The sequence below is a fragment of the Tenrec ecaudatus genome, chromosome 10, assembly GCF_050624435.1.
Source record: "Tenrec ecaudatus isolate mTenEca1 chromosome 10, mTenEca1.hap1, whole genome shotgun sequence".
NCBI classification, from domain to species: domain Eukaryota; kingdom Metazoa; phylum Chordata; class Mammalia; order Afrosoricida; family Tenrecidae; genus Tenrec; species Tenrec ecaudatus.
Genome location: NC_134539.1, coordinates 137,269,479 through 137,383,939, shown reverse-complemented (window position 1 = coordinate 137,383,939; position 114,461 = coordinate 137,269,479). Strand labels below are relative to the sequence as shown.

The window sequence follows — 114,461 nt, the reverse complement described above, 5'->3', positions numbered from 1 at the left end:
TCGCCCTGCTGAATGATGCCCACAGGCTGGGCTGGCAGGAGGGCTGGAGCCCAGGGCTCCAGGACTGGGCGGTAGGGAGGCTGAACGGACCTGCATATCACGTGGCACTAGGTCCGGGAGGTGGAGAGCTACTTCAAGAACATCAGCTGCTGATGGTGGGCAGCAGTCACGGTGAACTGGTGGGAGTTGACTCTTCCGGGTTCTGCTCTCAGGAGGACCCTGAGATGCCAGTGTATGTTAATAGAGAGAATTCCATGAGCGAATAGAATGCCCGGAAACCATTTGTTCAGCCAAGATGCAGCGCGTTGCTGAGTTTCGGTCAGCTGGCTGCCATTCCCTCTGCAGACAGAAATGAATCAAGACTCAGTCTAGTGGGATCGCTGGGGCAAGGGCGGAGGGTCCACTTCACTGCAGCGCCAGCAGGGGTGTCCACATTCTCTAAGGCTTCCCGGAGGAGGTGGCCATGTCAGGGACCAAGAGTTTTTTGCCTGTGAGAACAGAAGCTTCTTCGAGTTTCCGAAAGCCCTTGCCAGCCGGGGGTAGCTGACCATGGACGGGAGCTGGTCTCAGGAAAGCACAGTTTTCCATGAGAATGGTCCACCCCGACCAGGCCGTCTCCTTATCACGGCGCGCACAGGGTGCAGGCGGCGGCCAGAGGGCGACTGGTCAGAGTTCCTGTGAAAGCGGCAGGATGACCGCTAAGATCCCTTCCAATTTTGAGCAACTGCTGTTCTGCCTGGACAGACACAGGACGTGGGCTGGGACAGACAGAGGTTGACTGGATCAAGTTGGAGGAGGCGGGCATGGTGTCCGTGACTCATCGTAGCCCTGGACTTTACTTTTGTGTGTGTGTGGGGGGGGGGAGGGGGTGTTTCCGCTTCATTGAGATAATTTATACTCCATACAAATGATCTATTTCAATGTCATTCAGTGTGGCCCCCCTCCACCGGGATTGTCTCCCCAGGAATAGACAGATGGCAGGGCTGGGTCATCTATGCTACTACTCCTGCCTCCTGCTAGGTGGCGTCACCCCACTGCGTTGTGCACCCAGCCCCACACACTAGTCAACAGCCCCAGCAGGCAGGGCCTCTGGCAGCCTGAACCCTTTCCTGGGCGCAATCTAGTCTTGCAGTTGGAGCTCCCTTCCAGAGTGACTTTGGGTCACTTCTTTGACACCCCATCTTTGGCTTCCTGATCTGAGCAGTGAGGCTCCATGTGTCCCCTCCGCCCCCGAAATCAAAAGAGATTCTTGCCTGGCTCGCAGGAGGTGCCCCTGTGAATGCCAACTTCCTCCTCCTGTCCCCCAGAGAGGGAGGTCGCAGCTTGGTTTACCGTCTTTGGGTGGCAATTGGTGGGGTCCCTTCCCCAAGCTCTGGGCCCCCCTGGTGCTCAGAGCCTGGTCATCCAAGGCCATTGAGGAGCCTGGCCAATGGGCCCAGCCTTTCTGCTGGGGAGACCCCAGAACCCCTCTCCCCGCCGCCGCCTCACGCCGGCGGGGCTCCGGGTGGCGCGGCTCCTGGCACCTGCTCCGCGCAGGCTGCGCAGGGGCGGGCTCCAGAGCCGGCGGCTGCCCCGGGACGTGCGCGCGGAGCCGGGTACTCGCCAGCCACGCACCCCGGAGTCGGAGTCGGCACTGCCCATGGGCGCGGCCGCGCGCCACAGGACCCTCAGGTAGGCGCGGGCGGGCGCAGAACCGCGACTGCTGGCTGGCTCCCCTCCCGGGGGGGGGGGGGCGCGGGGACAGCCGGGGGAGGGGCCCGTACGGTGCGGGCAGCGGAGGTGGGGGCGGTCTGTGTGTCTCCTCGGAAGGACCCTCGTTTTGTGTAGCGGGAAGCCAGGGGACCAGAGCGCAACTTACCTGAAAACTTGGGGGAGGGGCCATAAGGGTGATGGTAGGGACCAGTCTCAGGTCCCGCTGGGGACAGGGAAGGTAAGACACCCCTGTCCCCCTGCCTCCACCCCCCCACCCCACCCCCGCAAGTAGGAGGAGGGGCTACGGGCTGGACGGAATAACCTCCTTCTTTTCCTAAATAGTTTAGAGACTCCCCAAACCACCCACCCCTAGGAGCTTCAGGGTTGGGTCAGAGTGGGCCAGTCGGGGAGGGGAGGGCTCTGGTCTTCTGAGGAGGGCAGAGAGCACACCTGCACGGCCCCTCTAACTCCCACCCCAGCATTCACAGGCCTGAGAGATCCCCCCTCCCCACTCCGCACCCCCCCTTCAAGCAGAATGCCTGTCAGGGAAGCAGGCATATGTGGGGTGCCTCCTGGCCTGGGGAGGAGGCAGAATTCTTTCATGCCCCCCCCTTATCTGTGCCCACCTTCACCCCTGCCCTGGGCCCTCCTCCCTCTGGCTCCCAGAGGGTCAGCCCTCAGGCTGGTCTCTCTGGTAGGGGCACACAGACCTGCAGTGGGCTCTGGGAGCAGTGAGCTCTGGGAGCAGTGTCCCGTGGGAGCTGGTCTGGAAGACCAGGCAGTGAAGTCCAATGGGTGGTGCTGGGCTTCCGGTGGTCCTGAGCCACATGAGGGGGCACAGTTGTGTGAGAGTCACCTGCAAGCTGCGCTGTCAGAGCCAGGAGGTAGGTTTCTAAGGGCTTGCCTCACATCTGGGACAAGAAAACGGGGTGCTGAGGCTGCCCCCTCACCAAGTTAGAGGCAACTCCTCAGAGTCCCTACTAGAGACTCAGGTTAGACAGCAAGAAAGACTTCCTGCCACAGAGTGGCTGGGGGGGTCTTTTGGGGAGCATCTTACCACCCAGAAGAGGCAGCCCTATCTTTGGAGGTGTCAGGAAAGAGAGGTTCTCAGGGACAAACTGGCACAGGGGAGGGGGGTAGTGGGGTGGCGTGGGGGGACAGTGGCCTTCTCTCTGGACCATCCTTCTCCCTCACCTCCTGTGCCCTTTCTCCTTCCTGGCCTTCTTTGGAGCTGAAGTGTTGACTTTCAGCACCTCTTGGCCGGCTCCCTCCTGAGATCCCCGCCACCCAGAAGTTCCCAGGAGAAGGTGACAGGCTGCCTCTGTTACCACTTCAGAAGGAAAGACAGATACGGCTGCCTTGGCCTTGGCCGGTGAAACACCCCCCACCTAAGCCCTGACCCTTCCACCATCGGGACCCAAGGTGCAGGGCCTCCAGTGCTACAAATCAGGCGTGTGGGGTGGGGACTGGCCCCACGCAGGCCCCCCACCCCTCTAGGTGGGGGTCTGCGGTTTCTCTGGGGGAGCGAGGGTGGTGTCTGTCCTTCACCCTGGGAAGCAGCCAGGCCCAGCAGCATTTGCCCTCCATTAGGACGGGGCCACACAGGCCTGTCTCCTCCCCACACTCCCCACTGTGGCCGGGTCAGAGGGAAGGAGGGTGACCTCCCTTCTCGGGGCCCTGTTCACCACCCTGGGAGTGACTGGCATAGATCTGGACTCCTTGCCCTTGTCCTAGCAGGGGGAGTCCCTCCCCTGCCCCCTGGGGGCTGGGCTCACCTGCCCCAGGCCCCATCTCGTCCCAGCTCTGAGTCTGCTTCCTCCTTTATAAAGCATCGCAGCGTTGGTAGGGCCTGTGGAGGCAGCGTTTCTACAGCGCCCACAGTGGGCACTCAGCCTTGGCAGTTCTTCCTCCACACGCATCCGCCTTGCTCTTCATACATCCTTCGGGTGAGGCCCCTGGCCCACAGAACCAGAAAAACCAGCCAAACCCAGTGTCGATTAGGACTTGTAGCCACCCTGCAGGGCAGGGAAGAGCTGTCCCACGGGGTTTCCAAAGTTGTGGGTCTTTATGGAAACCGATGGCCACACCTCTCTCCTGTGGAATGGCCAGTGTGCTTGAACCGCTGTGCCACCGGGGCTCTGTGGCACACAGGAAGCGCTCGGTCACTGGGTTCTCCTTAGCGTGGATGGTGGAGAGAAAGGTAGGGTCCTGTTCTCTGCGTAGCCACTGCCAAGGACATGAGACCGTAGCCAAGCCCAAACTTTAGCCCTCTCTTTCACACCTGGAAATGGAAGCCCAGAAGGCCAGGGACCGGTTCAGGTTGGCCCTGCCAGCCAGACTCGCTTCTCAGAGACAGGGCCTGGGGCCTGGCTGGGGGACTGGGGGTGCTGGGGATGGCTGTTGACAGATGAGGGGGACATGCCAAAGAGCAATTGGGCTCATTAGAGGTTTGGTGAAGGAGCCCTTCATGCCCAGCCAATGGCTGGGGGAGGGCCTGGAAGCTTCCTCTCCCAATTAACCTTCTGGGTGTTGCAGGCAGGTTAAGAGGGCCCCTTGCCTTTGCTGCCACGTCCAACCTCTCTGCCCACCCCTCTCTGGGTGCCCAGGGCAAGGAACCCCACTTTAGCACCTGGCGAGCCAGGGTCCTGAAGCCCATGTCCACCTGGGGCTACAGGTGCAGGTGCGGGAGGCCTGCCTCCATCCACTCGCTCCCTGCTGATGGGCATAACGGCAAGGCTGGCCTCCATCAGCTTGCTTCCCAGCTCTGGTGGGAGCTGCCTCCCCGCACCCTCCCTGCCGCAGCTGCAAACCCTCTCTCAGGAAAGGAGGCGTAGCCTTTCCTGTGAACCACAGACAGACAGACAGACACATGCGCTTGTTCTCTGCTTTCCCCTGCTCCTTTCTGGAGCAAGTCAGTTTCCCTCCCTTTCTTCACTGCCCCCCTTCCTCGCAGCCTCACTGGGGTGTCCTCCCACTCTCTTTGTTGAACATTGCCTCGGCATATCGTCCACACGTGTTCTGCAAGGCAGTACCTCAGTCACATCAAGAAGAGTCGCACCATGTCACCACAGCCCGTTTAGAACATTTTCTTCATTCATATACTCATCCTGCTTAGCTCCCCATTGCACCCCTCCACCAGCCTCCCCTGCCACGCCCTCCAGAACCAAACACAAAACTCTGCCACCGAGTTGATTCTGACTCAAAGTGACCCTATGGGACAGGGTCGAGCGGCTCCTGTGAGTTCTGAGCCTGTCACTGTGTACAAGGACAGAAAGCCCCATCTTTCTCCCGCCACCCCCCAACCCCCAAGGAACCATTAACCCAGTCACTGTCTCTATAGATTTACCTATCCTGGGTTTACTGTACAGAAAACCATTACAAGCAAAACAAACAAACACAACAATCGTAACAACGTAAAGCAGATAAAAACCTCAGTTGAAAGAAAGCGGAAAATGTTAAAACCTGGAACAAATTTAAATGGGTCATTTGGGAGTGCAGAGTGGAGACCAAAAGGCTATCTGTAGGCAACTGGACATCCCCTTACAGAAGGGTCTTGGGGAGGAGATGATCCAGTCAGGGTGCGGTATAGCACTGTTGAAACATACAACTTTCCTCTAGTTCTTTAATGCTTCCTCTCCCCCACTATCATGATCCCAATTCTACCTTACAAATCTGTCTAGACCAGAGGATGTACACTGGCACAGATAGGAACTGGAAACACAGGGAATCCAGGACAGATAAACCCCTCAGGACCAGTGGTGAGAGGGGCGATACTAGCATGGGAAGGGGAAGGTGGGGGGAAAGGGGAATCAATCCCAATGATCTACATATAACCCTCTCCCTGGGGGATGGACAACAGAAATGTGGGTGAAGGGAGACATCATCGGTCAACAATTTATAAATTATGAAGGGTTCATGAGGGAGGGTGGGGGAGTGGGGGGCGGGATGAGGAGCAGATACCAAGGCTTCAAGTAGAAAGCAAATGTTTTGAGAATGATGATGGCAACAAATGTACGTATGTGCTTGACACAATGGTTGTCTGGATGGATTGTGATAAGAGTTGTACGAGCCCCCAATAAAGTGATTAAAAAAGAGAGAGAGCGCGTGTGCGGACCAGGGTGTGCTAGTGAGTCACCCTGGTTCTGAGAGGTACCAGGAAGTGCTGCCCTCTCACAGCAGCCTGTGGACAGGCACCAGGTGCCCTCCGACTAGAATAACTGGAGAGGGGACAGCTGGGTCAGGCAGGGCAGGCTCCCGCAGGTCCAGTGGCCTGGCTGAGGGGACACAATTAGCCTGGAATCCAGGCGGGCCCGGAGAGCCCAGAAGCTGTATATCATGGTGTCTTAATCAGCTGCATGGCAGATGTTTGTCTGCTATTGTGGGCCATGTCTCCAGCCTGCCTGTCATAAATTGCATTGGGCTTTCAAAACAGCCCTGTCCCCTCCCCAGCAGTGCAGGCTGCTGTCCAGGCGTGGCCAGGAAAACCTCATTCCCTGGGAGGCTGGCCCCTCCAGGGCTGTCTGCCTCCCACTCCCCCACCCCCAATCCCCCACCCCCAACACTTGGGCTGGGGACTTTCTTCCTGCTGGGAGACTGAGGACAGGAGGATAGCTAGGGTGGCCTCTGTCTGGAACGTTGTCACCTGGGGGGCTTCGTGCAGCATTGGGGGCCTTTCGCATAAGGCGTTGTGTAAGTGGCCTGTCCAGTGTGCCCTCTGTCGCAGAGCCATGGTCCTGGCTCCCCAGAGTGGTGTCCTGCAGCCTGGCCTGGAGGAGTGGGGTTCTGGGTCTCAGTCTCGGTTTTCGCAGATGCCTGCAGCATCACCTGGAGGAGGGTTTGGGTACTGCAACTCCAGCCCCAGCCTCCCATAGCAGAGGGGGGCCATCACATCACCTCTGACCGCCTCAGACCACTCAAGGGTCAGACCCGAAGGGAGTTCGGATGGTCACTAGCAGTCCCTTCCCGTGGTTCGGGCACAGCCACACCCACTGTGACATGCGCCCAGAGTGAGTGGCAGGTTCAGTCACACAGGCACTCGGTGACAGCGGTAGGCCAGCAGAGGGCAGTCAAGGTGTGTCCACAGCACAAACAAAAGGCAGCTTAACACCTGACACACTCCACCAGCCAATTCTGTGTCTTTCAGAAGCACCTTAGCAGGCCTCTTTCCCAAGAGACCCCTGGGTGCGTTTGAACCGCCAAGCTTGTGGCCCGCAGTCGAGCGCTTAACTGTTTGTGCCACTCGGGAACGTGCTGATAAATGAGCTGACTTTTAGAGGACACTGGGAGTGTTTCCTGTAGACTAGGTCATGCCATGGAAGAGCCCTGGGTTTTCTTGCTTGTGTGTGTGTGGGGGGGGGGGACTGTTTTCCAGGATGCGGTATCCAGGATACCTATGGAGACAGTCGGTGGATTCATGGCTGATTGGGGTGTGGGAGAGGAGGTTGGCGGGAAACAGGGAGTTAATGATGATAAGAAAGAAGACACTGTTCTTGAACATTGTAGAGAACACTGTACAGCCCTCTGCAAATGACTGAGCCCTGGTGGTGCCATGGGCTAAGCATTGGGCTGCTAATGGCAAGGTCAGCAGTTCAAAACCACCAGCTGCTCCGTGGGAGAAAAATGAAGTGTCCCAAGTCCCAAAAAGCGTGCCTGATGCCAGGGTTCATGGGGAGGGAGGGGGAGCCAATAATGTCTGCGGGAGGGGGCGGGAGCAATCTCTAGCACTGGTGACGATTACACAACTCATTTTGTTTTACGATTTATTATTATTTTTCACACCACTCATTTTAAGAGTGATTTAACCAGGGGTTGGGGGTGGGTAGGGGGAGAAGCTGTTCTGAAATTGTGGTCATGATTGTTCAACTCTCCTTGTCATGATTCAACTATTGCATTGTGTGCAGTTGTGCCCTCTCTGAGCTGGAACCCACTTGCTGGCAGTGGGCTTGGTTTCTGGAGCAGTCCTGCCATCTTCACATGGTGCTGGCTCGAGACTACATCCATCACCCCATGCTGCCGATCTGCAGATGCGGCCACTGAGGGGGAGGCTCAGGCCACCCGAGCTCCAAGCCACATGTGGGCCCCCACGGAGCTGCGCTCTTAACCGCCAGGCCCAGTGGAAGGCGGTCCTCACACACCATGGCACGAAGTCTCTGTGGGATGACAGGCAGCTGGCTGGGCGCCGGGGCAGGGCTCAGAGCCTGCAGGTGGCTCTTGGCCTGGACTGGAGAGATGAATTGCCCTTGTTCGGTGCGGGCTCTCAGCTGGGCATGGCCTTCTGAGAGCTATGGCATCACTTGGCCCATCTGAGCCGAGGGCCACAGGCCGTGGCCTGCCCCACTTCGTCCTGGTCTTACTTTCCCTGAGTAGGAGGGGGACACAGGCCCTGCCTGCCGGAAGGCCCAGTCTGATATGGAGGCAGGAAGCGCACCTCATGCACACACAGACTTGGGCAGGAAGTGAAAAAACTAGGGTTTAAGTCAGAAAAAGGGAGCAGGGCAGCCCCAGAACAGAGCCCGTTGGAGGCAGATGAGTCAGGGAGGACATCTTTCCAAGAAATGAGCTGCGGAGGAAAGGCTGTCTATGGAAGATGGGGTGCAGGGAAGGTCCTGGTGGCCAGGTATTGTCACAGCCTGAGTGGCCAAGGTGGCAGGGGGCATCTGGAGCCATGCATGTGGGTGAATGTCACCCAGCCAGGCGCACGGGCACAGGGAGGCTGGGTTTTTGTAATCGCCCTCCTCAGGCTGCTGCTGCGTCTCCAGCGGACACCCCACTGCTGCCTGACACAGAATGGTGCCCGCTGCGGGGCTGAGAACAGGATCCCCAAATGCGACTCCTCTGGCCTCACTGCAACTCTCCCCCCACCCCCATGCCATCCTTCACCAAGACATCGTCGGTCTCGGGCTTTGTCCGCTGGGAGCCCCCACTTTCCAAATCACGCTGTATTTTAACCCTGCTTAGCTCCAAGTGGGAGCCTTGGGAGCCTCGTGGTTAGGCATTGGGGGGCTAACCGAAAGCTCAGCAGTTCAAAACCACCAGTGGGAGAAAGATGAGGCTTTCTACTCCCCTAAAGAGTGACAGTCTCAAAAGCCCTCAGGGGCCGTTCTGCCCTCCTAGGGTCACTCCGAATTGGCATCCCCTCGAGGACAGTGAGCAGCTCAAACTGAGGCCTTCTGTCTGCTCTTGGCCATCCTTGGCTTGCAGGCATCTCCAGATGCTGGTGGGGAAGGAGTGTCGGCTGGGATATAGGGCTCTGGCATCCCTGTGACTGGTACCCCTCACTCACAGCCACTCAGCCTTCAGCTTCTGCATCTCCCTCTGCCCTGGCTCAGGTATGAAGCGGCCACTGAGCCCATCTCCCCCCGGTGAGAAGGAACCCCCCACACCTGGAGCTGTTACTGAATGCCCCCCTCACCCGCTGGAAGCACCGAAGCCCAAGCGGGAAAGAAAGCGGCCTTCCTACACGCTCTGTGAGGTCTGTAACATCCAGCTGAACTCGGCGGCGCAGGCCCAGGTGCACTGTGGGGGACGGGCCCACCAGAGGCGGCTGCGGCAGCTCAGCCTGGGGAAGGCGCCCCCAGGGCCAGGTCAGTGTGGAAGGGCCCGTGGGGAGTCTCTCCTCTGGAGCCCTCTGTGGGGAGCTGGGACTGGGGTCTCCTTTCTGTGAGGATGTTGGGGTCTGGGCTGCCTTTAATGGAATCTTGGAGGCTGAGTCTCCCCCACCTACTCAGTTACGGTTTGTTTTACACTCTGACAGCCCTTCTGTGGGGTCTCTGTGGAGCGGAGGGTCCCTAGGCCTGAGGCTGCCTTTTGAGGTCTGTTTGTATCTGGGGAGGGGGGCTTTCAGAACCAGGAACTATGAGAGTGTTTTCGGTCTAGTGGGCAGCTTGTCAGACAAGGGCCTCCCCTGGGAACCCAAGGCTCTCAAGGTCGGGGCCATGAGGAGCATGCCAAAGGGAAGTCCCTTGCCCTTGTCCACTGGACTCCTGACTAGGATTCCTGCCTGTGCTTGGCCAGGGGAATGTTCCAGACATTTGGCTGCAGGCACTGGAGGGGCAGCTGGCTGCCAGGCAGATCTCTGGGTGAAATGGGTGAATGGTTTGGTGAACGTGATTCTCGCTGCCAGCACAGGAGGGCCCAGGGGGGCGAGGAATGGGGCTGCCGCCACAGAGGCCAACAAGCCCAGGCCCAGCGTGGGCAACCCCTTTGCCGCCGGGCTCTTAGACTTGCCTGTGGGCTGCACCCTAACCCACGTCGGGAGGACTGCCTGGTCTTTCGTGACTATTCATGGAGCGCCCACCATGTGTCCTGTATCGCAACATGCTGGCAGCTGGAGGAAAATAAGACCCGTCTCCTCCCCATCCCCTGGCCGAGTTTTGAGCCTGTCTTTTGGGGGGAGACAGGCATGCAAACAACTGGGGGAGTACTGTGGGGGCCACCTAGAGCACATCTCTAGGGACAAGGGACAGGCCTCTGGAAAGAAGGAACAGAGAGTCCTGGGGACATTCCAGGCAGCGGTCACTGCATCTGCAAAGGTGGGGTGGGCTCTGCTCGCTGGTCCCAATCCCTGTCACCCCGGGGGGTGTGGTTGAGCATCAAGCACATGGGGGACACTCTCAAGGAGAGCATACCTGGCTGGACAGGTCCTCTGGAATGTCCCTCTGTGGTTGTTAGGTGCTGTTGGGTTGTTCTGACTTACAGAGACCTTCTGTGCCACGGAGGGAAACACCGCAAGGTCCTGCGTGCACTGTCCTCCCGGTCGTTCCTGTGTCTGAGCCCATGGTAGCAGCCACGGTGTCAGTCTAGCTTGTCCAGGGCCTTCCTCGTGTTTGCTGCCCCTGCACTGGACCTGGAGTGATGTCCTTCTCCAGGGGCCGGCCACTCCTGACACCAAGTCTGTGAGATGGAAGTCTCAGCGTCCTTGGCTCTCAGGAGGATCTGGCTGTTCTTTCAAGACAGATCTGTCTGTCCTCTTGGCAGTCCTGCTGTTTTCCATCTTCTTTGTCAGTCTCACAGTTCAACTGCATCGATTCTTTTTATTTTCAAGATTCAGTTGTTTATTGATTACACATGATAATGGATGACACACAACGTCCAACTCCATTTATAATTCCATTTGCTACCATTATCCAATTTAGATCAATTGGCTAGGAGGGACCAACAACCTCTTTTTTTATATAACCAAATAAGCTCTGTTCACTTGCGGGGATGACCATTGGTAACGGTGACCACCAGGTGACCCGGCAGGAAGGGTCGGTCCAACTACAACACGGGCTCCATAAATTGGCTCCTCTGCTGCCGAGCAGTCTAAGGTTATAGATGCGTATATTTCAAACCTGGCATCACCCTGAAGGAATTATGCAGGTCACACTGTCGGGGCAATTTATGCAGATGGCTTACGAGTAGACTAACTGTACCCAGCACATTTATGAAGACATTCATTCAGCGTCATGATCAGACTGTCCCCGCTTGGGTGACAAAAAGACAAGCTACATCGAAGCCCTTTGTTAGAGTGCCTTACACTCTCCGCAGAACAGAAACAAAATAACCTGTTATACAGTGAGTCACAGACACAGTGCTCAAGTTCTGTTGCACACACACACACACACACACACACACGAGTCCTGTCTAAACCAGGTCTTCTTTGTAGCAGCTAGGCCCTGCCCCTGCCTGTTGTGCTCAGCTGAGCTCAAACATCTCTTGTCACCTGGAGCTTCCCGGTCACTTCTCTGGCTCTCCTCTCCTGCTCAGCTTTGTTTCCTGGGAGTCGTTAAAGTCTCCTGCCACTGCCATCGCCACTGCTACTGCTACAAGCTCCTTGCTTTCATGGTTTGGCAAAGTATTGACTGCCGTCACCGTGAAGGGCCAGAGCTTCTGCTTTCCTCCATCGGTCCAAAATGGGAAGATTGATTGTTGTAACCGACCAAATCATTGCAGCTTCCTCCACCTCCAAAGGTGCTTCCATCATTGCCAAGTCCATGAGAACCCTCCCCACTGCCACCAAAGCCACCACGTCCGCTGAAGTTCCTGCCCGGCCCAAGTTGTCATGCCCCCCAAACCACCACCGCCAAAGTGTCCCGAACCGCCCCGACCTGGCTTCGACGGGGCTCTCCTTACTTCACGGTTGTGGCCATTCATAGTGTGGTGTTTCTGGAGGATGGTCTTCTCTACGGAGTCACGGTCATCCAAGGTCACAAAAGCAAAGCCCCTCTTCGTGACCCTGCTGCAATCAGTCATGACTTCCATTGCTTCAGTTTTCCCATCTTGCTCAACGTAATCTCGTAGGCGGTGCTCTCCGTCTCTCCTTGATGTCACAGACAGAGAGCTTTGTCACGGTGACATGGGCGCCTGGTCTTCCACAGTCTTCTCGGGAGACAGCCCTCTGGTTCCACAGCCCTCCCATCCGCCTCGGGTGGCCGTGCATTCGTGGCTGCATCCACGCCCTCCGCCGTCGAGTAGGTGACAACCCAAAGCCTCCGGAGCGCTGGGTGTTCAGATCGCTCATCACACGCAGTCTGTGAGCATCCCCATTGCTCCAAACAGCCCCGCAGACTCATCTGTTGCTTCACAGCTCAGCCTCCGATACGAGCTTCCCCAGCGGTCCGGGCTCTTGAGGAGACTCTGATGTGGGCATGAGGTGTGGAGAGCAAAGGCCAGAGATTCAGAATGCCCGGGTCGGTAACAGGTGATCCAGAGGGATGGGACACCCCTCCCCTGGCTTCCTGCTCCCCCCGACCTCCTCCCCTGAATAGGGGGTTGGCATGGAGGAGGTCACCAGGAGACGTGATGTCTCGAACTTTAATTGAAACTGTTCCATTGGACCTGCTGTCCATTCATTTGCCCACCCAGTCATCTGGCATTTTCTAAACTTCAGCCCAGCCCTGTGCTGAGAGGCCCCCAGCCCAGGGAGGAGCCCAGAGCCTGCACTCCAGGTCGGGGCTCCGTGGCTTTGGGGAAGCCCCATCATCCTGGAAGGAGACCAGGTCCACCATAGGCAAAGTGCTCGGCTGCTAATTAAAAGCTCAGCCGGCCACTCAAAGCAGCAAGTTGTGGCCGCCTGCCTCCATGTTCAAGGCCGCGGAGACCCGAAGGCAGGTTGACTCTATCCTGTAGCGTCCCTGTGAGCAGCATTCTGTCACTCTGGGACTCCGACCTGAAAGCTCCCCCTCCACTGGTGAGATCCCCTCCCAGCCTTCCTCCCCTGGGTTCTCTCCCCTCCTGCCTTCTTGGAAGGGCAGCCCAGGCCAGAGGAAGAAGGATGCTTAGCAGTTGCCCCTGCGGTGGGAAAGGGGGCTGCCTCCCTCCCCCAGCCTTGCCCCTGGTATAGACTGAGCCCCCTGGCCAAACTCTACCTAGCTACAGCGGAGAGGAGAGCCCTTGGGGTGTGGCTGACTGAGACTTCTCTGGAAAGTGGGGTGACCACACCTATTCCCAGGGTGGTCGGGAGACTTGAGGCTAACTGGGGGAGGCAGCCCTTCTCACACTTCATAGATCCTACCCCCCCCCAACTGCCTACCACCACATGAGGTCTCAGGCCTTTGCGGGGCCGAAGGGATGACTCTCAGGGGCTGGGGACAGGGACCACCCTCTCCATCAAGGCAGAGGCCTCCTGAGCTGTCACTTTGATTAGGGACCTCCTGCAGGGCTGGCAGTTTCCACAGTGATGGCCACTCACAGACAGTGAGGTAAGGACCCCCTCCTGTTCACACCTGAGATGAGGCTGTCTGTGGAGAACAGGTAGGGAGGCTCCGAAGGTGTGTGTGTGTGGGGGGTGTCTACAAAGCCTCACAGCTGGGCCCAGAAGCCAGTGTTTCAGATTCTACATTCCAGACTGCACAGTGGTCCCCATCCCTCTTTTTTAAAAAAATCATTTTATTGGGGACTCGTACCATTCTTGTCACTATCCATCCATCCATCCACTGTGTCAAGCGCACATGGACATTTGTTGACATCAGTTCCCCTGTCCCTCTTAAGGCAGAGAACAGCACAGTGACAGAGGTGAAGCATCCATTTACTTTGCGCGGGGGCGGGGGGGCTGGTCCCGACATGCCCCCGGGATGGGCCATTCCATAGGCGCTCAGGACCTCAGCCTCACTCCCTCCCTGTACCCTGGTGTGTCCTCGCTGGAAGTCAGGCTGATGTCAACCACCCCAGCCTCCCTGCCTTTGCTTTTGCCTGGGCTGGCAAAGAGGGAAAGGAAGGCCCCTTAGAACCAGCCTGGTCCTCCTCTTGTCTCTCTCAAGGGAGACCCAGCCCACACAGCCATGGCGGCCGCTGGAGACCAACAGGGAGAGTCATTTCAGGAATGACTTCAGCTCTGGTTTACGGAAATGGCCAGGGAGTCTGGGGTGGGGGGTGGGGGGGTGGAGCACAGGCTAGACATCCAGGAAGACCAGAAGGCAGAGTCAAGGGATCATGAAGTTCAGGGGACAGAGGGCTGTGGCTCCAGCAGCCTTATTTGGAGGATGGGGAGGTGGGGCAGGGGGAGGGGCTAAGGGGAGCAGGTTCAGGCTGTGCCCCCTACCCATACCTTCCGTGGTCTTCCCTCTCCCCTCCAAACCTTAGGCTTCTGAAACCACGGGGACCCAGAGATCAAAGCCCCTGACCCTGAGCTCAAGACACCCCTGAGTCACTAGCTGGACACGCACGCATGCAAGCACGCACATGCAGATAGGCTCATTTCACTCCTATCAGGAGGCCCTGGAAGCCCTCCAGGCAGTCCCCTATCTCTTTAGTGTCTCCTGGGGTGCTGGTTCCCTTTCAGGGTCCCCCATATCCTGAGGCCTGTGGGTGCCCCGTCCCGCAGCCCCCAGGGCCACTGAAAGTCCTTCCTGACCTTTAAACCAGTGCCTCCTGCTGCTGTACTGAAGTGGCAGGCAAGTAAAGTGCCCACACTGCCTGGACACCCATCACGTTCCCCCCCCCCCCAGTGTGAGCCCTCCCTCCCTTGCCTCAGGGACCACCAGGCAAGGCCTGGCCTGTCTGGGTGGAGAATTAGGGGGCTTAGCTCAAATCCCTGGCCCGCACTAGACAGAGACTCCATCTGTGTCTCTGGGTGGGTTAGAGTTTCCTTCCTCCCCAGACACAGGACCTCCTTCCCCCCAGAGCCCCTTCCGAACAAACCTGTTTTCAGGAGCCACTGCTGCCAACCCCTCCCAGGAACCTTCTTTGGGGTGGGGGTGGGTGGGCATTGGCTGCTCCCAGATGACAGGTTATTGTCTGGTGGAGACAGAATGCCGAGGGGAGGGGTGGGGGCTCAAGCTGGGACCTAGCTTGGAATGCAAGACCAAGACCGGATTCTGCAGTGGGTTGGCTGTCTCCCCCCATGCCCCACCCCCCAGTCACCAGGTGGTGCTCAGGTGAGTGGAAGACCAGCCAGTTTTCCAGAAGAGGAGGAGGAGTGGGGGACGGAGAAAACAATAGAGGGGAAAGGACAGAAAAGGGACAAAGGGGGCTGGTCAGATGCAGGCATGCCCTCTGCCCTGGCAGGCATTGTCCCAGGTGACAAGTTCAAGGGTCCAGGTATTGGACTGGGTGGGGCAGGACACCCAAGGACCCCTCCCACCCTCACAGCCCCTGCTTTGTAGAAGAGTGCCAGTCTGCACCCTTTCAGCAAAGTGAGGTCAATCCCAGCTGTGGCGGCCAGCGGATGGGCAGGCTGGACCGGGAGGCAGAAAGGGGCCTTTTAGCAGCTCCTAGGGGGGGGTCTCTGTGGGCAAGGTCAACCCTCCCCTTCAGTCTAAGAGGTCCTAGGGAGGGGCCGGTCTGGAGTGGGCGTCACCTCCTGGCTGTCCTTCATCCCCCTCATCTCCACACTTCCTCCACTCACCTCCTTACTCCCCTGGCTGGGGAAGGGATGGGGCCAGGCCCCTCCCCTCCTACCCCTCCCCTCCTGCCCCTGATTCCCGGTCACTCTGCCTGGGTTTCATTTGCTCCCCAGCACTCCGTGGGCTCAGGTGGTGCTTCTGAGGGCAGAGAATGTTCTTGGGTGAGTGTGAGTGCATTGGGAGGGGTGGGGGTGGGGGGCAGAGGACCAACAGCAGTGGCTTCCTCTCCTGTCCCTAGCCCTGTCCTTGCCCTGCTATTGTTAACCCTGAAAAGCCGTCTGTGGGAAGACTCCGGTAGCCAGGTAGCCAGTCCATCTTGGTACCTCTTCCCAGGTTCAGGGCTGACCAGAGGAGCACAACACCCCCTCCCTCCCCGCTCAAGGCTGAGAACAAAGATGGGGCGGAAATGGCTGGGACCCTGGAAGTCCACGCTGTGGAGTTCAGGAGCACCACACACCTGGGCAGATGCCTCCATGGTGCTGGCTCTCACACTGTACCTTGAACCCCCTCCTTGGAGCCTCTGCCTGAGGGGTGTGCCCCCCCCATGGGGGGGGAGCTGAAGGACTTGCTAGGGCAGCAGAGAAAGAACAAAGCAGTCCAGGGCTGCTACCCAAGGCCTAGGCACTGGGTCTGGCATCGGCAAGGAGCCCTTGGTCCTCCGGGCCCTCCCCACCAGCTGGCAGCCAGCCATCACCCTCTCCAAGGGCTTTTCTGGGGAATTGTTGGGGGGCACGGGTGGGGTGATGGTGGCAAGGACCTGAGTTTGGAATGCTGGATGGAGCACTGATGGGACAAGGAGGTGGTCTCGGCCCCACCCTCCCCTCCTCCTCTTTAGCTCTATCTTCTGCCATCCCTGATTCCACGTTTATTTGTATCATTTGGGTTTTATCTGAGGGAAATGGCAACTTTCTATTATTGGACCTGTGTGTGTTGTAGTGGTTACAAGTTGGGCTGCCATCTGCAAGGTCCATAGTTCAAAACCACCAGCTGTGCTGCAGGAGGAAAATGGACCTTCTCCTCCGGTCCACAGTCGTCAGTCTCAGAAACCCACAAGGGCAGTTCTACCCTATCCTATAGGGTCGCTCGCTGTGTGGGCATCGACTCGGTGGCAGTGAGTGTTGGGGTCTGTGTGCCTCTGGGAGGCCTCCCCTGTGCCCCCCCCACCCCATGGCTGTGATTTGTGCATATGGATGAGCAACAGACGGACAGACACGCTCCTTGTTTGTCTCCAGGAGCTGTCTGCCCTCAGGTGCATTGATTTTCATACGGAGTATGTGCACAGCCTAGCTCCAGGCACTGTGTCTGTACCGGACCCTGTGGACACGCATCTCCCTGCGTGTACGCACGGCACATCCCCACAGGGTGCGCCTGTCCCCGAGCCCTGCTCTCTGGATGCGCCCGGAGGCGCTGCGCGGTCACTGTGTTTCTCCTTGGGCCCAGGCGGCATGGGTATTGGTCTTCTCCAGGGTCCCTCTCCGTGGACCCACAGTCAGATGGCCTGACTGGGGAGTGTGTGTGTGTGTGTGTGTGTGTGTGTGTGTGTGTGTGTGTGTGTGTGTGTGTGTCCCTGTGTAGGGCCTTTTCCAGTGATGGCAGATCAGCAGGATGGTGTCCTCACTGCTGTCACCTCCCCGCCCCTCTGGCCTGAATCCCCTGCCAAGGGCAGAGTCAACGTGAAGTAAGCTCAGCAGACAGACGTCAGCAGAGGGATGTCCCATGCTCTGCCTCAGGCTCCCGCTCGGCTGCACCCAGCAGCCTCTTTGCTGTGTTCAGTTTGCTCATTTGTTTGCCCAGCCTCACTGGGCACGGGGTGGGGGCCCTGGCCTGCGTGGAGGAGGGGTGCTGGAGACACTTGACTGGTCGGTAGCATCAGAGAGGAGCTCTCTCCAACCCCCTGCCTGGCCCCTTTTGGGGTGCAGATTGGGGGCGGGATGGGCTGTATGGTGCTGTTTTCTGTCACACGTGTGTAGGCAGGAGCCTGGAGCAGGGCAGTCCCCTGTGTGCGCCCTTGCTGGGTGCCCCCACCTTCCCCAGGAAGCTCTGCCCCACTGCTGAAACGCCCTTTCCCACCTCGGCCTCGACCGACCCCCGAGGCCCCCTCCCTGATCTCAACTCACTTTGTAGGGAACTGAGGGAGCCCCTCTTGGGCGGAGGGAGAAAGGTGGGATTTCCCATCCCGTCCCTCCCCTCCCACTCCCGGGAAATGGCAGTGCTAGGCACTGAGAGAGGAGGCTGCCTGGCGGCTGGTACCAAGCAGGGGGGTGCTGCCGGCCCCGCCCCGCCCGGGACCCCAGCCCAGGCTGGCTGGCGGCTGGCGCCTCTTCACCCCAGTTGCCACTAGTGGCTGCTGTCGCTCAGCGCAGAGCCCAAGGAGACTGCGGCCAGAGCGTCCACCACTCAAGATGGTGGCTGCCGTGTTTCTGTGAGTGTGTGTGGGACGGGGGGAGCCGGTGGGGCTGGGAGCCCGGGCAGGGCGTCCCCTTCCGGAGCTGCTGGGCAGGGGCTGGCAGACGGGAGTGGGGGTCCCTAGGTGAGGGCAGAGGGTGGCAGGGCATAGGCCCCCCCAAGACTCCGCCGGACCTATCCCAGGGCTTCTCCACCACGCGCCCCCCAGAGGAAGTTCCCCAGCCCTCCCGTCCCAGTGCCGGGAGGACCAGCGTGGGGGAGCAGGGGAGCCCCCACCTCACCTCGGTTGCCCAGAGGAGGGTACCCCACCCCTACTAGAGTCTGGACATGGACTTTTCCGAGTGGGGTCCCCGACTAGAGGGACCCAAAAGAGAATGGGGAGGAGGTGGGGAAACAGGGTCCTGGAACCACATAAATTCCATTTGAGGTTGATGGGCTTGGGTGGGCATAGGAGACACAGCCCAGCCCACAATTGTCCCAGAGGCTGCTCAAGTTACACCGCTCCCACCTAGCTGGCCAGGGTGTGGAGAGGCCAGTGACTAGGGAGCCTCCTGGCCACCCTTGGTCACAATTGAACTGATTGGGGGGGGGGGGATCAAACTGCTCCATAAGGTTTTCAGTGGCTGATTTGGGGAAGCAGAGCACCAGGACTTTCTTCTGAGGCACCTCAGGGTGGACTTGAATTTCCAGCCTTTTGGTTAGCAGCTGAGTTAACCAGGAAGGTGGCCGGGTGGTACCCGGGAGCTTGGTCCAGGGTGACCTGGTGCGATGTGTGTAAGAGTAGCCAGCACGGATGGTTCTGAAGCTCTTGGACGGTTTTGAGGGTGGGAAGCAGGAGAGGAAGAGGAGTTGGCATTGGAGGCCCAGGCATGGCTGAGAGGGAGAAAGCCAGGCAGGGGACACGGGGTCTCAAAAAGGAAGAGGAGGATGTGGCTGGCAGTACCCAGTGTCACTTAGAGTCGAGGGAACAGGTGCAACAGGTTTCTCCGCCATCTGGCCAAACAGTGCCCTTTTCCTCACAGGGAAGAGGCTGCCCGAGGACCCACTCTCCTTCCCTTGTTTCCCACCCGCGACACACACACACACACACACACACGGTACCTGGCAGTCATTGCTTCCTCACAGAACTAACAGTCTCAGAAACAAAGTTTTTCACGTGAGCCCAGGAGCATGCATCCTTTTATTCTGTCATCCAACCCACCTGCACTGACACCTTCCTCCCCAGCACGACACAACACGGCACTGAAACACACACGGCATGATGTGCTGTGGTAGTGGAGTCAATTCTAACTCACGTGACCCCGCCTGTGAGTGCAGGGTAGGACTGTACCTGCCCCCCCCCCTTCCGGGGATTTCAGCTCTGACCCTTCCCCTTTCTTCCGAGAGGCTTTTGAAGAGATGGGCAGAGACTCGGGCAACTCACCCTGTTGGGCTAGTAGGAGCCGAGCCATGCCCAAGGAATTGTGGGAGACGAGGGGACTGGGAGGGGAGGGAGGGAGCCAGGGGAAAAGGAGGGGGCAGGAATGGCAGGTACCCAGGATGGAGGTGGGAGCAGGTGTGTGCAGCCACAAAGCCTTTGGAGTTGACTGAGCAGGCAAGGGGGAGGGGAACGTAGAGGCTAGAGGGAGTCTTGTTGACTCCTGGGACAGTAGGTAGACTTTGGTGGGCACCACGGGAGAGGTTCAGCAAAGGCGGGACACAGCTGGACTGGCTACTGAGTGGGGACAGGTTTGGGGAATGGGAGGCCCATGAGCACAGGGTCTCAGGGTAGCCCTCAGGGTCAGCAGGCTTGGCCTCTCCCTCTGCCACAGCCACAGGCCAGTTGTGGAATGTTGAGCAAGACCGCTGGAATGGCTGAGCCTTGGGTTCCTCCTGTCCAAAATGGGGAGAGGGCCGCCCTCCCAGAGCACTTACAGGAGGGACCTGCCCCCTCTCCCCTCATGGAGTCACTGTCAAGTGCTAGTGCTGTCTCTACTCTGCAGATAAATAGTAGTTACCACTGGGGTCCCTAGATTAGGCCACAGAGGGGACCCCTGGAGAGGGATTAGGAGGTGGGGGTGGCAGCTTTGAGCCAATGGCATACCTAGCCATCTCTTGAATGGCCCAGGGGGTGGGGGTGGGGAGGGTGGGGGGAGGAAGTGAAGACTGACCAGCAAGCTGCCCTCAGTTTGGGGTCACCCTCCCAGAATCACACTAAGATGGGAACGGTGGTGTGTGTGTGTGCGCGTGTCCACGGAGGGTCGCTCCCTAGAACATCGGTTCCTGTTCTTGTTCCGAGACTCAGGAAGCCGCTGGGTCCTGTGAGACCTTCTTTCTGATGGCAAATATGATAGTGGTGGGGGGATCAGGCAGCCCTGTAGAGGCAAGAGGTCTGACTCTCAGCCCTGCTCCAGTCACCCATCATCTCCCTGGTAAGATGGGGCTCCATTGATGCTGCCTGGCTCCGCTCTGACGTTTGTTTCCAAGTTCTGAGCTGCATCACAATCAAAGCCAAGGTCCTGGCTAGGAGGAGGGCCCCCCTGGGGGTGGGTAGGAGAGGGTCCAGAAGGGGGGGGGGGCAGGCCTTCATAGAGTTTGAGATAACGCCTACTCCCCACAGCCGACCCCCCCTTTCATGAGGTCCAGTCAGCTGGGGAGGGCTCTGTAGGCAGTGTGAATCCTGTCACCCCTCCACAGTGGACCCCCTAACGTCGACTCTCCTTGTCTCTTTCATCTCCAGCCCCCCACCGGTGGAGCAGGACTAAGCTTTCCTGAATAAGTTAGCCTGGTGGGCTGCCCTCCCTCCTGCCTCCCCCAGTCCCCTGACCAAGGAAGGTGCCGCTGTGTGTGTGGGGGAGGCTGGGGGGCGAGAGAATCTGGGTGGGGGTGGGAGGCACCCTGCCCAGTGAGCAGGAATGGTGCCCCCTGGGAAGAAGCCCGCCGGAGAAGCGTCGAACTCCAACAAGAAATGCAAGCGCTACTTCAATGAGCACTGGAAAGAGGAGTTCACCTGGCTGGACTTTGACTACGAGCGGAAGCTGATGTTCTGCCTCGTGTGCCGCCAGGCCCTGGTTCGGAACAAGCACGGGAAAGCCGAGAACGCCTTCACCGTGGGCACCGACAACTTCCAGCGGCATGCCCTGCTGCGCCACGTGACCTCGGGAGCCCATCGCCAGGCACTGGCAGTCAACCAGGGCCAGCCGCCTTTCGAGGGCCAGGCTGAGGGAGGAGGCGCCTACCCAGGCCTGGCGCCCACCCCCACCTCTCGGGGTGTCAAGGCGGAAGTTGACCCTTCCAAGATGGCCGTGTTGACCACCGTGTACTGCATGGCCAAGGAGGACGTGCCCGATGACCGCTGTTCCGCCCTGCTTGAGCTGCAGAGGTTCAATCTGTGCCAGGCGCTGCTGGGCACCGAGCACAGCGATTACTACAGCCCCAGGAGAGTGAGGGACATACAGGTGGGTGGCAACCAAAGGCACGGGGAGGGAGCTCACCACGCTGGCTGGGCACAGCCCCCAGTCGGCCAGGCCCTGCCCGCTGCCCACCATGGGCCAGGGCACTTCATTCATACTCTCACCCAGCAGCACCTTCCAAGGGCCTACTAGCTGCCGGGTCCAGCTCCCTTCATGGCCAGGGATGGCCCACTCCTAGAACCTTCCGCCCGCCCTGCCATCGAGTCGATTCTGACTCGTCGTGATTCTTATAGCTTAACAATGGAAATTAGCTTCCAACTGGAAAAATCAGGACATTGTGTCTCAAAAAAAACCAAACACCTAGATTTGGGACTCTGATCACAAAACTGTATGGCGTCCTGGTGATGCAGCGGTTAAGCGCTCTGCTAATGGCCAGGTTGGTGGCTCCGACCCACCAAGTGTGTCTGTGGGAGGGAGATCTGGTGGCCTACCGCCAGGAAGATTCATACCAGAAAACCGTGGGAGGCAGTTCGACTCAGTCACATGGGGTCACTGTGAGTTGCAATCAATGCAAGGGCACCCCGCCACTGAAAAGGGAGGCCACCGTGCTGTGATGACCAGGGCCCGCTGCACGCCCTGTGGTTTCTCCCTCCTGCTCGGTGTCACCAGGTGGCCGTCTGGGGGCATGCAAGTTGTTCCTTCTGCCCTCGGGACCAGCTCTGTGAGACGAGGGGCCAGATCTGATCCCACAGAGGTGCACACAGCCGGGACCTGGCCTAGGTAGTCAGGAGATGGGAATGAATGTGTCAGCCGGAGCTGAACCCCAAGAACAGGGTTGACTGCAGTCTGCAGTGGCGTTAGAGAGACGCACAATGAACAGCTAGTCTTCTGGGAGCCTGGTAGGGTTCTTAACGTACTTTTACATGGAGAAGCTCCCTGAGCCACACACGCCTGTGAGGAGCCTGGGGCAGGTATTAGCCTGATTTCAGAGCTCAGGAGACTAAGGCTCAGAAAGGTGAAGTGACTTTCCCAAGATCATGCAGCAGTTAGTAAAGTTGGGCTTGGTCCCTAAGTCCACTTGGGCTTCTTCCTCCAGTCCCACCCTACCCTCACCTCCCCTACCTGACTTCCATTCTCTGGATAAGCCTAACTCTGCCCTCTCTCCCCTCTCTTCTCCGCTGCCCCAGGTGGCCCTTGCCAGTGTCTTGCACACAGAGGACTGTCAGCGCCTGAAGGCATCCCCTTATGTGGGGCTGGTACTGGATGAGACCAGAGACTGGTCGGAGTCCTCCAGCCTGGCCCTGTTTGCCACTTCGGTGTCCCCCTGTGATGGCCAGCCTGCCACCACCTTTCTGGGCAGTGTGGAGCTGCAGGAGGGTGAGGCCACCGCCGGCCAGCTCCTGGACATCCTGCAGGCCTTCGGTGTACCCGCACCCAACCTGGCCTGGCTCAGCTCCAACCTCCCTAGTGACCGCCTGGAGACAATGGGCCTGCAGCTCCAGGCCGCCTGCCCGCTGCTCACTGAGCTACATTGCCTCCCAGGCCGGACAGACCCCAAGCCCCCTGCATACCTGGGCGAATACGAAAGCATCCTAGATGCCCTGTTCCGCCTGTACAGTGGGCCTAGCGCCCACATGGTGCCCGAGCTCAGGGCGGCACTAGACCTCGCAGCGATAGACTTGGCGGGGCCGAGGCCAGTGCCCTGGGCCTTGGTGCTGCCTGCAGTGGAAGCAGTGGCAGAGGCCTGGCCTCACCTGGTGCCCACCCTGGAGGCCACAGCCTCGGTCTCCCCCACTGCTGGGCCACTGGCTCTCGCCCTGCGCCAGTTCACCTTCGTGGCCTTCACCCACCTGCTGCTGGACGCGCTGCCCTCCGTGCAGAAGCTGGCGCTGGCCTTGCAGCCTGAAGAGCCGGACTTGGCTCTGCTGCAGCCGCTGGTGATGGCAGCCACTGCCGCGCTCCAAGCGCAGCGCAGCTCCGGCGGGGCCCGCCTCCAGGGCTTCCTCCAGGAAGTGGCGACCTCAGGTCCCCAGGAGGAAGACGAAGATGGGGCGGACAGTCGCTGCACCTACCGCGGCGTGGAGCTGGCCGGCTACTCCGAGGCAGCCATCCAGGACTTGGAGCGGCTGCGGTGGGCTCTCCTGGACTCCATGCGGACAGGACTGCGGGACTCTTACCCCGGGCCCTCGCTGGATGCTGTGGCCGCCTTTGCCACCATCTTCGACCCCCGCCGCTACCCGGAGACGGCCGAGGAGCTGGGCGTGCATGGCGAGGAGGCGCTGCGCCTGCTGCTGCGCGCCTTCGCGCCGGCCGTGGTGCGCCAGCGCGCGCTCGGCGACTTCGCACTCTTCAAGCGCGTCGTGTGCAGCCTGGGCTTGCTGGGGCCGCGCGCGCTCTGCGCCAAGCTGGCCTGCGCGCACTCGGAGCTGCACGAGCTCTTCCCCGACTTCGCCGCACTCGCCGCGCTCGCCCTGGCGCTGCCCGTGGGCGCCGGCCTCCTGGACAAGGTTGGCCGCAGCCGGGAGCTGCGCTGGTGGGGGCCGGCTGGGGGCGCGGAGGGCCGCAGCGGCCACGTGGTGAAGATCGCCGTGGACGGGCCGCCGCTGCACGAGTTTGATTTTGCGCTGGCCGTGGAGTTCCTGGAGAGCGGATGGGGGGAGGGCCTCACGCAGCTCACGTGAGGGGGACCACCCCTTTTCTCCACCCAGCCAGGCAGGGGCCCGGGCACCCTCTGGGCTGAGCCACCCCCTGACCGTGGAGCAGCTCCGCAGCTGACCTACTCACTAGCCAGCCCGAGGAGTGTGGCCTCCGTCCACTGTCCACGCTGATTGCTTCTCACCAGTCGGTCTTGTGGCCTGTGAGCAGGAACCTGGGCAAGTGGGCAGAGGTGCTGGGCCCCCGGAGCCGGGCCCCTCCACGGCTCCTGTGTTCTACAGAGTTTCTCCTGGTCTTGGTCCAAGTATTGGTACTAGAAGAGTTTGGTCTTGGCTAGGAGAAAGACTAATTCTTGGGGAGGGGAAGGGGGAATTGAAGGGAAGGAAAGAGGGGTCCCTCTGCGCTTGTGGATGGTCTGCTCCTGGCAGTATCTCTGCAGATGGGGCTGGGGACCGGGAGACACAGCACAGCACCCCCTCTGTGCTCCAGGGCACAGCTATGGGGGTGGGGGGTGGGGCAGGAGGCCCCACCCCCTGCCCCAGTAGGCCACCTGAGGGCTTTCCTGGACTTGACTGTGTATATGAACATCAAGATATAAATGCAAAATAAATCTCATGCCTCTCATAGTGTTAACACCTATAAACCCAAAAGGACTTTCCTAGGTTTGGAAATGACAGGATCTAAGGAAATCCAAAATGGACTGAATTTCCTTCTAAAAACCTTTTTTTTCCCCTCCCTCAAAGTCTAGTTGTCTTCAGACTTCCTAGCCCTCCCTTGCCCTTGCCTTTCAGACCAAAGACACCCGGACCACAGCGCTGTCCTGCTGCCCATGAGGACTGACGCTGGGCCTTTGGACGGGTTTTTGCCTCCTGGGGGAAAACAGTGGGGTCCAACCAGAGCTGGGGAACACGCTTCTTCAGGACCCCCACAGTCTTGCAACTGGCTCCTGTCAGCCCGGCTGTGAATGGAGTGGGGAAGAGGAGAGGGACAGAGGGTGACAAGGGAGGGCCCTAGCCTGTCCCCAGCACCCCGGGTGTGGTTTCGTACACAATAAAGTGGAACCCCAGCACATCTTGCATCCTCCATGTGTGTGTGTGTGTTGGGGCCCCACCCTGTTCTGTGGCTGGATTCCCCCCTGGGAGGCTCATTTTCTGTTGCCCACCGATGGGGAAGAAACCCCCCCCCAAAACTCAACCTATTGCCATCAAGTCGATGCCGACTTGTAGTGACCATAGAGGACAGGGTAGAACTGTCCCTGTGAGTCTCTGAGACTGGCACTCCTGGGAGCAGACAGCCCCATCTTTCTCATCCAGAGCAGCTGGTGGTTTCAAACGAGTGACCTTGTGATTAGCAGCCCAATGCATAACCCCTAGGCCACCTGGGCTGCTGCTATGTGGGGAAGAAGCATGGTAACAGACGACAAGACCCAGGAGCCCTGGGCTCATTTGGGCACCTTCCCTAGGAAGAGATGGGCCTTTCTCCCCTGGCTCTCCTTCCAGGCAGCCCATCCAAGGTGGCTGGAAGGCCAGGCGGCTCCCCACTTCAGACCCTGCCCTTCTTCCTCCTGCTGCAGGCCCCGCCTCCAGCGCCCTCAGCCCCCTGCTGGCCTCCCTGCCCCTGCCTGCCAGGCCTCTGCAGCCCCCGCTGGACTTCAAGCACTTGCTCGCCTTCCACTTCAATGGCGCCACCCCGCTCAGTCTCTTCCCCAACTTCAGCACGGTATGGGCTCTGTGCCTGGGGGGGCCTGCAGCCAAAGGGGGGTGGGCTGGGCAAGTGGGCTCAGAGAAGCTGGCTCCAGGCAGCTGACCTCCCTAGGAGCCCGTTCCCCAGCATCCCCCCAAGGGCTTAGGTACTCCCCAAACAGGGACCCCTGGCCCCTCTCTCTTCCCTAAGCTAGAGAACAAATATGGTAGCACTCCTGCGGCCACAGCTGCTGGCCCTGTGCGGCCTGTCGCCTCTAGTTTCATTGAGTGTTTGTGACCGCTGTGTGTCTTGTGCAGTTTGGGTGTGCTTTGCAGTCTTAGTTTGTGTCTGCGCAGGTCTTTGTTATTTGTGTATGTGTGTGTGTGTGTGTACATAAACAATTCTTGTGTGCCTGTGTATCTCAGGGCTTTGTGGTCTTGTGGGTGTGCTGTGTTCAGGTTTGGTGTCTGACCTCAGTGTGCTTTTTTGTGGCTTGGGAAGGGACCAGCAGGAGCATTGCTGGTGTAGTGAGTTACACATTGGGCTGCTAACCACAAGGTCAGTGGTTCGGACCCACCAGTCACTCTTCAGGGGAAAGATGAGGCTGTCTGCTCCCATCAAGATGTAAACATCTCGGAAACCCAGCGGGGCAATTCAGCTCTGTTTCACAGGGTCACTATGAGTCAGAATTGATGGTGGGAGAGCAGTGAGTGGGATTTGTATTTCTTTGTTTTGGGCGTGTTTTCGGGGGGAGTGTGGGGTGGGATTGTGAGACCCCTGTGGTGTGTGCCACCCTTGTATGGCAGGAATGTGTGTCTCATTCTCTGTGTGTCTGTGGTTTGTAACTGCCTGTGCGTGCCCGGATACCAGTCTGTGCATTTCCCTGGGCGTGTGGGTGTGAATGGCAAGGGCAGTGAGTACAAGGTATGGGGAATATCCTCTCCCCCTCTTTTGTTATTTTATTTTCCCCCTCTTTTGTTTTAATTAAACAAAATCAAATTGAATCATCAAGAGATCTGACACTGTCCTGACGAGTTGGCCGGACCTTGTGCCTCAGTCGCCCCTAGGAGTCACTCCTTCCCCACCATTCAGGGGTATACTGGGGTCCTGAGGCTCTTTCCTGGCCCAGGACATTTGGGGAAGGCCATCATTCCAGGGCATGGTCCCTCAAGGACTATGGTCCTGAAGTGCTGGGACCGGCCCCCATTCTCACCCCTCCCTCACCCCCAGCCCAAGTGCTGTGAGGATTAGCACTTTTTCTCTGCCCAGAGAAGTTACCAGAGCCACGTTCCTCTCCGACTGTTCATCTTGATAAGCTTAGATGCTTTCGGCTGGTCACCCAACAACCCAGGTCTCTGAGAAAGGGGGTTCCAGTTGCCAGATGAAAACCACAACGAAGAAAGGCAAAGAGCCCCACAAATTAACCTTTTGAAGGAATGAGCCCACTACTCCTGGAAGCCTTGGCCACGGCTTTCTCTCCCCAGAGAAGCTGATAGAAATCACTGGCCCTGCCTCCCTGTCACTGGCCCTGGCTCCCTGACCACAGCCCAGATGGGACTTTTTCCAACAAAGAGGAGGTCCTTTGACTCTCTCAATTCTTGGTCCCAATAGTTGTGATTCTTGTGACTGAGGGTGGGGGGAGAAGACCCCCGAGGGGCAGTGAGAGATGCCCAGGTGACCACCAGGCCCACTAGATCCTGGAGGTCACCCTGACCATCCCTCTGCCTCCAAGCAGAAGCCCAGCCTGAGATAATGAGCTTCAGCCACCTAGAGAAGCAGCTGTGTCTTTTTCTGTGTCTCCCACTCACCAGAAGACAGTTCTTCCTAGAGTCTGACCACAGTCCTGCCTCAAACATCTTTAATTTGACCCATCTTTCCCCGACTAGACTGCAGAGCTATTGTGCATCCCCACCCCACCCCCTTCACAGATGGACCCGGTCCAGAAAGCTGTCATCAGCCACACGTTTGGGGTCCCCTCCCCTCTGAAGAAGAAGCTCTTCATTTCCTGTAACATCTGTCACCTGAGGTTCAACTCAGCGGTGAGAGGGACTGGTGGAAGCAGGTCTGGGCAGGAAAAGTGCTGGGGACTGGGTTCTTCCGGTCTTGTGGGGAGGAAGGGGGTGAGGGGGGTGGTCGCTAGGAAGGTGCTCCTGACCCCTGAACCAGTCATCCCTTTGTCCGGCTCTGTCCCCTTTATCTAGTTCCTCAAGCCCCTGCTGCCCAGCTCTGCTCCCCTGGGCGCCTATTTCCTTACCCATGCCTCTCCGTGTTCTGGTTCCCTCCGCAGAACAGGAGACCACTTCCCCCACTCTGGCTTCTGCTCTCAGACTTCCGCTCACGAGACAACTCATGCCAGAGAGTTCTCCAAGCACATTTGCATGTATAGACTGTATATGGGTCCCTTCACTTGATTCGTTCCCACCACCCACCTGTGAGCCCGATGGGGGTGGTGTCAGTTAAAGAAGCGGAAGGAGAGCAAACTTCAGTGACTTGCTTCTGGCCGGTGAGCAGCAGAGCCGGAGGTTGAGCCCAGACCCAAGGTCTCCCTGCCATGGGCAGGCGCCGGAGTAGCCCAAGCCAGCCTCCAGGGGAAGGTTTCCTTTTGCAGGCAACTCTGGGGGCTTGGGGAGACTCTCTCCACAGGCCTGCTATGGTCAAAAGGACCCGAGGAAGGGTCTGCAGGGTGGGGTCTGCTCGATGGGTGAGGGAGGGAGGCTGGGAAGCAGCCAGCAGGGACCTTTCTTGGTTGATGGAGGAAGGGCATGACAGGCCAGATGTGGGGGTCCCTGCCAGGCTGTGAGGTCACAGGAGTTAGAGGGACAGAGCGAGAGGGCTCACAGGGAGGCGCTGTGTCGTGCTGGCTCCCTGGCAAACAGCAAAAGCTACCTGTTGGGAACATGAACGGAGGGATGCTTTGGGGGGATCCCGGCAGCCCAGAGTATAGAGACCACTGTTTTTTCCATATGCGCACCTTTAAGCCTGGCCATTCACACTGATTGAGCACCAACTGTCATATCCTGGGCACTTGTCCTTCATGTCCCAAGTGAAGGCCCCCAAGTCTGTGTGGCAGGTCTTGTCATCACCGAGTGTCCAGGTAAGGAAACTGAAGCTCAGAGAGGGGAGCTGACCTGTCCAAAGGTGCACAGCAGCTAAGTGGTCGGGTGAGACTGTGAAGGCAAGGATGTGAAGGCCTCTCTTGGCCTCTGAGCATGCTGCTGTCGGGACCCTGGCCACCCCAGACCACCCCCTCCCTCCCTCCCCCTACTGGGTGCTCCGAGCCCCGCCTCCCTCCTTCCTTGCCTGTGGCCAGAGCTGGCACATGGATGAGGCAGGTGGACGCAGGGAGTGAATGGTGACACTGTGTCCTTCCTTCCCCCTTCCCCCCCCCAGAACCAGGCTGAAGCACATTATAAAGGCCACAAACATGCCAGAAAAGTCAAGGCTGTGGAGGCCGCCAAGAGCAAGCAGAAACCACAAACCCTGGCCCGAGATGGGGCGCTGGTGTCCCCGACCCCGACTCCGGTCAGTGGAGCCCCTGGAGAGCCGCAGAGCACAGGTCAGTTCTGTACTCTTCTCCACGCTCTTCGTCTCCAAATCCGGTTTCCAAGGAGGGGTGGAGAATTCGGCCCCTGGATCTCGCTTGGGCTGTATTCCAACACCCCCCCCAATGTCTACCAATGGGAAAGGCGCCCAGGAGGGACATACCCAGATCAAGAAAGAGCCTGGAACCACCAGCCCAGAGCCCCCGTTGGGCGTCCTTCCCAGCACCGCTACCCCCAGAGTAACCACACTCTGACTTTTCTCAGCAAAGCTCCCCTCCTCTGCTCTTGGTGTATCGCACTGTACGTGAGGTTGCGTGTCAGCCGCTTTCGCACATCACCGAGGTTCCTCCATGCTGTTGCGTGCGTCTAGGGTGCATCTAGGGTGTTTTTACTACTGTGCTATTCCATTGCATGAGCACACCACGATGCCCGCCTAGACTCCTGGTGATACTCACTGCCATCGATCCGTGCCAACTCATAGCCGCCCGGGAGGGCAGGGTAGAACTACCCCCTGTGAGTTTCCAAGCCTCATCTCGCTCCCTCAGAGTGTCTGCTGCTTTCCAATGGTTGACTCTGCAGTTTGCAGCCATTCCGTCACGGGGTTTCCGCTGCTGTCAACAAACAGTCCCTAGCCCCCATCATCGCATGTGGGTGTGGACCGGGCTGTACCGTGAACAGCCTAGGCTAGAACACATCTTTGGGGTCATTTCCGTGTATTGAGCCATTTGTAAGTCATTGTGGAATGTCAGAGCTCCTGGGGCTTTAGGAGACCACCCGTTCATTATTAGGATTTCAGATGGGGAAACTGATGCCCACGTCTGCCCCCTGAGTTGGTGGATGGGGCATTCCACACAGGCCATTCCAACACCAGGGAGCCTTTGATGACCACGCCACCCGCATTGTTGGGGCCCTGTGCGCTGACCCAGTGTCTCCCCTCTCCCAGCAGCCCCTCCTCCGGGTCCCCCACACCAGCCACCACTGACTCCAGACCCCACGCCCAGGGAGCCGGCCCACTCGGACCTCTTGGACACCGCTTCCTCTCCCTCTTCTTCCTCCTGCCCACCCTCCTCCCCAGAGCCTGGACGGGAGGCACCTGGGCCCGAACCAGCCACTGCTGCAGTGGGGAGCAGCATGAGCGGGGAGGGCAGGACAGAGAAGGGGCGTCTCTATTGCCCCACGTGTAAGGTGACTGTGAACTCCGCCTCCCAGCTGCAGGCTCACAACACAGGTGCCTGACAGCCAACAGCTGGAATTGGGTGGATGGGGGGGGGGAGAGATAGAGATGCTGGCCCCTATCAGGGGTGGGTGGGCAGCTGAGTGCCTGGGTGTTTCACTCAGCTGTTCCTGGGTGGGCATTCCAGGCTCTGCCCAGTAATCCCTAGGGAGGGGAACTGGGAAGAGAAGGGGTGGGGGAGCCGCAGCAAGAACTGAAGGCCCCAATCCTCCCAGGGGCAGGAGTCCTGTGCCTCCAGATCCCCTTGGGTGGGAAGCAGACAAGAGGAATGGGGTGGAGGGAAGGGAGGTTGGCCTGGACTCAGGGGAAGGCCTTCCCGGGCAGCTGCCTGACAGAGAGGAGAGGGGAGAAACCCCTTCCCTCCTTTGGAGGTCTCCTCGGCCCTCACTCCCCACCCCCCACCCCGCCCCCAAGGGTGCTGACAGCTTGGCTTCTCTCCCCGCAGGAGCTAAGCACCGGTGGATGGTGGAAGGGCAGCGAGGGGCTCCCCGAAAGGGCCGGGGCCGCTCGGGGCCCCGAGGAGGAGGAGGGGTTGGCCACAAAGCCAAGCGAGTGACAGCGGCCCGGGGGGCGCGGCGGTGCCCCAGCCCCCGTTTCCACTGTGCTCTCTGCCAGCTGCAGGTCAACTCGGAGACCCAGCTCAAGCAGGTGGGAGAAGGGGGCGAGGCGACCGGGGAAGGGGCGGGGCGGGGCGAAGGGCCAGCGCGGGGCGGGGCGAGCAGCGCAGGCCGGTCCTGGAGGGCGGCGTGAGGGCTCCCGGAGGGCCCAGGCCGAGTATCCCTCCCAGGGTTCCTCCCCTCCCCCCATAAGCCCCCGAAAGTGTGTTGGGGGTGTGAATTATGGGCAGAGGGAGGAATGGTAGGCTAGGCTGGGGTCCTTGGGCAGCCACATCTTCCCAGTCCGCCTGTGTTGTCTGGTCTGTCCGTCAGCACCTGAGCAGCAGGAGGCACCGCGACCGCCTGGCCGGGAAGCCCCCCAAGCCCTCCAGCCCGCAGGGCAAGCTGCAGAAGCACGCAGCGCTGGCTGGGAGCATCCTCAAGGTAGCTGTCTCTGCCACCCCCACCCCCCGCGCCCCAAAGGCTCACAGAGGGGGCGGGCAGGAGCCGGCTCCTTCGCGATCCGCCCGCAGGAATTTCCGGGGAGCAGGCGGGGTGGGCGGACACCTCCGGGAGCCCGCGTCTACCCCTCCCTCCGGGCAGGAAGACAGGTGGGGGAGAAGGCCCTTTGGAATGGGGGTGGGAGGGAGGATTTAGGTTTGCCAGGGGAAAGGGCACTTCTATCCGGGCGGCTGCACTCCGGGGGGGCGGGGCCTCTGGGATCAGGGACCGTGCCTCTCTCCCTCCTTTGTAGTCAAAACTGGCCTTGCAGAAGCAGCTCACCAAGACGCTGGCAGCCCGCTTCCTGCCCAGCCCGCTCCCCACCACGGCGGCCATCTGCGCCCTGCCGGGCCCACTGGCCCTTCGGCCGGCCCCCACCCTCTTCCCCGCTCCCATCCTGGGCCCCGCTCTCTTTCGCAGCCCCGCGGGAGCCCTCCGCCCCGCCACGGGACCCATCGTCTTTGCCCCCTATTAGCAAAGGGGACTCCTGAGGAAGTCGGGGCTGACTTTTCAGAAGCTGTGGCCCCGCCTCTTCCTCTTTCTGCCCCCCCTTCCTCTCCCCTCCCCGCGGCTTTAATTTTCTACATTCACAGCCGAGGGGTTCTGCCCACCAACACAGGGCTGGGTTAATCGGAAGGGCAGCAGCCCCTCACTTCCTGTCTGGACTGGGGACCCATTCCAGGATCTCCGCTGCCCTCCCCCAGCTAGTCCCAAGTCCCCTGCAGGCCCAGCAGGGAAGCTGACCGAGAAATCCCAGAGATCTATGCAAATTCCAGCCTCCCGCTCCTTGGTGCTCAGTGAAACCCTTAACCCGTGTGCCTCTCTCTCCTAGCTGGGGTTGGCTGAGACCTCCACTCCCCGCTGGGGAGGAGACCCTCCCCCATCTATGGAGAATTACTGGAGATGTGGGATGGGGGGGTCTCTAGCTGGAGGGAATAGTTCAAGGGTATCTGAATAAGGGGCCTGGTAACAGGATGTGTGTCAAGGGGGCGTGGAGGGGTTTTGACCTGACTTGGGAGCCTCTGGCCAAGCATTGCTAAGGGGACAGAGGGGCCAGGGTTGTTTAATGAAGGGTTAGGGCAGGAGGTGAAAGTGATGTTTTGGTTGGGCCCAGTTTTAATAGAGGAAGTGTTCAATCCCACTAAAGCTCTCCCCAACTTCTCACGGATTCCCCTGAACCCCAGCTTTTATGGGATGTGTAGGGGGTGGGACCCAGGAAACACATACACTCCTCCAAAAAAAAAAAACCCCACTTGCTATGGAGTTAATTCAGACTCAGAGACCCTACAGGGCAGGGTAGGACTGCTCCCCGGAGTTCCTGAGACGTGAAATCTCTGCTGGAGTTGACAGCCTCCCCACTTTTGCCCAAGGAGTGCTGGTGGGTTTCAACTGCTGACCTTGCCATTAGCAGCGCGACTCACCACCACCAGGGTTCCCCATGAAGCAAGCCTTGCTCTGCCCTGCAGCTCCTCACCCCCAGCTGGTCCCAGCACTGAACTCAGCCCCCAGCCCCCCACTGTGAAGTTGAGTGTTGGGACCCAGTTCCATAGTCTCTCAAGACCCATCTGCAAGCTGTCAGTGACCTCCTCACCCGACAGGGACTCTGCCAGCACCCACCTCTTTTTCTTTTTTGAAAGCTCCCCTAATAGGGAAATCACGGGGGAGGGAAGGGAGACTTTTTGATAACAAGCAGTTGTGGTTTTATTGTGTCCAATCCATCAATAAATGAACCTTAAGCTGGAGCCTCTGTGTCCTGCCTCTGCTTGTCAGGCCCAAAGTCACTGGTCGCTGCCCAGCTCTGCTGTTCGGGGGGAGAAGGAGCGTGTACTGGAGGTGGCCAGGCTCATGTCACACCTCTGCTGGGGGTGCACGATGGCAGTTAGGACCGAGGCACAGGACGCTGGAGGTTATAAGCTCACAGGTCTTTAGAGCCCTGGCAGGCAGCCAGTCAGCTCCCAGGGGAGCTGCAGGTGGTTGGCCTGGTTCTGTTCAGGCATCTGAGGTACGAAGGGAGGGCCAGAGAAGCACCTTGCCCACCCTTCACCCTGGCAGCAGGCATATAAATACAAGAAAATGATAAATAGATGTCTAGTCAGTAGCTTAAAACCACCACAGGAAGAAGGGGTTAAGGGCCAGCCCCCACTGGCAGGCTTGTTGGGCACTGAGTGTCCACAGTGGGAACTGAGGGCGGATAGTGCACTCCTGCCCCCTGGTGGCTGGAGGGAGAGGAGTGTCCCAGCCTCGCTGGCTGGTAGGCATAGCACCTTGGAGAAGGAGAATCAAGGGGTACAGTCACAGATGGCCCCAAGCCAAGGGCAGTATAAAAATCAAAGAGCTGGAAAGGATCTGAGAGATCATCGAGTCCATTCCCAGCACCTGAAAGATGAGAAGATGAATCCCAGAAAGGGGAGAGGCCTTCCTAGGTCCCCAAGCCGGTTGGAGACTCCAGCAGTCATCATTCCGGCCCACCTCAGCCCACGGGGGGGGGGGCCCTTCTGCTTCCTGAGCAGGAAGAGAAAGAGAAACCACACCCGGGAGGGAGGAGTTAAAACACTTCCCTGGAGGCCAGGACAAGAGTCAGGGTGGCCGATGAAGTGGCGCTCCCTAATGCCCATGCACACGGGCACACGTGCACATCCATAATGCCCAGACCATTTTCCGAGAGTCTAGGCTGGGGCTGTGACACTGTGTGTTGCTGACTGGGAAGTCTTGGGGTTGGGGACCCTGCAATAGGAAAGAGCCTGGACCGAGCACTTCTGAAGAGTTGCTTTGCTTCTGCCTGGGAGAGGAAAGAGGAGTACTAACCTACAGCTGCCCCAGGTCAGTGGGCCAGATATGATGAACATGTGCATTGGCTGGGAAATGTGTGTGTGTGTGTGTATGTTTAATCTACATTACTTCCACTTCCCGAGACCCTGGTCCAGTTGGGAGCTGCCCTGCTGACTTGGGGAAGAAGCCCTTGCTAAGCAGGGTAGGGGGGCTGGAAAGGTGGTGACAAGGTGGCAGCTCTTCAGCCATCCAGGGAGCCACTGCCCTTGTTCTTGCGGCTGAGTGGGAAGGCGGACTTGCTCTGGGGCTGGGTCATCCTGCTGGCCAGGTAGACAAAGGGTTCCAGGAGGGAGCGGCGGTCGGCCACCGATACCTCCCACAGCTTCACCTTCTCTGACTTGGCCCAGTGCTGAGCCACATCTGGATCCACCCGCCGCTGCTCCTGCAGGTCGCACTTGTTGCCCAGAACCACGATGGTGACCTGGGGGAGAAGGGCCATTCAGATCTGTGGGTACATATTACACAGCAACGACCTCGGGAGTGAGGGGTGGGGCTGCTTAGCCCCTGGGGGTTCTAGAAGGAAAGTTTCAAAGGCAGGTGCCTGATTCCGGCCGGACTCAAAGCCAGGGGTCTGCCACCAGGAGGGAAATGTTTTTTTTTTTTTTTCCTCCCTACTCTTTTCAAATTCTGGCCTCCAAGACTCCCTCCGGGAATTCCCACTTCAAGCCCTGTATCACCCAGGCTTGCTCACTACCTGCAATTGCTTAGTGGCTCACTAAACTGCTGTAAGCACTCCCAGAATGTCTGCAGCGTAAAGGGGGATTTTGTAGAACAGAAGAACAAACCGTCACAGGTAAGAGCGTGACACTTTTTTGAAAGGAGACTTTTGGAGCCTCGTGTCTTAGGTCAGGGGCCTCTTAAGTGGAGGGGATACCTCTTTGGCTAAGCTGCTCCACAATGTAGCCAGCTCTAGGAGTGAAGACCATCTCTGTCCCCCACCATGGGCCCTGCCCACTGCTGCTCTCTCCCATCCGTCCTCCAGGCAAATGAGTCAGGGACTGGAGTCAGGCATCCCAGAGCCAGGACAGAGCCCACGCTCCAGCCACACACCTCCTTCTTGTCCTTGGATTTGTCGATCTCTTTCTTGAGCAGCTCCACGCGCTGAAAGGACTCGCGGCTGTCTGTGCTGTAGACCAGGACGTAGCCATCAGTGCAGGAGAAGCAGTGCCGGGGCAGCTCGGCCCCGTCTCGGAGCCCCCGGGTGTCATAGAACCGAACCTGCTCCCGTACACCTCGGTCCGTTTCAATGGAGCCCACGTAGATGTCCTCCTGGGTCTCAATCATCTCAGAACCTGGGGGGGGGGGCGGGAAATGAGGAGGAGGGGGCAGGGGGCTGGGAAACAGGAGTGACTGGGTCCATTCCCACAAGTTGACCAGGTCAGACTGTGGGGGGTGGGGAAATGCAGGCAGGAGGCCAGAGCCAGAATCTGGTACAGCTGGAGCGATTTTAGGAAAGGATGTCAATCTCATGCTAACGCAATGCTAATCAAGAGGTGGCTGGGGGGCCTTTCCTCCTCTGGCTTGGCTGAGCCTCCACCCTCTGGGTTAGTGGTGAAGTTCCCCCTCCCTTCATTGCTGTAGAGTTGGGGATTGTACCAGACATTTAACTCTTCAAGTTGCAAAGCCACCAGGAGCAGCTTCCAGCCTTTGCAGGTGTGTGTGTGTGGGGGGGGGGGGTCCTTTTCCTTCCATGGCTTCTACCAGCACTCACCGACCACATGGTTTCCATAGAGGAGCTGCTCCAGGATTGAAGTCTTGCCCACTGATGCCTGGCCACAGACTACCACCTTGCAGCTCTTCCCCATAGCTAGCCCTTGACCTTGGGAAACAGAAGTACAGGGAGGACGAGAGGTGAGGAAAGAGAGGGTCAAAAAGAGGGCAGACTGCTCCTCACTGAGAGCCTGAATTCCAGGGTTTCTGCACTCTCCTCGAGGCAAATCCTCAAATCGGGAATTTGGAACCGGTTGACTTAGCCAGTGAGCTGTATTTTTGTCATCTTTGCTGTGCTCAAACAGCACGCAGCCTAGGCCTTGCTCTAGCGCAGGTGCTCAAGGAAGGATGTATTTTCAAAGGGGAGGAGTCACTGATTGAACCACCCGCCCAGCGCCTTCATGTGGGGAGGGCTAGTTAATGTCGTCCCTCTTCTCTAGCTCAGTTTCCACCTTCTAACCACAAGCTGATGGTGAAATAAACAGGAATCCTGCTTTTGTGGAGCTGCCTTAATCCACCAGGTCCTTGGGGAGACTGAACAAATCGGAGGATCCCGCACTTTCCTGTACGCTTCACATAAGAACATTGAGCTTCCTCTAAGCCCCAGTCAAGTTCATGGGTATGATGAAGAACATATAGCTACCAAGAAAGTGGAGGAAAAGAAGTGACGGAATCCGGAAAAGGGGCTTCCAAAAGCCCTTTGCTCTAGTGAGATAATATAAAAGTCCTCGGGCGGATCGCTCCCCGCGAGAAAGCCAGGCACAGAAATTCCTTCCAGAAGAGGCCGTGGGCACGGACCTGCCGACGGCCGCCAAAGGCTCCCCACGGGAGAAATACAGACACCTCTCCACAGAAAGCTCCTGGCAGAGACTGGCCCCAGCATCAGCCCCATATGGAGAGCCCCCCACGCCCCGATTAGGGGATACCCCAAGAGTTCTGCCAGATTGTTCCCCCGCCAGGGTTAACTCCCGAGGGAATCAGAAGCCAATTCCCAGCTCGGAATGGGGTCGTACCTCCCCGGGCCTTGCAGCACCCCAGCCAGGCCCCTGGAGGTGCACCGGGACCAGGCGGGGGGCAGCAGCTCGGCACCGACACCCCTCTTGCTCCCGGGCCCGTCCAGGTTCCGCCTGGCCCCGCCCCACGCCCCAGCTTCCTGCCGTCAAGACGAACTCGCGCGGCGGGGAGCGGGCGGCGGCTGCGCAGCGCCCCCAGAGGCCGGCGGGGGAACCGACGCTCCGCACCTGACCTGGGGCCGTGCGGGAGTTCCTACCCTGGCCAGATTCCCTCTGCCCCAGAACATCTTTCCCAAAGACATGCCCACCTCCGGGAAGTTCTTCAGACCCGTTGTCCCACAAGAGCGTAGGCTTGTGGGGTGTCCCCGAGGTCCAGATGTTCTCTAAAAGCTGCCATGTCACCGTAAGCCTTCGTTTACGCAGTGATTTATGAAGCGTTTTCTAAGTTATGCTGTGGCAGGTGCAGGTCTGTGTGCCGGCGGAAGTGGACCATTTAATCAGATGCAGTAGCTGTGCCCACCGCTAGAATTTCACTTTGATAGAAGAGCTGGGCAAAATCAAGCAGAAAGCAAAGGTTTTGAGAATGATGAGGGCAACAAATGTGCTTGACACAATGGATGGATGGATGGATGGATTATGATGAGTTGTGCGAGCCCCCAATAAAATGATTAAATTCAAAAACAGAGCTGGGCAAAGAAGCACGAATGGTGCTGTGCTTAAGCATTGAGCTGCTGACCACGTGGTACAAATCCACCAGCTGCTCCTGGGGGAGGGGGAGGCCACAGGGTGGGGGGAGAGATGAGACTATCTTGGGATCTTGGTGCTGCTTTGAGCTGGAATCGACTCCATGGCACTGGGTTTGGTTTTGTTTGTTATTTATAAGAGCTAGACATGCAAACCAACAATTAACAATGCAGCATGGTCAGTAGTACACAGACGTGCACGAGGACCTTACTGCTCAGTGATTCAAGAACTCAACACCCTGCTGCGGCCCCAAAGGTGGGCGGCTGAAACCCACCAGCCGTTCTGCAGGGTAAAGACGTGATAGTCGGTTTCCATCAAAATCGGCACCTTTGAAAACCCCCTGGGGCAGCCCTACCCTGATCTACAGCTCTATGGGTAAGAATTGACTCAATGACAGTGGATTCACCGCTGCTGCTGCTGCTGCTGCGGCTGTTGCTTTTTTAATCTGAGCACAGCCTACAGGCATCTATCTGGGGGGCTATAGGTCTGAAGAACTTCCCGGAGATGGTGGTCTGAAGGGGAAAGATGTTCTGGGGTAGAGGACATCTGGCAAGAGTCACAGTATTTTCTGGAACTGAAAGTACTTGGGTTCAGTTTGTGATGAGTTGTTACGTCGTATCAAGTCAGTTCCAACTCACAAGGACCCATGTACACCAGGAGGGCAGTGCCCAGTCCTGTACGGCCTCAGTCGTTGCCACCCACCATGTCGATCCATCCCTCTGAGGGTCTTCTCTTTTTACTGACCCTCTGAGTCTACCAAACATGATGGCCTCTTCTAAGAACGGGCCCTTCCTGATAACACGTCCACGATATTTCAGACCAAGTCGCCATTCTCCCTTCTAAGGAGCCTCCTGCCTACACTTCTTCCAAGACAGGTTGGTGTGTTCTGGCCATCCATAGTACGGTCAACTTTCTGCAGCCACATCATAGCCCAAGGCATCAGCTCTGCCTTCTGCTGTAGCTAGCTTCCCCATGCAACGGAGGTAGCTGAAAATACCATGTTTGGATCCTCAGAGTGACACCTTTTCTTTTCAGCATGTCAAAGAGGTCTCTTGCAGGTGATTTGCTCTCTTGACTGTTGCTTTTGTAGCAGGCGGCTTGGTGGAATAATGGGTTAAAAAGAGTGGCCTGCTTTTCCGCCTCAAGTCCAACACCCATCAGCCACTCTGAAAGAGAAAGAGGAGGCTGTGGGCCCCTGTACAGATTCATCATCTCTGAATCCCTAAGGAGCATCTACTGGGCCCTGTCGGGTCCCTCTGAACCTGAGTTGATTTCATGGCAGAAGGTTTGGTTTCCACGGAGCTGGTTGTGATCCCAAGGCATAGGAAATCCTTGTTGCTTCTAGGTTCAGCTGAGAGGATTTTGTTTCCTGTGCATCGAGCTGTCACGGATACTGAAGCCTGTATTTTGGGATCTGCATCACGGTTTCAGGCCTCTGCAGTTTCAGCGAGCAAACGCATCATCTGCATTTCAGAGATCGCTATTGAGTCCTCCTTGAAGCCTGTGGCCTCCTTCTTCCATAGTCCCACTTCTAGGATGATTTGTTCATCGTGCAGATTGAAACAAGATGGTGGAAGGATGCCTACCTGACCCACGACTTTTCTGACTCTAACCACACGGTCTTTGCTTGTTCTGTTCCGAAGACTGCCTCTTGGTCTGTGCACAGGCGCCACATGAGCACCGTTACGTGTGGTGTAACGCCTCGTCTTCCAAGGGTATCATAATTTGCTACGACACACACAAGTGAATGCCTTTCCTTAACCAATAAAACACATCTTTCTGGTGGGCTCTGCTCTCAGCCCAGAGCCATCTGATGTCATTAATCATGGCCTTCATTCATGCGCTCCTCTGAATTGGGGTCAAATTTTGGCTGCTCCCTGTTGTTGAGGTACTCTTGCAACCACCTAATTATCTTCAGCTGACTGGTATTTGCATCTGCATCATTTAATAATGTCTGCTCTCTGGTGGATCGCCTTTGTTGGGATGGGCAGACATATAGATCTTGCCCGGTCAGATGCTGTCTTGTAAATTTCTTGGCATAGAAGAGTGAGTGCTTCCAGCACTGCATCCATGTATTGAAACATGTCGATGGGCATTCCGTCTACTCCTGGATCCTTGTGTTTCATCAGTGCATACTGCAGGATCATTTTACTTCTTTTGTTGAGAATATATATGCACATCCAAACACCTACCAATTCCACACTCCCTGCATGTAGAGGCCAGTGATTATGATGGCATTCTTCCATTTCTGCATCCATCTCGCCCTCCTTTGGCTTTCTTCTCTATTTCCATGAACTCACGGGGTTTTTTGGTTCTATTTGTTTGTTGAAATCGAAATGTAATCCCATCTAGTTCTTTTAAAAACACACTACTCAAAAAAAAAACAACCACACTACTCAGATCAGATATTTTTCACTAGCTAAACGATTGTGTCAACCTAGAACCCTGAGAAAATCTTTCAGCCTTAAACTAAAAATATTCCGACATATTTTTTAGAAATTATTTTATCGGGGGCTCTTCCAGCTCTTATCACAATCCATCCATACATCAATTGTATCTAGCACATTTGTAGCTATGTTGCCGTCATCATTTTCAAAACATTTTCTTTATACTTGAATCCTTGGTATCTGTTCATTTGCCACCCCATCCCCTCAGGAACCCTTGATAATTTATAAATTATTATGTTTTTCATGTCTTACATACAACTGCTCTCTTTCACCCACTGTTCTGTTGTTCATCCCCCTGAAAGGGGGTTCTATGTAGATCACTGTGATTGGTTCCCCTTTCTCCCCCCACCTTCCCCTTCCCTCCTGGTATCACTACTCTCATTATTGGTCTTGAGGGGTTTATCTGTCCTGAATTCCCTGTGTTATGAGCTCTGATCTGTACTAGTGTACACGCTCTGGTCTAGCTGGATTTGTAAGGTAGAATTAGGGTCATGATGCGGGGACGGGGGAGAAAGCATTAAAGAACTAAAGGAAAGTTGTATGTTTTGCCTGACATATTTTTTCCTTTTTTAAAAAATCGTTTTAATAGGGGCTCATACAAGTCTTATCACAATCCATACATACATCAATTGTGTAAAGCACATTTGTACATTCATTGCCCTCATCATTCTCAAAACATTTGTTCTCCACCTAAGCCCCTGGCATCAGCTCCCCACTCCCTCATGAACCCTTCATAATTTATTATTTTGTCATATCTTGCCCTGTCCGACTTCTCCCTTCACCCACTTTTCTGTTGTCCATCCCCCAGGGAGGAGGTCACATGTAGATCCTTGTAATTGGTTCCCCCTTTCCAACCCACCCTTCCTCTATGTTCCCAGTATCGCCATGCACACCACTGGTCCTGAAGGGATCATCCGCCCTGGATTCCCTGTGTTTCCAGTTCCTATTCGTACCAGTGTACATTCTCTGGTCTAGCCAGACTTGCAAGGTAGAATTGGGATCATGATAGTCGGGGGTGGGGGTGGGGGGGAAAGGAAGCATTTAGGAACTAGAGGAAAGTTGTATTTTTCATCGTTGCCACATCACACCCTGTCTGGCTCATCTCCTCCCCAAGATTCCTCTCCATATTTGTTTTCTTACCAAATACACTTACCACATAAAAAGCTATCATGTATTTTCATTATTTTATTCTACATTATATACATATTGTAAAAGGCCACAGCAGTCTAACACATAAACCCTTTCAAAGTAGAGGGCATTATGAAGGGTAGACAAGATTCAAAATGAAGTTCAGGGGAGGGGGGAGTGGAGAGGGAGGGGGAAAATGAGGAGCTGATATTAAGGGCTCAAGTAGAAGGCAAATGTTTTGAGAATGATGATGGCAAAAATGTACAAATGTGCTTGACACAATGGATATATATATATGGATTGTAATAAGAATTGTATGAGCCCCCAATAACATGATTTTAAAAAAATGAAGTCCAGTAACAGGGGCATATACTCAGTGCAGTATTTCTATCTAATGAGTAACACAGCAGATAACAAGTAATCTACATTTACCTTGCAAATATTCCATGTTTTTAAAAAAAATCATTTTATTGGGGGCTCATACAACTTTCATCATAATCCAGACATACCATCAATTGTGTAAAGCACATTTGTATATTCATTGCCCTCATCATTCTGGAAACATTTGCTCTCCACATAAGCCCTGGCATCAGTTCATTTTCCCCCTCCCTCCCCGCTCCCATAGGTTCTTATAGACCTCTTTGGGATTTGTTAATAGCTTAAATGTGCCAAGTTGTTGGGGTTTTTTGTTTCTTTGTTTTTTTAAGTGTAAACCAGAACTTTAGAGGATACTTTCCTAATTCTAGTCTTTAATAGCTTCCCAAGAAGACAAGTCTGAGCTCTTTGCCACTTACCACCCCTACCCACTATTAAGGAGAGGAAAGGAGATCGAAATAAGATTTTGGAGCTTCTCTGGGAGGGTTCTGGCAAAGCCTATCTCAAGTCTTCTCCACCATAACATGGCACCCTCCTGGCACGCATCTCAAAAACACTGGCTTCTGCTTTGTCTGTCTAGCAACCTATAAACTGGTATCAGCAGATCAATATAAAAAATACAGTACCAACCTACACTGGTGTGAATCACATTAAGAACTTCAAAATAGACTTATCATTGAGACCACAGTCCTTGCATCAGTCTTCAGTCCACCGTGAACAACTTGCTGCATGTCAACATGTCTAGATAATTAGACAAAATACATCAATCATAAATTTCTGTAAAAGATAATAAAGTATCTTCTTTAAAAAACAAAACAATACGCTATGACTACATTGTTTCCAATTTTATGAAAATGGAACCACCTAATGATTGTTTCCAGTCCTGAGTTCAGTGTAACAAAAATGGCCCGAGTTCCTGGTTAAAGTCAGCAATACGTCCATTCTTGGGGGGAAAAAGCCCATTCTTGCTTCGGTAGATATCCACTAGTACCGTAGGCAAGAATGTTTTAGGTCCATTCATAAAGTTATATGCCAGGCACTGACCAGTGCCACAGGACTGTGTTGCAGTTTTCCATCAGGAGTAGGATCTGAGAAAGCGATTTCTTCTTTACTCAAATAGGAGCCACCGGTAAAGTGATTCCTTAAACATTCCGTCGTGTGAGAAGCGATTTTCTTGCAGCGCCTCCTGCTGAAGCCCCATGTCCGACTGGTACCGCAGATGGCGGCTCTGGCAATGGTGAGCATCAGGCTTTTTGCCTTTCAAATCTACCTTTTTCTTCTTCCGTTCTGGTAACTGGAGGTTTCTCTTCTGTAACTCTATAGCCCCACTGGATATGTTCTGCAATTAGGCCGCCAACGACTTTTTTGCCATTAGAAATAAAGAGAAGTGTTTTCGTTCTGGAACAGCACGTCAGTGGAGCCTGTTGCAAACCTAACTCCTTATCAACCATCTCTCTGATTCCGTCAACCTTTTCCCCGGCTCTTCAGGAAGAACCATGAGACTCCTGACATCTTCTTACTGTACCATCTGAACCTCTCCTATCCTTGCCTGGCCAACAGTTGGTGTCGATTCTGCTCCTGCAGCACCTATGGTATGCCAGGATTGTGCGAGCAAGGTAGGACTGTTTTACTAGAGGGAGGGTGTAGATCCTTGAAAATGTATCTTCTTCCTTCATTATTTCAGTTCCCCTTCATTTTCATTTTCCACCTCAGAAACCCCTCCTCCAATTTAGATCAAGTCCAAAAAGACTGGTTTGGGTGAGGGAAGCCGTTCCAAGATGATTAAGCTGCGTCCTTGTGCTCTGAGTTCTGTCTTAGGGTGCAAAAGAGACTCCAATCTCAAGTACAGTATAAGGAGAACGTTTATTACATCTTAAACGGAAGAAAGACAAGACAAAGACACACCATGGGAATGAGGGAGACCATTAGCAAGAGGCGAAAATGGTGTTGGAGGATTCACAGCCACAAAGATTCTATCTAAGGCATGGGATACAAATTCATGATTGGTGGCGGAGCAAGATAACAGTTACAGGTGGGGCTGCAGTCGTGAGGAGGAGGCCATTGGGACACATCCCGTGGATTAGATGTTGGAGTTTACAAGATTGGCCCAGGGCGTTCTGACCAAGGCGTTCTGGGCAGGACTGACAGGGTATGACTCAGGACTATGTGACCCCCAGTAAGGGTTCCTTATGGAGCTCTACGTCAAGGACACACCAGGCAAGTCCCTGTGAGAGACTGCCCTTTATTGGGATGGCCAGAGAGGAATGGAAAATAATCCTCTTTCTAATACACTCTATCTGAAGAAAAAGACGGTCCACGTCCTTGGTTAGTGATCAAAAGGAATTCAATGGAGCCTTGATCTACATGGGTGGGGTGGGGGTGGGGCGAGCTCTGCAAATGGATTTAGGGTTTTCACTGTCATCCATAGCCTCCTGCAAATATACTGCTCAGAATTTAAGGCGAGTGGGCAAGCGGAGCTGGGAGTTTATGGGAGCGGTGGGGGCCCTGGGGACACTGGAGCAGGGGACCTCACCCCGTGCGTGAGCTGCCTCATAAACTCCAGGGCAGGCTTTGGGGCGCCTGGCCACCCTCCCTGGGCTGAATGCTGAGATGGCACTCCCAGACGGCTGACATGAAAGCCGGCTCATAAAGGGGCCAGCGTCATTAGGGCCATGAACCAGTTGGCGCTTGGAGATCCGAAGGGATGAAAGGCGCGGGGTGAAGACGCCCTGCGTGCCCCTGGCTTGGCTGGGCAGGGCTTCCCGGGGCCGATGAAAGCTGGGGGACTGGGCTCAAAGTAGCTCTTGTTGCCTTCCCGGGGAGGGAGCTCCGGCCACTCGCCACGGCGGGGAAGGCAGCATTGCGGGCGCTGACCCTCCAGATTCCGGGGTGAGCCCATCCCTACCCCGCCCGGCCTCCTCCGAGCCTGACCGGCGCCTCCCAAGGGCGGGAAGTTCCTATGGCAACGCGGCTCTAGAAACCTTGAAAGCAGCCGAAGCCCCGAGGCGTGGGAACCGCTCACATCTCCTTCCGACTCGCGGGCACGGTGGCGCCCCCTACGCACCGGAGCCGTCCCTGGGCCCCCGCCTCGGCGCGGAGACCACCGTGGACCTCCGGGGGCGGGCGGTCGCTCTGGCCGCAAGCGGAGCCTCTCGCTGGTCGACGGGCCCGAGGGAGCCCCTCTGGGCGCAGCGCCGCCGAGCGGCTCGATGCTCCAGCCGGAAGTGCTCCTCACCGCCCGCCTCCCACCCGGCTCTCTGGTCCCGGCGGTAAGATGGCGGCTGCCGCGGAGTGCGATGTGGTAATGGCGGCGACCGAGCCCGATCTGCTCGGCGACGAAGAGGCGAAGAGGTAACCGGGTGGCGGGGGGGTGGACCTTTCTCGCCGCGGCTCGGGGAGACCGGTCCCCGGCGGGGTGCAGCCCCCAGCTGTTGGAGCGAGGCTCCGCCCTCTGCGAGCCCCCCTTTGCATCTGAGATCAGGTCCGGATGGACCCCTTGAAGGGGCGCTCTGGGGGTCGGCCTTCCCCCTCCAGCTTCCGCTCGGCGGGGGGAGCTGAGGCGCGGCCTTTCTCGCCATCTGGGAGGACGGTGGACCGAGTGATAGATCCCGGGTCTGAGGGCATCTCCGAGGTCTGTCGCGGGGTGGGGGAGGCGGCGCGGCGGGGATGACGACTTCCTGACATCGCCCCGGACCCCCGCCTTCTCTTGTTAACTTCTGTGCATTGTTTTCTGTTAGTACTTTGCATCTCCAAAACCCTGGGCCTCCTGGTGCCCACGAGGCTGGGGCCGCGCCTTTCCACGATCGTGCGTGTCATTACTGACCCGGACAGCTCGCCACCCCCTGATCCATCCCCCCGCACACCCCGCAGACCGACGACGATGAGGAAGAAGAGTGAAGAGGCGTCTGGTGCTCACCTCCCCCAAACCCCCAGCCTCCCGCTGGAAGAGCCTCATGCTCCCCAGGACTGTTCTTGTGTAAATTCAGCAGCAGAGGAGAAGGGCAACTGCTTGGGTGCTGTTGGCACTGCCTGGCAGCTGCAGTGGCTCGGGAGTGCCAGCCCGGACGAGCTGAGCTGCTGCTGAGTGAGTGGATTTCGAGAACACTCTGGCTTCTGGCTGTTAAAGCCCAGCCAGCTGATGGGAAGTAGTTTGCAACATTGTGGCAAGTAGCCGGTCATACTTGTTCTAATCCTACAAAGGTTCAGGAAGCTTCCAGTCCTTTCCTTGTGAAGTGCAAATTCATGGGAGCCTTCTTCATACAGGGCTGATGACAGTGCCCTCAAAGTATCTTTGTGTTGAGTCCCTTTCAGCTTCTTCAGGTTCCTGCTTTCAGGATCGGGGGATTTGGGCGAGTTAGGAACCCAGGAGGAACCCACTCAGGCAGAGTGGAAATGGGTCAAGCTTAGGGACCTGAGTGGCCCAGGTTCCGGGCTTGTTGGGAGCCCAGGAGCCTGGCAGGATTTGGTAGGTTCCTGCTTGATTCCAGCGTCATCAGCTCATGTACATCATTAAGGAATTAGCCAAAGGGGAGACACAGTCCCCTTAATGCAGAACTGAACCAAACTGCCAGGAGTTGCTGGACTTGCCTTTGGAAGAAGACTCAGTGGTTCTAGTAGGGACTTGAGCTATGTGTCATTTTAAAAACTCATTCTCGGTGTACATCTCTTACGATAGGGACTGTCTGGTTTGGATTTCACTTCCAAGTCCGCTCTTAATGAAAGCAAATGTTTTCTCTTAAGCGGGAAGAAAATCCACAGCTCGACCCTGTGTCATGTGAGGCATCTTGAGGCTCACCTTCGTGGGCAAGGCTTGTTTCTGTACAGTAGTTTTTCAGTGGTGGAAGTGGGATGGGGGTACAGAAGCTTTGGAGGGAAGTGATGTCACCTTTTCCACCACCACCCCCTGCATTTCGCAGGAACCTTCCGCGTAGCCATAACAGAAGGCAGGGCAAGGACAGGCCTTGTTGCCCTTTTACTGGCAGGCTTTGGTGAGAGCCTTTTGGCCAGGTTCCTGTCTCTCGTTACAGCCCTACTACCAGGTCACTTGGGGACATGGGTTGATGGGTCTTGCGTTCTTGTGAGGTCCCCCAGCAGAGTCGATGCTTGATTCCAGGAGGGAGTCCTTTCTTCCTTATATCTTGGTTCAAGGTCATCCTGCCACTCCTTTTTGTGCTGCAAAATTGTCACGGGGTCAAGACGCGTGGCTCTCCCAAGATGGAGGACGGCATTGTTGCAGGGTTGTAAAATGGCTACACACCTTGTTCCCCCAGCTTTGGTGTCTCCAGAGAGAAAAGAAACGGACCCCATTCTTTTAGCCTGTCACTGACCAAGTTCTCTTCCCCCGCAGCAACTGACATTCCAAACTAGATCAGGGTTCTGTGCATGGAGATTATTTGCTACCTCTTAGCCCATCAGGACAGATAGAGCTACCTACGAGCAGAGTGTTACGTTTCAGAGGTTTTACATTGCAGGTGATTTTACAGCATTCACCTCACGTTTCCTGGGAAGCTACTGTCTACTTGGCCATGACTTGTGGCTGGGATAGGGACCATCCCGTCCAGTGAAGGTCCCCTTTGCCACATTCCCTGAACTGCTGGGTTTCTCTAGGTAGATTTTACTGGGCTAAAATTGAGGAGTTTGCAGTTGTTCACCAGGAGAGCAACGGGGTCCTTGCCCTGGCACATTAACAATCCAGCAGTGCCTGGACAGTCAGGTCTGAGGAACCAGAGCACCTCATGGACTTTGGAACCAGGGCATTGTTGCCTAATTCCTGAAACCGGTCATCTCTTCCTGATGGGAGCAGGACGCACCATGTGTTGGACCCCTTAGTTTAGTACCTGAGTGTTGTACCACCTCTGTGCTTTAGAATTTTCCCTTTTATCTCTCACGTTGCCGGCAGGAAGCACTGACCCCTGAGTTCATGTCTGAGGGTCTGCGGTAGTTACTTGTTTACTGCGGCCTAAGGGATTTTGAAGTTTGTGGCCTCATTTAACTGAAAAAGCCTGTGGGGATGCGTTGCCCTATTTTAAATATCGTGGAATTAGTCTTTCTAAGCTTTCTCTCCAAGTTCCAGGGCAGACAGATATTTTTAACAAAGTGGAATAGAAATTTGTTTCGCTTACTCTTCTTCCATGTGGGCAGGAGCCCCGGTGGCTCTGTGGATCGGGCAGTTGACCACACGGTCAGCCTTTGAGCCCACACGCCACTCAGAGGACAAGACAAGGGAAAGACGAGGCGGCGGTGTGCTCCCGTAAAGATGTGTCGTTTCAGAAGCCCAGGGGAACAGACCTCTTCTGCCCTCTGTAGGTAGGCCTGCTGGGCGTCAGAATGGACTCGGCTTTGGTTCGGTGTGGCGTCCTGTCGCTCTGGTGGTGAGGTGTTTCCGTTCTTGGCAATGCAAACTTACCCAGCCGCTCTGGAGGCGAATTGCTCCTGTGAAGGTGACAGCCAAGGAAACTTGTATGACACGGGTCACCGTGAGTCAGAATGGACTTGAAGGCACACAGGGTGGGATCAGGGCTGGGACAAATGAGTCATGGTGAGGCTGGGACAGACTCCTGCGTCCCAGTGGTCATTGAACCCTTCTGTTAACAGGCTACGTGGTCAGCCGGCGTGATGATTGGGGCAACGTGGCGAGAACAGAGACAAGGCTGTGCGTCGCTGGGCTTTAATTCAGACCCACAAATTACTCTGCAGGGGAAACCGAGGAATTTGGAGGAAAGTTTGGGTCAAGTGAGTGGCAGTTGCTCTAGCGTCTTGTCTGGTCCCAACGATCAGAACTCTGATTGGCCTGAGGCTCAGCCTTATGATACATTCCAGCCAATCAGACGTTAGTTTAGTCATTGACCTCTTTATTTTGAAAGTTTTTAAAGCTGAGTACTGGGCACTTACTGTGGCTGCTTTGGCCAGGCTTTTACAGGATTGGCGCACAATGGTCAGTGGCTGTCTAAGTGCCTGGTGGCCTTATTCAGCTCGTGTGTGGCGCCCCTCCTCCAGCGCGGAGTGATGTGGAAGTTACTGAGGGGCCGTTCCAGGTATTCCTTCAAGCTCTCCCAACATCGGCAGTAAGAGCAGGACTTGGCACTCGGCTTCACTTTACTGGCTTGGCGGTTTCTGCCCACCCAGAGCCAATGGTAGCTCTTAGGCTTCACCCCGCGCCACGACGGTGGCAGGACTGTGAGTGGCGCTGAGCCTCTTGAGAATGGCAGTTTCAGTGAGTTTGGTTTGGGTTTGGTAAACAGACCTCAATGGAGCAGTGAGGGTGTCGTGGTTACCCATTGGGTAGTGTGATGGGCAGTTGAAAACCCCCAGCAGCTCCGAGGGGGAAAGATGGGGCTGGGACTCCCATAAACCACTGCAGGTGGCTCTGAGTCAGCATGGAGTGACAGGTTATCTATCACCTGAGGAGCCCTTGACCTTTCCTCATTTGTAAATGAATGTTAGGTGGAGTCCACTGATTGACACTTCTATTAAGGAGAATTGCAGGCAGCTATTTCCCTAAGAATGGCGCTCTGCCTGCAGTGATTTGGCTGCTGTCCCATGGAAGAAGGAGGCCCTGCTGCCTGGCGTCCTCTGCTCCAGCAGCAGAGAGTGCTGCTGCCCCGTGCAGTCCATCCATCCATCCGTGTGTCTGTCATCCCTTGGTGCTGCTTGGCCCGCTCGGCCCTGCCACCGGTGTGGTGTCTCCCAGAACTGAAACGTCCTGACCCAGGACAGTTTGAACCGGGCTGTCTTTCTGGTTTTTGTCAGTACCTTCCTCCTTCCTTGCCTAGAGGCGGGAAGGAAGCAGGGTGGGGTGGGTTAAGGGTGCTGGAAAGTGAAAGCAGAAGCTGGTTTTTCTGTTGGGTAAAGCAAGCCCTAGCAGTGGGATCGAACCCACCCTCTGGGCCCGACAGGCCTTTACTTGCAGTTGGCATATAGCAGTCTCACCTACTTTGGACATGTTGTCTGGAGAGACTGGTCCCTGGAGACAGTCAGCAGAGAGACAGCAACGAAGAGGAAGACCCTTGACCAGGCAGATGGACACGGTGACTGCAGCTGTGGGCTCAAACATAAGAGCACGCGTGAGGGTGACACGGACCCGGCAGTACTAAGCTGGAACCAACAGGTGGCACCTAACAATAACAATGTTGCAGTCACGCATGTTTGTGGAACTGCCTCAACCATTGACGCTCTCACTTCTGACACTGGAATCAGCCTCTCATGTCTAGATTAGAGGAAGATGCAGAGACAGAAAGAGGATGACTTGCTTTGGGTACGATGGGATAGAAGTCCGGCTCCTCGGCCCCTTTTACTCTCTTCCGCCCTGAAGGTCAGGCAGGGTGCATGAAACAAGCCACTGAGGACAAGAGGTCTTGGACTGTGGGACAGAGGAAGGAATTTCTACTCTGAGACTGGCCAAGATCCCGGGCATTCTGAAGGGCGGAGGGTCTTTGTAGATCAACAGCAAACTAGTAAACTTGTATGAATAAAAGAAATAATCAGAGTAGGCGTGACTTTCTGGAAGGAGTTATATAAGAGGAAGGCAGAAAGCATATTTGACTCATTGGCAGTCCGAAGTCTTGTCATTGCTGACAGTCTTAATTGGTGGGAGTAAAACAGGAAGGCTTGCTAAGGCTCCTCTTGCCAATAAAACATTCTCCAAACTCAAAGGCCGTGAAGCGCCTGTAAGGCGTCCTTGTGGTACAGTGGAGGCTTGCTCATGTTTACCTGCTAGACAGCAGATTGGAAGTTCAAACCCCCAGGAGCTCCAAGGGAAGAGAGGACCTGGCAGTCACTTCCCGCAGCGAGGGCTGTTTCAGCAGCTGTCAGTTGAAGTCAAGAATCGTAACAAACACGTCTCTGCGCTCGCAAAAGAAACCATTCCATCTTGAGCTGTAATTTTAACAGCACTGGGTTCTTCCGCGGTGACAGTAGCATCCCAGATGCACAGCGGAAAGGAAAACTTCCATCAGACTGTCGCCTCTGCTGGTCGACATTCCTATTGATGCTACTGGAGGAGCTGTACTTTATTGAAAATTGTATTCGTCTGGCCAAGGATTAGAACGAGAGAAAAACCAGCGTGATCTGGTTGTGTTTTGTCATCTGAACGCTCTGGATGGGCCGGTTCATTTTCGTGCTCCTGGGCAGAGTGGCCCTGTTGGTCCTGGGCAGATGATGAAGTAGCTCCTGGTTGAATAATTAATTATACGTGTGTGATGTGAGGGTGAGGCAGAGGCAGAGGCCTGCTGCAAAATCACGGAAGCCATTTTTCAGCAAGACGATCCCAGTGTGAAGCTCTGCTTTCTCAACATTCCTTCCACGAGGTCTCTGCGTTCCCGAAGGTGGCGCTTCTGTCAGTCTCCCTTCCCTGAAGAATTCTGGGCTCTTCCATTGACACCACGCCAAGACAACACGTGCTCTATCCTTGAGGGATGAGAAACTGTGTCCTTGGAAATGTTTTTGAGTTTGGGGAACAAAGAGAAGTCTGAAGGGGCATGACCTGCGGGGCAGGTGGGATAAGATTTCCCAGGAACATTCTCGAAGGACAGCCCTTGCTACCCTCGAGAGAACGAGCAGGGCTTTGTTGTGGGAGGAAAGCGCCTCAGTGCGACTCTCCTGGCCACATTTGTCTCACCCATGCAAGACTCGGGTTTCTGGAGACCTGCTTGTCATTAGCCTCCATCATCCTGTGGCCTTGGAGAAAATCTCTTAAGATTGTCCTTTGGAAACTACCCCCAAAAAGTCAGTCGCCATAACCTTCTGGACCAACTTTGCTGCCTTGAATTTGGCTGGTCCAGCCAACCCCCTTGGAAGCCACTGTTTGTTTGTTAGTTTGTTTTAAAGCCCCCTCCCATGAGACACTGTGTGATCAAGGCTCCTGGTGATTAGTTCTCAACCTTCCTAACCTGCGACCCTCTCTCATACAGTTCCTCATGTTGTAGTGACCCTCCAACCATAACATGATTTTCATTGCTATGTCATAACTGTCATTTTACTACTGTTATGAATCAGGAGACCCCTGTGAAAGGATTGTTTGTTTTTTAAGCCTCCCGCCCCACCCCGTGGGACAGCGTGTTACTGAGAAATGCATGCAGTCATCCACTTACCACAGAGACCTGTTTAAACACGTGTTGTTTGCGACCCGGCATGTAGAGATTGAAATCATAGTATTAGTACTTCTAACTTGACCCTGGCCTGCCATGCAGGTCCAGAGAACCCAACTACGTTAACGGCTTCTTAAAAACTGCCAGGCCTCTACTGGAGCCAGAATAAAGTTGCTGAATCCCTCTGTAATTGCTAAAAGATAGGCTAATTGGCCTCAGGCAGAGATCCTGCTTAAATGTTGAACTTGGCAGTATTTGGAGAGAAAATGGAAAATTTTATAGGGCATCTAATTTAGGGCACGTCGTAATGTCAGCTATGGCATTTTAATGTGTTTTTAATTTCGCTGAGCTGTAAATGTGCAAAGTTGGCAGCTGATCATAAGTCCAAGTTATTTGATTTGGTCACATGATGCTGGTCCCCACTAAGACCTTGTGATACCAAATGATTCCCTTGGCAGTGTTTGTTGGCGTAATTAGCAGCCGTGATGAATCAGTGATAAATTGGAGGAGAGAGAATGTGCGATTGCATGATCAGTGGCTATGTAGATTTTAACATTGCCGTTGCGTGGAAAAGCAGGTTTCCAAAGTTCCATTTTTCTGACTGGCTAGGTTATTTTTGAAAAATACATCCATTTTAAACCAGCAGGCGGCTGTTTGTCAGAAGGAAGGCTGGGCCCTTCAGTCTAAACCAGCGGTTCTCATCCTGTGGGTCTCGACCCCTTTGGGGGTTGAACAACCCTTTCACAGGGGTTGCCCGATTCGTAACAGTAGCAAAATGACAGTTACAAAGTAGCAACGAAAATCATGTTCTGGTTGGTGGGTCACTACCGCATGAGGAACTGTATGAAAGGGTGGCAACATTAGGAAGGTTGAGAACTAAACAGTGGCCTTGATACTAATGGGACCTAGTGGGAAAACCATTGGGACTGGCAGCCAGGGAACCTAACTGTGCAAGGGTCTCACTGCCGCCGCCTCAGTGGAGGACAGGTGACAGCATCATTGTGACCACTGTACAGGGGCATGGCAGGCTCTAAAAATCTGCCAAAGCCTCAGATACAAAGTAGCAGCTGGTAGTATCTGCGTGGCAGTCTGGGCCGAGTTTCATTGTTGCCTGGTATTACTGTGTTTCGGGATATAGTCCAATTTTTATTTCCAGTCCATAGGTTTCCTAGTTTAATTCAGACCCTTTGGGGATTCCTGCTTTTCACTTAGGGAGCTCTGGTGGCATTGTGTTAGAGGTGCGCAGAGACCCGAAAGGTTTCAAGTTGGAAACCACCAGCTGCTCCTCTGGAGAAAGACTGGGCTTTCGACTCCTGTACCCAGGTACAGGCTCGGAGACCCACACGGGTTCCTACAGCGTTGCTAGGAGGCGGTAGCCACTTGATGGCAGTGAGTTGGTTTGGTTTCAGTGTTTCCCTTGGTCCGTGTGAGCCCACTTCCTCCCTAATCCTTCTCTCTCTCGTACTGGTCCATCTCAGTGGCTGCTGGCTGTCACTCTCTTGGGTATCTGAGGGCTAAATGACCCTGGAAGAGTGGAGTGACTACTGAGTCCATGGGCCCCAGTGTTAACCAGCTCTTCTGTTCTAGCCCCATGCCCTTGTTTGACCTCCACCTTTCGAACCTCCAAGACGGGCCTTGAGTGGATCGGGCCCTAGACTTGTTCTCCATGCCGCCTCATTTGCTCCTGGCTGCTGCCCTGCTGGGTTCTGAAGGTCCACTCTTCCCAGACTGGGCTCTCAGGGTTAGCCCAATTGGTTAAGCTTGGTCAGTATTTGGTAGAGAGGTTCAAACTAAAGGAGAAATATCCCCTCTCCCCCACTACACACGCTCTCTCTCCCCCTCTCTCTTTGGACCTGGAGGCCAAAAAAAAAAAAGGCGTTCCGTTTAAAAACACTAAGTGCCCATTGTTTAGGCAGCTGTTAATCAACCAAGTTGTATGAAAATAAGTCCTTTTCATGAGGCAATTGTGTGGGAATAGCTAATTCTGTGCAGTGCGAGGTTAAAAACATGACAACTTGTCACAACACAATTCTTCTTGTTCTCTCTGCTGTGGGCCGACTCTACATTACTCGCTTTGTTTGCTCTAGAATGGAATCCACTCACCATTTACTGAAGTGAAATGCATTTCTTGGGGGAGGCAAAGTCCAGCTCACTAGGGCTTGCATCTGAAAGAGAACGGACCACAGAACACAGGACCCTGCTCCTTCTGTGACTAATTGTGGGGAATGTCATTTAGCTTGTTTAAATCCAGATTCCATTCGGGCCTTGAGGTACTAGGACTGTTTTGTACCTCTGTTTACAGAAATGTTTGCTTATGGCTTAACCCTAGCAGAGCAGATTAGTGTTTTAAAATATTAGCATCAGAGAGAGAGAGAGACCTTAGCACAGTAGACAGTGCACAAGTTTCAGAGTGACAGGTGTGAGTTCACATCCTGAACTTGGACACGTTCTTTAACCTCCAAGCTTTCATTTCCTCCTTTGAAAAATGGGGCTAATGAGACTCACCTGGCTGGTTGTCTGGGGAGGATAATGTGTGAAAAGACCTGGCCACAATAATTATTAATAATGTTCCATAGTAATCAGCATTTGCATTCTTACTAGAAGCCTGAACTCACTGCATGGCAGTCTTGGGGAGGGGGGGAGGAAGGAGAGCACCTTGCAGGTGTTTCTTCTTCTAAGAACAAGCTTTGTAAGGCAGTACTTTGTTACCCAAATATCCCGGTGCCTATGGGTTTCCACAAGGATGTGTGTGCTTTTGGCAGGCACAGTTTAGGGTTACTTTCAAACTCTTACTGCTTGTCTACAGCCAAAACCCACTGCCCTCAGCTGGGGCAGGGGCAGCTGCCCGAGGGTTTGCAAGGCCGTTGTGATCACTTCAGAAACAGAGCGTCACAGCTTCTCCTGTGGGACGGCTGGTGGGTTTGAGTTGCCAGTCTTCGCAGGCGAGCACTTTAACTGCTGCACCACTGGGCTCCTTTTTTTTTTTTTTCCTTTCAAAACTGTTACGGGAAGCTAATACGGATAACATGTTCCATAGTTGCATAGTTTGATCCCATCAGGCAGTGGTACACAATTGCGCCACAGTCACTTTCAAAACATTCTCTTCCTGCTTGTTCCGCTAATTCTTGGCGCTAGGGAATCCTGTGGGACTTCTAGCAGGTGATGACACTGAAGTGATAAAGCTACTCCAGCAGATGTAGGTCATGCCCACGGTCCTTCTGGTCCTTCTCCGGGCAGTAAGGCCTTCCGTGACTGGTGGGGAAGGGAGGCCCCTCTCACTCAGTGGAGGGCAGCTTTGCCAGTTTGCACTTGAAAATACGTAACTAGCGAAGCCGCACATGGCCCAGGTGCCAGCCAGGTCCACAGACTCAGGCTGTCAACCCTACCACAAGTCAGCGTGAAGAGCTGTGACGTTTGTCCACACATCAAGCAGCTCTTGAACTCAGTTGTCGTGAATGTGTGTGGCGGAGGGAAGGAAGACAAACAGATGCGTGTAGCAGCAATGTTTCAGTGTTCATCTGTGTTGCATTGGTCATCTCTGTACAGAGCTGTTGGAGTCACTCAGGGTGGTCGGTAGGAAAGATGAGGTTTTCTCAGAAACCCCCTGGGCCAGTTCTGCCCCGCTCTGCAGGGTAGCGGTGAGTCGGAATCGACTTGATGGCAGCAGGCTTGGTGTTTGTTGGTTTCTTTTTAAAATACGGCTGGTCGGCCTTGTGTGATAGGATTCTAGTTCCTTGGTCAGGAATATAATTCCCAATATAGAAAAGTAAATTAAAAAGTAGCGCTATAAAATCCGAAACAATCATTGTAACAAAAGTATCAAAAGGTGAGGCTTGTTTCTGGGCACACCCTCCACCGAGGTCTCCGCCTCCTTCCATCTCCAGGCCTCTTTGCACTTCCATTGACCACGGCAGGCCCTGGAGGGGCTTAGGTGGGCTTCCTTCTGACTGCTCCAGGAGTAAAGAAGTCTGCGGAGGCAGGTTCCCCAAGGGGACGGCCCCCACGGACAAGCGGGTTCGCTGTTGTGATGGGGAAAGCCTCACCTCGGCGCCCCTCCCCCAGCCCTTTCCTCACCATTTTCCTGAAACTTCCTAGCAAGCCTCGACCGGCCTGAGAAAGTCTCTCTAAAGCGTGGACCCCCATGCACCAGTCTCCATGACCTTCCAAGCTGATCTCTTCTGCCCGGAAGACCCCCTGGGAAGCCCCCCTTGTGACTGGGCTTTTCTTGAAAAGCACAGAGCGGCCGTCCTCCAATGACCGCGATAAGTGGAAACGTGTGTGTGAGGAATAAACCCGTGCGTGTCCCAACTGGAACTGCAATAGCAACGCGTTTCCCCTTCCGGCATCGTTCCGTAGGGCAGGCGCACATTGTTTAATGCACCACTTCAAAACGTGGGCACCGCGGGGGGGGGGGGTGGTCTGGTATGCCCGCCTGCCGACTGCACAGTCCTGGGGGGCGGGGGGCTGCAGTGTGTGCGCACATGGACGTGAGCGGGAGAGAGCACTGCGGTGGGAGGGAACAGCATGGCACTGGCTGTCGCTCAGCTGTGTCGCCGTCTTGAACAGCAGTACGCTATGGTGTCTAACCCCTTTCCTCATCTGCTTGTGGTTCTGCATGAGGCCCCTGTTAAGACACTAAGTCACTTAAACTCTGAGGAAAGGTGGCCCCTTTTATAGTAAGAAGTCACTTGCCCCTGCGTGGAATTTCCTGTTACCAATTTTCTGTACGCTTGCTAACAAGGCAGCACTTGGCACAGTGGGAAGGACTAATGATGAAAACAGTCCGTTGCTGTAAGGGAATCTACATTCCCCTGCCCGCAGGCGGGCAGGAAACGTGAGAGAGATTTTGATTCCCTTTGAATGTATCTAAGTGACACAAGAACAGCATCTGAAGAACTTGGCTGCTGTCGTGACCTCCTCTTGCCGACCTGCGGCCTACTCAGCAGTCTAATCTTTGGCCATATGGAGATCTCACCGACTGCCGGGCCTCCAGACCAAAGGTGACCCCGGAGATTGCAGTGGGTGTTCTCTAGGCTTCTTTAGATTAGCGGTTCTCCCCATTCCTCGTGCCGTGACTCTTTCAGACAGGTCCTCCTGTGGTGACCCCCCAACATAACATGATTTTTGTTGCTGCTTCATCACTGTACTTTTGCTACTGTTATGAATTGTAATGTATAGTGCTGATCGTCAGGATGTATTTTCATGGTTACAAATTGAACATAATTAAAGCATAGTGATTCATCACAAAAACAATATGTCATAGATTGTGAAATATTTATTTCTAATGACAAATAAATGAAAATTTTGTCTTGAAGCAGGGTGTAGCATGAATAACAGTCTTCACGCCGGGTACCTGTAGGTGGGCGTGTCTACATGTGGGCGACCCACCTGGAGACGGATAAAGGAGCTGTGTTTTCTGATGGTCTTAGGTGTGACCCCTGTGAAAGGGTCGCTCGATCCCCCAAAGGGGTCGCGACCCACAGGTTGAGAACCGCTGCTTTAGAGTAACATGGTTTTCTTTTTCTTTCTCAGGGAAGCAGAGTCTTTCAAAGAACAAGGGAACGCATACTATGCCAAGAAAGATTACAACGAAGCCTATAACTACTACACGAAAGCTATCGGTGAGAAGTCCCGGTGCTCACACCACAAGATGTGCCTCTGCTGACTTTTCTCAAAGATTCCTCCCTTAGAAGTGGTTGTTTGCCTACTGGGTTGATGGCGGTTGTTAGGGGCATTCCTTTTGGCTCGATGACCCCATGAGTAGAAAAGGAACGGCCTTTTCTGGCTCCTGCCCGTAGTTCTTTGGGCAGATCGCATAATTACTAGAAACCAGAATTACTTCTGAACACAGTAGAGGCCAGTCCCCAAATTGTGGATATTAAGACCAAAACAGATAAACTATCTAAATGCATCTGAGCCAGTTGGCAGTTCACTAAATAGCTTAGAAAACGGCCTTGGCTCGCTCTCTCTCTTCCTCTCTCCCCCTCCCTCCCTCCCTCCCTCCCTCTCTCCCCCTCCCTCCCTCCCTCCCTCACTCTCTCTCTCAGCTCCTCTTCTTCTCTCCCATCCTCACTCCCTTTCCCTTCCTTCCCCCTCTCTCCACATGAACCACTAAGCGGGGCTGAGGTGAGCATGCTACCATGAAATGTGTGTCTGACTCCATGATTTGACTCTCTCTTCTGTCTCATGTTCTTGATGACTTTAATATAATACTTATATATCTCAAAAAAAAGAAAACGGCCTTGGTGGATAGTTAAATTTCAATCATCCCCGTGCTCGGTTTACGAACACGTTTGTAATCCCCCGTCAGCAACCTTCTCCCTAACATCCCTCCAGGTCATCTCCCCAGTGCCAAAGCCAGTGATACAAACCCTTGAGCACAGCCCGTGGAGACGGGTACGCTCAATCCTCCCCCTGGAAGAGACTCAGAGCCAGATAGGATGGACTTTTCAGTGACTTCTCTTGAATGGTGGTGGTCCCTGCTGTGAAACCTTGGTGTCACCCTCAGAAGAGCAGGTGTCTCTGTTTGTCTGCCCTGCTGGCGTCGTTCTGAGGACGTGGTGACTCAGGCTGAACTTGCCCTCTTGTACCCTTCCTGCAGATCTGTGTCCTAAAAATGCCAGCTACTATGGTAATCGAGCAGCCACCTTGATGATGCTGGGAAGGTTCCGGGAAGCTCTAGGCGATGCCCAGCAGTCAGTGAGGTTGGATGACAGTTTTGTCCGGGTATGTAGCGGGTTCTCGGGGAAGGCTGAATTGCTACAATTGAGCTCTTCTGTGGCACTACTGGCATTTGGGGCCAGATCATTCTTGGGTTGTGGGAGGTTGTCCTGTGCACCATAAGAGGTGTGGCAGGATGCTTGGTTTCTCAGGGCATCAGTGACATTCCTTCCCTCAAGCCACAGTCAAAAATATCACGGAAGGATTGCCCTGATGGTGCAATGGTTGCCGCATATCAGCTGCTAGCCAAAGGTTTGATGTTCAAACCCATCCAGCACTAACACAGAAGGCCCTGGGGTTTTGTTTCCATGGAGATGGCAGTCAGGGAAACTGGGGACTGGGGGTGGAGGGAACACTTCTTCTCGTCCACATGGACGGCTGTCAGCTGGAATCCCCTTGAGCACATGAGTCACTCTCGAGTCACATGCACTGATGCAGAATCCAGGAAGATCACAGGCTGGTGGGTGCAAAGTCTTGTGGATCCAGTGGTGGTGGACTCATCCCCAGGGTTCCGGCTGCCAGCAGCATGGCTCCATGTGGCTTGTCAACAGGAAGGTAAAGCAGAGAGTATGTCCTGCCTCCAGGGAGGAAGAGAGGAAGTTCCCAGAATCCTCATGAGAAGGCCACGCCCACAGGAGGCATCAGACGAGAAGCCACCTCTCCCCTCTTAATATCCTCAAGTTGACACAAGATTATGTAACTACCACACACGTCATCTCGGGGAGCAAAATCTTCCCCCCTGCTTGAGAACCACTGCTCCTGCCATTTTGATCCCATTTCTTCTCCGTGCGTATTTGTCCCTCTTGTTTATTTCCCTCTGCTTGATTATGCCCCCCTTCTCCCCTTGTTGTCTTTTTCCCAGGGACACCTCCGGGAGGGCAAGTGCCACCTTTCTCTAGGGAATGCCATGGCGGCGTGTCGGAGTTTCCAGAGAGCACTAGAACTGGATCACAAGAACACTCAGGCACAGCAAGAGGTACACTCAGATCCTGTCTGTATCAAAAGAGGCCTGTGGGATATTTGGGGAGAATAGAGAATGTTTAAACCCCAAGAAAACGAGAGGTCCTTGAGATGGCTGGGGCACAGACAGAGCCTTTCAGGAATAGAATTGAGTGAGGTTAAAAATGCAAGTAAATTCGAGTCGTGATTAAATCAGTAGCAACAAAAACTTGTGAGTCCGTCTTTCATTTGAATTTGTGTGGACAATGGACCAGTTAGAGTTTGTAGCGATGTCAGTTAGCCAGACGTTTATCTCAGGGTGTGGTACATGGTGTGCTTCTGTGCGTAAAAATATTAAAGACAATAGTTCCTCAGGGCCATCGTGAGGATCCGATGAGAATGTGTTTGAAAGATTTGTAAATCTTGGGGGCTGGAGTAGAGGCGGGAGGGGGGGGGGTTGTCCGTGTTCCTGATATTCTTTCAAGGACAAATTCTTCAGGGCCTTACTGATTTTCATGTTTTGTTTAATCTGTCTAGAACTTCATTGAAACTTTTCTGTATCTGATTTTCCGGTATAGTTGAAGAATGCGAACGCAGTCATAGAATATGAGAAAATAGCAGAAACAGATTTTGAGAAGCGGGATTTTCGGAAGGTAATGTACCACTGGGAAGCCCTCTCTGGGGTCTCTTACAGGCGTGCTGTGCGCGGGGCTGAGACACAAAGAGGCAGGCTCTGCTAGAGGAAATGGGTGACTTCACTTGCACCTTTTTGTTAGAATACTTCTTTTCTAAATTACAGTTGGCTTTATTGATAAAAAACAAAATGAGTCTGTTAGTGGAACATGTTCCTACTTTTGATGTAAAGTAGTAGCTTAACAGTGTGTTCGCCAATTGGAATGATTTAATAGATTTTTTGTGCATACTGAGCACTAACACTCCTGGCAGAGAGGAATGGGGGGAAGGGAGGGCCCCTTTTGCATGAGAAGTGGATTTAACTTGTGCTCACCATTCTTTTGACCTGAGTCTTTCCTCCAGAAATATAACCCTTACAGATGTGAGAACTTACATGTGGCAGGAAGGAGGGGGCAGATTTGAAATAGGAAAGGTGCGCCCTGGTCCAGCTCCCGGTGGTTCTGCCCAAGTCCCTTCCCACTCTCTGTATAATCTGCCTAATTCCTCTCTGCTCAGAGGGGAGCTTTCAGTAGAATGTCAAAAGGGGTGTTAAATGGCCCAGAAAGAGGAGCTTTCTCAGTGAACTTTGTGAGTAGCATGTGAGCCAGTGGGTGAGCTGCTCCGGCATCTGTGGGATTTTGCGTGGTGCGTTCTGTAGCTGGTGCTCAATAAATGTTAGGCAACAGAGGGTGCAGTAAGAATCATGGTTAAAACAATGTCACACACTGCAGAAGTCTTGTATTTGGTAATCAATATATTTTATTAGCTTGTACAGTGGCCCAGCATGAGCTTGTTAGCATCCCTCCTGTATCTGTTGCCTTTAACAACCACAGTGTCTTTGTGGTGTGATTCATAACGTGTGTGTGGTGGTGTTTTTAGTGGGGGGGGGCGCTTTGTGGAGTGTGTGTAGGGATTCTGTCTTCTGCCACGTTTTCTGCGGTTTACATAGGCAGAAGCTCTGTCTTGAAAGGCGGTCTTTTGGGTTTCTTTTCTCTCTTGCCCACTCCCGAGCCAGGATCCCCAGTTGGTGAGAGAATCCTCTGTTTGTAGCATTCCAGCCTCCCCTCCTCCCGCCACTGTAGTGCATGGTGATGTCACAAATGAGGAATTATGATCCTGGCCGGGGAAACAGAGGAACTTGGAGGAAACAAAGATATTCTTTGCCTGCAGCTGTCCCTGGTCATGGGAGGTGGGGGCGGGAGAGAAGCACTGAGCCTCCACCACTCGTCCCCACGACGAGCAGGCTGTCAGGAAGGCAGCTGGGGGGGGGGCTGCCTACATTTGAGTGACACCCCACTCCTTCTGTCCCTAAGAAACCAGTGTCTTGGCTCTGCAGGCACTTGCACTTCGGTGTTGTCCAGAGAGCGGCCAGGACAGGAGCCTGTGCTGTTGCAGGACGGGCACCCCCGTCACTCCTTGGACCTCCTTGGACATCGCAGGAAATCTCCACTCAGCATGGCGCTTATCTGGGCACCCCTTTTTTTGATTTAGTTTTTCAGTTTTTTGAAAAGATGGCATTTCTGGTTCAGAATTTGGGAAGTACTCTAGCTACCTACCTATGAGCCTGTTGTGGGGGCAGCAGGGTGGAACGCTTTAACCCCAGGGGGATGGATTCCTCTGAGACATGCCTCCACCTTCCCTTAGCCATTCCATTACCAACCAAAGGAGCCCTGGTGGCTCAGTGGTTATGTGTTAGGCTGCAGTCCTAATGGTTGCCCTGCAGAAAGGCTGGGCTTTCCGTGCCCATCAACAGGTACCGTCTTGGCGGGGGTCACCGAGTCAGCGTGGACTGCATGGTGGGGAGCGTGGTTTGGTTACCAGTCACAACCCCCCTCTGCTGGGTTTGGGAACTCAACTAGGGCCACATAGAGCTCATGGTGACAGGGTTTGTTGGGAAGTTAAGAGGTTATCATTCAAGATCTAAAATGCTCAGGACAGCCTCTTCTCAGCCGTGTCCCCAGACAAGCCTTGTCATCAGCCACACGGTTCGTTTACATCCACCTTGCTCAGGCATGTTCGAAAGCTCTTTTAGCACACTACTCCGCCCTAAGCCTCAGTCCAAAGGTGCTCAGCAAATCTAGCTCCTTTGGTTCCGTGCCTGGAGGCACACCACACCTCTGTGGGTGCCCAGAGGCACCCAACTGGCCTTGCTCTGAGGCTGGCCGTTTGGGCTCTTGCTGCTGCGCTGCCACTTTGCTGGTGTTAGAGCTCAGCGCGCTCTGTTCCTGGATCGAGGAGGTTCATTTTATACCCAGCGGGATAGAGAAATGTGACCCGAGCCCATCTTTTACAGTCACGGGTAGCCCTGTTCACAACCACTCACAGTGGCATCAGAGCCCCTTGCCAGCATCTTCCCGCAGTTCTCTCCCCGGGCCCAGCAGGAAAAGAGCCAGCACACCTTGTCTGTACCAGGTCATTCCAAAGGATTGAAACGGAAACCCTTGCACACAGTTGTTACTGCAGCGCTGTTCACAAAAGCCCCAGAGTGGCAACAACCCAGATGTCCGTCAGCAAAGGCCTGCATAAGCCAACTCCAGTATATCCACACCGTCAGTAGCGTCCAGCCGTAAACGAGCCCAGCGCGATGACCCACAAATTTATGCCGAGGGCAAGATGCAGGCAGAAGGTTCTAGATTATCCATCCAGCTCGGTGGTGTCAAGGGGCGGCGGGAAGGGAATGGGAAGTGACTGCTTAACACACTGTGTGGGCAGTCTTTCTGTATCAGTGCATGCAGAACAAAACTGTAAAGGACGGAAGGTGGCCGTGATGGCCCCCCCGTAACGCCAAGCGACATGCATAACCTCGCTTCTCTGTTGGTGAGGTCCTTCTTGGAGGGCTTCTTACTGGCGGCCGGTGCTTTTGGCTTTGGATTTGTAGAGCAACATGCTGGGGTTAACTTGTCACCGGATAGTCTATTCTGAACCATTGAACGTGAACTTATTGGCTGAGTTCTGGACTACACTCTGGAGGGGTGACCACAGGAGCCCTTGGTGAGCTGTGGAGCCAGTGCACAGAAGAGGAGGGACCATGCTATTGGCGTGTTGAGTAGCCCCTGCCCTAGGGGGTACTGCTTTTTCATGTTTAAGTAGGCCACAGCATCTCATCATCGGAGCCCTGTGAACTTGGACAGGGTTGCTATGGATAGCATTCGTAATGGAGGCAGCCGGCTTGCTGATCACAGCTCCTAGCTCCGGAGTTGGTGTGGAAGAAGCCCCATTCTGTTTCCATCGCTTGCTGGACGGGACCATTTGGAGGAAGTTACTTTATCTGGTGGTGCCTTGATTTTCTTGTCAGTAAATGCCAAACCCCTTAAAGCAAAGAAAGAAGATGGGAATTACCTGCTTCCTAAAACTGTTGGGACGACTTCATGGGAAGCACTCGATAAAGACTTGCTCTTGTCGTTACCATCTAGATAGTAGGCTCCCAGACTTACTTGCCTGACTGTCCCTCGTTCGGGAAGAACAAAGCAGAAACAGAAACACTCAGCAATGGCCTAGCAGTGAATAACCTTTGCATGAGAGCCCACACCCCAGCATGAAGTCTGAGTGTCTGCTTGTAGAGCCCCGCCCCTCAGCATTCTTGCGCCGCACTCCACCACCACCCCGTCCCCTACCAGGGCCAGTGTCACCCATTTGGGCAAATGCTGATCTCGGTCAACTGCTCTTGGTGTCGGAGTTTGATGGTGTGGCCCCAGGAAACTTCCTTCTGCTTTGATTCTCTTGCTTGCGGCGACTAGATGACGAGTGACGGCTCTGGGCCTTGACTATTCTCCCCTCCCTGCAGGTGGTTTTCTGCATGGATCGGGCCTTGGAATTTGCCCCTGCCTGTCATCGCTTCAAAATCCTCAAAGCAGAATGTTTGGCCATGCTGGGCCGCCATCCGGAGGCACAGTCTGTCGCCAGGTATGGGGTCAAGTCACTTCATTCCTGAGCTGGCAAGGTCTGTGACTTGGTGCTGTCTGGCAGCCTCTATACCAGGAGGCTGCCATATGGCCCAGTGGATGGGCCAGCCAGGGCTGACCACACCTTCTGTGAGTTTAAAGCCAAAAAGGCTAATGCAGATTTGCAAACCCACCGAGTTATATAGCAGTAGGACAGGCATTGGAAACATCTGTGACAGAACCGGGGGCGGGGGGGGGGTGTTTTAAAAATCGTCCTTTTCCATAGGAGACTTCTGCTCCGGGGCCGGCTGGAGAAGCTCTCCAGATAGTAAACGTTGTCGGTTCTACAGGTCGTCATAAGGTCTCTCCCGTAGGGCAATAGGTGGACATGGCTCGCTTGTTTCAGGGCAGCTGTGTTCACAACAGATGGCAGGCAGGATGGGTCTAGGGCTGTCGTTCACTGACCCCTGGTCCCTCTAATAAGGACCATGAAAAGTACACTCAGGTAAACATAGGTGGTTTATTCTGAGAAGGCCTTTGGGGGCGCAAACCATTTGTGCCTGACCTGCACTCGCTGAGCTTGCTGGTCTGACCCCACGCTGCGGCCCTGAGGCGGGATGGAATGGCTGCATGATCTGTTTACATAGAGTGCCGGCTAGAGAACCTGTGGGGGGTTGGGTGGGACAGTGTCCTCCTTTAGATGCCTTCCGAAGTTGACGACCGGTCAGGGAGAAACAGGGCCACTGATGGCAGTCGTGGGGGGCGCCCCTTCCGGGGCCACAGCTGAAGGTGCCCTTTCTGTTCTTGCAGTGACATCTTGCGGATGGATTCCACCAATGCCGACGCCCTGTACGTGCGAGGGCTCTGTCTTTACTACGAGGACTGTATCGAGAAGGCCGTTCAGTTTTTCGTGCAGGCTCTCAGGATGGCGCCTGACCACGAGAAGGCCTGTGTTGCTTGCAGAGTAAGTCGGAGGGACTGGATCCGAGGGGGGAAGGAAGCTGCCCAAGAAACAGGCTGGCTCCTCTGCCTGCTTCTCAGAGATGCACGGCCTTCTCATTAGAAATCACTTCAGGACCCTTTGTGCTGCCTCAGTTCCTACCTGAAGCAGATAGGGGCATGCGCCCTGGGCGGTCACGGCAGGCGCCCACCTGGCTTCCTCCGTCCACGCTGTAGGGAGCGCGGTGAGCGGCACAAGCCAGTCGCCCTGGCGATGAGGCGGCAGGTGTGTGGTGCTGAATCTGGGTCCCCACCTGCCCTCAGCTCTCCAGGTGTGTAACCGACCCCCGTCCTTTCCTTTGTAGAATGCCAAGGCCCTTAAAGCAAAGAAGGAAGATGGGAATAAGGCGTTTAAAGATGGAAATTACAAACTAGCATATGAACTGTACACAGAAGCCCTCGGGATCGATCCCAATAATATAAAAACAAATGCTAAACTCTACTGTAATCGGGGCACGGTGAATTCCAAGGTAAGTGCGCAGCCGGGCCCTTGGGGCCAGCAGAGGTCATTTGAAGGGACGCGGGAGGAGCGGCCTGATGAGGAGGAGGGTTGGGTTGGCATCTGTTAAGAGCTGGGTTCGGAGAGGCAAGCTTTCCTTTCTTCTCCATGGACCTTCCGGAGCCCTGAGGCCGGTTTGGAAGTGCAGCCCCACCGTCCTCTGAGGTCCTTTTGCCCCGGCAAGAGAAATGCTAGGTGGTCTTCAGCTACCGCTGCGGCTTCCCAAGGGGCCACTGTGATGTCTTCTTTCTGAGTCGTGACTTGGGGCAGCTCCAAGGAGAGGCAGGCATGACCGCTCACCTTTCCCTTCCACCTGACCCGTGGTCACAGTGCCGAGTTAGAAGTGGGCTGAGCACCCTTGGGGCCCCAGACCCCTCGAAGCAAAGAGCAGGCTGGTTGCCCCTGCACTGCAGCATCCTTACAGTGAGAAATCCCAGTACTCCGATCCCTCGAGTTGGTCTCTGGGGAAAGGGAGGGCAGGAACTCCGCTCACTCTTGTCATGGCCGGGGGGGGGGGGGCGCGAAGGGGGGCCTCTAGCGGGACATGACGGGGGTGGCTTATCCTCGTAGAGCAGTGTGCCTGCCTGGCAGCATTTAACACAGAAACCCACTCCAAACGTGGGGAGGCTGCCCAGTGCCTCCGTCCTCTGAGCGGCTGGATGGCCCCTGCCCCTGGACCAGGTGGGGCAGTGGGGGCGGGGACAGCATGGCCGAGCCACCACCTTAGCCCCCTCAGACCCGGGCGATGTGAAGTGTGACCGCTCTCTCTCCCCTGAAGCTCCGCAAGCTAGATGGCGCAATTGAAGACTGCACGCACGCCGTGCGGCTGGACGACACGTACATCAAAGCCTACTTGAGAAGAGCTCAGTGGTGAGTGGCGCCGGGCAGAGGGCAGAGGGCTGCAGGTGGCTTCCGCGGAGCTGTGCCGTGGCACCGGCGGCAGCAGAGCCAGGGACCGTGTGAGGTCATTTGGTCCTTCCCCCTGCCTCTAGGTGGGATTGTTCCAGGCCTAGCCTCCCTTTATAGCCAGACCTCCAGCGGAGGAGATTGCCCAGCGCCCTCAGGCCCTGGGCCTGGGTCTAGCGCCCCTCACGGTCAGTGCGATTCCTCTGCTCCTGACCTAAGTGCCTTGTGAAAGAGTCACTTCCTTTCCTGTGGAGGTTTGTGTGCTGTACCCTGCGCTCTGGCTCGGCCCGGTGCTCGGCACATAGTAGGTGTCACTCAGGAAACGCCCCGTTGAATGACGGTGCCGGTTTCGTGTCGTGCCTGTCTGGGTCGATCCGGCTCTGCCTCCAGAGCAGTCCAGGCACCCCTTTTGCAGTGCCCGCCCCGCCCCTGGGCTGTCTGCCTGGGTGTTTTGAGCAGAAGGGGCCCTTGCCTGGCTGGGCGGCTTATACGTCGGTCAGGACGGGCTTCCGCGTGCCCAGGTTTGTGTGCAGAGCCAGGGCTGCCCAACCAGCCTGCTCATCAACTCTTGGACCCACTGGGCTACTTTCTCCCAGCGGGAACGCCCCCAGAGCTAGGAGAGGCTTGCATCAGAAACCAGTGTCTTCCAATTCCAATTCCAGTTATTTCCCCCCACCGAGAGAGAAGAACCCTTTGTCTTCAGACCCGCTCCCCTGGAGTCGATTCTCACAGTGGCAGTGGTCCTAAAGGACGGGGTGGAAGCGCCCCAGTTGTTCAGGCTGTAAATCTCCGTGGAAACAGACTTGCCTCCTGCGCAGCTGATGGGTTGGCATCTTGTGGTTGGCTCCTAAAGCCCCTAAAGGAAAGCCGTGCTTCTCCCACTCCGGTTCCAGCCGTGCCTGCAGTGCAGTGCCGTGCACGGTCCGGGAGCACATGCTGGTTGTTGGCAGTACCTAGACCAGGAGCAGATCCTCTCAAAGCCTGTAGCTTGCCCCCTCCCCCAAATGCCACATCATTGGAAAACTGCTGTGGCGACCGGTGCCTTTTATCAGAAGTGAACTCCCAAGTCGCTCCCTTGGCCTCTCAGACACGACAGGGCACGTGGTGTGTTACAGATTCCATCAGACCACGGTCCATCGTGCTCTCTCTGGCACCCACTGGCAGACGGGAGCGTACGCTTTAGGGGCCAAGGCACATCTGTGGTGCAGCCAGCAGCTGACTTCAGTAGGAGCAGATGCTGCTGACGCAGAGGGGTTGCTACACGTGTGTTCAAAGGTGCAAAAAGGGACCTGCTCGGCGTCTAGAGAGGGAGGCGACTGCTTGCTCGCCCTCTGTGGGATGCTCGGTGGCCGGCTCTGCTAGGAGCCAGGCCTGGGTGAGGTGCCAGAGAGGGAGCATGCGGCTCCTCGTCCGTGCAGTGAGGATCACTTACTCACCTCCTGGTCTTTCTGTTGGAAGCAGGCAGAACTCTCCGTCATACATTCACACACACACCCACACATGCACACACACCCACCACCACCACACGGTCGACCAAGAATCCAAGCCGTGGCCTCAGCTGTTGGCCTTGACTAGAGGCCTGCCCACTGCCCACCTGCCTCAGCTTACCCTGGTGTGGCATCACCTCCCCTCGAGGCCAGAGTTGTCCCTTTCAGTTGGGAGGTAAAGATGCCAGTGCCGGTGAGCGGGTTCCGACTCGGCACTTACAGGACAGAGGCGCGCTTCTAAGGGTGTAAGGTTGGTAAGGAAGCAGAGGGCCACAGCTGCCATGTCTCTGTCCCTCCGAGCAGCACGTTGGCTTGAACAGCTCGCCTTTCTGGGAGCAAAAAGGGCTTAGCTTCTCTATCACCTGGGGGTGGAACGACCCTTTCACAGGCATCGCCTAAGACCATCAGAAAACACATACGTATGTCACAGTCTATAATTACCTATTTTGTGATTAATCACTATGCTCTGATTATGTTCAATTTGTAACAATGAAAATACATCCTGAATATCAGGTGTTTACATTACAATTCATAACAGTAGCAATATGACAGTGATGAAGTCGCAACGAAAATAATGTTATGGTTGGAGGTCACTACCACATGAGGACCTGTCTGCAAGGTCATGAAGGTTGAGAACCGCTGCTCTAATACGCTGGCAGACAGTTCTCTATGCCTGTCTCTCTGGACATGCATCAAATTGACACGCGCACAAAGCTGCACGTTTTCTCCCAAAAACAGCCGAAGTATGCACGGCTAACCTGAATGAAGCGATGTGGTACTGCGTATATGTAACATGTATGACGTTTAACACTGCATTTGAGACACTGGTCTGGCATAGCCTAAGGGTCGCTCAGTGTGACAATCCCCACTGCGTTGTCTTTTTACTTTGATGTTTACTTTCTAAGGACCTTTTGGCCGTGTTTATAGTTGTAACTGAAGTGATGCTTTCATGAATGAAACCGATTTGCTGGGAATAATCCTCAACTTAGGTTCGCGTTGAATTGAGGCGTGTCCTTAGAGATAGCAGCAGCCCAGAGACCGTCGAGACAGACGGCTGGGAGCCATGCATCTGGACTGTGTGTGTCGGTGACTGGGTACAAGTCCGCATCTGTGTAGGAGGTGAATGCAAATGGCTTGTCTTTATTGTTGAGGAAGCCAAGGTGCAGCAACAAAACGCGGCCTGTAACCCTAGTGCTACTGTGTGACAAATGGAACGGGGGCTCCTGGGGGCTCTTTATACATCTCTCTCTTCCCCTGCTATGGGTAGCCCACGTGCTTCCTCATAAGCTCCTGGCACAAAAGGGTTCTGGGCACTCCTGGGAAGGGAGTATTCTGAACTTGTTTCCAACACTCCTTTGCCACCCAAGGGCCCCCTCCCCCCAAGGGCCACCGTCCCGGGGGTTTCCGCCCCGTCCCTGTGATACCAGGGAGCCTAGTCTTTGTTAGGATTTTGAATTTTGTTTCCCAGTTTTCTCCCGCTCTACCCTGACCCATCTAATGTGATCCCTTTCAAAGTGGTGTGGTCAGCGGCGGTAGCCGGGCACCGACCAGCGCCTGTGGTCTCAAGAGTCCTGGAAGCAGAGGTTCAATGGTCCACTCGTGCCTCAATGTTCCCACGCTTCCCAGCCCTTGGTAGCTCCTTAAACGACTGCTCACCGCCACCATTGTTTAATGACATGCTATGTTGTGGTGCTGGCCGAAAATCAGAGATGCTGGGATGCTGGGGCTTCTCTTGGCCAGCCACACGAGTCGCATGGATGTTTGCCGCATGCTCATGAGGGGGCCGTGTGGTCACAGTAATAAAGTGAATCCCTGTACAGCAAGCAGCCGCTCTGCAGAGTCCCTCCCCACTTCCCAGCTGGGGCGCTGGGTGCATCTTCCTCGGCCCTCCGACCCGTCTGTTTACTTCCTAGGCCAATCTTAGTGTCTCTGATCTTGACCGGACATGGAAATTGTCCCCTGCTCCTGCTGAAGAGAAACGTCCGTGTCTGGCAGTCAGCCTGTCGGGCTGGGCTGCGCCCTCTCGGGCCTGAGCCCCATCCTTTCTGCTGTACTCCTGGCGTAGCAGCGCTCTCGCGTGCCCGTCTCCGTGCCGTTGTGGCTTCTCTGGACCCCTCGGAGGGACTGCTCTGCTGGGCAGCACCTGCCGGCAATCACCCTGATCTGCTGAGCCGACCCTCCTCGGGTCCCACTAACCCCACTTGTGCTCTGGATGGGAGCCTGCCCTGCATGTTCATCTCTCCATCCCACGTGATCACCCAGGTTCACTTCCCCTTCACGCTGCCTTTCCTGAGGCGGCCCAGCTGTCCCCGGGGCCACTCAGATCAGTGCCTCCCTTTGAAAGGTCCTGAGGCCGGTTCTGTTTCTGCCTCCGTGTGAACTCGGTGGCTCCATTTCCCCCAGTGCTAGATTGAGGGCCTCTGTTGGATGAGACAGTGTAGCACCAGTGTGTGTCTTGCTTGAGCCACGCTTCTTCCCCAGAGTGCTCCAGGAGGCCCGAGCACAGAGCTGACCTGCGTTTCCTTCTCAGTTACATGGACACGGAACAGTATGAGGAAGCCGTGCGTGACTATGAGAAGGTGTATCAGACGGAAAAGACAAAAGGTAGTCATTTGAGACCATGGGCTTGAGATCCTGGAAGCTGTGCTGGGCAGGGGGTTTATTCGATCACTAGGAAGGAAGTGTGCGGGGGCTGAGATGGGAGGACCCCAGAGGAGGAGGCCGGTGCTGACCTCTGGGGAAAAGCCCCTGGAGTGGCTGGCCAGGCTCTCTCTGCCCACCGACCCCACTGTCTCCCCCAGAACACAAACAGCTCCTAAAGCACGCCCAGCTGGAGCTGAAGAAGAGCAAGAGGAAAGATTACTACAAGATCCTGGGGGTGGACAAGAATGCCTCCGAGGACGAGATCAAGAAAGCCTACCGGAAGCGCGCCTTGATGCACCATCCAGGTAGGGCGGGAGCATGAGTGGGCCGGCCTGTTGGATTGGGGAAGGGAACGCGAGCTCACCTTGGACGCACGGAAGAATTACGACCAGTTGAGATGCAAAAGGAGTTTATTTGCTAGCTCGAACTAGGGCTTCCCTCCCTCCACTGCCCAGCGCAGCGGGGACCCAGCGTCCAAAAGGGAATCAGCCCCGAGTTCTTTGTTCCCTGGGCATTTATGGGGCCAGGGACCGGGGGCAGTCCAGTGTTGCTGTTCTTTAAATTTATTGGAGAAAACTTCTGGCGTCAGCATTGTCCAGTGGTGGTTGGCAAGCAGTTTCGTGCGTGTTTTCTTGACTGGTCGGTTGGGGGGGGGGTCGCTGCTCCCTACTGGTCAGTCTGGGATAGATGATGCCTTCTCTTACTGAATTATCTCAGTGTTCAGGAATCTGAAATTAGAGCTTAAGCCTGCCCCAGACTTTGGTTTTATACAGCCTGTCATGGTGCTGGTGCTGGCAGTTGTAAACTAGGACCCCACAGGCCCATGCCAGAGAGGCCTCCAAGCAGCCCTGCACAGGGGCCAGAATAAGCCCCAGACCCTGCCAAGCACCCAGGTCCCTCCTGAATCAGGACTAGAGGGCTCTGCCTGGAATTCTGCTTGCCTTGCCTTGCCTCGGCCAGCGTTCACTTGCACCCTCCCCCCAGATCGGCACAGTGGGGCCAGTGCTGAAGTTCAGAAGGAGGAGGAGAAGAAGTTCAAGGAAGTTGGAGAAGCCTTTACTATCCTTTCGGATCCCAAGAAAAAGACTCGCTACGACAGTGGGCAGGACCTGGATGAGGAGGGCATGAACATGGGTGGTGAGTTGGTGGGGCACGTGGGGGGCTGAGGGCTGAGCAAGATGAGCGTTGCTCCGAACGGAGGATTGCCGTGCCTTCAGCTGGTGACGTTGCCCTGCTGGCCTGTGAGCACCTGCGGTGTGCGGCGCTCTCCATGCTGCCAGAGGTGGTAGACGACGCGGGCAGGGTCCCTGGCCTAGAGAGTCTGATAGTCACGGCCCTGCGATCAGGAGGGGCACTGGGGGTCCAGCAGGCAAACTCTGTAGTGGCTGTAGCAAGGAAAGTTGGGGTGACACCAGGGTGTGGCACTTTGGAGGGCGGGGCAGCAGGTGGTCCTGGTGGGAGGACAGCAGGGTTTGGTCCTAGAGGGCTGGGGGAGCTTGTGGGAAGCTGGTGAGCACTGCAGGGCTGAAGTACGTAAGGACGTCGAGTTGTGCCCCATTGAGTGCCCTTTGAAGTCGGGGCACAGTCGACTCAGTGGTGGGTGCTGGTGCGCCCTGTGCGTCCCCATCAGAGTGTGACGGAGGCCCTGGGCTGTGCCAGCTCTCAGTCCCTGATGCCAACTCAGTGGGGTTTTTCCTCCCACGCCGAAACCGGTTTGCTGTTTGAAATACGATAGATGGGTTGGATAGTCCCGAGCGTTGTGCACCGAGGAGGATCACCCTAGGCTTACTAACAAGCATGCTGTGCTGTCCAGCAGCTGCGAAGGGATAGTGCCTGTAATCTGTCAGAAACCATCCCCAGGCTTAAGTAGGGCAGCTATTGACCAGACTTGGCCTCTAGAAATAAACAAGGACAGGCAAAAGAAAATACTGCCAGGCTTCCAGTTTACATACATCTGGGTTTATTCCAAAGCAAGTGTTTTTGTTTTTCAGTACTTTTCTTGGGCACTCTTAAACATCTCATCACAATCCATACAGTCATCCAGTGTGTCAAGCACGTATGCACACGTGCCGCCGTCATCATTTCAAAGCCGTCTCTTCCCACTTGAGCCCCTGAGATCAGCTCCCTATTTCTTCTCCCTCCCTCACGAACCCTGGATAAGTTAAAGATCATCCTCTGTCACCCCTCACCCACTTTTCCGCTATTTGTCCCCCTGGGAGAGGGTTCCGGGTTTGTCCCAAGAAAGCGTATTTTAAGGTGTCCGTGATCGGTGGTGGACGGAGTGCTGATGGCGCAGTGGTTACATGTTGGGCTGTAGTCTGCAAGGTCAGCAGTTCTAAACCCCCACCTCCTTGAGAGAGGCAGTTCAACCCTGTCCTGTAGGGTCACTATGACTCAGTGGCAGGGAGTTGTTTTGGTGCCCGGTGGATGACTACAGACTGGTTCTCTCAGGCCTATATACTTGTCTTAGTTCCCCCAAACCCCCCCTTTTTCCCCCAAACAAAGGTCCCATCAACATAGTGGCTTCCGAAGGGATCTGTTAGGTCATTCAAACGCAGGACGGGGGGCTCCAACGCTTGTGGGAGCTGTTTCTCTCCTAGCTCCCCAGGGAGGTCTTGATAGTTTTTCCCCAGGAACGTGGCCACGGTCACCAGGCTTGGAAGTGCTCCGCTGCATGAGGGAGGACACAGGGACGTCACACCGAGGTCTTTCCGTCACAGCGATGCGCCTGCTCATTTCATTTCCCTCCCGTGAGGACTTCGTTAGGAGCCTCCTTGCCCCGTCCGCCCCTAGACTTCTTGTTGACCCCTAAACTCTAGTCCCTGGAGGAAGCCAAGGGCCACAGTTCGGCTGTGTAAATCGAACCGCACAGAATTCCTCAGGGTAGAGAGCTAGAGAGAAACGCCACCTTCCGAAGTGTACAGAGCTACGGGGGAGATGTAGAGAGACAGTAATGTAACCTGCTGATATTTTTGGTTAAGAAAGCTTTCCCTGACGAGTCAGGCCGTGAGCAGTTACCACCACCGGCTACACCCTGGGAGAGAAGAGGCTTCCTGCCGATGGCCCGCACAACCCGAGGGCAGTTGTGCCTACCCTGTGTCCGAGGGAGGGTCACTGCGAGTCGGGAATCCGTTGTGTAGTCGCCCTCGTGTGTGCGCTGGCAGCGAGGCGGGGTGGCTGGGAGGGGGCGCGGTAGAGGGCAGGTGGCAGGAGACAAGATGGGCGGTGCAGAGGTGAGAGTGGAAGGCTGTAGACACCACAGGAAGTGCTTGCTGTTGGAGGGTATGCATCCAGGACTCAGGCTCCAGCTGTCTCAGGCGAAGCTGGCTGATGCCGGAGCCGTTCACTGAGCTTGGGTCCGGGCCAGTGAGCAGGTAGGCGGGCACACAGGAGCCCTCTTGGACACTTGTGCCTGTGGGGTAGCCTCTACGTGGCTCAGGAGGGCCAGCGGGCCAGGCACAAGAGCTGGCCAGCAAAGCTAGGGGAGAAATGTTCAGTTCTGCTTTCACTGGCCGTGAGTTCTTGGGCAGGCGACTTGAGCTCTGTGCATATGTTCTGTGTCAGTCAGGGAGGCAGATTTTGACAAATGGCTGTGAGAGTGACTGCAGAGTGACCAGCGCCGGGCCTGACTCCTAGTGACCACATGGGATGGGGTGGACTGGCGCCACGGGGTTTCCGAGGCGGTGCATGGGGTCTGAGTGGCTGGCGGCTTTGACTGCCCAGCCTTACAGAAGGCAGCCCAACGCTTAACACACTGGATCACCAGGCCTTTGGTGATTGGCGCCTAAAACCTAACCGACCCACTGACCTCGATAGGGTTTCCGAGTCTGCAAGTCTTCAGGGGGGCAGACAGCCTCATCTTTCTCCCCTGCAGTGGCTGCCAGTTTCGAAGCACCAGTTTTGCCGTTCCTCGCCTAGTGCTTGCTTCACATTGCCACCGGAGCTCCGTCACTCGGGCCCTGTGGGGGATGAGGTTGGGTACTGTGGCGGGAATTCTGACTCGGGGACCCTATGGACAGCAGAACAGGACGCTTGCTCAGTCCTTTCCCATCCTTGTGATTGTTACTATGTTTTCATCCATTGTCCGTCTTCCCTTTTTTGGCTGACCCTGGTCTTTCCTGATAATGGGTCCCCAAAACCCGAGACGATGTCTCCCCATCTTTGCTTCTAAGCAGTACTCTGGCTGTACTTCTTATGACAGACCGTGGGATTTTGGATAGTTTCCCCCAACATCATAATTGACACGCATCAATTCGTTGGGGTCCTTATTCGTTGTCCTGATTGGCGTGCCTACGGGGCTTTGAGATACCGTGGCTTGTCTGCAAAGCGATGGCCTTGCTCGCCAGCACTCCAAAGAGGACTTTGCAGTAGATTCGTCCAACGCCACACATCGTTTGGTGTCTTTGCTGCTGCTTGGAGCCTCGATTGTGGATCTAAGCAAAGTGAAATCCTTGACAACGTCCATCCTGCCTGTTTGTCGGGAGGTTGACCGTTGGTCTAGTTGTGGCCGATAGACACACATTGAATTGTCTCCTTTGCGTCGAATTGTAATCATACTGAAGGCCGCAGTCCTTGATCTTCATCTGCAAGCGTTTCGAGTCTTGGCTTTCAGCAAGCCAGGTCATAGCATCTGCCGGGGTGCTTTGAGTCGCTGGTCCTGATGCCCTGAAGTCGGAGCAGCCCAGGAGTGCAGTGATGAACTGCTGATAACCAGAGGGTCAGGTGGAACCTGCCAGCCAGTGCACAGGAGGAAGCGGTGGCCGACGGCCTCTAAGGATTTAGAGCCTCGGGACCCTGTGGCACAGCCGGGCTCTCCCGTAGGGTCACCGTGAGGTGGGATTGAGTCAACAGCAGTGGGTCTGGTCTTTGGTCTCGGTGCGTGATAAACCAGTCATTTTTTCTGCCGTACAATGGAGACATGGACTCACACGATGTCATGAGTCCTGGGTCTGGTTCTTTGTTGTAACCTTTTAGGTAGCAGCCCCAGCATTAAAGGGAGGCAGAAGGTGAGGGGAGACACAAGGAAAAGATAGGAATGTACACGCGTTTCCTATCCACACACGGCTGTTGAGAAGACGGGGTAACGGAAGGCAGGCTTTCCTTGGGGACTATGTTTGGAAGGAGAAGGCAGTGGAGCCTGGCGATGTCTTCGAGGAGACGTTTGTTGAGGGCGATCTGTGACCTGTGGGGAAAGGAGGGCCGTGGTGTTGTCCAAGCAGCATGGGAGGCCCATGGCGGGGTCCTGACTGGTTAGCCCTTCACGCACGTCTGATCCATCTCTCGCCTTTTCCTTTCTTTCCCGGTTCTTGCTCCGCAGATTTTGATGCAAACAATATCTTCAAGGCATTCTTCGGTGGTCCTGGGGGCTTCAGCTTTGAAGGTGGGTATGCCTGCTGCCCGGGGAGGCCCCCGATCACCAGTAGTCACAGTGATGGCTCGGTCTCCGGCTCTTTGGTAGCTGAGTCCTTAGCGTAGCAGGACCCCCTTCCACTCAGGTGTGGGGCTGGCTGGTTGAGGGCGGGAGGCGTGCTTAGTGTCGTCCCTTCGGGGCCGCTGCTGCCCACTGCCCAAGCGGCTCAGCAGCTGTGGGTTCAGGATCTGTGGGCACCTGTTGAGTTCACACTGGCCTGAAGACTTCTCCGTAATCCTAATCCCTCTGCTGTGAAAGAGCCTCTTCCCGGAAAGCACAGAGCCAGCTAACACGCCCTCCTCTTCCCTCCCAGCTTCTGGTCCAGGGAATTTCTTTTTTCAATTCGGCTAATGAAAGGACACCAGTCACCCAGCACCCAGAAAATGCAGACTTGCTCGGTTGAACCTTGAATATGGACACAATTCGACTCCTCCCTTCATCATGTCTCCGTGTACTTAGAGCAGTTTCACTTTCTCAGTTGGACAGTTTTGTCTGTGAGTGGGGTGAAGGAACGGGAGCCAACGCACCCAGGACTGCGGGGAGGGGCGGGAGGTAGGGGTGGAGAGGGAGGCAGCTTGTGAATTTTTGTTGTACTGTTTAACTTTATTAAAAAAGAAGAAAAAATGAAGAGAATAAAATGTTCTGACCCTTTCTGGCCCTTTGCTCTGGCAGCTGCTTTGTGTCACTCCAGAGTCGGGGGTCGGATGTGGCTCTGGCGGGCGGGGGCCCGAGGGGTGCTGGTAGAGCGGGAATGTTGAGCAGGCCCTGAGTGTGCGGCTGGGCCCAGCATGCTGCCGGTCAGTCGTGGTGGCCTCTTCAGAAAGTGGTGGAAGCTGTGTGTGCCCCCAACTCCCCTGAATGTGATAGCATGCAAGGTGTCCAGCTGTCCGGCGAAGCCACCTGGCTCTCAGCCGCTCCCATGGTGTCTTTTGTGAGCCGGGGAGCCACAGGGTGAAATCCTGCCTCCAGTGCATTGGAAGCCCGGGCTGGGGCCAGGGCTGACATTTGTGGGAAGAGCCTCAGGCCAGACAGGTCACTGATGACTGCCTCCTCCGAACCTGGCCCCCTTGTCCCCACACCCCCCACCCCCACCCCCGGGAGCAAGGCCAGGGTGAAAGGACAGCCCTGCGGGGCCTGGGAGGTTTCAAGTTTGGCCAGCCAAATTCCGTTGGTCTGGAAAGTTCTTCCCTTTTGTCTGAAGGAGTAGCCTTTCTACCCGGAACTTTTGTTGTGGAGGCTGATTGGATGGGGCTGGGACCCCTGTGGGCCCCTTAGCACTGGTCAGTGTGAAGGGTAAGGGGTGGTTTGTGCTTCTCGTCCCCTGTAGCCTGCCAGCCCCCACCTTCTGGTGAGTCTAAGATCAGCCTCTCCTTTCTGCTTCCTCATGAAAGCCAACACTGTTCGGGTGGCCAGCCTCACAGCTGTGCCCGGCCCGCCAAGGGGAGACAGGACTGAGAGCCCCAGGCATGGGACAAAGCCAGTCCTGATATCCGAGGCAAGCTTCACCCAAGAGGAGCCCTTTACTAGGCCCAGAAAGGGGAGACTGCACACAGCTAGGGTTAACATGATTTATTTCATCATCAGTCATACAGGTGTGGAAGTTGGACAGAATCTCAAGTGCTTTTGAGTAACAACCTGATTAGCAAGGCCCTGTTATAGAGCAGGGGGCAATGGGGCACTCAGGGACCACGCCCTTGGCCGAGATGAAAACCTGTCACCCCAGAGGTGTCAGGGTCTGGGCCCTGATCAGTCCGGAACCCACCCGCTTGGCTCCTGGTCCCACCGAGCCCCTTCAAGGAGGCGAGAGGCCTCCTGAGGCACCACAGAGGCAGGGTGGGCAAGGCCCCTGCTGGGAGGGAAGAGGGGTGAGGTCAGTGGAAGGACAGGCAGAGGGCTATTCTGGTTTCTCCTGCTGCCTTCCCTAGTTTGACCTACTGTTTACCTAGTCATTGTGGGAAGAAGCAGGAGGCAGGAACCTATGCCCCTAAATGGGTGGGAAACTCTCTTTTCTGCCCTGGTGAGAGCCCCCACCTTGCTGGGGCCATGCTGATTCAGAAAGGGTCAAAGGGCCCCCGCCCCCGAGGTCCTCCAGCCCCACTGCCTGGATCGACCGCCTGGCCTAGGCAGTGGGGCTGGTGTTGGGGGTTTGAACTGTTAGAGGGAAAGGCGTGGCGGACGAGAAAGGCAGTTATTTCACAGAATTTTAAAGAGTTACAGAGAGGTTAATTAACTTCGGGTAAAAAAACAAAACAGAACTGAGATGGGGCGTGGGGTTGGCTCCTGCCCCAGCCCTCCCCATGAGCTTGGGGAGGTGGGTGGGGGCCCTCAGACGATATGGCAGGACTGCAGGCCGCCCCCGCTCCGGCCACTGTGAACAGGCACAGGATTGCCCTTCCCGTAGTAGCCCGCGAACACGGCCCTGAGCTCCAGCTTCTTGGCCAGGCTCAGCAGCCAGCGCCCACTGCCCAAGGAGTAGAGCTTGTCCCGGCGGAACTCGCCCACCTCCTCGCCGTGGCTGCCCGCCTTCTCCTGCCGCACAATCTCCAGTAGGTCGAGGCCCGTCTGCACAGGCTCCACTTCACTGGCACAGCCCAGCGTGATGTGTGCGCGGCTCCCGCGAGGCAGGTTGTCAGAGGGCGACAGCTTGTCCACCTCACTGGGCCATAGCAGCAGCTCCCGCTCACCGAGCAGCACCCGTGCCCCAGCCGTCTTGGGGGTCACGAAGAGGGCAGAGATGCTCAGCGTAAAGGCCTTGCAGTAGGATTTCTTCACCACCTGTGGGGAGAGGGCTGGCTCGAGGCGTCCGTCCATCCCTCCGGGGACCCCCAGCTGGCTCACCACCCAGAGTCTGCAAGGGTTGGATGGATGGAGCTCCCAGGCACAGCCGGTACACACAGGCTCAGAAAGAAGGGCCTGTGCAGGGGCCAAAAGCCACACTGCCTGAGGTCAGAGCCAAGGGCACCACCTGCCAGCGCAAGGTTCTGAGCAGGTGTAACCTCGCTGAGCCTTGACTGTGAAAGGCCCAGAAAGAGCTGAGCGCTGTGAATGGAGGGGAACAGGCTTTGTGGTGGCTGGGGAGGGGAGCAGAGCCCCGTCAGGCAGGGTGAGGGCAGGTGCAGACACCAGGCCACAACGCCCTCTGCACTTAGTGTGTACATCTGGTCCCCCAGCGGTGACACCCAATTCTGAGGAAACTCCCATCTGTGACCAGTTAGAGATGGTGGTAGAAGGTGAGGCCTTGGTCAGGTAGAAGGGGCCAGAAGCTCCTTGCACTCGGGAACCTGCTTTCTAGAGGGTGGACACCAGTAAGGAAGGAAGGTCTTTGTGTGGGCCCAGAGAGGGGAGGTCACTGAGGGGACTCCAAAGGGTCGCAGACTGAGGCTGTCTTGCAGAACAGGGCAGGTGCTGGAGTGAGGCTCAGTGGCGGGGGCAGGGAAAGCAATGCTACTCAGAGCAGCACCCCGCACCCACTCCTGAGCCAAAGCCTGGTTTCAGCCCCAGGGACAAGAACCTCTGAACACCAGGCTCCGGGACGCCCAGCATTTGCTGGGAATGTGCCAAGGAAAGAAACCACAGGCAGGCCCTATGCCCAGCCAGCCCCCCTGGCAAAGGGAAAGCTGGGGACAGGGGGGTCTCGGGAGGAGAACTCACGTCCTGCTGGGCGTACTCCTCGGCCCCGGCTGCCTTCCCATAGTCGCAGAACTTGGTGGTGCAGTGAAGCATGCCCGGGGGCCTCTTCCCGAAGTAAGTGACCAAGTCCATCTTCTCCCTGGACTCGTCTCCGGGGCCAACTGCAGGGGGTGGGGGGAGTGGCAGTCAGGGAGGTGGCCATGGGGCCTCTTCTCCCCACCCCACCCCCAGGCCACATCATGCTGAGCACCAGGATCGATTGTGGAGCCCACCAGGGAGAAAACCGGACATTACATGTGAGTTCTTAAGCTGTCGAGTGGATTCCCACCTAGAGTGACCTTATACGTGTCTTCCCCCATCTGTTAAGTCTTTTTAAAGTTGACTTCACAGACCTGAAAACCCTCAGGCAGGCCAAGGAAATCCCAGATTTACCAACAAGTCATAGAAAGGGGGTGAGGGGAGGGGCACATGCGGGGCAAGGAAGATGACCCAGGCCTTAGGTTGGACCACCCTGTCTGTGGGGTCCCTGGGAACTACAAGCGCCCGCTTCCTATTTGGGCCCCAGAAGAATACACACCCAGCGGGGCTGGCTGCCTGGCAGGGAGGCACTGGAGCCTAGTGGCACAGGTGCATGCTTTGGAGGACCCATGCTCATTTCTAGCCTCCAGCCCGTGGCCGCTGTCCCAGTCACCGGGCCGATCCCTATAGGGATGTCCCCACCGCCTGGGGGAGGAGCACAGCTCTGCTCTAAGGGGAGAACAGTTTCCGGCAGATTCACTTCCCAAGGCACAGCCACCAGCTCTAGAGGGGCCGTTCTGTGGAGCTGTGCCCACGTTGCGCACGCTTTCGGGCCAATTGGCCTCCCAGCCCTCTCAGCCATTCGTGCTTAGGAGCTGCGCATATCTGAGCACTGCAGGCCAACTGACCTGCCTCAGCACCACACCCACAAGCAGCCGCCACCTGGGGGCTGGAAGTGGGTGTGAGTTCCAAAAAGCCCCCGAAGACCGGCCGGCCTCAGCACAAACCAACTCCTGACTCTGGTGCCGTGGCACACAGCCCCCACACGCCGTGTCCGTGTGTGCGGAACGGCAGGCTTGAGGCTGGGGTGCCACTCTGCTCATTCTCCCGAGCCCTCGTGTCCACAGAGCTGAAGTGGGGGTGGGGGGCTCTCAGCATCTGGGAACCTTTGCTCGTCTTAACCCCTGAGGATCCCACGTCCTATTTTTGTTTTAGAGGCAGGTTCTGCTGCGAAAAACGGCTTAGAAAAAACTGAACCCAGTTCTCCATGGTGATAACCTATGGTGGCCTGTGCCCTGTCGTGGCAGGAACTCGTCTTTCCCATCTAGAGGCAGGGGCAGATCCAGGGATTGGAGAGGGGAGATGACAGTCCCCTGGGAGGTATCCGTCTCCACCTGACTGGGCACCCCTGCCCCCAGGCCACCTCTGAAGCACCTATTCTGCCTCCTAGCAGGTGAGGCCCCATCTTTACCCCCCACTTGGAACCCAACCCTTCGAGAACAACAGCCTTGCGCCCCCCGTCCCCTGCCAGCCACCTACAGTGCCGAAGCTCCTTCTTGAAGGCCTTATGGTTCCCCAGCTCCTGCAGGAAGGCCTGGCTGGCCCTCTGGAGGCGCTCGGAGCTCTTCTTGGTCAGGAACCAGCCGAAGTACAGCGGCAGGAAGTCCCTCTCCAGCCCCGGCTTCAGCTTCTTCAGCTCGTCGACCGACAGCTGCCATTGGCTCTTCTCCTTGAGCTGGGCACAGTCCAGCCGCCACGCCGTCTTAGGCTCCACCAGCACCACCTGGTACTGGTGCTGGTCGGCCACCTCAAAGAGCTGCTCCAGCCGCTCCCGCTCGTGGTGAGTGTCATCCAGCACGAGCACTCGGACGTCCCGGCGGCAGTAGGTGGCCAGCTGCTCGTCCAGCTGCTTGTACTGCTCGGAGAAGTTGCTGCGTTGGCCGGGGGTGATCTTGTAGCTGTCGGCGGACAGCATCTTGGTGCCATCATGGTACTTGTCGACGATGGCGTGGGCCAGCGTGGACTTGCCGCTGCCCGGCAGGCCGCGCAGAATGAAGAGCGTCTTGCTCTCCTGCAGGGCGCTCACCGTCTCCTCATCCTGCAGGAAGGGAAACTGCAGCTCCGGCCTGTCCTTGGGCCCCGAGGTCGACATCTTGCGGAAGATCTTAGGCAGGAGCGTCTGGCTCTTGCGGGAAAAGCCTCTATTCTGGGTGGGAAAGGGAAGCACAGGTTTCAGGCCAGGTCGCCGGCAGCCACCCCTCACCCTGGCCCTGGTCTCCAGGCCAGGTCTAACCTGGCTCCCCAGCCCCCAAGGGGTCCAATGTGCCTCTCATGCGGTAGGCTGCCCAAGGGCCTATCAGGACCCTCCGCGTCCCTGGGTGATGCAGTTAACAGGCTCAGCTGTTAACAAAGGGTTGAAAGTTCAAGGCCACCCAGAGAAACCTAAAAGGCCTGGCCATCTGCTTGGAGGGTGGGATGGGGTCAGGCACTGTTAACCCATGAAGCCCAGTTCTACTCTGAAACCTGGGTCACCGTGAGCCACAGGACAGGAGACTGGACAGCAACTGGGGGGAAACACCTATGCCTTTGCCTTTTGTTCCCCAAGTCCCTGTGCCCCAGGGGTGGAGGACATGGTGAGGGAAGCGATACCTCCAGGACCTCCCGCAGCCCCTCTAGGATGAAGCCATGTTGCCAGGGAGGGGCTGAAGCCGTCTTCTAGAGCCTGGCTCTGAGTTTATATTCTTGGCAAGTTGTAAGGCTGTCCTGCCTAGGGGTGGGACTTCTCTATCTGGGCAGAGACACAGCTGCCCTGGCTGCGATGGGGGGCGGCCTCCCTACAGCCAACAATGACAGCAATAAATAATACCCTCTTGTCTGGGTTGGGGGGGGACAATAGTCCCACAGAAGCGCTGGTGGGGGGCAGGGAAGGAGCTCACTGGACAAAGGGCCTGATTCATTAGGCCTGCCACCTCCTCCTGCTCTCTCTGCCCCCCAACAAAGTAGGGGGCTTGTGCCTGGCCTAGAACTGGGCGGCACAGACACCTGCATTCAGGGGCTAGCTCTGCCCACCACTGTCGGCAGCACCCCTCTTAGGCCCTAGTGCTCCGTCTCAGAGCCGCAAGTGGCAACTGAAACAACCATCTGCTCTTCCAAACCAGCTCCTCCTCCCTGAGCACCTTTGCGGGCAGCAGGCACAGGAGAGGGCCGGCGCCCTGTCGCTGCGGCCCCCTCTTCAGGCCCACACCTGACCATCCGTGTGCCCGCCACCCCCGCAACACCGTCCCCCGCCCCCGCTACCTTAGGACTGCACAGGTCCCCACCAAAGCCGGGACTCAACTCCGGAACCTCGGTGCTCATTTGCATGCCACTTCCTCCCAGGAAACTCCAAAATACTCGGGTCTTCCGTTAGGGCGCCACCCCGCCGCCTGGTCCAGCCCTCGCCTCCCCGCCCGGCCCCCTGGCTCACCATGGTGGGGAAGGGGCGCCGCCGTCGCCGCCCTGGCAGGCACTCGCTCTCCGGGCCGCCCGCCTGCGCTGCGCGACGCGCGTCGTCGGGGCGCCTTTCATAGCCGGGGGCGGGCCGGGGGCGGGCGGGCGGTGCGCACGCGCGGCGGGACCGCGCGGAGGCCTGCGGGCGTGGCCGGCCGGGGACGCGGGGGCCTCGGTCCCGCAAACCCGCGGGGCACCTCTGCCTTGGCCGGTTAGCAGTGAGTTTGTTTTTTTGGTTTTGTTTCCGTTTCGAGAAGCCCCGACCACGGACCCAGCCTGGATTCAGAGGAGGCCAGTGAGCAGGGTCATGCAAGGGCAGTGGTGGCGCAACGGGTCTTTAAAATGCTGCTGTTTATGGCTCTTTTAACAATAGACCTTCGGATAGCACCTGTCTTGATTACTGGGTGTTCTGGAGGCCCACGGTGGAGCCCTGGGTTACTGACAGGTTGGTTCAAGCAACCCAGAGGAGACCCGGAAGAAACGTCTGGTGATTAACTGCTGAAAGGTCACACAGTCAGGGCAAGCTCTGTATAGTTCTGTTTTGGAATACAGGGGGCCGCCGTAAGTCAGAATCACTTGGAGCTAACTGGTTTGGGGCTCTGGTTTTTAAATGTGAACTACTGAAAGCTTTCAGCAGAACTGCCCAGAGAACCCATCACAAGGGAATGCAGGTGTTTAGGAACCTTTAGAGCAATTCTTGTTCACACTGCCCCCCTCCCCTTATCAAGAGATGTCTTAAGTCTCTAGTCCAAGAATGTCCATTTCCCACCCCATCCCCACCCGGTTAGGACAAGCTAGAGGCGAAATCCAGGGATGGGGTCATAAAACAAGGTGCCTAAACTTTCCCTAAATATACTTTTGTTTTACTTCTGTCAATACCATGTAGTGATTTTTCTGGTTTCCATACCCTCCCCTACCTGAAGAATATAAGGCTTGACTAGGGAAGAGGGGGCTGCAGTCTGGAGGCAAGTTCCTTTTGAGCATTCCACTGCAGCCCAGGCGAGCCTGATATATATAAAAATACAGACCTCAGTCCTTCTAATTGGACATGGTAGTAATCTTCATTTATCAGGACCCGCAACGCGATCTCAGGCAGCTCATCCTCATCGTGAGCTCTCCATGGGTCTTAGGTCAGCCACACCCCTAGCCCCACTTGGAACTGTGCTGCCAGAATCCCAGGGACAGAGAATGTAGGGGGTCCTGATGCCTTCTCCAAGGCCAGCTACTCAGTTGCCACCTCCTGTGCAGCCGCTCAGCCCTGTTCGGTTCCGTGGTGCCAGGCGCTGTGCTGAAGGCTCCTTTAATCCTCACACTGACTCCTTGAGGGGGGCAGGCTTCCTGTTCCTGAGACACCTCCCACCCCCCAGGGGCAGACCATAGCACAGGAGTCACATCAAGAGTCCAGCTGATGCCCGGACTCCCTGGCCCAGCCCCCTTCCTTTGTCTTTCTTCCTCTGGGCTCCTAGCCCACCCAAGTCCCTTAGCCAGCCCAGCATTCACTGTGCTGGGCTTTGAAAGTGTCCCCGTTGTCAAGGGGGCCGGCCCCTCCTCCTCCTCATCACTCTTCCATTTAGCTCCCGCAGTGTCCTCCACTCACACGCCCAGTGGACTCAACGTGGCCTTCCCTCCTGCTTCCCGGGCTCTGCTCTCCCTGGAAACAGTAATTTTCTCTCCTGAATGATTCCTAGGACAGGGCCAGAGCAAGCGGGTCTTGGTCTGGTCTTTTGGGAATAAAATGGTACCTGCTCCATCACCACAGACTCATTTCCCTGAGGCTCCTCTGGGACTGGGTGGGAGTGAAGAAGCCAACGCAGGGTTTGTAAGAGTGAAAGACATGTATTTAAGGGGGAAAGAGGCAGAGGTGACCCACAGGACCCAGTCGCCCATGCTTTCCTCCTAAAGCCACATCTCCGAGGTAACAAGCTGCCCTGTGGTCCTCATGCCTGTGCCTGGGGTATCCGTCACCTTCCCTTCTGTCTCCCTGGCTCTTCAGAAGGTTTTACGGAGCCTGTCTCGAGGGCTCGCTTCTGTCAGCTTCTGGAAGCTGGTCTCCTTGCAGTTCCCCCCTGTTCCCTTTTCTGGAGAGGCGGCCTATTTCTCCCGATGGCCTCTTGTAAATCTCCATGGATTCCTTCCGGCCCATCTCGGAGAGTTTCCTGCCCAGCTCTGTGGACAGCCTCTGGCCCATCTCCCCCAAGTCCTTTTTCCCCATCACTCTCCGTTCGAATGGGATCAGGGAGCTGAGGCTTTCTCCTACCAGCCTCTGCCTGCTACTTTCCTGCTCGGATGAGCCGCTGTCTTCCTCTTCTTCCTGGATGGGGTGCTCTCTCTCCCACTGCTGCATCACCTTCTCGGGCTCCTCTTTTACATGTTTCCTCTCACCGAACCTCCTTTCCAGCACTGTGGCCTCATTCGATTCCCCAGGCTCTTCTGAAACACACACACGGGAAGGAAGGCAGAGAGAAGTGTGTTCATCTTTGGGCCTCGGTCAGCCCCAGCCTGAGCACCAAGAAAGGTCCTGAGAACGGCTACTCCGCAGCCTCTGCCACACACCTTCTACAAACAAGGGCCAGGGGCTGTGCAGGGTGCCCCACTCCTTCATCACAACCCCGCACAGTGTCCGTGGTCCCGTTTTGTACTTGAAGGACCCGGGGTTGACTGAAATCCCTTGCCAGGGTCACCGTGGAGGTAAATAAATGGCCGTCAGAATTTGAACCCAGGGCAGTACGCCCACGACACACTTTGCCCTGCACATTCCTTGTTTATTGGGAACACCTGAACAGGCCGCAGGCAGCTGGTGGGTGGTGGTGGTGGTGGCTATTTATAGCCTAACGGGGTTCTTGCTTTTAGCAGTTGTATAGTTATGGAGGAAAACCGTCAGTTCCCTCCCCACTCTCCCCCACTTCCTCTTCCTGGAAACCCCGGAAAAGGCCGCCTTTGGGTGCACACATGCGGTGCTGCCTCCTGCTGTACTGAGAGGGAAGTGCCAGCAGCTGCCCTCTTCTGACCGCGTCCACTGCACACAGCCTGCCCCAGGGGAGACCGGCTCGCGAAGCTGCTGGGAGCGGAGCGTCTGCCTTTCTTGCCCCTGCTGTCTCTCTCATCTACTGCCCTCCTCCACCCGCTACCGTCCCCTGATCCCGGCCCTGCAGGGCACAGCAGCACCGCTCCGTAGGGTTTCTGAGGCTGTGACTCTTTAAGGAAGCCGACTGCTGCCTGTCTCGTCTTTCTCCTGCGGAGCGGTTGGTGGGTTTGAACCGCCGCCCTTGCAGTGAGCAGCCCAATATGTAACCCAGTGTGGCACCAGGGCTCCTAGGGAGGTCGGAAGAACTGAAGACCCGGGGGGTTGGCCTTGGGGGGCTCAGAGGCGAAGCCTTTCCTAACGGGAGCCAGCCTGGTGCTCCGTGACAAGGGTGGCCCTCCGGCTTCTCAGATGCCCGGAACCCACGCCCAGGCGCCGGCTGCCTGCCTGGCCCAGAGGGGACTGCAGCCAGAGGATCTGCACTCTGGGCAAACAGGCCCCTGGGGGGGCTTGGCGGGAGAGCCCCGCGGGGTGCGGCCAGGTGGCTAGGGACCGGAAGGGCGCGGGTTCTCGGGCAGCGGGAGGCAGGTGCGGCAGCAGGGTTCGGGAAGGATTCCCGTCTTACACCCGCAGAGGGCTCTAGCAGCCCGAATCCTCGCAGTCCTCCCCATTGGAGGGCTCCCTGCTGCGGGTCAGCCTCTGGGCTCCCGGCCCGGCCCCGCCCCCGTCGGCCTCTGGGCGGGGCCTCGGCCTCCGCGGTCCTCCCCGGGGACGCCACCCTGCTCTGGTGCCGCGGTCTGCTGGCTAGCCCATAGCAAGCACCCTCAAACTGCGAGTGACTACCAGGCCCGCCCCCGCCGCCCTCTCACTCCTGGTCCCAAAGACGGGGCGCCTGAGTGAGGCGATTCTTCCTCGTCTCCCCAGAAACCCGGGGCCCCTGCGTCTTGGCCAGGCGGGGGAGGCCCTCTCTGCCTGACATAGGCACTTAGAGCAGGCCCCCTGCGCTGGGGGTCCGTGGACATCCCAGGGGCCTCTTTCCCTGGATGGAACGCCTTCCTGGCACCTGCTTCCCGGACTGCTGGCAGGACCAGGGGAGTGGGTTCGCGGAGTTGGCGGCCAGCCCATGGAGCAAGCCTTGAGCAGAATGGCTGGGCAGAGGGAGGCCGCCCCAGCTGCCTCTGCCAGAGTCCCAGGAGCTCACCTTTCTCCCGCCTCTCTTTGAAGCTCTCCCGGTAGTTGGTTTTCTTCAGTTCTTCAACGATGCCCTTGTTGGCATCATCCAAGGCCTGTGGTGGCAGAGGAAGCTTGTGAGCTCTCCTAGGCCCAGTTTGGCACCTTTTCCTTTCTCTGCACTAGTGCCCAGTCCCAGAAGGCAGGGCCCTACTTGAATCTGCCGCCCTCGGTCTCCTCCTGCCCCGAGGCTGGCACTGACTGACGACGGGTTAGCCACGCCAAGTGGTCCGAGCGATATGCTCAGTCACGGGGCTCCTTGAGCATCCCCACGTGCTTAGGGTTGTATCTGGCTTTGGATTTCTGCCTTTTTGCTGAAAGCAGCTCTTTCTTGGCTTCAGACAACGCAGAAAAGCAAGTCAGGCCCCTCAGACTGGGGGCTGCCTTCTGAATGGATCTCCTGTGGGGGTCTGCAGTGGCCCAACTCGAGTACACTTTGCACAGGGGCTGGCCCTCAGCTTCTAAGCATTTTGAGGAAGGGGGCTACCTTCCTATTCATAGGAGCCAAGCCCCAGGGAAATCAGAGGGAACAAGACCATCCCCTGGGGCGCAAGGACGATTCAGGGGGCTGCAGGTCTCTACTCCTTATCCTGGAGTATGGGCTGTAGAATACACGTTTTCAATTGCCGGGGGCGGTGTAGAGGGATATGTGTGTTTATTGTGAAAGGGGGCACTCAGTTTGGAAACCAGTGTGGTAAATGTGACCCATTATGTGGGTTTGCTCCCCATGAGCCTCCTGCCTGCACATGCCAGTGTCAGAGGGGGCGGGTCAAGACCTGGTCCCCAGGGAAGTCACTGAGGTGTGAAGTTGTGCAGCCCCTGCACCCTTTAAGCACCTTCCCCATATCGTGGTTAAGACTCTATGCTGCCTCCCCATTGGAGGGCTCCTGTGCCTCTGGACTCCCCTCTCCTGCATCAGAGGAGTCCCGTGTGTCTGAGTAGCATGCTTGATTGCTAACGGAAAGGTCTGGAGGTTCAGGCTACCCAGAGGGGCCTCGGAAGAAATGGCTGGCAATCTACTTCTGAAAAATCAGTGACTGAGAACCCTGGAGCATAGTTCTACCCTGAATCGCCTGGGTCTAGCCCCACCCCCCACTGAGTGCATGAGGTGGGGTGCTTCTCTCTCAGCCTTCCTGCGGACACCAGGCTTCTGGGAGCCGGAGCACAGGTGTTCTTGCTCTGTAAATATTGACTGGAGTGAGTCACCATTGCTATCTATATTTGCAGGCAAGCACGTGGAAGGGGCCATCTTTGTGAATCTCGGGCATTGGGAAAGGTTCGTCCTCTTCCTTTGGGGGCCAGGGCTCTGGCTTGGTGTTCATCGTGGGGAGGAGGGGCTGGCAGGCCCTGTCCCTTCAATAGAAGGCCCAGCGTAGCTTTGGGACCCGCCAGAGCAGCCCTGGGAAGGGAGGAAGCACAGGCTATACTGCCACCTGTTGGAAGACACTGGAAGCGGTTTCTGCATAGGACGGAAGTGACAGCCCGCCTCCCCAGGGCCTTCACAGCCCACACCCATGAGCTGGCCCTGGAGAGGCCCTTTGGTCAGCTGCTGCTTTGGCATGTCAGCCCCCTCGGATGGCCTGGGTCACAGTGTATCTGCTTCTTGGGTCTCTTTTCTGTCTCCTACAGATCTCTCTGCACCCCGCTCCCCAAATCTTGCCCCTTCTCCTTGGCTGGCCAAACTCTGTGTCCTTGTCCTTAAAGAGTAGTGTGAGGCCCACCACTGACAGGGAGCACCCCCCTCAATGCTCTCCCTTTCCCCAGGGCCTGCTGCATCTCCAGGCTGGTCCTGGGGGCAGTGCTGAGTAGCCTCGCCCAGCGATGGGGACAAACCCTCCCCCCTCGACCAGGGCAGGGACTCGCTTTCCTGGAGTCTAGTCACACTCCAGAATTTCTCCCTGGGGATTGCAGTCATGCCTGTGCATGGAGGTGAGCAGGTGACAGTCCTCAGGTTGTGTGTCTATCTGGAGGGGCCCAGTGGGGAGCCCAAAGCTTCTCCAAAGCCTCCCTTGGGCTCCCCACTGCTCTCTGCATCGTGACACATACTGTCTAAGTGCGCCCCCTCCACTAGACCTTTCAGTCATGTCAGAAATGCTTTCTACCTGCATGGGTGCCACCCGCCGGCTGAGGGCGGCCATTGAGCACCTGCAGTGGAGCTAGTGTGATGGAGAGACTGCATTTTAAACCCACTGCTGCTCCAGTAACTTGAATGTCAATAGTGACAGGGCTGGGGGCTGCCTGGCTGGGCAAGCCTGTATAATGTGGGCATGGGAGCCGGGCGCCTTAGCCAGCCCGAGAGGGTCAGAGGTGGCACAGAAGTGGGAATGTCGAGGCTGAGTGGGAGAGAGTCAGGTGGAAGTGGAGGTGGAGGAGGAGGAAGAGGAGGGGAGCATTTAGGAGAAGCTTCCAGGTGTGAGAGCCCCGTGGCATGAGGAAGCCTGGTTGTTAGGGGTACCCAGGGGCTCTGCCGTCCACCCTTGGGCTGGGGGCTGGGCAGTTGGAGGCCACTGGACAGGCCCTGGGAGAGGTCACCTGTAGCCTTCCTGACCCAGCAGGAGAAGGGACACCAGTGAGTCCACTAAGCACAGAGCTGGAGAGGAAAGGGAGGACCCTGCTGAGCTCCTTGTCCTCCTGGGAGTTCTCCAATCACGGTCTCTGCCAACACTGACCACACCCACTCACATGGAGAACCGAGGAGCGCACAGTCCGCGAGAGACAGGAGCCTTGCTTTGTAAAAGGCTCATTGGCCTTCTGTTGGTTGGAAGTAAGGATGTGCGTGTGCTGGTGGCTGGAGAGACTGAGAGATCTGGGTGGCCGAGAATGTGTCCTGTAGTTAGTTGGTGACCCTCCGCTATGGTCTGGCCCAGGAGGAGGGAGGGGCTGAGGGAGAGACTGCTGTGGAGGAAGGCCCAGCACCTCCCCACCCCCACCGCCCAGCTTGGGGTGGGGGGCACTCACGCTGATGATGGCCTGCTGCGCCTCGTTGTTGTGGACAATCTTGGCCCTCTCCAGGGCCTTCTCGAAGTTGCTCACGGCCGCCTCAAAGTCTCCCAACTTCACTGAGGCACAAGGAGAGAAGTCCCAGGGAGCACTGTGAGCCCTTAGCTCCACCCTTTCTGCCACACTCCTGGGCCCACCTCCTGCTGGGAACCTGAACCTGGGCCCTTGGACTTCAGGCCAGGGGGAAAGGGTCCAGCTTTACTCTGCACACACCTGTACCTGGGGCGGGGACCAGAACTCCCTAGCAGTAAGGCCTCATCTCCAGATGGCCCCGGAGGAGAAGATGTCTGGTTTTCAACGTTGGTCCAGTTTTTTCCAAACCCCCGGTGCACCTCCGTTCTCCCCTTGTTCCGAGTCCAGAGAGGAGGCCGTGTGGCCACATTCACACAGCCTGGACGGACTGGCTGGGTTTTGTCCTTTAAAAGTACTTAATTTCAAGAAAACCCAAACCAAAGTCACTGCTACTGAGTTGATGCTGATGAATTCACAGGACACGGGCGACCCGCCCGTTTCGGAGACTAATTCTCTACGGGAGTCGAAGGAAAGCCCCATCTGTCTCCCAAAGAGTGTCTAGTGGTTTTGAACTGACAACCTTGCAGTTAGCAGCCCAATGAGTAACCACTTTGCTAGCGGTGCTCCCAGTTTCAAAAAGGAAGGTGGAAAATGCTCCCCAGCCAGGGCTGGGATCCAGTACTTCACACACCATGGGCTTGGTTTATACTTGTGTGGCCCCAAAACCCACCCCCTGCTGATAGCCGCTCTAGGAAGCACAGGAAAGGGAGTAAGCCTGGCAGAGATTCAAATGCACGCTGGGAAAAGATGTGCAGAGACAGCATGTCAGAGCAATCTCCTTTTTCTCCAAATATGCATGTGCATGTGTGATGTAAGGCAGCGTTGCTGAGACCCTGCTGGGAGCCAGGGAGTGGGGGGAGGGGCGGTGGGGGGTCTTCCCAGGGCACCAGACATTCAGGAACTGAAGTCAGTCATCTGGCTGGGGCGTGGGGGTTGTTTTCCTCATGGCCCCTGCAATGCAGCTACAGAAATGCACCGCCCTGCCTGGCCTGCCTGTCTTTGGAGCCATGCGTCCATCTTCCCCAGGCCCGCCTAGTTTCCCATGACCCTTAGAGACATCTGCTGAAGGGCAGGAGGGGAAGAAAGGAGGAGCTATGATTGATCTGGGTGCAGAAGTGCTTGCAGGTGAGCGCCCTTCTCCCGGAAACAAGCCCGTGGGGACTCACAGACCCTCTGGGACACACAGAGTAGAGTGCTGTGTCTCCGGTGAGTCTCCATGGCAGTGAATCTTCCTGGAAGAAGCCCGCTGCATCTTGCCCCCGTGAAAGAGTTGGCCTGATCAAACCCAACCTCTGGCCTTTAGGTTGGCCGAGGAGTGCTTCACCAGGGTGCCGCCGGGGCCTGGGGCGTGGGCGGGGGCTGCAAGCATCCCTCTTTCAAGATGCAGAGCCTGAGGCCCCCAGTGGCGGTGGCAATGGGCCTGGGTCCTCCAACCTGGGGACGCTCGGCCTTGAAGCTGAGGCTCACGCCTCTGGGCAGGGCTGCAACGGATGAATTCACCCCGGAGTGGGGAAACTGAGGCCAGCAAGGAGTCATCTGGCTCTCCTGGGGACCATGTCAGCCCTGAGGAGGCCCTGCCCGAGCCCCCTGGTCAGAAGAGGGCGTGTCTTGGGATGTTAGTTTGCTGTCTGGAAAGAATGGGAACTTCTGTGGCTCTGCCCTCTTGTCAGCCTCTTCCTGCCCACACACCGGGCGCCTTCCTCTTTCTTGTCGGTCCTGAGCTCGTCCAGCAGCTGCTCATTTTGCTGGTGGGGGCTTGGACGTTTCTGCGCAGAAGCCCCTTCCTCAGACAGGAGGGCCGGAAATCCCCAGCTTTGCTCGCTGGTGGGTGGCCAGGGTGGCCCTTGGAAGGGGCCCAGGTGGCCTGTGTGGAAGGCGCATATGCGTGCATGCAGAGGACTCCTGGCGGGAACCCTGGTAACTTGGTGGGTGATGCAAGGGCTTGCTAACCTCCAGGTCAGCAGTTTGAACCCCCCAACCTTCCCACTGGAACACCATGAGGTTCAACTCTGGAGAAGATGGGTGGCCTATGGGACTGTCCCGTAGGGTCAATTTGAGTTAGGACTGACTTGAGCGTTGAGTTTTGGGGGTTTTGTTCCACTTTCCACATGTCCCTCCCTCCTTGGGTGGCTATTGGTGGCGTTTCTGGGGGAGGCGCAGCTTAGTATGATGGGGAGCGTGAGGGAAGGCGTCTCACAGAATAGCATTCTAGTCCCAGCTCTGTGGCTTCTTGGCCCAGTGACCTGGGGTGACTGCCGTTACAACTTTGAGTTATGAAATCTTTCAAAGGCACACGAAAGTCAAAGGACTAGTCTTATGAACCCATCATGGGCTGTAATCTCCTCTTCTTGTGTGCACCTTCCTCCCTCAAACAGCGTGCTGAGGGAATCGGGGTGCTCTGTGATTCACCTGGTGGGCGTGTCAACCATCTTCAGTAACCTGAGAGTCGGGCAGCCATGGCCACAACCCAGTTTTGAACATTTCCATCTTTCCAGAAAGTTCCCTCACGGTCTGGGCAAGCTGCCGAGCTAGCTGCCCAGTGACTCAGTCTCCCAGTGTATAAAACGAAGACAACACTTGGGGGCCTCAGCGGGTTCAGGGAAACCCCGGAGGCACGTAGAACTAGCGGAGCCTGGCTGCCACTCCACCTGCTGAAAGGGGTCACTGATGAAGAGGGAGGAACATGTGGAACAAATCTCGAAATCACAGAAAGTTCCCAGGCTGACTGGTCAGGACGCCCAGAAAGGAGGGACCTTCGGTCACCCTACGGGTCTGGAAATGGGCTCTCAGCCCGGTGGCTTAAGTTAGAGGCAGACAACAGGAGAACAAGATCCCTGTGGAGGTGAGCTCACTGGAGCACAAGCAACCATTTGAGATGGAAGGGCAGCATTTAAGCTCAGGCCAAAGTTCAGGAGGATTAGGGGAGGAGGGACAGAAACAGCAGGCCCAGGTAGGAAGTGGGGCGAGCGATGCTTTGTTGAGGGGCTGTAATGAATGAGCTGAACAAAGTGTGTACAAACACCTGAATGGAGAATTGGTCTGCTCTGTAAACCTTCATGCAGTGCACAACACAGACAGGCATGGAGAAGTGGGATTGAGAAAAAGTCAGAAACCCCTGGGGGTGCTGTCTTGAGCAATGACTGAAGGGAAGAACATGGCATATATGTGCCCCACAGGGTCCCGGGAGTGGCCTGTCCCTGGGCACGGTGACAGTGCTCCCACGGGGCCCGGGCAGCTCCAGGATGCCAGAAACACACACTGGGGGAAGCCCACTCTCAGAATTCATCTGAGTGAGGACAGCCTGGGGGTTATACTTGGCCTGCATGACACCCAGCCCTGGCAAGGAGAGGGGTACGGGGCTGACAGCCTGGTCCTGAGGGCTGGGAAGGGTGGCATGGTTGTCTCTGAGCACTTACCTTGTGATTGGGCCACCAGAACGCTGGCATTCAGCTGCCACTCAATATCCCCTTCTTCCTCAGCACATTGCTGGGACTTCTCACCGTAGGACTGGGCCTGCCAGGCCTGCTCCAGCTCCAGGTAGCAGCGGCCAATCTCATGGAAGAGCCAGGTCTTCTCCAGGGTGGTTTTGGCCAGTGGAATCTTCTCCTCCCACCTGGTAGGCGCAGGGCCAGGGTCAGCTGCTTCCCCTCAGACCTGCAACCGGGCCCCGGGGGGGCCACACAGGGGCAGCGGACGTTCCTCCCAGTTATTAATTTATTCTCCACGGTGAGTGAGTGATCATGAGCACATTTTAAAACTACCGTTGAGACTGCGATCCATCTAGGAGGGCCAACTTGGCAGGGCAGGTGGAGACGGTTACAGAATCGGACATGACGTATGGGAACACTACACTTGAAAATATTGTCCAACGGAATGATGTGGTTGCAAGACCGTGTCACTTACTGTCACCCCCTCCCTCCAGTGGATGCCGCCCCATGGGGACCACAGAGGCCAGGGCAGAACTGCCCTGCAGGTTTCTCAGACTGAAAGTGTCTATGGGAGTAGAAAGCCTCATCTGTCTCCCTCGCAGTGCCTGGTAAGTCTGAACTGCCAACCTCATGATTAGTGCCAATCCGCCACCCACTGTGCCTCCTGGGCTCCTGAGTGGGTGTCAGTGGGGGGAGGAAGGGGACAAAAGAGGAGCTGATCTCAAAGGGCTCAAGAAGGAAGATGTTTAGAAATTGTTGACGCTGATAATTGTACGTGCCCGCCTGAGACAGCGGGTGTATGGTTTGTGACTGTGTATGTAAGAGCCCCCAATGAAATGAAATACAGAGCAGAAGATGAACAGACAGATGCATGCCTACGTTAACTGCAGCAACTCTTCTGAGAGCAAAAAGAGAACTCCAACTATTGAGGACGGGGCGGGGGGGGGGAGGGGGGTGTAAGGAGGCACACATCTGTGTAAGACAAAGAAACAAAAGGGCAATGAAATCACGGTCTCCCCAAGTGCGGGGCGGGGGGCCGCAGCAGACTGGTGCGAGGCACAACCAGCCCCGAGTGCCCCTTGCTTATTGGATAATCCAGCCCTGGCTCCAACCCAGACCTAGAAGGTCCGAATTTCCATAAAAGAGGTCTAGTCAGGCCCTATGGGTACCTTCCCCTGCCTCCCTTCCCCATGCTCCACCGCCCCCCCACCCCACCCCGTGCAACTCTTATCACTGGAAAATGGACACGAGGCTGGTTGGATTTGAAGGAGGACTATAAGGCTGAGCTTCAAGTGACTTGCCCAGGGTGGGTGATGAGGGAGACTTTCGGTGGCTGGGAGCCCACGGGGAAGTCGCCCAGGGGCGGGTTACTCACGTGTCAATGGCTTGCTGGAACTTCCCGACTCGGGCAAAAACCCTGCCAATGTTGTCGAGGGCCCTGGACTTGGCATCCGGAAGATCACTGTGGGGGGCAGCACATTAAGACTCCCACTAGGAAGGGGAGAGGGGCCGCGATCTGGGCACAGGCTGTGGGGCCCGGGTGGAGGGATGGTGTCGCTCATGCCCTGGGGGTGGGCATGGGAATTACAGGCACCTTCCCAGAAGCCAGGCGCTCTGGTGGTGACCCAAAAGGCCCCTGGTGGCACCGGCAGATAGGTGTTGGCTGTTCACCACAAGGCTGGCAGTTCTAATCTACCAGCCACTCTGTGGGAGACCCCGGAGGCATATTCTGGTTTGTCAAAACAAACAAAAGGAATTGCCTCTTTTTAAAACACCACGCAAGTGGGCCCATGGGCATTGAGTTGGTGCCACCTCGGCATCACCTGCAGGCATAGGTATCCATCCGTGCCTGTGCTAGGGGGCTTCACAAGGTCATGGGGAAAACTCCTTTAGTCACGAAAGTCTACTTCCACAAACTTCCTGAAGCCCGCGCGTGTGTGTGTGTAGGTGCGTTATGTATAGGTGTGTGTGTGCTATGTATGTTGAAAAGGGGCAGAGGGGTATATCTAAAAGTGGCCTCAGGAGGTGAGGGGCTGGGGGTGAGGCTCTGAGCACCATACCTCTACTCCGGTGCACCACTGAGAACTTGGGCCAAATAAACTCTATTAGCATCTGCACCACAGCATGCTGTGTACCCACCCCGCCATCCCCCTCATGCCTCTCTGCCCTGCTAGCTGAAGTCCCTGTTCTCTTGAAAGTCCCTTGATCTCAGCAGGGCTCCCCTCTGCCTCTCTCCTAGGACCCTCAGCCACACTTGAAAGCCCCCCTCACACACACGCTCCAGAGTGGGTGCTCAGTTGGGGTGTGATGAACCAAGGGGGCAGATTAACCTGTACCCAGTTCATAATATGTGGTAGGAATCCCTAACAGTAACAAGGGCGCATGCCCTCAAATCATGGACAGGGAGTTCAGAGAAAGACGGGGGATGGGGTAGGGTGTGTGGGTGGGGTGTGTGGGGGCGGTGCTTGAAGGCAACTTCCACACGTTGGGATTTGAGTTATGTCCTAAAGGCTTGTGGCAGGTGGGAGAGGTGCCCAGGCCTGTCAGGCCAGGTGTGAGGCCGGACAAGGAAGAGTGGCGAGAGGAGGCTGCGGGGCCCACGCAGGCCACTAAGGCAACTTCCACACGTTGGGATTTGAGTTATGCCCTAAAGGCTTGTGGCAGGTGGGAGAGGTGCCCAGGCCTGTCAGGCCAGGTGTGAGGCCGGACAAGGAAGAGTGTGGCGAGAGGAGGCTGCGGGGCCCACGCAGGCCACTGCTAGGCTGGAAAGATAACGTGAAGCCAGCCTGACTGTTACAGAGGCACACTTCCCGCGGATTTAGACTGCACTTAGCAAGTCCCCGCCACCCCAACTCTTGCATCATGTGCCCCTTCCCACCAAGAGATAGCAGAACAGGGGGGGGGACCAACGGCCAGTTCGGCAAGAGGCTGTAGAGACAGGGCCGAGGGACGTGACTGCTACATCCCCCTGTGGTGGGCAGGGAAGTGCGGCAGAGGCACTGCCCCGTGGAGACCAGCAGCGGTGGCTGGCGGAAGAGCCGCGAGGCCAGTCATGACACTTAGCTCTGGACTGGCTGTGCTCAAGGCACCCAGGGGCCGGCAGGAGAGCTGGGCCAGGAGAGGCCCCAGAAGCCCGTCAGGAAGGGCAGCCTGGCTGAGCAGACTGGGCTTTATAAATGTCCACTGGATCTGTGGCTCACAGAAGGACTGCAGTGGACCCAGATCCCAGTGACAGGCTCCAAGAGGAGGAGGGTCTGACTGAGGAGGGACTGGGGAGGACAACGGGGCAAGGAGAGGAGGGTCTGGGAAGCCTAGCTTGGGGACAGTGTCACCCCAGGACGGGGAAACCCCAGAGCAAGAGGTGTGGGAGGGAGAAGAGATACTACACTTGGAGGTAAGAACTTTAGGGTATACCTGTGGGGTATCTGGGGAGGAACCCTGCTGGTGTAATGGTTACACATTAGACTGCTAACTGTCAGATCAGCGGTTCAAAACCACCAGCCCTCTGGGGGAGAAAGATGGGGTTTTTCTACTCCCATAGGCCGAGTATCTCATTTAATCCTCACAGCCACGTGGGCTGGTGTTGTCCTGAAGGACACTCGTGTGAGCCCAGTGTAGTGACTTACTTGACCTGAGGCTCCCCTGGCCATGGTCTTTGTCCTGATGAAGGGGTGGGGCTGTACACATGCTGTGCTGGTGGCCCAACCAGGGGATAGTAAGCTTATGAATAATGTAAACAAGATGTGTGGTCCCATGCGGCGGAGGCACTGGGAGGCCCCATGGAAAGGATTGGTCCCATTTGCTATCAGAGAGGCAGACAGGGAAATCCTGGCCATCAAGATGAAGGGCCGGGGGCAAGGCACATGCTTTGGATCTGGGGTCCACAAGCTGGGGACCGCCCAGACCCAGGACAGGTCGGAGGGTGGTGGCACTGGAGATGGCAAGAGACGGGGAGAAGCAGTGGCAGAGAGATGGTGGCAGCGTGCTGTGCCTCTGGCCATTTCCTGGCAGAGCTGAAAAGTTTTGTAACACATGCAGGACCTAGGCCGAGAGGTCAAGGGCCAGATAGAGGCAAGCATATGGACAAGGCTGAGAAGAATCCGTGCAGATGGAAGAACTGTATCCTGAGTCGTTAAGGATTCTGAATTTGCACACTTCTTCACCATGTGTTCTGTCTGTGAAATCTACAGACAGACCTGCCCAGCAGAAAGGAAGCACATGCCGTGAGGGGAATGGCATGTACCCGGAGTTGGGGAAAACGGGCAGGTGTAACTGACTTCTGTCCCGGAGGACTCAGCCTTGGGTGCTGGGCGGATGCTAAGATGATGACGCTAGAGGCCAGGCATCTCTGCCTTCTTCAGCATCATCTAGCCCACACGGCGGGGAGGCAGCAGAGCCAGAAATCAGCGATGCGATGGGTCTATCTCCCTCTTGGATGGCCAGCCTGCCATGCCCTGCGCTCAGCCGTGGAGGTCAGCCAGTGGGAAGGAGCATGACATGGGCAAGTGGCAGGGGTGTGCAGGAAGCGCAGGTGGATCCCGCTGAGAACTCAAAGGGACAGCCCGACAGGATGGGTTCGAGAAGGCTTTGCGGGCCAGACAAGGAGCGTGGCTTTGCTCCTGCAGGCAGAGGGGCTGGGCCCTTGTTAGCAGGGCGTGTGGGGCAGCAAGAGCAGCAGGGCTGGGCTGTGGCAAGCCACCAAGCAGCTAGCTTCCACGGTGACCCATGGAGACCCCACATCAGCCAGAGTTCACGGACTTTCCAGGAGGTTGCTAGGCTTTCTTTCCAAGGCGCCACGGAGTGGACTTGAAGTGCAGACGTGCGCACACACACTCACACACACACACACACACACACCAGACACACACACACACACCAGACACACACACTCACACACCAGACACACACACTCACACTCACACACCAGACACAGACACACACACGCATCAGACACACACACACACTCACACACCAGACACACACACTCAACACCAGACACAGACACACACACACGCACCAGACAGACACACACACTCACACACCAGACACAGACACACACTCACACACCAGACACACACACTCACACTCACACACACACCAGACACAGACACACACACACACAGATGTGGGATACTAGCCCTGAGGGAAATAGAACTGGATCTTACTCCCTGACTGGCACGGAGGGAATCTGGAAGGCCAGTGTTCCATGGCAGGAAGGCTGCCACTCTGGTGGTTGTAGATCTCGTCCGAGTATGTTTTCCTGTGGTAGTCTATCGTTTCCACAGTGTCTCCCCTTAAAGCTGTGCTGCCTTAAAGTAAGCACATGGTTGATTCTGTCTCCCTACAGAAGCAGACGTTCTGTTCTGATTGGCTCCATTTCTTCCCGCCGCGGCAGGCATCCAGTCCCTCTCATTCCTTCCTCCAATAACAGATGGGCATAGGAAGGCTTTATCCCCCATGCCTGGATTTAAAATAGTTGCCATAGGCGGGAGTTTTTGACTTAGATATATTAATTTGGTCACTTGACAGCTTTCCATGTTTAGAAAATAGCCACTGTAGCTCTTTTAAACTTTATATATAAAACAAAAGGGGGGAATTGTGGGATTATAAAGAGACTTTCCCCTTCTCCCTCCCCCCCACCCACAGTTGTCTCCCCCAAAGATACACCAAACATTAGAGCCTATTGCCAGCACTGTGTGGGAGGTCAGATGCTGAGAGATATACTCCCTGAAGGCATTAAGCCACCATCTGTGGGGCCCAATCCCTGCTGTTAAGGACAATGGGCTACTTCTCCTGAAAGACTTGAGGCCATCAGTCTGGTCCCGGTAGATGAAGTTTACACCCTACTGATAATGGTTTCCATGGAGAACCAGAGAGCAGGTCAAACCTGCTCAGTGACAACCAAAGTTAGGCTGCCATCCTGAATCTAGGATCCGCCCTCCTTGTCACACGTATACCCCCAGTCCCTCCCCTTCCTATTGCGTGTATATCCCTAGGTTGTCCCCCTCTCATTACTGTATTACCTATAGCACAACCTCTTCCTGTGATGTATGTCTTTACCTGTAATTAGGGGCTTGCACACCCCCCAAAGACATCTAAGTCTTGGTTAGCAATAAAGCAGCTCTGTTCTTCCCATCCTCCCGTTTCCCTTCCTAGCTCCAGTTCTCTTTCCCTTTGTCCTCCCTCCCCTCCCCCTCTCTCCTGCCCTCCGTCTCCCATCTCCATGTGGACCACCAACCAGGCTGAGGTGAGCATGCTACCATGAAATGTGTCTGACTCCATTACTTCAATCTCGCGTCATCTATCTCTCATGCTCTCCATGACTGCATTATCTATGTGTATATATAGATATATATTTTTCTGTTGGGAGTTATAAAAAAGTTATTTTTAAGAACTTATATTGACTTATGAGTTCACTTAATGTAACTTCTATTCTTTTTAGAGAACTGTTTAGAGAGCTGTCCTATTTATTTTTAAGGTGGTTTTCTCAAAAAGACTTGTGTAATACATTTTAGAATGAAATGAAGTCGTCATTTTGTTAGATTCCTCGGGTGGGAAATATCTCGGTCCTTGGCTTTGCATAAGAACGAGCAAAGCCTGGTTTGTGATCCAAGTGTTTTTTTTTGTTTGTTTGTTTTTGTTTTTAAGCAAAAGGGAAGAAATTTATTGGAGCCCATTCGGGAAACCCTAGAGGAGCCCAGCATCCCCTACTGTGTAGGCATGCCCAGCAAAGGGTCATACAATTCACTGTACCCCCATGTCCCAGAGGGCCTTCCCTTCAGCGGAGCCCCAAAGCCCCAGGACTGGCAGGGGACATATATGTATGTATTTTAACCGTATTATTGTACCTATCGAACCCACGATTAGTTGTAGGGGCAGGCCTTCCCCCCCCCCACAAACACACACACACACATAAACACAGACACACAAGCACAGACATGGTACATAGCCACACACACCATACATACCACACACATAAACACAGACACACACACACATTACAGACACACACACACCACACACAGACACAGAGACACACAAACGCACACACCACATACACCACACAGACAGACACCCCCCCATTATCAGCTGAACACGTTCACTATTGCATCACTGAGCAGGAGGGGACACTTTCATGGAGGAGACGCTGAGGCAGAGGGAGACTTGCCGGAAGTCCCAGTGCCAGGAGGTGCAAGTCCAAGCTCAGGTCTGCCTGACTGCAGAATCCCTGCTCTGGTTGACCAGGCCTCCAGCCTCCATCTCAGACTCACTCCCTTCCCTGGCTTGAGCTGCCCCAGCCTGTGAGCAGCCCAGGACTGATCCCTGACCCCCAGCCGGTCCTGGGCCAGGTCTCCACAGCGAGCGCTGGGCTGTGCTTTTTCTTGATGGCACTTCTCCCAAGCCCTGCCCCTTGCGTGCCCTCTGCAGGACATGCCCTATCTACTCACAGCACTGAGGGGGCTGAGGCTTGACTGGGGGTGGGGGGTTTGCTGAGATGATTGATACAAGGTTGGAAAGAGCCCGCTGCCCACTGGGAGCCTGAGACCTGAGTCACTCACCTCCCTCGCTGGACGCTGGCTTTGCCCGCTGTCCTCAGTCCTGGGTCAGAGGCCCTCACCTCCAGGTACCTCTCTCTCAAGTGTGCAAGGCAGAAGGGAGGGGGCCCAGGGAGGGAGCCTAAGTCACCAGCAGCCCCGGCAGAGGCCGAGCTGCCACCCTGGGGCCCCACCTCTGCCAGCTGTCTGCCGGTGCTCACTAGTCCCTGGCGACACTCACTAGTCCCTGGCGACGCTCACTAGTCCCTGGCGACGCTCACTAGTCCCTGGCGACGCTCACTAGTCCCTGGCGACACTCACTAGTCCCTGGCGATCTCCAGGTCCTTTCGGTGGCTCTGCAGGGCTGCCGCCATCCGGCCCAGCTCCAGCTGGGCGTTTCCGATGCAGCTGTGCAGGTTCCCCACCAGCTCGTCCCGATTGGGCACCTCCTCCTTGTCCCACTCCATCACTTTCTTCAATACCTTCTCGGCCTTCTGCAGGCTGCCCTCCGCACTGCCGCTGGTCAGCACTGGGGGTGGGGGGGGGGAGGAGGGAAGAGGAGGTGTGCAGGGCCTCGCTTTTTCCCTCCCCTACAAGGGGTCTCTGGCGCCTGTGACCCCACCTGACCAGGGCCCAGGGTACAGGCCCTCAGGAGGCGGCTGCCCAACGCCCAGGGGTCACTGCCTACACATGTCGATGTCCTCCAGACTCTTGAGCACGTAGTGGGCTGTCTCGGCGGGGTCTCGCTTGCGGTCCCGCAGCCACCGCTCCTGCATCAGCTTCCGGTCCCGCTCCCGGGCATAGATGGGCTTCTGCTGCCGCCAGAAGTCGCTACGCGTGTCCAGGTAGGTGATGCCGGTCAGGATGAGGTCCTCCACTGTTAGGCCCCTCCTGATGGTGCCTTTGGTCAGGTCTGTGGGGAGCAGGGCGGGAAGAGCCCTGTGGTCCCTGCTGTGGGGGCCGGACCACGAGACAGCTCTCCCCAGGGCAGCGGTTCTCCACTTTCCTCCTGTGTGACTCTTTCATAGAGGTCCTCTTGTGGTGGGGACCCCCAACCATCTTGCTACTTCATCATTGTCATTTTGCTATTGTTATGAATTGGGTGACCCCTGTGAAAGGCTCGTTTGACCCCCAGAGGGGTTGGGACTCACAGGTTGAGAACCACTGCCCTAGGGGCTATGAGAGGTGTGAACACGTGGGCAGCAGGGGGGCAGGGGGAAGGTAGCTCCCAGGCCAGGTTGGAACTGGAGGCCCCCTCCCCTGCTTCTGGGCTCCTGGGGTGGTACAGATGGCAAGATGTGGCGAGCTGCGGAAGCTGGGGTGCATCTTCAAAGCCACCAGTCCTCCCTCGGAGCTCCCCCATTTTGAGTTGTGGCCTTCCGGGAAGCCTGAGTCTAAGTGTATGATCTGACCCGGGATGCTGGTGCCAAGGGAGTCCCCAGATGCCAAACAAGCCACTGCATGCTGGGAGCTGCTGGAAGGGGCATGCCATGCCCAGTGTCTCACTCGCCACCTGGCCAGAGGTTAGAGCCGGTAGCAAAACTGCATCAGGCCTTTTGGGTAAAGTTCAGGTCACCCCACCCTTCCCAGAGGCAACCTAATACACTTCCTCTGAGCGAGGGCTGCTGTATGCCTGTCACCAAGGAGACTGCCAGGAGGGAGGCCACCCTGAGAGAGAGCTGACCAGGACTCCCGCACCTGACCTTTGGAGGCCGGCTCTGGGGCAAGGTGTCGGATTGGCACGCAGCCCGCCTCCGGCTTCTGATCTAACGGCAGGAGCCCACGTTTGGGTGAGCCATGCCCTCGTTTTCTGGCCAACAGACAGCACAGTGTGGCCGCAGCAGCAGTGGGCTGGAGGTAGAGGCTGGCTGTCCCCTTGGACAAGTCCCTGATGCCTCTCCTGGGCCTCTGCTTCCTCAGTGGCAGCCGGGCAGGTGGACACCGGAGGCAGGGCTAGTCCTCAACGCCAGGGCCAGGGCCTGCCTTCTCGCTCCTCTCCGCTGGGTCCCGAGGGTGGGGCGTGGGGGGGTCACCCCCATCAGCAACTACGGTGCTCAAGGAGTCTGGGTCTCTGCCACCTGCCAGGACACCCAGGTGGCTCTAGACCTCCCTTGGTAGCCCTGAGCCTTTCTGCAGCCCCAAGCCGCCGCCTCAGCGAGGAAGGCAAGAAAGCCGGCCAGCAGGGGCTCACAGCAAATAGAAGACTGGATGGAGCACAACTCGCCCACCCTGGAGGCCCTCAGCCATGCTCCCTGTCCCACCTTCATCCGCCAGGAGCTTCTCCAGGTATTCCTTGTCCACGTACAGCTCCCCCAGTAGCTGGCGGACCGTCTTCTCACTTTTCCTCGAGGCCTTCCGCTTGCTCTCCCTCTTGGGGTCCTGCAGAAAGTGCCTCACCAGGTGGGGCTTCTGCTGGGCTTTCATGTTCTGGGGAGACAGAGCAGTCAGTCCTCACCGGTCCCACCAAGCTGGGCTCCCTAGAGCCATGGCCCCGGCCTGTGGTCTCAGAGCCAGCTCCCTAAGACCTCTCTGTAGCCGTGAGCCAGGGCGTGTGTCAGGTCCGGGCCGAGTTAGAGTGCCATGATCCCTCTGGAGCCTGTGACCCTTACCTCAGCCTGCTTGCTTAAGAAAGAAAGGTCCCCCCTGTTCTCCAGTTTAATTGACGATGGACCTACAAGGACAAAAGCGGGGTGTTCACATCGGCCAGGGCCCCTAGCGTGACCTGTCCCCTGTTTTCATGTGGCAACAGCAGACTTTGGCAGGGGATGGTGGAGGCTGTTGGCACAGCTGTCCCCCAGCCAGGCCGGCAGTAGGCAGGTGGGACAGGCAGCTTGGGCAGCGCTCACCCAATCAATGCCTGGGAGGCTGGATTTCCCAAGGGAGTGAGGCCTGGCCACAAGGGGAGCTCTCCAAGTGGGGAGAGCCTTTCTCTACCCCCTGTGGCCCACAGAGCAGAGCACTGTGCAATTACTGGCTCCCCTCCAGCACCCCCTGCCTGTGGGCTGCTGAACAAAGTCAAGCTAGAAGGAGTCAGCGGGCCTCTGCCCAAATCTACACCTGCACGAAGAGTGCCAGGACAAGGACAGGCCTGCTTTGGGAGCATCCTGAGGAAGGCCAGAGGCTGCATCGCCGTGCTTGGCACAGTACCTCTGGCTAACCCTCAGCAAATATGCCATTCCCGCCTTGAACTCTGGGTAAGGGGCCCTGGTGGCTCAGTTGGTGATGAGTGGACTGCTAACCACAAGGTCAGTGGTTGAAACCCCACCAGCCACTCTGTGGGAGGAAGGTGAGGTTTTTTGCCCCTGTAAAGACCGGCCGCCTTGGAAATCCATAGGGCACCGGTCTGCCCTGTCCTATGGGATCACCATGAGCCGGGATCAACCTGCTGGCAGTGTTTGGCACTCCTGGTGCAGCAGTCTGGGGGTTCAGGAGCTTTCCCAGCCAAGGCCCTGGGCCCAGGGTCACTTACTCCCCACTGAGTTGTTGATGGCTTCCTGGGCCTTCTGAATTCCAACTTTGAACTCTCGGTCCGGCCGCAGCTTGTAGCCCCGGTGGTAGAACACCAGGGCGAACTCGAAGTCGCCCATGGTGTACAGTGTCTCGGCCTTCTGTAATATCCCCTGGAAGGAGAGACAGAATGATCAAGGTGGACAGGCAAGGCTTTCCTAGGACTCAGCGGTGGCAGAGGGGAAGGTCCTGAGTAGATGGTCCAGGTTGGGCGATAGGGGGCAGGGAGCTGGGCAAGTGGCTCAGGCAGGGGATATGCCATCTAACCCTAGGCCATCCGGCTAGTTCTTCAACTACTTAGAACCAGAGGCTGCGACGAAGGGCGACGAGGGCCTTCTACCCAGCTAGTCACCTTGCAGAAAGTCGGGTCACCCTGGAGCGAAGCCTCGGCGTCCTTCAAGGATTTCTCCAGGTCTCCCATCTTCAGGTAGCACTTGGAGCGGGCAACCAGGCAGTTCTTGTCTCCATTCTGAAGATGAAGAGCCTGAGAAACAAACTACTCAGGATGGACAGGGACCACACAGGGCACCAGGGCGGGAGGGAGGCTTCTTTAGACCCTGCCATGCGCAGAGGACACCACTGTGCTTGCTGAAAGTGAGCAGGACTTGAAGCCCTTGCTGATGAAGGTCAAGGATCTCAGCCGTCAGTGTGGATCACAGCTCACTGGAAGGGAGGCCAAAATCCTCACGACTGGACCAATAGGTGACAGCATTACAAATGGAGACATGGTTGAAGTTGTCCGGGGTTTCATCACGCTTGGATCCACAGTCAATGCTCATGGGTGCAGCAGCCCAGAGATGGAACAATCCATTGCATTGGGTAAATCAGCTGCAGAAGTCCTACCTCTTTAAAGTGTTGAAAAGCAAGGAGGTTGTTTTGAGGACTAGGGGGTGCCTGACCCAAGCCAGGATATTGCAATAGCTTCACCTGCACATGAAAGCTGAACCTCTCGAATAAGGAAGACTGAAGAAGAATCAATGTGTTTGAATTATAGTGCTGGCTAAGAATAATGAAAATACCATGGACTGCCAAAAGAACAAACAGATCGGTTTAGAAAAAGTACATCCAGGGAGGGGGGAGCGGGGAGGGAGGGGAAAAATGAGGAGCTGATGCCAGGGGCTTAAGTGGAGGGCAAATATTTTGAGAATGATGAGGGCAACGAATGTACAAATGTACTTTACACAACTGATGTATGTATGGATTGTGATAAGAGTTGTATGAGCCCCCAATAAAATGATTTTAAAAAAAGAAAGAAAAAGTACAGCCAGAATGCTCCTTAGAGGCAAGGATGGCGAGATTTTGTCTCACTTTGGACATGCTGTCAGAAGAGACCAGGCCCTGGAAAAGGGCATCATGTCGGTAAAGCGGAAGGGAAGTGCAAAAGAGGAAGGCCCAGACAAGATGGATGGAAGCCGTGGCGACAGCAATGGGCTCAAACATTAGAACAGTCGGGAGGACGGTGCAGTGCTTCGCTCTGTTGTGCACAGAGTCCCTGTGAGTCGGAACGGACTTGAGGGCACCAACCACCACCACCCTGTAGGGCAAGGGAGACATGCTCTCCTGGAAAGGTCAGTCCTGGAGTCTTAAGGGGACTTCGCAGGCCAGCAACCCAGCTTCCAGAGCTCACCAATCTCAACATCACACAACATGGATCTTTGTTAAATCGACTTGATTATTGGTCAGTGGCTCAGTGGGAACAAGAGCCAATCCCAGGCTAGTGGAAGCCTGATTGCTGGCTGTCTGGCAACACCTGGGATCCCCAAGTCCACTGGGGAAGCTGAGTCTTTCTTAGAGGCGGTTATGTGCACACTGCTCCAACCAGCCACCTGAAATGGCTAGATGGCACATTCAGAACACACGTCCGGGGCTAGCATGGGGATGCCGTGAGCAGATGTCCCTAAACAACAGCACCCATGTGGTGAGAAAGTCCAGCACCCTGAAGCTGTGGTTTGGGCCCCAGCGTGGGATGGAACGTCCTTCACCTCTGTTGGCAATCACCATGCGCTTTGGTGCACTGATCTTTCTGAGATGTAAGACTGGACCCACACTTTTCCAAGACCTTTTCACTCTTCCAAGTAGGTACTGAAGTAGGTACTGCCTTTCCCAGAAAGAGGCCGTTTTTTTCAGGGCAGGTTTCCTTACCTCAGGGTGTTTTCATCCTGCCTGGGACTTGGCAGGGGGCAGAATCAATGAAGGCGGGCAGGGCAGGGATCAACTGTGGGCCCAGGTGTCCAGCTCCTCTCTGAGTTTAGGGTGCGGTTGGTAATCAAAAGGACCCAAGGACAGCGGTTGGGAGGCTTAACTTTAGGGGGCACAGGGGAGGCTTGGGGCTGATTAGAGAAGTAAACCTTTTGTAGCCAAAGATACTGTCATAAAAATCACTCTAGCTGGCCTGGGGGGTAGTTAAGAGTTGGCCGGTTAGCACCTCAGCGCTGGGGTCTATGGGCTATGATTTGAATTCTTTCTCTGCTATTTGAGTGTTTAGTGATCTTGGGCGTGTTGCTCAATCTATCAGTTTCCTCATCTGTAAAGTGGGGCAATGGAAGCACCTCCCTCCAAGTCTGGCACCGCATGTAGCAGGGCGTCCAATGCCCTGAAATAGCACCCCAGCCCCTAGGATGTAGGCCATATGAAGCAATATGAAGGCTACCCAGATTGACACCCATGCCCTCACCAGTTGCAGAACTGTTTGCTGCACAGGTGTCAGTGTGGAGCTGTGCTTCAGTGTTTTCTAAGGCTGATTAAAAAACCAAAGAAACCAGGTAGCCAGGCCTTTCTTCCCAGGTGCCTTTGGGTATGCGTGTGCCACGTTTTTTTCTATTGGGAGTGAACCACCATTTTTTAATGAACCCCCTTGTGGTAGAAGGTGCTGTGGCTTCTACAGACAGCCTCCCAGTCTCTCTGCTAGCCAATGGCGGGCGCTGTGGAGCGTGTGCGTGGGAGGAGGCCGCAAACCCAAACCAAGCTTACTGCCATCAGTCACTACTGACGATTCAGAGAGACCTTATGGGGGAGGGTAGCACTGTCCCTGCGAATTCCCGCGACTGTAATTCTTTGCAGTGAGAAAGTCACGTCTAAGAAAAGAACCGCGTGAGGAGCGGCTGGTGCTATCGAACTGCTGACCTGGTGGATCGCAGCCGACTGCCTAACCACGACGGCACCAGGGCTCAAGTGAAAAAGGAGGAGGCGCTATCGCCAGTGCAGGGAATGGCCAGTAACAAGGACCATTAACAAGGATGGCCATTAACAATCTGGAGGACAGTAAGTGGGAATGGAGAGAAAAATCACCAAAGGTGGGTGATTTGTCACTGGTGGGGTATCAATCCGGAAAGAAGGACCCCTAAAACAAGTGACGAGGCCTTAGGACGCCGGTGTGATGGGTGACGGATGGGTTCAGGGACTCACGTTGCTGAAGCTCTGCGCAGCTTTGCTGTATTCGCCGCATAAATAGAGCCGCTCGCCCTCCGCCATGTAAGAGGGGAAGGTGCTTCGCAAGACCTCATTGTTCTCTGGGTCCGGCATGGTGACCGGCTTCGCGGGCGCTGAAGCGGACAAAGGAAGAAAAAGGAGCCCGCTAGAACCTCAGGAGAGCTTGTAGAAGCCTCGTCTCTTAGCAACGGGGAGACGAGGACGTACTTCCGGCCCCGCCCTGCGCGCCTGCGCTGACACCCCCCCCCCCCGCCCGGGCGACCGCGCCCGAGTGCGCATGCGCCGGCGCTCACACGGCCGGGGAGTGATGCCCGCGTGGCCGCCTGCCCCCGCGCGCCGCGCTCTCGGGCACTGTTTGCTGTTGCACGCCCCATCGGTTCGCGCCAGAACCGCAACGTGTCCAGAATTTACGGGGAAGGTTTGCGTACATGGGGGCAAACTTCCAAATAGGGATAATGCCACGTGGCAAAAATATGAGCGCTGGGTGCTGCCCTGCACTGAGCTGAGCCCGTGTGTCATTTGGACGACCTTTACGGATTCTTGCCACTTCTTAAGCACGTGAACCTGCGGCAGCATGTAATAAGCAAGCCTTGAATTTTCCATCTGCTACATGAGCATGCAATTAATAAGACCCTCAGGGATGTTAAATAAAACTACGCAGAAAGATGGGGTCTTAAAGGATTGTATTCAAACAATCCTTACTCTTTCTTGAAAAAGAAAGGCCCTTTCTCTTTGCTCCGCCGTTTCCTCTGCCTGCAGTATCCCATCCCCTCCTCTCCCGAGCCACTTGATCTGCCCTTCTCCCTTCCTTCAAGTGTTTGCTCAAGTCTCACCTGTGCAGTCTGACTCTCCCGGACCACTCTACTTCTACTGTAATCTGCCTGCTCTCCACTTGGGCCCAGCTAGTCCAAGTCCCCTGGTCCTCCTTTTCTTCCCCCCCTAGCACTCAGCACCTTCTGATCTAGTCTGTGCTTCTTTTACTTTGTGGATTGACTGTAGTCTCTTTAGGCTGATAGAATGTAAACTACACATCTTTGTATCTTTGTTTATGACACTATTATATCTCCAATGCCCAGAATGAATCCCGTGTGGTTATTGTGGCTACCCCATAAGTATGCATGGCATGAAAAACCACGGGCTCCTCTTTGGTGAAAATCATTTCTTTGCCATTTTCCCACCTACATTGTGTTCCCACGTAGTCTTGCTGGTATTTGCTCGGCACACATCGAACCAAACAGGGTTTGTTCTTCTAGCTCTCCGTTCCCAGGCTCCCCCAGCGTTGTGTTCCAAGAGTCAGCAGTGCTGTTGGGTCCAGCAGCAGTTCATTTCTGCCGGCTTCCCATTGCATGAAGACCCCACCCATTCATCCACCCAAACATCCACTGTTGAACAGCGTCTGGGCTCCTTCGGGTGTGTGGCCACCTCGAACCTCGAACCTTGCCGTAATGACAATCTCGAATGTGTCTGCTAGCACACAGAGATTCTCCAGGCTTTAGACATGGGCGTGGGACCGCAGGGGCTTTAGTGTCTGGGAATTTACTGTTTCCCAAAGAAGTGACGTCAACCTATTCTCCCGTCTACAGTAAGGCCCCCTTTTTGGGCCTCAGTTTCCCCCGTGAGAGAAGAAGGTTGGTTGAGGTGGCTTCTGAGGTCTCTTGGTGCAGACAATCTGGGAATCTGCCAGTAGGAGGCCTGAGGAAGCAGCATGGGGTGGGAGGTGGAGTGGGGTGATGGGGCTGAGCATCCTTGAGGGAAAGTGACTAAGGAGAAAGGTGGACACACAGACTTTGGGACACAGCTTGCAACCCCACTTGGAAGAGATGCAATCTTAACGTCCGAGGTTGGTGTTGAGGCAACAGCTTAAGCCCCAATGTGACCTCTGCTCCCACTTACCCTTTGAATTTCCAGACACAGAGCATGGCCAAGAGATCAAACCCCAAACCAAACTCACTGCCAATGAGTGGCTGCTGACTCATAATGACCCTGTCAGACAGGGTAGAACTGCCCATGTGGGTTTCTGAGACCGTACCCCTTTACGGGAGAAGGAAACTGGCCAAGAGACAGAAGAAGAAAAATAAGGTTAGTCCTGTCACATAAAAAGTCCAGGGTACGTGATTTGTGATGGGGTGGAACAGGGTCGGTTAGCCGGACAGGACGTTTTGAGTTCCCTTCCTCTGGGAAGCCTTTCTGAAAGAGGAGGGCAGGGCACAGGCACACAGCTGGGGGAAAGGAGCCAGTGGTCCCATGGAAGAGAAGGCCGGCCAAAGGGTGACACTGGGAAGGGTCTGGCAGCAGAATGGGCCTCCCTGCTTCCCCTTGGCTGGAGAGAGGGAGGGTCCTGTACCACAAGTCCCTGGCCACCCTCCACAGGACACGTAGGTCCTTGGCTCTATTTGGAGGCTAACCGTGCTGGGCAAAACTGAGAGGTGCTGGGTTCTTCAAGCCGACGACCTGGTACCCCACGGAGATGGGTCCCTGTCCCTGGCAGTCATGGGAACAGTAGTTTTACAACATCTCCCTACCTCAACCTCCCGTCTCCTATGGTGTTTTTTTTCCCACTTACATGTTCATTTTGGCACGCATTCTGGCACATACACGCGGCATGCCTGATGAACAAGGAATGTTCCTGGGCCTCAAGGATCCCATGGACAAATGAAGGAGGCTCATGCCTGCAGATTTCCTTCCCTCTCCCCCACTGGGCGAGGCACCAGGAGTCAACAGGTGCTTATAAGAATCTGCTGCTCCTCTGTAAGGTCATGAAAACAGTTAACTCAAGTGGCTGCCAGTGAAGATCATGTGCTAGAACCCTGTCTTCTGCAAGCACCTGCTCAATACATGTTAGCCACATGAAAACCTAGGAGCCAGTCATTCGCTAACGTAAGGCTTCTGGAAATGAGGCGGATCGCCCAAAGTCTGGGCATGTCCACCAGCTTGGTCTGGAAGAAATGGCAAGTGACTCAAATGGGAAGAGCTGAAAGACCTAGTGCTTCTGATTGAGAGAACCGAGAGATGACGAGATGGGGCCCAGAGGGAATAAATCCAGACATACTTTGGTAGCATCGTTCTGGGAAGGCTGAGAGATTGAGTAGGACCCCAGCAGGGGCCCACTCACCAGAACCTCCCCTCCCTCCCTCCCTCTCTGGCTACTCAATTTCCTGCTACCCAGGCCGATTGTCATCGTGGGTAGGTGCCATTGAGTTGGTTTCGACACATAGCAACCCTACACACAACAGAATAAAGTGAACACAATAGAACATGCCCCATGCCCATGCCTGGCACGAGTCACCCTTGGGCCCAGCAACACCCAGCCACTTGCTGTGGAGTCCGTTCTGAGTCAGCATGACTCCAGATGTGACCTAAAGTGGACACAGATGCTCCCAGGTTTGGACGCAGCTAAGATATAGTGAGCACTGACTGTGCCCGGGTTCCAACGTGTCACCCTCACGGCATTCACTTGACTGACGGCTATGGCCATCCTATGGATGAGCCTCTGGCTCGTACAAAGACCCCTCTGGTTGCAGGTCTTTCCAAGTCCATTGCAACCTGCGGTTGAGATAGTTTATTGTGCCAGCCTGGCCGATAAACACAAGTGGGATTAATTGAAGCGGGGAGAGTTAAGTGGCTCCGTGAGCCTTGCCTTTCTTGTCTCTCGCTCTTTAATCATGGGACCAGTCTGCGTCTGCTTTGCCTGTTCTGTGCCTCAATTTAAAGGGCACACTACCTGTGGGATGCCTAGCCTGTGGACTGTGTTGCTGTCAGTTGAGGTCCCTTTAAGATTACCCAATTGAAATTTACATCTCCGGAGCTGAGGACTGATGGTTGGTGACCTGGCTTGCTGTTTGCTGCCTGTGCTGGGATAGCCTAGCTCTCTCTCTCTACAGAGGACAACCGGACGGCCCTCAAGACTTGAAGGACTGCCAGTGTCTCACAGCTCTCTCACGGGAGTGAGTCACACTGAGCCATGTGTACTGCTTTATAATTTAACTGTTCATTTCTTGTAATACATAGCTATCTGTTTATAATTTAACTATTCATTTCTTGTGTTATATATCTTTATATATATATAATTAGCAGCAATCTGGGTTTTTTTTTTCAATCTGGGTTTTTTTCACCTTTTCTCCATTTATTTAATTTTAACAAAACATTTTATTAGGGACTCATACAATTCTTATCACAATCCATCCATATACATACATCAATTGTATAAAGCACATCTGTACATTCTTTGCCCTAATCATTTTCAAAGCATTTGCTTTCCACTTAAGCCCTTTGCATCAAGTCCTATTTTTTCCCTTCCCTCCCCGTTCCCTCCTCCCTCTTGAGCCCTTGATAGTTTATAAATTATTATTTTGCCATATCTTGCCCTATACTGCGTCTTCCTTCACCCCCTCCTCCGTTGTCTGTCCCCCGCAATCTGATTTTATCTCTCAAGAGAATCCTTTCTAACACAGCGGTCATGAGGAAGAGGATCAGAAAGTCGGAAGAGTTTTCCAGCGCTGATATTTGGAAGTACAGCACTTTTATTCCTAGGCGTCTCTGGGTGAACTGGGACCACTCACCTCCGATCACTCTAACCCTGTACACCCCTAGGGGCCCCAGTAAATGGACTGCTTGGCAAACATTTATAGGGCACTTACTATGGAACAAGCACCCTCGGGCACAGTGTAACTCTCAGCTGCTAGCCGAAAGGCTGGAGGTTCAAACCCACCAGCTGCTCTTGGGAGAAAGACGTGGTAGCGTGCTTCTTTAAAGAGTTACAGCTACGTGTGACCCTGCAAGACCGTTCCACTTGATCCTGACCTAAAGGCTTGTTCTGAGTCAGAATTGACTGTGTGGTAATGGGTTTGGGGTTTAGTTACCATGGGCATACAACAATGAAGGGAAGACAAATCCTCTTCACGCATATGGGCATGTCTATGTGCGGCAGAAAGGGTTAGAAACGGAACTGCTTGGTCAATTGGGCCCTTGCATTTTCTATGTTGATGGATATTGCCAAAGTTGGCATTCAAAGAGTTTGCTAACAGACGCCGGTCTCCAGGGCAGCAATTAATCGCTATAAAGTTCATTCCTTTAGCTCATGAACTATCTGAATTGTTGCCCCTCCAAGACCAGAAATACAGTAACTTCATGGGAGATATATATGTATATATATGTACACACAGATATATGTTATCTTAGAAGAGGTGTCTCCTCCCGAGACTTGGGCTGTTTGTGCAGTTTCCTAGCAGGGGTGGAGAGCCAGAGAGAGAGAGAGAGAACTCACAATGGTTCTGGGAAAGAAGGAATCAGAGATCACCACCAGGGATCATTCAGTTCTAGCACGGGCAGCCAGTTCAGTTGTCCTCACTTCGGCCAGCAACTGGACAGAGGGTGTGTGGGCAGGGTGGCCGTGGTGGTGGTGAGGGAGTTGTAGCTTGGATCTTTCAGAGAAGTTTTTGCCCACAAGAGTGTTGAAATTTTGTTGCAATGTGAGCATGACCTGGGGTCCTTGGGAGGGCACAGACAAGTTGCTTCTCTGCACCCTGGACTGGCCCCTTCACCTGAGCAAGCCAGCTAATCATTGTTCTCTTTCCTGGTGCCAGCTTACCATTCCGGGGCAGCTGCAGCTTGTGCGATTCCCAGGACTGGGGCGGAGGTGGTGGAACTGGGGAAGCTGCAAAATATCACAATGGCAACAACCTGGTTTCCCAGCACTGTCTGATTTCAAATATTCTGCCCCACAAGTTCAGCAGCACTGGGCAGATGGCACGTCCCCGTTTTTTGGTTTGGAAAATATGACCTACCCAATGAATAAGGAGAGGGTAAAGGGAGTTCATTCATTCCAGTGTCTAAGCTTGCGGTTGGGTTGGAGGCCGCCCGCCCGGGGACAGGCAGAGAGGCCCCTAAGCATAAATGTTCAGCTGGCTGTAGCGCTCCGCCCAGGTCTGCACAAGGGTGAGCAGGTGTGGGTGTTGGAAGGCGGGGTGACTGGCACTCTCCTAGCCCCGCCTGCTCACCCATCCCCCGCCCCATTCATTGCTCGCTGGCAGCTCTCCTGCTGGCCGGGCCTCTCGCCTGCCTCGCCCTACCTACTGGCTCCACGGGAGAGTG

The 114,461-nt window shown here is 55.8% G+C and overlaps 6 protein-coding genes across 7 annotated transcripts; 3 read left to right on the top strand and 3 right to left on the bottom strand.

Annotated features, from left to right (window-relative positions):
* The first annotated feature begins 17,649 nt into the window (after nt 1-17,649).
* On the top strand, nt 17,650-25,452 carry C10H17orf113 (chromosome 10 C17orf113 homolog). Its single transcript, XM_075561828.1, has 3 exons — nt 17,650-17,937; nt 20,641-21,358; nt 22,501-25,452. The coding sequence occupies exons 2-3, from the start codon at nt 20,816-20,818 to the stop codon at nt 23,992-23,994; spliced, it is 2,037 nt and encodes a 678-aa protein (XP_075417943.1). The 5' UTR covers nt 17,650-17,937; nt 20,641-20,815; the 3' UTR covers nt 23,995-25,452.
* On the top strand, nt 24,467-33,259 carry ZNF385C (zinc finger protein 385C). The gene is made up of 8 exons (XM_075559666.1): nt 24,467-24,472; nt 25,385-25,687; nt 27,580-27,690; nt 29,042-29,207; nt 30,137-30,421; nt 30,873-31,075; nt 31,357-31,467; nt 31,778-33,259. The coding sequence occupies exons 1-8, from the start codon at nt 24,467-24,469 to the stop codon at nt 31,997-31,999; spliced, it is 1,407 nt and encodes a 468-aa protein (XP_075415781.1). The 3' UTR covers nt 32,000-33,259.
* NKIRAS2 (NFKB inhibitor interacting Ras like 2) lies at nt 33,201-37,196 on the bottom strand. Its single transcript, XM_075561829.1, has 4 exons — nt 37,077-37,196; nt 36,065-36,172; nt 35,404-35,645; nt 33,201-34,774 (listed from the first exon to the last, which is right to left on the bottom strand). Exons 2-4 carry the CDS (start codon nt 36,156-36,158, stop codon nt 34,535-34,537), a joined length of 576 nt encoding a protein of 191 aa, XP_075417944.1. The 5' UTR covers nt 36,159-36,172; nt 37,077-37,196; the 3' UTR covers nt 33,201-34,534.
* Nucleotides 37,197-44,967: 7,771 nt separating this feature from the next.
* Nucleotides 44,968-76,586, top strand: DNAJC7 (DnaJ heat shock protein family (Hsp40) member C7). Its single transcript, XM_075561827.1, has 14 exons — nt 44,968-45,121; nt 57,388-57,476; nt 58,457-58,581; nt 59,438-59,551; nt 60,093-60,167; nt 63,971-64,089; nt 64,878-65,031; nt 65,372-65,536; nt 66,344-66,435; nt 70,489-70,562; nt 70,760-70,906; nt 71,586-71,738; nt 75,919-75,981; nt 76,325-76,586. Exons 1-14 carry the CDS (start codon nt 45,045-45,047, stop codon nt 76,360-76,362), a joined length of 1,485 nt encoding a protein of 494 aa, XP_075417942.1. The 5' UTR covers nt 44,968-45,044; the 3' UTR covers nt 76,363-76,586.
* A 979-nt stretch (nt 76,587-77,565) lies between these two features.
* On the bottom strand, nt 77,566-83,254 carry CNP (2'',3''-cyclic nucleotide 3'' phosphodiesterase). 2 transcript variants are annotated; one of them, XM_075561826.1, is made up of 4 exons: nt 83,126-83,254; nt 81,199-81,865; nt 79,663-79,802; nt 77,566-78,786 (listed from the first exon to the last, which is right to left on the bottom strand). In XM_075561826.1, the coding sequence occupies exons 1-4, from the start codon at nt 83,126-83,128 to the stop codon at nt 78,337-78,339; spliced, it is 1,260 nt and encodes a 419-aa protein (XP_075417941.1). In that variant the 5' UTR covers nt 83,129-83,254; the 3' UTR covers nt 77,566-78,336. The 2 variants fall into 2 exon arrangements, with proteins under 2 accessions (XP_075417941.1, XP_075417940.1); XM_075561825.1 differs by lacking the exon at nt 83,126-83,254 and adding an exon at nt 82,957-83,064.
* Nucleotides 83,255-84,979: 1,725 nt separating this feature from the next.
* Nucleotides 84,980-108,548, bottom strand: ODAD4 (outer dynein arm docking complex subunit 4). The gene is made up of 12 exons (XM_075561824.1): nt 108,348-108,548; nt 105,295-105,426; nt 104,905-105,055; nt 104,045-104,106; nt 103,697-103,862; nt 102,124-102,348; nt 101,757-101,964; nt 95,276-95,362; nt 93,889-94,085; nt 90,359-90,459; nt 87,372-87,456; nt 84,980-85,578 (listed from the first exon to the last, which is right to left on the bottom strand). Exons 1-12 carry the CDS (start codon nt 108,462-108,464, stop codon nt 85,148-85,150), a joined length of 1,962 nt encoding a protein of 653 aa, XP_075417939.1. The 5' UTR covers nt 108,465-108,548; the 3' UTR covers nt 84,980-85,147.
* Between the last annotated feature and the right edge of the window lie 5,913 nt (nt 108,549-114,461).

Excerpts from the sequence above, each read along its gene's own strand:
- C10H17orf113 (XM_075561828.1), top strand. The coding sequence starts at position 20,816 with ATGGTGCCCCCTGGGAAGAAGCCCGCCGGAGAAGCGTCGAACTCCAAC. Across the intron at positions 21,359-22,500 it reads GGAGAGTGAGGGACATACAG|GTGGCCCTTGCCAGTGTCTT; the intron begins GTGGGTGGCAAC and ends CCGCTGCCCCAG.
- ZNF385C (XM_075559666.1), top strand. Across the intron at positions 27,691-29,041 it reads ACCTGAGGTTCAACTCAGCG|AACCAGGCTGAAGCACATTA; the intron begins GTGAGAGGGACT and ends TCCCCCCCCCAG. Across the intron at positions 31,076-31,356 it reads CGGAGACCCAGCTCAAGCAG|CACCTGAGCAGCAGGAGGCA; the intron begins GTGGGAGAAGGG and ends TCTGTCCGTCAG.
- NKIRAS2 (XM_075561829.1), bottom strand. The coding sequence starts at position 36,158 with ATGGGGAAGAGCTGCAAGGTGGTAGTCTGTGGCCAGGCATCAGTGGGC. Across the intron at positions 35,646-36,064 it reads CTATGGAAACCATGTGGTCG|GTTCTGAGATGATTGAGACC; the intron begins GTGAGTGCTGGT and ends CCCCCCCCCCAG. Across the intron at positions 34,775-35,403 it reads AATCCAAGGACAAGAAGGAG|GTCACCATCGTGGTTCTGGG; the intron begins GTGTGTGGCTGG and ends CTTCTCCCCCAG.
- DNAJC7 (XM_075561827.1), top strand. The coding sequence starts at position 45,045 with ATGGCGGCTGCCGCGGAGTGCGATGTGGTAATGGCGGCGACCGAGCCC. Across the intron at positions 45,122-57,387 it reads GGCGACGAAGAGGCGAAGAG|GGAAGCAGAGTCTTTCAAAG; the intron begins GTAACCGGGTGG and ends TTTCTTTCTCAG. Across the intron at positions 70,907-71,585 it reads CGCCTTGATGCACCATCCAG|ATCGGCACAGTGGGGCCAGT; the intron begins GTAGGGCGGGAG and ends CCCTCCCCCCAG.
- CNP (XM_075561825.1), bottom strand. The coding sequence starts at position 83,022 with ATGCAAATGAGCACCGAGGTTCCGGAGTTGAGTCCCGGCTTTGGTGGG. Across the intron at positions 81,866-82,956 it reads GGGACCTGTGCAGTCCTAAG|AATAGAGGCTTTTCCCGCAA; the intron begins GTAGCGGGGGCG and ends TTTCCCACCCAG. Across the intron at positions 78,787-79,662 it reads AGGAGTACGCCCAGCAGGAC|GTGGTGAAGAAATCCTACTG; the intron begins GTGAGTTCTCCT and ends CTCTCCCCACAG.
- ODAD4 (XM_075561824.1), bottom strand. The coding sequence starts at position 108,464 with ATGCCGGACCCAGAGAACAATGAGGTCTTGCGAAGCACCTTCCCCTCT. Across the intron at positions 105,056-105,294 it reads GTGACCCGACTTTCTGCAAG|GGGATATTACAGAAGGCCGA; the intron begins GTGACTAGCTGG and ends CTCTCCTTCCAG. Across the intron at positions 103,863-104,044 it reads TCTTAAGCAAGCAGGCTGAG|AACATGAAAGCCCAGCAGAA; the intron begins GTAAGGGTCACA and ends CTGTCTCCCCAG.